The sequence below is a fragment of the Musa acuminata genome, chromosome BXJ3-10, assembly GCF_036884655.1.
Source record: "Musa acuminata AAA Group cultivar baxijiao chromosome BXJ3-10, Cavendish_Baxijiao_AAA, whole genome shotgun sequence".
Taxonomy (NCBI): domain Eukaryota; kingdom Viridiplantae; phylum Streptophyta; class Magnoliopsida; order Zingiberales; family Musaceae; genus Musa; species Musa acuminata.
The window spans coordinates 20,426,206-20,548,101 of record NC_088358.1 but is presented as its reverse complement, the minus strand read 5'-3'; the positions used below and the strand labels follow the sequence as shown (position 1 = coordinate 20,548,101).

Genomic DNA, 121,896 nt, shown 5'->3' with positions numbered 1-121,896 from the left:
CAGGTTGGAGCATAGGTAGGCGGTGTTGGAAAATCTAGGGTAGCATCATATGCATAATGAAAAGATAAAAAATAAAAATATTAGATTTTTATAAAAAATAGTTTCTTGTCGTCGTGCGAAGATTAATGTGTAAAACCCATAAAACCGAAAAACTACACGTGTGAAGAGATATGTGTCACATAAGAAAATCATATATTCCTAAAATCCTACATATATGTAGGAGAGGATGAAGAAGGTTAATTATCCTCCTCTTTAGTGGTGATCCACATGGTAGGAGATACGAAAACGCTCCTTAAATCACCACATGATCCTCATTTCCACGCGCACCACGGGATCAAGAAGGGGCTAGCCCTTCTTGTTGTCCACACACCTCAACTAAGGGCTGCTAGCTGAGGAGGAGAGGAGAGGAGTATAAGAGGTGAGATGGCAACCAAAAGGGGTCTAGCCTATGGCCCCTTTGGTTCATTCCTATTTATATATGCTCATTGTCAACTTAACCATAATGGATTTTGTCCTATTGGGTACTAGATCTCTATTCAATTACATAAGTCACTTGGATTAATGGATCTCTACTCAATAATCTCTCATTAGCTTTTATTGGATATTATCCACAAGATCCAATAATTCATGGGCTTATTATATATCCAATAAGATAGGGGCTCCAACGGATATCTCTTATCCGAACTTCTACTCGTTGTTATCTCCATAATTCTACTCAATCACATGAGTGATGTCACGTGTGACATTATACGTATTATTTTTGCTCATTATATTATTTGATATTTTATCACTTGATTGTTATATATATATATATATATATATATATATATGTATATATATATATATGTATATATATATATATATGTATATATATATATATATGTATATATATATATATATGTATATATATATATATATGTATATATATATATATATGTATATATATATATATATGTATGTATATATATATATATGTATATATATATATATGTATATGTATATGTATATATATATATATATATGTATATATATATACATATATATATATACATATACATATATATACATATACATATATATATATACATATATATATATATATGTATATATATATATGTATATATATATATGTATGTATATATGTATATATATATATATGTATATATATATATATGTATGTATATATATGTATGTATATATATATGTATGTATATATATATGTATGTATATATATACATGTATATATATATGTATATATGTATATATATATACATGTATATATATATACATATATACATATATATATACATGTATATATATATGTATATATATACATATATATATTGTAATGTCCATGAATCTATGTAATGAGAATCAGATCATGATAAGATCACGATAATGAGACCGATTCGCTTTTAAACATAGATCCTAAGCAATCCCGATCATAAGTTACTCGAGAGAGACATCGAGATAACCGGATAGATTGGTGTACTATACACTTGTACATATAATGGAGGCAGCTAGTCTCATAGCTGCTCGTGTGGGGATAATAGGGCTACAGTGCATGTGCTCATTGAAAAATAAGTTTATTGATTGTTCTTCTCAATTGGAGAATGAGTTTACTGATTATTCCGTTTACAGAATTATGGATAGTTAATGATAACCTCATTATCAGACAATGATTTCGTTATCTCGGTTGTGTATCTGGTCATTAGACTTAAGACACCAAGGATGTCTTGTATGAGTACTCCACTCTTTGATACCGGACTTACAGGCCTAAAAGTTTCAGATATAACATAACCGGTCAATAGGAGTGGTAGCCAACCTTATGATGGCTATTGAGTATCGATAGAGAATCATCCACTCTCGGTGTCATGAGAAGAATATCATATGTGTTCTTGCTCAGGCAAATCCCTAGCCATGGTCGTTCGGATTGAGAGAGAGAAAGAGTTCTCCGAGAGAATTCGATTAGAGCGAGACTCGAATAGAAACTGTATTGGCATGACAGTATCATGCACGGTATATGGTCTCTGGGGTATCAGATAAATGAGGAACTATAGGTACACGATAATTAAGGATAAACATATCTAATAGATTTGATTCTCCTGTATCGTTTGGGGACTATGGTGTAGTGGCATAGTACATCCGCAGTCGATGAGTCAAGTGAATTATTATGGAGATAATAATTTATTATACCAGAAGGAGTTCTGATAGATATGACTCACAACCAGCTTGAAATTAGGCCTAAAGGGTCACATATATATAGTAAGCATTACGACGAGTAGAGGTTTAAATATGAGATATCTATCGGACCCTCTATCTTATTGGATATCTAATAAGCTCCTGAATTATTAGATATTATGGATGAGATCCAATAAAAGCCAATGAGAGATTATTGGATAGAGATCAACTAATCTAAGAGGCTTGGATAGTTGGATGAAGATTCAATACCTAATAGGACATGATCCATTAGGGTTAAGTTGATAGGAGGCATCTTTAAATATAAAGGGACTAAAGGTTTATAAGCTAGAGCTTTTTTTTGTTGCCACCTCCTATTTTCCTCTCCCTTCTCCTCCTAAGATAGCAGGTCTGGAGATTTGAGGAGCATCGTCGTAGCCCTACTATGTGGATTACCACTAGAGATGGGGACGCTTAACCTCCTTCACCCTCTCCTACAAATATGTAGGGATTTAAGGATATACGATCTCCCTAGGTAAAACATAATCTTTCATATACGTAATTTTTTATTTTGCAGATTTTGCGCACCAATCTTCGCATGACGACAAACATAATTTATGGGAAATTTAGGAATTTTTTGTTTTATGTTCTTCCGCTACGCATGTGATGTTGCCCCTAGATTTCCCTACAGTAGTATCAAAGCCAAATTGTTCATACAAAAGATTAGTTTTGAACTACATATATTATGTTTTAGGAATACTTTTATCGTCAAAATCGTTGACACAAAAGGTAAGAGAGGGCAGCAACTGTTGTTGCCCTCGTAGGTTGGCCAATGGCTGCTTGCAACCGAGGCCGAGGCCTGACCACCTGTAGCCAGTAGCATGCGAGCCGCAGACATAAAGTCGTCGGGGCAATGACGCTTGTGAGCACTATGCATACGAGTAAAGTCGCCCGCCCGTAGGGGTGCCCACCTCCCCCGTTGCTGTGGCCACCATCGGTAAGGTGGTGGTGGCCACAACGGGATGGGGTTACGGCATTTTGGGTAAAAGAATAATTTTACCCCTTAGAATTTAAGAAATATCATGTTTTTTTCTTTTATCCAAATTATAAAAATACCCCTTATAATTTAGAAAATTTCTTATATATCCTTAATTTTAAAAAATATATTAGTTAATTAAATAGTTTCATTAACTATTATTATTATCTAGTAGTCATACATAATGATGATGTGTACATATGATGTATGATGTAGACGAATGATCATGAACCATGTGATGTGATTATTATTATTATTGGGGCTTGAGAGCCACCACTTTACTTCTCGTTTATTATCGGGCTTCCGTGCTTATAATGAAGTTATAATCACACGAGGAGGCGCAACAGAAGCGTGGAAGCGATAGTGGGACCTACGAGACCGAGACGATTGACCACAACACATGAAGATGCGTCGAGATGCCGACGGAACTAATGAGGACGAGATGAAAGATCACAAGGCATAGAGATACGTCATTGCACATATAGATCTTAATGTGAGTGATTAGGCCCACTGGCTTGGGCTTCATTATATTAGGCTGTGGTCCATGATCATATGGTGTGATTGCTCATGTGATGTGTGATTGCTCATGTGATGTGCGATTGCTTATGCACCTACTAGATATGTATATATATTTATATACGGTGTAGATATATATTAAATATATATGTATATAGTATGTGATATTAGGAGACCAAATTAAAATTTTCTCTCTCGATAATGTTAAGTCGGTAAATGTGAGTCAATTAGATTGACCCATATGACCTCCCATCATTATAGGTAGAGACCGATTCTCAACGTAGGTTGAGTTGGTCGAGTCCCTCGAAGCTCACCTATATCGTGAATCACTATCTTGCCTATGACATAGAGATGTCACCAGTGATCTAAGGACATAGTATGCTTCGTCGAGTCCTTCATAGCGATTCGGAGGTCGAAAAGGACGAGAATCATAAAGAGGTGATCGGCAAGAGTTGCCTACCTTTTGAGCTTAGTGTGATTGGTCGAGTTCCTCGAGGTTACGATCTCCACTAGAAGTCTGATAGAGACTTTCGTTTCACGTGCTGAGGGTGTCACGTGACTCGCTAAAAAGATAGTAGGAGTAGATTAAGATAGAAGTTCATATCTTATTTATTTTTCTATAAAATTTATATGTTATTTATTTCTACTACATCTTTATTTTTAGAATATGTCACTTTCAATTCTCTTACATGACATAATTGATGTCAATTGCCTAATTAGTCTAAATTATACGGATTGGCTCCACAACTTGAGAATTATCCTCACGATGGAGAAAATCACGTACGTTCTTGATACAGTAATGCTTGTGCCCAAGAAAGCGGCAAGCGAGGATGAGATCACACACTATGTGAAGTACATAGATTGCTAGTCATAGGTGCCCAGCAAGCCAATCACATGAGTGATTGCACGTGTGACTTGATACAGAATCATTTTGCTTATTATATTTTGGCGTATATCACTTTATAACTATTGCATATGTGCATATATATATATTGTGATGTCCTTGGATTTGTGCAATGGGAATCGGATTGTGATGAGATCACGATAATGAGATCGATTCACCTTTAAACACAGATCCTAAATAATCCCGATCATAGGTTACTCGAGAGGGACATCGTGATAACCGGACAGACTAGTGTGCTGTATACCCGTCCATATGATGGATGCAGTTGGTCTTATAGCTGCTCGTGTAGGGACACTAGGGATACAGTACAGGTGCTCATTGGAGAATGAGTTCACTGATTGATCCGCTTACGGAATGCTGGATGGTTGATGATGCCTTATTGTCAGACAACGATTCCGTAGTCCTAGTGGTATATCTGATCCTTAGACTTGAGACACCAAGGATGTCCTGTATGAGTGCTCCACTCTTTGATACCAGACTTATAGGTTTGGCTATCCCAGATCTAGTACAGTTGGTCATTGGGAGTGGTAGTTAACCTTACGAGGGCTATTGAGTGTCGATAGAGGATCATCCACTCTCGGCGTCATGAGAGGAATATCCCATGTGTTCTTGCTCAAACAAATCTCTAGCCAGGGTCATTCGGGTTGAGAGAGAAAGAGTTCTCCGGGAGAATCCGATTAGAGCGAGACTCAGAGTAGAAACCGTATGGGTCTGACAACACCATGCTCGATATACGGTCTCTGGGATATTAGATGGATGAGGGACTATAGGTACACAGTAACTGAGGATAGACAGGTCCAATGGATTGGATTCCCCTGTATCGTCTGGGGACTACGGCGTAGTGGCCTAGTACGTCAGTAGTCGATGAGTCAAGTGAATTATTACAAAGATAATAATTCACTGAGTTAGAAGGAGTTCTGATGGGTATGACTCACGGCCAACTCGATATTGAGCCTAGAGGGTCATACACATATGGTAGGCATTGCGATGAGTAGAGGTTCGAATATGAGATATCCGATGGAGCCCTTGTCTTATTGGATGCAGATCCAATACCCACTAGGGGAGGACCCATTAGGGTTTGATAGGGGACCTCTATAAATAGGAGGGATTCAGAGCCTCATAGGCTAGAGCCTTTGCTTGCCTTTCCTATTCTCCTCTCCCTCTCCACCTCAGAGCAGGCCCTGTGTGGATCACCGCTAGAGAGGAGGACGCTTGACCTCCTTCACCCTCTCCTAAAGATCTGCAAGGAAACAGGGATATACGATCTCCCTAGGTAACACAATCTACTCTATACGCAGTTTTGAGTTTCGCGGATTTTGCGTACCAATCTTCGCACGACGACGAACATCTTTTTGGGAATCGGGGATTTTGTTTTCTTGTTCTTCCGCTGCGCATGTGATGTCGCCCCCAAGATTTCCCAATAATGGTATTAGAGCCAGGTTGTTCATGCGAATGATTGATTTTGAACTGCGTGTGTTGTGTTTAGGAAGAATTTTGACGTCAAAATCGCGACGCAAAAATAAGGGAAGCACCAGTTGCTGCCCTCGATCTGCATGCGTGTAGCGGAGCTGAAGGCGGGCAACATAGGGGCTGCGTCTGCAGCAGCCGGCCGGCGGCGTGCTTGCAGTAGGCTTGCGTCCGGGGGGGGGGGGGCTGGCAGCCCGCGGGCAGAGGCGCTTGCGGCCACTTCTCCCGCGGGGTGAGGCGCCGCAGGGCAGCGGCGCTTGCCGCCGCTGCTCCCGCGGGCGAAACCCCCACCCCCACAGGGGCGGCCGCCAGGCGGGACAGCACCGCCTGCGAGCGTTGCCCCACCGGCAGAACCGCCCGCGGGGGCGCCCACCTGCAACGGCAGCGCCGCCAGCGGGCGTGCCGCCTGCAGGCGAGGGCAGCGCCCTCGCCCCGCCGCACAGGCCGCCGCCAGCAGAGTGGCGGCGGCGGCAACAGCAGAGGAAATTAGGGTTTGGGGCAAAAGGACAGTTTTGCCCCTGTGAATTTGAGAAATTCCAGTTTCCGTCTTTTGTCCAAATTACGAAAATACCCTTAGGAATTGAGAAATTCCCTACATGTCCCTGATTTCACAAAATATTAATTAATTAAAAAGTTTAGTTGATTATTATTTTTATTATTATCTAGTAGTCCTACATGATGATGATTATTTATACATATGATGTATGATGTATGGACGGATGATCATGAACCGTGTGATGTGTGTACTTGTGATTATTATTATTGAGGTCTACGAGCCTCCATTATATTTCTCGTTTATTGTCGGACCTGCGTACCTATGATTAAGTTGTAATCACATGAGGAGGCGCGACGGGAGCGTAGATGCGATAGCGGGACCCACGAGACGGACGATCGCAGGGCATGGAGATGCACCGTTATATAGATCTTGATGTGACGGAACCGACGAGGACGAGATGGACGATCACAGGGCATGGAGATGCACCGTTGCACACATAGATCTTGATGTGAGTGATTAGGCCTACTGGCTCGGGCCTAATCATATTAGGTTGTGGTCCATGATCATTTGGTGTGATTGTTTATACACATATTACATATACATATACATATACATATATATATATATATATATATATATATATATATATATATATATATATATATATATATATATATATATATATATATATAGCGATGTAGATATATATTAAATATGTATATGTGTGACATGTCATATTAGGAGACCAAATCATAGAAACATCTCTCGATAATATTAAGTCAGTAAACGTGAGGCAATTAGATTAACCCACGTGGCCTTCCATCGTTATAAGTAGGAACCGATTCCCGGTGTAGGTTGAGTTGGTCGAGTCCCTCGAGACTCACCTATATCGCGATTCGTTATCTTGCTTACGACATAGAGATGTCACCGGTGACTTGAGGGCATGGTATGCTTGGTCGAGTCCCTCGAGGGTATATCATCAAATCAGACTCATCTTGTAACGAAGGTGTTGACTTAACCGAGCATCATGGTTAGTCGAGTCCCTCGAGGTCATGGTGATTCGGAGGCCGAACAGGACGGGAATCACAAGGAGTTGTGATCGGCAAGAGTTGCCTGCCTTTTAGGCTTAGTGTGATTGGTCGAGTCCCTCAAGGTTACACTAAGATGCTGATTGGATCCTGATCTCCACTAGAAGTCTGCAGGAGACTTCCGTTTCACGTACTAAGGGTGTCGCGTGACTCGTAAGTAAAATAGTGGGAGCATATTAAGATAGAAGTCCATATCTTGATAGTTTATTTCTTGCAAAATTTGCATGTTATTCATTTTTGCTGCATCTTTATTTTCAGAAAATGTCGCTTTCAAATCCTTTACGTGACATACTTGATGTCAACCGCCTCACTGGTCCAAATTATACGGATTGGCTCCGTAACTTGAGAATTGTTCTCACAGCAGAGAAAATCGTATACGTCCTTAATACAGTGATGCCTACGCCTGAAGAAGGGGCAAGCGAGGATGAGATCGCTCGCTATGTGAAGTACATTGATGACTCCACTCTTGCTCAATGCTATATGTTGGGCTCTATGACTCTTGAGTTACAGAGACAACATGAAAAGATGGATGCCAGATCTATTCTCCTACATGTTCGCAAATTGTTTGAGGAACAGGGAAGGACTCAGCGATATGAGATATCTAAGAGCCTCTTCCGCGCTAGGATGACTGAGGGGACACCGGTTCAGAACCATGTCCTAAAGATGATTGAGTGGATAGAGAAACTCACAGGTCTAGGAATGGTCCTAGAGGATAACTTGTGTGTGGACATTATGCTTCAGTCCCTACCAGATTCCTTTTCACAGTTCATAATGAATTTTAATATGAACAAGCTTGAGGTGACTCTCCTAGAGCTCCTCAATATGTTGAGGGAGGCAGAGAGTACTATTAAGAAAGAGAAGCCAGTTCTCTACACTGATGAGACAAAAAGGAAAAGGAAAGCAGAAAGGTCCTTTAAGAAGGGAAAGGGCAAGGGCAAACCAGGTAAAGCAAAGGTTGCTAAGAAAGACCCAGCAAAGGACAAAGGCTAGTGCTTCCACTGTGGTAAAGATGAGCACTGGAAGAGGAACTGTAAAGAGTACCTTGCAAAAAGGGCGAAATAGAAGCTTGGAGAAGCTTCAGGTACATTCATGATCAATCTCCAATTGTTAGATTTTTGTGATAGTGCATTGGTATTGGATACCAGTATTGCTTATCACATCTACAATTTATTGTAAATTCTAGCAAAGCCGAGGGGAGATTGACGAGAGGAATATTGCATAAAGGTTTGTTTATGCTAGACACTACTCCACATATCATGAATGTAAGTGTGTTTAAGAGGAAACGAGATGAGGTGAACAGTGCATACCTATGACATTGTAGGCTAGGTCACATCCATGAAAGAAGGATTCAAAAGTTACTAAATGATGGATATCTAAATCTATTCGACTATATGTCATATGCAACTTGTGAGCCTTGCATTCGTGGAAAACTAACCAACTCTCCATTTAGTGGAACTGGAGAGAGAGCCACTGAGTTGTTGGAACTCATACATAGTGATGTATGTGGACCCATGTCAACTCATGCCATTGGAGGTTACTCCTACTTCATTACATTTACTGATGATTTCTCAAGGTATGGATATATGTACTTAATGAAGTACAAGTCCGAGGCCTTTGAGAAATTCAGAGAGTATAAGAATGAGGTGGAGAACCAGACTGGAAAGAGTATCAAAACTCTTCGATCAGATCGAGGAGGTGAGTACTTAAGTACAAAGTTTACTCAGTTCCTCAAGGACCATGGGATATTATCCCAATGGACACCTCCTTATACACCTTAGCTCAATGGTGTCTCTGAAAGGAGAAATCGTACGTTATTAGATATGGTACGGTACATGATGAGTTTCACTGACCTACCCATCTCATTCTGGGGATATGCCCTAGAAACCGTAGCTTACCTTCTGAACAGAGTTCCAACTAAGTCGGTAGTGTCTACACCATATGAGATATGGAAAGGGAAGAAGCCTGATCTTAAGGTTGTTAAGATTTGGGGCTGCCCTGCCCACGTTAAAAGACACAACCCCGATAAGTTAAAATCAAGGACAGAGCGATGCAAATTTGTGGGATACCTCAAGGAAACTTGTGGGTATTATTTCTTTCATCTCGAGGACCAAAAGGTCTTTGTAGCTAAGAGAGCAGTGTTCCTTGAGAAGGAACACATTCTTGACGGAAACAATGGGAGAATGATAGAGTTAAGCGAGGTTGGAGAACCAAGCTCAAGCACCACTCTACAGCCCGAGTCTGTTCATGTACCTAATACACAAGTTTCAACTTTACGCAGGTCTGATAGAGTATCCCATCCTCCTGAGAGATATGTGGGACATATTAGAGGAGAGGATGTTAAGGATATTGATCCTCAGACCTACGAGGAGACTATTATGAGCATAGACTCCGGGAAGTGGCAAGAAGCCATGAATTCTGAGATGGATTCTATGTACTCCAACAAGGTTTGGAACCTAATTGATGCGCTCGAAGGTGTACCCATCGGTTGCAAGTGGATCTTTAAGAAAAAGATCGAAGTAGATGGAAAGGTAGAGACCTATAAAGCAAGACTAGTGGTTAAGGGGTATCGTCAAAGGCAAGGTGTTGACTACGACGAAACCTTCTCACCCGTAGCAATGCTAAAATCCATCAGAATTCTATTGGCTATTGCAGCACACTATGATTATGAGATCTGGCAGATGGATTTGAAAACTGCATTCCTCAATGGGAACCTTAAGGAGGAGGTGTATATGATGCAACCTGAGAGATTCGTGTCCAAGAACTGCCCAGATAAGGTGTGTAGGTTGCTTAGATCCATTTATTGACTAAAGCAAGCTTCCCGAAGTTGGAACATAAGATTTGATGAGGCAATCAGATCTTATGACTTCGTGAAGAACGAAGATGAGCCTTGTGTGTACAGGAAAGTAAGTGGGAGCGTTATCACCTTTTTGGTGTTATATGTGGATGACATCCTCATCATTGGGAACGACGTAGGAATGCTATCCACAGTAAAGGCTTGGTTATCTAGATACTTCTCCATGAAGGACTTAGGAGAAGCATCCTATATCTTGGGGATTAGAATCTATAGAGATAGATCCAAGAGGATGCTTGGCTTGTCCCAGTCCAGGTACATAGAAACTATTGTCAAAAGGTTTGGCATGGAAAATTCCAAGAGAGGTCTCATACCGATGAGACATGGGATATCGCTTTTTACGAGTATGTCACCAAAGACTCCAGAAGAAATGGCGAACATAAATATGATACCTTATGCCTCAGCAATAGGGTCTATTATGTATGCCATGCTATGTACTAGGCCTGATATAGCGCATGCTCTGAGTGTCACGAGCAGGTATCAGGCGGATCCAAGCTCGGAGCACTGGAAAGCAGTAAAGTGTATCTTAAGTACTTGAGAAGGACTAAGGATCTTTTACTAGTATATGGAGGTAATAGCCTTAAGGTTGAAGGCTACACTGACTCAAGTTTTCAGTCTGATGTCGATGATAGCAAGTCGAATTCAGGGTATGTGTACACCTTGAATGGAGGAGTAGTGTACTGGAAGAGTTCCAAGCAAGATACCACCGCTGACTTGACCACAGAGGTGGAGTACAGTGCTGCATCAGATGCAGCAAAGGAGGGAGTCTGGGTGAAGAAGTTCATCACAGATTTAGGAGTCGTGCCGAGTAGCGAGGAGCCGACTTCCTTATATTGCGACAACTATGGGGCGATTACTAAAATAAGGGAACCCGGGTCTCATCAGAAGTGTTCTAAGGAGGTTCCAGCTTATCAGAGAGATCGTAACCCGAGGAGATGTAGCAGTGGAAAGAGTTCTATCCGAAGATAACATTGCAGATCCACTAACAAAGTCGTTGTCTCAGATTGTCTTTGAGCGTCACAGGGGTCTGATGGGGATCAGACACATAGGTGATTGGCTTTAGGTCAAGTGGGAGATTGCTAGTCATAGGTGCCCAACAAGCCAATCACGTGGGTGATGGCACGTGTGACTTGATACAGAATCTTTTTGCTTATTATATTTTGGCGTATATCACTTTATAACTATTACATATGTGCATATATATATTGTGATGTCCTTGGATTTGTGAAATGGGAATTGGATCGTGATGAGATCACGATAATGAGATCGATTCACCTTTAAACACAGATCCTAAATAATCCCCGTCATAGGTTACTCGAGAGGGACATCGTGATAACCGGACAGACTAGTGTGCTGTATACCCATCCATATGATGGATGCAGTTGGTCTTATAGCTGCTCATGTAGGGACACTAGGGATACAGTACGGGTGCTCATTGGAGAATGAGTTCACTGATTGATCCGCTTACGGAATGCTGGATGGTTGATGATGCCTTATTGTCAGACAGCGATTCCGTAGTCCTAGTGGTATATCTGGTCCTTAGACTTGAGACACCAAGGATGTCCTGTATGAGTGCTCCACTCTTTGATACCAGACTTATAAGTTTGGCTATCCCAGATCTAGTACAGCTGGTCATTGGGAGTGGTAGTCAACCTTATGAGGGCTATTGAGTGTCGATAGAGGATCATCCACTCTCAGCGTCATAAGAGGAATATCCCATGTGTTCTTGCTCAGACAAATCCCTAGCCAGGGTCATTCGGGTTGAGAGAGAAAGAGTTCTCCGGGAGAATCCGATTAGAGCGAGACTCAGAGTAGAAACCGTATGGGTCTGACAACACCATGCTCGATATACGGTCTCTGGGATATTAGATGGATGAGGGACTATAGGTACACGGTAACTGAGGACAGACAGGTCCAATGGATTGGATTCCCCTGTATCGTCTGGGGACTACGGCGTAGTGGCCTAGTACGTCCGTAGTCGATGAGTCAAGTGAATTATTACAGAGATAATAATTCACTGAGTTAGAAGAAGTTCTGATGGGTATGACTCACGGCCAGCTCAATATTGGGCTTAGAGGGTCACACACATATGGTAGGCATTGCTATGAGTAGAGGTTCGGATATGAGATATCCAACGGAGCCCTTGTCTTATTGGATGCAGATCCAATACCCACTAGGGGAGGACCCATTAGGGTTTGATAGGGGACCTCTATAAATAGGAGGGATTCAGAGCCTCATAGGCTAGAGCCTTTGCTTGCCTTTCCTATTCTCCTCTCTCTCTCCACCTCAGAGCAGGCCCTATGTGGATCACCGCTAGAGAGGAGGACGCTTGACCTCCTTCACCCTCTCTTAAGGATCTACAAGGAAACAGGGATATATGATCTCCCTAGGTAACACAATCTACTCTATATGCAGTTTTGAGTTTCGCGGATTTTGCGTACCAATCTTCGCACGACGACGAACATCTTTTTGGGAATCGGGGATTTTGTTTTCTTGTTCTTCCGCTGCGCATGTGATGTCACCCCCAAGATTTCCCAACATAGATAACTATACTCTTGCTTAGTGTTACATGTTAGGCTCCATGACTTCTAAGTTATAAAGATTACATAAAAAGATAGATGTCAGATTCATTCTCCTACATGTCAATAAACTGTTTGAGAAATATAGAAAGACTAAACGATATGAGATATTCAAGAGTCTCTTCCGTGCTAGGATAACTAAGGGGACACCGTTTTAGAATAGTGTCCTAAAGATGATTGAGTGGATAAAGAAACTCACAGGTCTAGAAATAGTCCTAGTGGATAACTTATATGTAGATCTTGTACTTCAGTCCATATCAGATTCTTTTTTACAGTTAATAATGAATTTTAATATAAACAAACTTAAGGTGACTCTCTTTGAGCTCATCAATATGTTGAGTGAGGTAGAGATCACTATTAAGAAAGAGAAGTTAGTTCTTAATACTAGTGAGACCAGAAAGAAAAAGAAAGTAGAAAAGTCCCCTAAGAAGGGCAAGGGCAAGGGCAGACCAGGTATAGCAAATGTTGCTAACTACGATCCGACAAAGGACAAAGGCCAGTGCTTCCACTGTGGCAAAGGTTGACACTAAAAAAGAAAATATAAAGAGTACATTGCAGAGAGGGCGAAACAGAAGTTTTGAGAAACTTTAAGTATATTCACGATCAGTTTACATTTGTCAGACTCTTATGATAACACATGGGTATTGGATACCGGTAGTGCTTATTGGTAGTCATAGATACCCTGCAAGCCAATCACGTGAGTGATGACATGTGTAACTTGACACAGTCTTTTTACTTATTATATTTTAGCTTTTATCACTTTATATTGCTTGTTGCGTATATATATTGTGATATCTTTGTATCTATGTAATGAGAATCATATCGTGATGAAATCACGATAATGAGATTGATTCTCCTTTAAACATAGATCCTAAATAATTCCGATCATATGTTACTCAAGAGAAACATTGAGATAATTGAACAAACTTGTGTGTTGTATACTCATTAATATGATGGATGCAACTAGTCTCACAATTACTCATGTGGAGACACTAGGGATACAATAAAGTGCTCAATGGGGAATGAGTTCACTTATTGATCCGCTTACTGAATGTTGAATGATTGATGATGCCTTATTACCAAACAGTAATTCTATAGTCCTAGTGGTATATCTGGTCTTTAGACTTGAGATACCAAGGATGCCTTGTATGTGTGCTCCACTCTTTGATACTAAACTTAGTTTAGATATCCCAAATCTAGCATAGCCGATCATCGAGAGTGGTAGTCAACCTTACGAGGGCTATTTAGTATCGATAGAGGATCATCTACTCTCGATGTCATGAGAGAAATGTCACATATGTTCTTGCTCAAACAAATCCCTAGTTAGGATCATTCAGATTGAGAGAGAAAGAGTTCTCTAGGAGAATCCGATTAGAGCGAGACTCGAGTAGAAACCATATGGGTCTGATAGCACCATACCCGGTATACGATTTCTTGGATATTAGATGGATGAGGGACTATAGGTACATGGTAACTAAGGATAAACAAGTCCAATGGATTAGATTATCCTGTATCGTCTTAGGACTACGACATAGTGGCATAGTATGTATATAGTCGATAAGTTAAGTGAATTATTATTGAGATAATAATTCACTGAGCCAGAAAGAGTTCTGACATGTATAACTCACGGTTGGCTCGATATTGGGCCTATAGGGTCACACACATTTGGTAGGTATTGCGATAAGTAGAGGTTCAGATATGAGATATCAATTAGAGCCCCTATCTTATTGGATATCCAATAAGCTCCTGAATTATTAGATCCTGTGAATGAGATTCAATAAGAGCTCACAAGAGATTATTAGATAGAGATCCACTAATCTAAGAGACTTGGGTAGTTGGATGGAGATCAAATACCCAGTTGGACTAGATCCATGTACTCCAACAAGATGTACTCGAACAAGATTTGGAACCTAATTAATACACTCAAGGATATTATACCCATCGATTACAAGTGGATCTTCAAGAAAAAGATCGGATTATCTAGAAAGGTAGAGACCTATAAAGCAAAGCTAGTGGCTAAGGGGTATCGTCAAAGATAATATGTTGACTATAACGAAACCTTCTCACTCGTAGCTATGTTAAAATCCATCCGAATTCTATTGGCTATTTTAGCATACTATGATTATGAGATTTGATAGATGAATGTGAAAATTATGTTCCTCAATAGCAACCTCGAAAAGGAGGTGTATATAATATAGCTTGAGGGATTCGTGTCCAAGGATTGCCTAGATAGGGTGTGTAGGTTGCTTAGGTCCATTTCTGAACTGAAGCAAACTTTTTAAAATTAAAACATAAGATTTGATGAGACGACCAGATCTTATAACTTCGTTAAGAATGAAAATGAGTCTTGTGTGTATAGGAAGGTAAGTGGGAGCACTATCACCTTCTTATTGTTATATGTTGATGACATCCTGATCATTGGAAATGATGTAGGAATGTTATCCACAGTAAATGCTTAGTTATCTAGACACTTCTCTATGAATAACTTGGAGAAAGCATCTTATATTATGGGGATTCAGATCTATAAAGATATATCTAAGAGGATGCTTAGCTTGTTCCAATCTAGGTACATACACACTATTGTCAAAAGGTTTGGGATAAAAAATTCTAAGAGAGGTTTCATATCGATGAGACATGAAATATCGCTTTATAAGAGTATGTCCTCAAATACTCTTAAAGAAAGGGTGAACATAGAAATGATATCCTATACCTCAGCGATAGGGTCTATTATGTATGTGATGCTATGTAAAAAGCCTGATATAATGCATTTTCTGAGTGTCATGAGCAAGTATTAGGCAGATCCAAGCTTGGAATATTGAAAAATAGTAAAGTATAACTTTAAGTATTTGCGAAGGACTGAGAATCTTTTTCTGGTATATGTAGGTAGTAGCCTTAAGGTTGAAGGCTACACGAACTCGAGTTTCCAGTCCGATGTCGATGATAACAAGTCGAATTCGGGGTATATGTACACCCTGAATAAAGAAGCAATATGTTGGAAGAGTTCTAAGCAAGATACTACTACTAACTCGACCATAAAAGCGGAGTACATTATTGCAGCAGAGGTAGTAGAGGCAGTAAGGAGCTGATTCTCTTATATTGCGACAACAATAGGACAATTGCTCAAGCAAAGGAATCCAGGTCTCATTAGAAGTTTAAGCACATTCTAAGGAGGTTCTACTAGATCAGAGAGCTCATGACTAAAGGAGATGTAGCAATGGAAAGAGTTCCACTCGGAGATAATATAACAGATCCATTAACAAAGCCATTGTCTCAAATTGTCTTTGAACGTCACAGGGGTTGAGGAATAAACATATAGGTGATTAGCATTACAGAGTAAGTTGAGTGGTAGATAGAGAAGTTGAAGACGATGGTGCTGTTGAATTGGAATAATATAAGAGTACAAGTCTAGAAGAGAACTATTAGTTGATATGATAAGAGATGTGCTCAAGAGGATTTAAGATGTACTCATATGAATATAGTTATAAATTAGTATTGTAGTGTCTCTCAATATTGAAGAAACAAGATTTAGAAGGAAAAAGTAAATTCAACAAAAATAATATAACATGATATAAAGATCTCATGAGTTTGAGAATTAAAGTATCCAAATATATTATGTTTAAGTGAGTATCCGATGAAAATGCATTATTTGAATCTTGGTGTTAACTTATGTAAAGCGTAGGGGTATAGTTAGGGATAACATAAACAACTAAACACATTTTTTTAAAGATTATGATTTTATAAAATAGTTTTTTAAATAGTAATTAGTGTTATAAATTAAGATGAGCATGTGATTAAGGAGGTAAATCATAGTTTAAAATATTGTTAATAAAAGATTAATGATATAGAAAATTAGTGTAGGAGGGTGATATCAATTTCAGCTATGTATCATTGTTTTTGTTTGACATAGCCAACTAGTTGAAGTGTATGAGATGATAACTTGATATGTTGTATACTAGACAGATAATAATTGTTATAGTTTGATATTCATAGATTATTTTAATAATAGATTAATATTTTTTTGATTATTTTTAAAATAAATAAATAATATGTTAACTTCAAATTTATATTTGAGAGGATAGAGTCATATATATTTTATCAATTAATTTATAAAAATAATATAAAATCTAAAATTATCAAAAAAAATATATAATATAAAATTATCATTCTTATATAAAGAGTGCTCTTTTTATTCGCCTTCTCAACCATTTCGTTGTTTGACATCTGTTACGGGTGTCGTGGAATATATATATATATATATATATATATATATATATATATGTTAGACCGGAGTAGGTGACCTAGTCGCCTTCCCTCTCCTCTCTCTTAGCAATCTAATCTGACAGTTTCCGTGGCCATCATACATTGAGTGTGATGTATACACGCGTTTCCGTGATGCAAGCGGTAAAATAATAATAATAATAATAATATAAGTCCAACAAGTACACATTTTTGTAATGACTTCACTAAATCATACACCCACAATAAAAGAAATCACCGAAACGTCTAACTCCTAAGAAGAGCTGCTCGTTTGGGAATCGACACTTTGGGCTTCCCTTTCATGAGAGTTCCAGTGATTGGATACTTGATCGACGACGATTTTCTTGAACACGGAGGTGCAATCGGCGAAGGAATGATGAAGCCTGCATCGCTTGCATCAGCCTTTACGCGACGGAAGTAACTCCACGGCGACACCGGGGCCATGCACGGGCTGCCTCCTCCTCCTCCTCCTCCTCCGCCGGAGTCACGGACAGGAAGCTCCTCCTGCAGCAGCCGCCGCCGGAAGTTTTCGATGAAGCTCTGCGCCCTCTCGTCGACGTCGGACGACCGTAATCCGCTGGCGAAGCTCGTGCATTGGCTAAGCAGGCTCCGCTGCCGCTCCAAATTCAGACGCAGCCGGCAGCCCGGACTGGGACTACTCCCGGGGTCGCGTACATACCACACAACCCACGCCATGGGTTTCAGCCTCAGTAGAAGCCGCAGGGCGTTCGCCATCTTCCTGAGGCGAGCGAGCATGGAGGCATCAGAACCCATGAAGACAGCTCAAAATAGCTCGATGCAAATGCTTCGTCCAATCTCAATGGCAACAGATGGAATCTGTAGACACTTATATATGCATCATAATGTCCTCAAGTCAGAAGCTTCATCCAATCCCATGCAGCTGATGATCTCATCTGAAGCATGCATGTCACTTCGTTCCTCTTCCTGTGAGCTTCCTCAGGACAAATCCATTGGTTGACTCAGTCAATCCAAACATGTGGTTCATGTATCAAGATTTCAACATTGCATGGAAACCATGGTCAAGAATAGCACTACTTTGAACATTGATTTCTACATGAGTAGGTCTAATATATAGTTAGCCCATATCTTGTCCTGTATGATGAATCCCAATGCTGTGCCACTCATAAGAGCAGCATGTTCATGCATTTGTTGACCTGTGAGTGCTGGACTGACTTATAGCCTATCCATACTCCTGCCTTCATTATGTATCTAACGGATCCATACTTTCTTTCATGATTGATTAGAACATAAAACGGATCGATCTTTGTGTAGATCATCATCATCTCCTGGACTCTATCTATGCTTATTGCACAAGCGGACTTGAACCGAGTCATCAGGGTCGATCATTGCTGTGGATCAAACTATCCACAACAACGAGAACTTGAGGTGGCCTAATACTACTAGTCATGGCCATGCATGGCTTACATAAAAGGTTCGTCTCCACCATCCGATGAATGTCATCATGTGCCATACTGACACGCCTTCTTCCTCCTTTTATAGCTTTCATCCTCTCTGATCTCCAGCCCTCCCCACTTCTCCCTTGTGATATATACTTCCATGGAGTTTGAGAAGAAGAAGGACGATGGTGTGAGTCTGGAACTCGGGTTGAAGCCGTCGATGCCGGCGGAGCCAGCGCGGGTCTTCGCATGCACCTACTGTCGCCGGAGGTTCGTCAGTTCGCAGGCGTTGGGCGGCCACCAGAACGCACATAAGCTGGAGAGAAGTCTGGCGAAGCGTGGGAGTTTGGCGGCTTGGCATCGCCATGTGCTCGGTATGAGCAGCAGCTTCCAGTGCCATGAAGGTCCGAAGAGAAGAGAGATAGATGATGTCGTCGATGAGATCGACTTGTCGCTGAAGCTGTGAGAGCAACCACTCGTTCCTTAGACTACTATCAGAACTTGATCTCTTGATATAACATTCGGAAGTCATAAAATAGTACTGTCATTAGCTTAATCAGCTGCTGGTATTATATTTGATGTGTTGCAATTTGCATATCCGAAAGTAAATCATAGTTTCTGTGGTTTTCTTCTCTTAAATGATATTTTAGTGTAATTGGAAGTGTACATTAAATTAGTGTAGCAGATCTACTGCAAACCAGTTGTGAAGAACAGAAAAGGAAAAGCTTCATATATATTCAACTCAATGATCAATGAGTCAACTCTCTCTCTCTCTCTCTCTCTCAATGTAATAAACCTCAGAAGCAATGAAGGATGAGTTAGTGCTACTCCTTTGCTCTTATTCTGGGAGACATTTCATCTTTCATCTCTAGTTAAGATCAGGAAGGTTGCCAAAGGGAAGAGACACTTGACATGCAATTCCTTGAAGTCATTCACACACAGAGCAAGTTCTCTGGAGAACTACAAGAATTATTAATGCATGCTGACTTCTATGTCTACCAGATTGACCATTTCACCACAATCTTGGATGACAGAAACTGGGTTTCTTTTCCCTTTGATTTTACTTTACTGCCAACAAGTGGTAAGAGTGCAATGAGGCATATATTGATTGATATTTGCAATATATGTATTTGCTTGGATGAACTCAGAACACTAATTTGCATAAACCATGGATTATCCAAAAATAATGATCCAAAAAGTTGCATGCTAAAACATGAAAGTAAGTATCAATTGCTTGACCTGCTGGTTCAGTGTGTTCTTCAGGTATCCATTGGCACGGCACTCAGCAAAACCTAATCACCCTTTTCCACTCTTTCATCATTGCACCCGAACATGGTGGTATCTGAGAACAGCACTTCAACGTGGTGCTTTCTCCCCCGGTGGAAAACGCCACTACGTCTTCATGCTTCACAACTGCATCGACGACCTGTGAATGCTTCCTGCGCTGTCTCTTCCCGTAGAATCTAAGACACCATATCTAATCATGTTCGACCATTGCCCGGAAAACGACAACCCACCACAGTCTTTGGACTCGATCCACCCTTCTCTCCGGACATGCAACACCGGAGATCGTCTACGTGATCCATGCTAAGGGAGGTCCTCGCTGAGGCCCCAGGGATCCTCCAGTCACCTGGTGAAACGTGCCACGGAAGCTGGAAGACAAGTTTGGCATGGATATGATGGCTACAAGATGAACATCAAATCATATAATTGATTGCCCGAGGAACAATGGCATCAAGAGTTCTTGACCATGAAGGAAGGTTAAGCGAGGCCAGACAAAATTGCAGTTGTCTTCGGATCAAGCATCTCCATGAACAGGCTTTTCAGATCAATTCAAGCTACGAGATTCGCTCTTCAGCTTGCAGATAAGCCGATGAAGCATCATTCATCGACTATCACGTGAGAGCAGCAGCACGTCCATCACAATCCAATGTTTGAATTTACGATCTCAACAACTTCTAGCTCGAGATTTGAATCATGCTCTTCGTGAACTCAAGTTATGAACTCATCTCATGCATTTTTTACTTTTAATAGATTTACAAGGGATCAACAACTTAATCAATTGAGAGAGTCTTTTTGGATTCTCATTGTTTATGCTAATTCAATCAATCAAGTGTCTATAATATTAAAGAACATTAAGGGGATCATGTTAACTAAGGGTGGAGAGAGTCGGACGAGAAGCCTTTTTGGTGAGGCTTCCATCTCAAAGCCTACTTGATTGGCTATCAAAGATGAGGCTTGTTATGCATCATTATCAGAGAGAAAGAGTGGAAGGAGAATGCATTGTGCTTCAGTTGGGAAAGATTAACTTCAATATCATATATATATATATATATATATATATATATTATTCATCAATCGAATATGGGTAGAAATCAAGTAATAGCTGAATCGAGTCGATCAACGAGTCAAAAACCTGCAGCCAAAAAGATGAGCCAGATCGTCATCACGGGTTGGCGCAGTACATGAGATGGCTGTCAGAGCCCCACCGCACTCCACTTGTCGTCAAAGACAAGTCAACATGTCAGCCCACTTGTCCTAAGCGACGCGGTTGCCATGTCCAAGTATCATCTTACATGACGCAAGCACTGATCCAATGTCTCATCATCTCGAACTACCGTGCGACACGACCGTCGCCACACCAAACCCACCCGCTCTCACTCGTACGACAAATCGTACCCCGATTCAGATTTTGTTTAATATGCCACGCGTCATCGTTCGCGTCATGTGATATTTATACTTTCCAGCATGTCAGTGGGCCCCACATATGCTCGCCAGTCATCTTACGGGTTGATGTCTGGGCCGACTCGGAGGGAATTCGACTCCGGGTTCCATGCGGGCCCCGTGTCGTTCCGCATTTGGGGTGGGGTGGTGGGGTTTGCGGCTTGCCCGTCTCTTTCCGTGGAGGGTAAAGCTGTGGGTGGGATGCGAAGTCTGAGTGGAATGGAAGGTTATTGGAAGGACCATTACAACCTTATAATATATATATTTATTTGAAATTGACGTATGATTAAGATGAAAAGACACAAAATTTTAAATGGTTTATCGCTTTTATTATATGGTGTTTCCTGACTTGGCCGAGACAGGTGAGCCGCATCTTCCCCGATATAAAAGGGTATCACCATTCCGCACTCAGTCAAAAGGAGAGAAGACCATGGCCTCGGTCGCGGCGAAACCCCTCCACCTTCCCGCCGCCACTACCGCTGAGCTCTCCTCCCTCGCCCCCTACTCCACTGCGGCATCCGTGTCCTTCTCCTCGGCACGCTCGCAGTCCTCCTTCCTCGGCCTGCGGCTCGCCCTGCCCCTCAAGACCCCCTGTTTCCGCAAGCGGACGGAAGGGCGGGGCCTCCGGATCGAGGCGGCGGCCGCGGCACGGCCGACGGTGCTGGTGGCGGAGAAGCTTGGGGACGCTGGGTTGGAGCTGCTGCGGGGGTTCGCCAACGTGGACTGCTCCTACAACCTCGCGCCGGAGGAGCTCTGCACCAAGATCTCGCTCTGCGACGCCCTGATCGTGCGCAGCGGGACGAAGGTGACGCGGGAGGTGTTCGAGGCTGCCAAGGGGCGGCTCAAGGTGGTGGGAAGGGCCGGGGTCGGAATCGATAATGTGGACCTGCAGGCCGCTACCGAGCACGGGTGTCTCGTTGTTAATGCGCCCACCGCCAACACCGTCGCGGCAGCGGAGCATGGGATCGCACTGCTCGCCTCCATGGCGAGGAACGTCGCCCAGGCGGATGCCTCCATGAAGGCCGGTGAGCTCCTATTTCTCTCTCCCTTTCTTCCTTGTCGTATTCGTTTGATGTGATGCTTGCGGTTTGGCTCCGATGGACAAGTGAAGAGAAGAGGATGATGAGACAGATCTACATAGATCCGTCTTCTATTCTTAGACTGGTTGAATCACCCCAAGGTTTCAATCTTGCCATCACTAGCTTTACTGGGATGAATTCCCAAAGTGTTTCTGTTGACAGAGCTGGTAAATTAGGGTCGATGGTTATATACTAAGATCCTTTTCCTTTCTTCAAATGAAACGAACAGGTGGGTTAGAGCAGGAGGTGCTTTGTCGATCCAAACAGAGTTTTCTCACGAATTAATTATGCATTATCACACCTTTAAGATTCTGATTTTATCATGATAGATGGCATATTTCTTCTTGAAGCTGTGTTCCTGAGGCAGTTTATTATGCTGATGCTGCAATAATTTGAACAATTGACTTAATTGATAGAATTGTCCTTATGGTTTTATTTTTTTTGAAACGTTCGAGACATGTAATTGGCCTAAAGCAATAACTTGCTGCACTGAGGTAATCAACTCACTTCATTTACATTTAGTTGATTTCATCCTGGTGCAAACATGAAGTTATTAATTTGTATAATAACTATCTCGTGTAAACCTGCTTCTTCTTTTTTTTTTCTGAAGAATTTGAATGCACATTGCTGTATGCTTGAGGAATTGATCTATTGATTCATATGAACATTGCCAGATCAGTTACCTCTTTTTTGTTTTTGCTTTCTATTCTATTCAAGCATGTCAAAATATAATTCACAGAAAAAACTCTTCTTCAGATGGTAGTTTTAGGAGAATACTTTTCCCTTTCCGTTTATTGTAATCCATGTCATAATTGGTTGAGTACTTTGATATCTTGAGTTAATCTTGAGCTTTTGTGGACATTTTTATTAAATATTCTACTACTCTGACATTTGCATTGTCTTATATCTTTTTGAATTTATATCTCTGGAATCGATAGCTCTATTTAAGTATTTATGAAATATATTGAAACTTACCAAACGATTTACTCCAGCCTGCATATTACAAAAATTCTGACAAGATGAAAAAGAGTTTCTGGCCAGATGTAAGAGGGCGGAGAACCACAACATGTCAAACAAATAAGAATTGAATAGTGAAATCTAGCAGAAAAGAGAAAGACAAACATGTTCATATTTTATTCTGAAGTGGCCCATCTTTGAGTAATTCACATGTTTTGAAGTTTTAGAAAAATGAAAATATCATGAATGTCCGCCTAAGTGTTATTGTGTGTGTCAGACGCTTGTTCATGTTTTTTCTTTTACATACTTCTGCATCGTATTCAATGGTGCAGCCCATGTAGGTTTGGATAAATATTTGATGCTCATGAGGTTTTATCTCTAATTTTGTACTATTATTAGCTCAGAGCATGTCTAGAACTTCTTCATAAGCATGTGGTATTTTCTTTTCGAATGACTTGACAATCTTATCAATTTTTTATTATGATGATCTGTTTTGGCATGTTATGATAAAACAAATCCAGAGTGCTAAGAGAGTAACAAGCTGATGAGATTGTGATATTCAGGAAAATGGCAACGCAACAAGTATGTAGGTGTCTCCCTGGTTGGAAAGACTCTGGCTGTGATGGGATTTGGCAAAGTTGGTTCAGAAGTTGCTAGACGTGCGAAAGGACTAGGAATGCATGTCATCGCTCATGATCCTTATGCACCTGCTGATAGAGCCCGTGCCATTGGTGTAGAACTTGTATCATTCGATGAAGCCATTTCTGCTGCAGATTTTATATCACTCCACATGCCACTGACTCCTAGCACTGCTAAGCTTTTCAATGATGAAACATTTGCAAAAGTGAAAAAAGGAGTTAGGATCATTAACGTTGCAAGGGGTGGAGTTATTGATGAAGATGCTTTGGTCAGAGCACTCGATGATGGAACAGTTGCTCAGGTAGTCTCTCGACACAAATATTCAAAATTGTTCTAGCTGCCAATTTTATAAAATTGTGTATTGTCATCTGTCTTGTTTCATCTTGGTCTACTATTTGATCATATGACCTGATTTTTGGGCTCAGATTTAAAATCTGGGAACAAATATCTAAACATTTTATAATAAAATCCGTGAGATAGTGGACGGTTATCCAATGCTCATTTAAATCCATGATCGTTTTACTATGTTCCAATTGCTGCTTGAGAGAGGAAGTATTGTGGAACTGTTTTTCTCTTAATATCACAGCTCTTCGCTCCAATCAATTTTCTTTTATGATCTGAAACAGGCAGCACTTGATGTGTTTACCGTGGAGCCCCCACCAAAAGACAGCAAGTTGGTGATGCATGAGAAAGTAACTGTAACTCCACACCTTGGAGCTAGCACTGTGGAGGCTCAGGTATGTCTTCTCCAGAGCATTGTCTTTAGACCCTCCACGTGGTATTTACTGAAATATTTATCATAACATTATCAGGAAGGTGTAGCCATTGAAATAGCAGAGGCTGTGATCGGAGCACTGAAAGGTGAACTTGCTGCTACTGCTGTGAACGCCCCCATGGTTCCTGCTGAGGTGAGTAATTCTAAAAGACGGACACTCCGATCGAAACTCATTTCACGTTCCTACTTATCATGACTGTACTCTTTTCATGCCAGGTTCTCTCTGAGCTAGCCCCTTATGTTATCCTTGCGGAGAAACTAGGAAGGCTGGCTGTCCAACTAGTAGCTGGTGGAAGTGGAATCAAGGGGGTCAAGGTTGTGTATAAATCTGCTAGAGATCCCGATGACTTGGACACAAGAATTCTTCGTGCCATGATCACAAAAGGAATAATAGAGCCGATATCCAGTGTATTTGTCAACATTGTTAATGCAGATTATACCGCCAAGCAAAGAGGACTTCGCATTAGCGAGGAGAGGATTTTTCACGATGACACTCCTGAGATCCCTCTGGATTCCATCCAGGTTCAACTGTCCAATGTGGAGTCAAAATTTGCCAGTGCGTTGTCTGATGCCGGTGATATACGAGTGGAGGGGAGAGTGAAGGATGGCATCCCACATCTCACCCTTGTGGGGTCTTTCAGTGTGGATGTGAGTCTTGAAGGGAACCTGATACTCTGCAGGCAGGTTGATCAGCCTGGCATGATTGGGCATGTGGGCAGAATACTTGGAAATCAGAATGTGAACATCAACTTCATGAGTGTAGGTAGAACTGCACCAAGGAAGCATGCCATAATGGCCATTGGTGTTGATGAGGAGCCCGACAAGGAAACACTCAAGGAGATCGGTGAGATACCAGCCATCGAAGAGTTTGTGTTCCTTGGATTATAGCCTGAGTGCCTCCATTGTCACATCTTTAAGAGGCACAACAATTTCTAAGACAGTATCAGCTTCTTGGTACTGTGAAACCTTGTATCGATCTCAATAAACTAGGTCCTGTGGGAGAGAGTAGAGTATTAAGGCTTTTTGCTGTTGCAGGTGATGCTGCTGTGGTAGATCTGTTGATCTTGTTGTTGTGTTCAAAATAATTTGGACAATTGCTGTGGTGTGCAATCAGATTGCTAAGTTTGATAACCCATTCTGCAATGCTGAATCTTTTTTTCTTTGTAATGATATAAATATATATATGTATATATATATATGTATGTATATATGTATATATGTATGTATATATATGTATATATATATATATGTGTGTGTATATATATATATATATGTATATGTATATGTATGTATATATGTATATGTATATGTATATGTATGTATATATGTATGTATATATGTATATATATGTATATATATGTATATATATATATATATATATATATATATATATATATTTATCTTTATATAAAGCGCGTCTACTTACCAGGACAGCAGAGTAACAACCACCGACCTGGGCGAGCTGTGGGAACTGAGGTCTCCTCGCTCCGATCTCTTCAACCCTTCCCGATTCGTCGCAGGATTAGGGTTCCGCTGCTTGGATCTGGTCTCTTTAGGGCGGAATTCGAGCATCTCGATCTGATCGATCGATTGAGATGGGGATTCTGTTCACTCGCATGTTCTCGTCCCTCTTCGGCAATCGGGAGGCTCGGATCCTCGTGCTCGGCCTCGACAATGCCGGGAAAACCACCATCCTCTGTAACACCCCGTAAACCCTATTTGTTCTCCTTCGGTTCTCCCTCTGGTTCGGATCTGGTGGTTTGATTCGGTTCCCTTTCTTTGTCAGATCGGCTTCAGATGGGGGAAGTGGTCTCGACCATCCCAAGTTGGTGCTCCCCTCTCTCTGATGCTTAGTTTCTATTTTGGTTTTCTATGTTCGGTACGTGAGTTTGGCTGATTGATATTGATTCATTTCTTTCGTTTTTGCTCTGCTTCAGCGATCGGGTTCAATGTGGAGACCGTGCAGTACAATAATATTAAGTTTCAAGTTTGGGATCTCGGTACGTTGATTCGCCAATTGTATGAAGTATATGTAGTCTTCTACTTATGTTGTTTCGTATGTTGGAAGATCTATTCATACGCTCCTAATTATGATATTTCAGTTCGTTTTTGCTTTGCAATTTCTTCTTGGGGTCTTTTCCTCGTTGTTTTTGTTCGCTGCATATGTCACTCATTTTAACCAGCCGCAGGAACTTGAACAACAAATGTGTCTAACCAGCTGAGTTTGAATATAAATCTACTTAATGATCCATATTTACTGCTTCACCTTCTTGTCCACAATGAAATAGAGAAGATTCGTGGTCCATGTAAAAAATTAGCATTTTTAAGGGATCTTTTTTGGGTACTGAATAGTGTTTACTAATCATAACATGATGCTTCAGTTGCCTATACGCAGCACTTTATCTTCAATGACTAGTCAGTTTTGGTGACATTTTTTCCTTGAACATGAAATTCTTTATGTAAGCATCTTTTGATGTTGCTATGTTGGCATTTTACAAGGAAATAACTACAAATAGCCTTTTTATAGTAACATACTATATGTCAGAGTCCAAATTTACGGAATGCTCACAGCTTGTGGGAACTGAGTGCTTTTGGCCAATTTTGCTTTAGATAATGTTGAACCGACACAATGATGGATATGAGTAATGTATTGTTATATGACTCATGTCCCCGACCCAAATGCATGGACAGTGACATGACCACAGCCACTTTTCATAGAGACTAGAGACTAACTTGAGTAAGAAGGATTTCACATGTTTTATTTAGGATCTGAATACCAAATAGAGTCCTTCAGAACAGACTCCATACGTGGTGATATATATTAGAGTTATATAAGTTATAAAATTCAAAGCAATTATTAATGTTATCCTCAAAACATAACCAAATTGCTATTCTTACAGTGAAAGGTCTTTTTGTAGTAAGAAATGACCTAGTACCAACACAAAATCTCTAACCTCATATAAGTGAGAGCCAAGGATTATCTTCTTAAATCATAGCCTTGAGCCTACTTTTGGCAGGCATGGTATGGTATATCCTGCTTTGCTTAAGCATGTTGGCAGTACCAAAAAGAAGAAAAATAGGAGTAGAAAACTATGCCTCTTCCTTGGTAAGATTCTTTTGTAGGAGGCTAGCTATCATGGCTCAGGTCCTTGCCATTGCATTTAGTAGGATCCTAGAAATGTGGGGATTAGGGATTATATATATTTTGTTAAGTTCATGGATGTCAAGGGAGAAAGGAGGGTTTAGATGCATTTCTCTATCGTCTATTGCGTTGAGAGAAATCAAGGGAGGCAAGTGATTAATTTGGTTGTCATGGGAAGCTAGGATTTAGAATTTCATTTGTTGTTGAGAACATCATGCATGCTAAAAGTTTTGACCTGAGTATATGAAATTATGACCAATGTTTAACTCCCATTGACACATTCACAACCAACGAGTAAACCCCACTTGTGGAGGTTAGTTCTTGTGCTTCTGCTTCGAATAAGGCTTCATCTATTGGAACTTCTTTAATTGCATCTGGTCAAAAGATTATGAACCTTTGTCCATTTACCACTTTGTTCAGGTTCTGTCTTAAATCACTTATAGTGAACTTAATGTACTATCCTGTCTTTTTTAAAGTAACTGGATGGTATAGTAGTTGCACATCATTTTGAAGCAATGACCTAGCTAGTTAGTGTCTAGAAGTGATACAAATTCATATTTGCAATGATAAATTTTATGCTTGCCATCTACGTCATGCTACCGAATGCAATCATCCTCGTTTCACTGAGCTTAAGGCTGTGAAACTGATATGAAACTATGTTGAGATGGGGAAGTTACTCTTTTGTGAAAGCTGTTTGGTTTTTTGTGGTACATTGTTAAATATGTTGATATGAAAATATTTCTATGGAGATGTAAGTTCTCTAGTCCCTAGTATTTACAATTAGCTGTATATAATGTGATGAGATACGATGAGTATCAATGTTCAAGCATGTTATGGAAAGGTTTGATTATTCTGGACTTGTATAATCACTAATGCGGTGTAGTCTGCATGAAGGACTTTATTCACTAGCTTATAAGCAGTCTAATTATATTGAACTTTATATTTACCAGCTTTTTTTTTTTTGTAATTTCTGCTGATTTTGTTTGTTGCATCACTTGACTTAATATTCTCTGTCTGATACAAGCCCTATGTTTGCTGAAACAGGTGGGCAGACAAGCATTCGGTACTTCTCTATTTCTTAATTTATTATTGCATTATACCTTGGATTTCTTTATTCACTTACATGAATAGATTTCATGCAAGATGTTAATCTTCATGTTATAAAGGGCTAGCTTTGTTTTGGTATCTTAACTTTTAGACGATAACTTAGATTTCTTATCTATGGCATTTTGGTAGGTCAATTTAAAAAAGTTTTTAAAATATTAGACCCTTTCGATGTAAATAAGTGGAACTCCATTCCTTTTGAAAATTTCTCTCTTCTTTTGAATTTAATATGTGACATGGCATAAGAGAAGGGAAAGATCAAAATTAAAATGATATATGTATTTAAAGCTGTTATAAACCCAAAAGGGTGATGGTTATAGCCAAAGTTTCTAGACTCTGTTTATGAGAAAAACTATCTGTAATCAATAACCTAATATGCACCTCACTTGAGTAAGGTTATAAAAGAACCTAATTTTGTATTAACATTTGATGGTGCAGCAAGAATAAACTCAAATTACAGGAAACATTTAGTTGGCAATAGTGACTTCTGTATTTGCATACAACTTTCTTTTATCTACTACTGTTTTCCTATACTCCCCAATAAACATTTGCATATAGACGCATAAAAGTACGAGGCTCTTAAATATATGCTAACTGAGATGATAGAATGTGAGTGTTCTACATTTTGAGAATATACATGCCAGTACAAGTCATATGTTCAAACAGTAAACTATTAAGAAGCATATGTACAAAGTTCTTTATATTTTCTTCCATTATGATGCCTTATGAAACAACTACTATTTTTTGTATAAGGGGATGAATGGCATTAAGAACAGCTTAGTAATATATAGAAAGTCTGAGGAAATTTTCAACTTAATTAATAAGTGAACCACATAATGTTACTGACTTACTGTAATACTTGTTTGAACCATAATTTGACATTCTGGTGTAAAAGAATTGATCTATTCAAGACTTAAATGAGTGTTGAAGTTCAATCGGTTTGCTAGTTTCTGCCAGTTCTGGTTATGTTTGGCTGAGACCAATTTAAGTTTCAATTTAATTTGACTTATTTAAACCGATTCTCTCAGTTCAGCTGAAAGTAGTTTTTTTTTATTCGGTAACTGTAGAATATTAAGCTATTATTTTATATTCGCTTTTTCTGTTTCTGACTAGTATATGTTTAAATCGTTACAAGGCTTTACTTTTAAGTTTTTTGCCAATTGGGTCTGTGGGCAAGAGATTTAGTGAATCTGAACCTTTGTTTAGCAACTTAAGGATATATGAAAGTAAATAAGTAAATGTAAGAAAAGCTTTTGTACTCTATTTTGAAAACCAAAATATACGCATATTACCATAGGAATGCATGGTTGTAGAATATGTATTTTCTGGCAGTATAACTAAGATGATTTTATAAAAAAATATATAGTTATTTGTTCAACTCTTTATCTTTTTTATATTTTTTATCTGTCCAGCCTAAAACCATTGTAATATTCTTTAGAACAACATGCCTATTCTTTAATGTTTTCTATATTTTATTCTTTTGGCATTAATCTCTTTGGCTGAAACCATGAAGACTCAGTCAAAAGCAGCCATCTCCAACGACAAGGTCAAAATTGAAACCAAGACCTTTACAAAGCGTGATTCAACTATTCATGGAGAAGGTTGAAGCAGTAATTTTAAGATGATATGGGCAGTAGATGCATGGGAAATATAGTATAGGAGAGTCATGATTATCTTAACTACTGGGATGGTTATGAAAACCTTCTACTTTACAAAGTGCAAATTTAGTTCTTTTTTTCTCCCCTTTTGTGTATCATTTTTCTTTTAATAAAAGAAATAATTTTTGAACAAACCATTTCAGCAATCTGTGTTTTCTGCAGACCATACTGGCGGTGCTACTTTCCAAACACTCAAGCAGTAATATATGTTGTTGATTCCAGTGACACAGATAGACTTGTAACTGCTAAGGATGAATTTCATGCTATCCTGGAGGTATGTTGCACAATATGTGTTCATCTATTTCTCTTATATTATGTTATTCTTAGGCATATTTGTTCTCTGTCTGAAAGTAAGATCTAGAAGTCTGCCGAAATGTTGAGTGTCACTTTTTTTTTTTAAACTTCATCCTTTTGCTGATCTTTGCACATATTGACTAACTCATTGCTTGTTGTCTGTTGGTTGTGTTCTGTATGAGCAAGTTCCCTTTTCAATTAGTAGTATGTTCCAATATCTCACAACATCAAAGATCTCAATGTTTGTTTTTTTTTTGTGCCTATGGTTATAGATTTGGGTGATTGGGTAGCTTGATGTGGATGACATCCTATCAATCTTTATCAATTTAATCCATACAACAAATTTTAAAGGGGATGTAGAGGAACATGGTAGAAGGATTGTCTTTTTCATGTAGGAAATGCCACCAGATAATTGTCTTCCCTGTTAATTACTTGTCGTATAACAAACAGTAAATGGGGGATTAATTATGATAGTTAAAATTTGGACATAATCTTCTATCCTTGCATAGTAGGTCTGCAGGAAGGAACGGGTTTAGAAAAAAATCTTTAGGAATAAAGATATATGCTCTAACAATACTGTAAAGCAAAATGCTCTCAGCTCGGTTCAGCAGAATCCAAAATAAGTTTATGTAAATTTAAGACAGCACATTTCATCTAAATTTAGCTACTAAATTTTTTGGAGTTTTGCATTCCACGTTAATCATTAATGGAATGTATGTTTGTGATGCAAAACGTAACACATAAAGTTGTCCAGCATTTTACATAATTTCATATTAACTACTGCTATTTCTATATCTATGGCAGGAGGAGGAGCTGAAGGGTGCTGTTGTCCTCGTATTTGCAAACAAGCAGGTGAAGCTTTTAGGCCACTAAATTAGACTGTTTAAGCAAGTTCTCTTCATGTGACTTTTGCAACTATCTTAGTCATGCATATCTAAGTATGATTTACTGTTAAATCCGAAAATGTTCATTGTTGGAAGGCTGAAACTTGGCTAAACTTTTCCTGGTCTCGTAATATTTTGATTTGGCAGCTTCTGTGATTGAATGTTTCAGACACCATCAGTCTTGTCTATGCAATTGATACACACAAATTTATAAAAGATGTTAGAACTTTTTAAATTGTGAAAACTAGAATCTCTTCTCTTGAGGGATTAGAAGTTGCCAAAAGATGGCAAAAAGATATAGGATGGCATGTTTGTGAAATTATATTTGTTATGAGAATCTTAAACACGAAATATAGATAGTTGTTTAAGGATGAAAAATATTTTTGTTGCTTTATTTTAAATCATAATTTTCCTTGCTTCTTCAATCTTGGTCATTTTTCCTTGCAGGATCTCCCTGGTGCACTTGATGATGCTGCAATAACTGAAGCCTTAGAACTACATAAGATAAAAAGCCGTCAGTGGGCAATTTTTAAAACCTCAGCAATTAAAGGAGAAGGGCTTTTTGAGGGGCTGGATTGGTAAGTTCAACTTATGGTTTTAAGACTCCCTCCCTGAAATTTTTAACTTGAGGACTGAGTCACCACACTTACTCTTCCTAATGTACATTGCCTATATGCAACTACAACAAAAATTGCAACACAAAGCTCGAATCTTAAGTGGTTAAAAGGCCTAGTTCTGTCCAGTACCAAGGAATTTTATCTCCAACATCATTTTGAACTTTGAGCCATATCATCTATCTTTGGCTAACTGATCATTGATCAATCTTCTTACCAAATTGTAGTAGACTGATGCAGCAGAAGTGTAGATCTTTCTTATTTTCTCATCAACCTTGCTCCTCGTTGGTCATTACTTTGCTGATCCTAGGATAATTCATTGGCCTATTCATGCTTATAGCGAGTGCTTCAGTTCGTCCTAATTGTTTGATTTAGAAGCGCACTTTGGCATAGGCCATCGGAACTTAGTTCGTATGTTTGATTTCAGCATAGGATATAATTTACTGCATAAATATGGATATGATTTATTGTATAGATATAACCTTCATAGGAACCAATGTTTCATGTTGCATGTTGCAGGCTCAGTAACACGCTTAAGCCGGGTGGAAGCTAAGCTTTGGGACGAGCATAACTGGGACCCAGGTTCGGGGACACATGAACTACACCTTGAGGAAAGGATTAAACGTGAGCTTTTTCTTTTCTTTCTTCTCACACATTTGATGCTATAACATGCCCAGTTTAATCTCTCGTTGTCCTGAAGTTTGATTATTCATATCTACATGTAGAGTAGTGGTTCAATGGCTGGATCATGATTCTTTTAGGTTTTATTATTTTAAGCTGGAGGTGTAGGATTTTCGTAAGAGATGTGTCAACTTCTTCGTTCTTTAGTTTCCCCTTTCTTTTATACACGCGAGACAAAAGGCTAATAATACCTCTTTCTCTTCAAGGCCTTTCTTCTTTTAGCATAGCACAAAATTTGAACAACACGTGTAACCTGAGAGTGTTCGATTTACGCATCGTTGGATGGTGACCTACATAGAAGGTCGGAAATCCTCGTGATTTATTATGGTTTTGATGATATTTATCTTAGAAAAACTTCAATAGGTCTCTCATAAATTAAATTTCTCTTTAATTTTCTATGTTTTGAACTCTGCTTCAATAATAATATCGTTTCCTTTATTTAACCTCAACTTTTTTTTCCCTCAGCTGTTGAGTTCCTACTTTCCAAGCAAGCATTCCTGTGGGCCTGCCAACCTTTTTTTCTATTTTGTTGCTTTCTTTGGATATAAGTCCCAATTCTTTGTCTTTTTTTGTTTGACCCACTCTTGGTTAAAGTACCTTTTTTTTAGCTTTTAATTCATCTGACTTCTTTTCTTATCTGCTCTTCCCCCTTTTTATCCCTTTGACGGCACCCTTCCTTGTCACCACCTATCTTTAAATTTTTCATGCATTCAATGAAGAAAGTAGAGTTACTAATTAGTACTCAATAGATCACCGCAGGATTTACTTTTTATTTATAGGTAATACTATTACTTTTTTTTTTTTTTTTGAAAAAGGGTCAAAGAGAAAATCTCCTTTCAATGATGTGTGAATAGAGTAACTTTTGAAGTCCTATTGTGATTCATTATACCAATCAAGTTTTCTCTAAAACGATATCTTTATTCAAATTAAGAATATTTAATTTTTTAAAAAAAATCTTTGACGGTCGGCTTTGAGATTTCCCGAAAGGCATTTCTGGAGCGTTCCTGATCTTGGAGCGATTGCGCGTGGCATATATGAATCCCTTGTCGACGTGTTATCTGGTGGTTAGATAACTGCATGAGACTTTTGTTCTCGCACACTGTTCATGCAAAGTCTGTAACGTAAACATAAATGTCAAGAGCTCATCATCTCACTTCCAAAGCTTTTTGATGAGCTCAACCGTTGAAGGGAAGTGTGTCTTGTAGCTCATCAAGAAACCGAGTGCTGACACACGCGTCTTACTCTATTCTTCTACGCCTTCCTTCCCTTCTCCTCATCCTCGTACTCAGTTTTTCCCTCTTCTTGATTTTGGGTCAAACATCTCAAATTGTTACTTGTTGTGATATGAATTTATAGTTAAGACCCTTCTTTTCCTCTAAAAGTACAAGAAACAAAGAAGAACGAGACTACTACTGCGGGTTTCCGCGTTCTTCTCTGTTGCGGTCCAATTCACGTTGGATTGGGATCGCGTCACGCCTGGGTGAGCTCACCGCGGCTTCCATCTTCCTCCCACTCGCTGCGGCGTGCCAGGCGACGGGAGTGGCAAGGAAGCTGGGCTTGCAATCGCCGGCCATGACGACGACGACGCTCTTCTCGCAGAGGGGCGGGGGCGGGGGCGGAGGCTTCGCGGCGTCTCCCGAGGCCTCCCCCCCGTCAGCGTCGGTGCTCAGGTAGTCGGACAGCTTCCAATAGGAGCAGGCGAGGATGAGGAGGGCGAAGGCGACGAGGCCCAGCATCGCCGCCAGCCCGCCGAAGAGGTAGGTGACCGGAGAGCGCCATGCCGAGTGCGGCACGGCCGAGGCGGCGGTGTTGCTTGTGTTCGACCCGACTCCGGGCCTCGTCATCTGCCTATGTACTCACTCCTTCAAGAGAGAGAGAGAGAGAGGAGAGTTGAAGTTGTCCTTGGAGTGTCACAATGGCGAGGAAACGAAGGGATATTTATAACGGTGGGTTTTGTACGGAAGTAAATTATATTAAGCTTATAGCATTTTATGTCAATATTAAAGAGTTTTCAGATTTGAGCTATACAAAAAAAAAAGAAAGTAGGTTTAACATCTAAAATATTAATCTCATAGGGTTAAAAAACCCTTACTCATTTGCATAAGTTGGAAGTACTTGCGATTGGATTGTTAACAAAAGATGCACCCAAAACATGAGTGTGTTGAAGATTCAAGATATCAATCAATGGTACCAGCCTCGTAAGCAAAGCAAAGATTATGTATGATATAAAAATAAAGAAAAATACTTATTTTTCATAAGCATAATGAATGAATGATGGATGCATTCATTCTAGGAAATGTATATATATATATATATATATATATATATATATATATATATATATATATATATATATATATATATACATATTATCCAAGATTTCCCGCAAAAGTATCTCTCCGCTTGGCGAGGAATCAATACTTGTGGATGCGGTTGCGTAGTGGGGTGCCATTAGATGATGCATGTGTGCTTAACCAAGGAGGGGGTCCCACTTCTACACACACTCCCCAGCCCATGAGGAGGACCGCACTAGCAAACGAAGATGGAAGGAACACACAACTCTCGAAAGCTACATCAATATGATTCAAGGAACGGGGTGTGGTGAGAGGTAAACAAAATGTGGTGGGCTCTCTTCTTCTCCTTTGTGATTTGATTGATACCAAGGGAGGGAGGGAGTACAGTAGGAATCAAGCATATTACTACTACCTCTTCCCTGACATTATGTTTGCCATGGGGGCCACCATGGAAGTCTCGAGTTTCATCTCTCTCTACAACAGCATCGATCATCAATGCTTATGGGTTGGGTTATTAATGGCTCTTTACAAACATGATACGAGGTGATGGAAAAAAGGGAAATGAATCATTTGGCCAGCCAGCTTCGGATGCTCCATGTCGAGTGCTGCAGCAGCAGCAGCAGCAGCTCGAGATTCCCATGTTCATGAATGCCGAGCATATGATACTATTAGCTACGTTTCCACTTCGACCATCCCATCATCACCCCGCTCCCCCTCGGTAATCAATCGGATCTCCAGATGATGGTGGCTGGAAATCAAAAAAAGGCAACACTGCAACTCCATGTTGTTGATGACTCCATAGTAGTGCTTCCATGGTTTCTACCGACCCTGAAGTCAGTCAACTCAACGCTTCATTCCTCTTTGAAGCTTTGACTTCTTTGTTCTTTCGTTGTTGGGATATATCAGAACACCTTTCGCGGAGGATTCATCTGCACACAAGTTGTAGGTGGGTTATGATTTTTTAAGACTAGAAATCAAAGTAAGTAATTTTGATTCGATTTGAAATCAAACAAACCGTTGGACCAGTTGGATCAGAGCAACCATGAAGCTGCATTCCCTACGTAAGCTACTTGTATCAATCAAAGGCATGACATAAAGTGGTGAGGCAAAGCAATGAACACGACACATAAAAAGAAGAAGGAAAGAGGCAGAGTGTTTGAAGTCAGCGAGGGAGTCACGGATAGAACACTAGTCGACCACTCTCATAATGCATGACCAGTCCCCCATCTTCTCTCTCTCTCTCTCTCACTCTCTCACGCATACATACACACGCAGAAAGACGAGTGTTGCTCAGCCGTGCGGAGTATGTATTCCTTTCCTGTGGAGGACGGGGAAGACTACTTCGATGGTGACAGGGGAGAGGTATTGGAATCCACCATTGGTCATCGGTAAGCCGGGATGCCATCCAGCGTACATGCATCAGAATAGCCGATAATTGATGCATGCATCGAAGGAAGTGGTAATTGATGCACAACAATGATTGTTGTTCATCTCATTCTGTCTTCCCCTCTTCTTAGAGTTGGTATTGTTTCAACAATGTGCAAGTTAAAAAGTATTTTTTTATGCTTATTAATCGATGCTAAATTCAATTACTTACTTTGATGACAAATATAAAGAGGCTTCTTTAGTAAAAATCAAAAAATGGTACGTAAGAAGAGGCTAAAGAGAAAAAAATCTTTAAGATTTACGTAAGAAGATTTAAGAAAGATTGATTTATAGGTGAATTGATGACACAAAAAAAAAATCCTATTTGCGCTTTTATTGTGAGATGTCTCTTTTCATATTTTCTAAACGACACTAAGAAGTTTGTACTTTTACTCTACGGATCAATATGTAGGGTGATCTTGTAAACCTAATAAAAAAATCTATTTTATGAAATAAACGAAGTCAAAATTTAATTAAAAACTATTGAATCTCGGATTTTGATGATGAAACTAATTGATAGTGTTTATCTTATTTGTGTTTTAAATGATGCGAGAAGCTTTGATCAAGAAAAGACAATTAAAGCAGGAATAATCATGTTGGGCCGGAGAGAAACATGCTAGAAGATTGGACATCGAGTCGAATGATCGATCAACGTATTGACAGAAGACTTCGAGTCATGAGTTCGGGCATCAGGCCAAGAATAGTGAAAATTACGCTAAGAAAATCGAAATTGCAAAAGTCAACTTGCCGATTGGACAATAAGCCACAAGAGTGGACAATACGTCGAAGAATCGGACGAAGCGTCGATGAACCAATGACATGCCGGACAACATGATTCAAGCTTTGTAATAATTATCTAGATCGAAGTAGATTTTAATTATGCAGGATTAACTATGATAGTGATCAAGGCATAAAACATATGTTGGGTTGGAGACAAAATCGAGACTTCGTTGGGAGTTCGAGAGTTTTCTAATATACTTAATGATTTAGGAATATATGAATATATGATTTCAAATATGTGTACTTATTGATTTAGGAATAACAATAATCAAACATAAGACTTCTATGTAAGTATATTAATAGTACACTATAATCTGAGAAATTAAACTGATTCATCCAACTGGTACCAAAGTATTACTTTAATTATCTTGTTAAGATGTTTCATGAAAAATAAGAGATGCACTAAATATTCTCTCAAAGAAATGCAAAAAAAATGTTTCCTAAAAATTAATCCAAATAATTTTATTTATTTTTCTTATATTTATGAAGGTGTTAATGGAAACGAGTGATATCCTAGTCGACTAGCTCGACAAAGTTCTATAAAAGGACAGTCGATAGCTATCAGATTTACGTCGAGCAAACAAAAAGAGACAAGTCTTATCCTCTATGTCGTTTTTATTGGTGCAAATATTTCCCCTACCAAAAAAATTTATGACAAAAGGTAGATCTTATATGCATTAATTCAAAATTATTATTATTTTTTTCTGTTGATTCACTCAATTATTCTTTTGGTATCAAAATATTCTTCTTCTAACATTTCCACTCCCCAAACACTAAAAATATAATAAAAATAGCACCAGAGGATAAACCATTATATTCGGTGGAATATATTGTGATGAATCTTTGTTTTCGACAACGAAGTTGGAATATTTCCTCCCACTGTCACGGGAAGCACAAGAAGAAGACACAATATATTTGGAGGTCTCATCTCAAGTGCTTTAACCATCCATGGCTGCTGCTGTTATTGACTCCATGATTCCCTGCATCCATGGAGAAGCAAGTTGAGAGATGCCAAAGACATTAGGAGTGCAGTGTAATCGTCGAGATTTGCATTACAGTGGCACAGATTTTTGTGCAAGTCATTTTATGGGTATATGATTCTGTGCACAATTAGCTCATTGGGGACTATTCTATGGTCATACACAATAGTGAACAATATGCAAATTGAATAACTTTGCTGGCAAACATGTTCCCATCACTATCTATATATATATATGACCACCACCTTAGATCTCATCAGCTCCACCAGGAGAGCCCTATGGTTGGTGAACAACTCAAATCAGTTCTCTCCCCCATCTTATCAAACAACATCATTACAACATATAAATCTACTCTCTAAATGCTCTACTAGTCAAAAGAAATAAGGGATAGAATGATTTTATGGAGTAGGAACAATGGAAGCTGCAAATAATAATGACTAGAACAAAAAGGAATCATAAACTGTAGGAATAAGAAGTGGTTGTCTCACTAATAAAATTCCAAATCCAAACAAATGATTCAAAGGTTCATGTTCTTTTTCTGTCTTCATGAGCACAGCCACTATGAGATCCTTAGAAAGATGAAGTCTTTCATGGTTAATCTCTTGCAAAGCTACTGCCAATTATGTTATGATGCAGTCACATAAGCTGTAGGAATAAGAAGTGGTTGTCTCACTAATAAAATTCCAAATCCAAACAAATGATTCAAAGGCTCATGTTCTTTTTCTGTCTTCATGAGCACAGCCACTATGAGATCCTTAGAAAGATGAAGTCTTTCATGGTTAATCTCTTGCAAAGCTACTGCCAATTATGTTATGATGCAGTCACATAAGCTGTAGGAATAAGAAGTGGTTGTCTCACTAATAAAATTCCAAATCCAAACAAATGATTCAAAGGCTCATGTTCTTTTTCTGTCTTCATGAGCACAGCCACTATGAGATCCTTAGAAAGATGAAGTCTTTCATGGTTAATCTCTTGCAAAGCTACTGCCAATTATGTTATGATGCAGTCACATAAGCTGTAGGAATAAGAAGTGGTTGTCTCACTAATAAAATTCCAAATCCAAACAAATGATTCAAAGGCTCATGTTCTTTTTCTGTCTTCATGAGCACAGCCACTATGAGATCCTTAGAAAGATGAAGTCTTTCATGGTTAATCTCTTGCAAAGCTACTGCCAATTATGTTATGATGCAGTCACATAAGCTGTAGGAATAAGAAGTGGTTGTCTCACTAATAAAATTCCAAATCCAAACAAATGATTCAAAGGCTCATGTTCTTTTTCTGTCTTCATGAGCACAGCCACTATGAGATCCTTAGAAAGATGAAGTCTTTCATGGTTAATCTCTTGCAAAGCTACTGCCAATTATGTTATGATGCAGTCACATAAGCTGTAGGAATAAGAAGTGGTTGTCTCACTAATAAAATTCCAAATCCAAACAAATGATTCAAAGGCTCATGTTCTTTTTCTGTCTTCATGAGCACAGCCACTATGAGATCCTTAGAAAGATGAAGTCTTTCATGGTTAATCTCTTGCAAAGCTACTGCCAATTATGTTATGATGCAGTCACATAAGCTGTAGGAATAAGAAGTGGTTGTCTCACTAATAAAATTCCAAATCCAAACAAATGATTCAAAGGCTCATGTTCTTTTTCTGTCTTCATGAGCACAGCCACTATGAGATCCTTAGAAAGATGAAGTCTTTCATGGTTAATCTCTTGCAAAGCTACTGCCAATTATGTTATGATGCAGTCACATAAGCTGTAGGAATAAGAAGTGGTTGTCTCACTAATAAAATTCCAAATCCAAACAAATGATTCAAAGGCTCATGTTCTTTTTCTGTCTTCATGAGCACAGCCACTATGAGATCCTTAGAAAGATGAAGTCTTTCATGGTTAATCTCTTGCAAAGCTACTGCCAATTATGTTATGATGCAGTCACATAAGCTGTAGGAATAAGAAGTGGTTGTCTCACTAATAAAATTCCAAATCCAAACAAATGATTCAAAGGCTCATGTTCTTTTTCTGTCTTCATGAGCACAGCCACTATGAGATCCTTAGAAAGATGAAGTCTTTCATGGTTAATCTCTTGCAAAGCTACTGCCAATTATGTTATGATGCAGTCACATAAGCTGTAGGAATAAGAAGTGGTTGTCTCACTAATAAAATTCCAAATCCAAACAAATGATTCAAAGGCTCATGTTCTTTTTCTGTCTTCATGAGCACAGCCACTATGAGATCCTTAGAAAGATGAAGTCTTTCATGGTTAATCTCTTGCAAAGCTACTGCCAATTATGTTATGATGCAGTCACATAAGCTGTAGGAATAAGAAGTGGTTGTCTCACTAATAAAATTCCAAATCCAAACAAATGATTCAAAGGCTCATGTTCTTTTTCTGTCTTCATGAGCACAGCCACTATGAGATCCTTAGAAAGATGAAGTCTTTCATGGTTAATCTCTTGCAAAGCTACTGCCAATTATGTTATGATGCAGTCACATAAGCTGTAGGAATAAGAAGTGGTTGTCTCACTAATAAAATTCCAAATCCAAACAAATGATTCAAAGGCTCATGTTCTTTTTCTGTCTTCATGAGCACAGCCACTATGAGATCCTTAGAAAGATGAAGTCTTTCATGGTTAATCTCTTGCAAAGCTACTGCCAATTATGTTATGATGCAGTCACATAAGCTGTAGGAATAAGAAGTGGTTTTCTCACTAATAAAATTCCAAATCCAAACAAATGATTCAAAGGCTCATGTTCTTTTTCTGTCTTCATGAGCACAGCCACTATGAGATCCTTAGAAAGATGAAGTCTTTCATGGTTAATCTCTTGCAAAGCTACTGCCAATTATGTTATGATGCAGTCACATAAGCTGTAGGAATAAGAAGTGGTTGTCTCACTAATAAAATTCCAAATCCAAACAATCATTTACCCCTGAAAAGTAAACTAGAACACTAATCTCAGAGACACCATGGGATTGGATGATTCCAAAATATGGAGAAGCTATGATTTATAGTTGTGTATTCATCATCAAGGTTGTGTTGTCACCTTTCAACAGAATTCTCCCTATAAAGAAGCATAGGTCTAATGGACAAATAAAAAGGAACAGAGAACACACAGAGCAACAAATCAAAAGTATCAAATAACATGACTAACCCAATGGTTCTCTGGCTTTTCTTTTTTTTCTGTTTGACATTGAGTTCTTCAGCTTCATCCTAGACCAAATTCATGTATTCATCAAAACCCTGCACAACAGTCGTGAGAAAGGCGTTCAACACTTAGTAACCTGAGAATGTGTTACATTATAAATATATTTTCCTATATTGCAGACAATAGCAAACTTTTTTCATTAGGATTATGATTTGCATTATTCACTATGTGGAATAATCTGTTGACTGCTAAAGCAGATTAACACAGCATGCCAGACATACACATATAAGTGCATCAATGTAATCAGAGAAAACCAGTGGACCCAAAACAACAACCAACAAGCATTAATTTATACTTCAATATCAAACATTAAAGTGCAGAAAGGATACATTAGCCAGACATTAGCCAGACATCAACGTACTTACGAGTAGTTTGCCTGACAAAAGAGCATGACAATTGAAAGGGGGGGAATAAACAATGTCCCAGGTTTCTCATGTGATATGTGTACTGATCAGTGATTTAAAAAGTGTTAGGCGTCAAAAGACGCCAAGGTCCAAAAACGCCCGAGGCGCTAGGCGCTCGCCCGAGCGAAACGAGACGCTAAAATATTAAAATATATAATATAATATTAAAATCAAAATAATATATCATTAATCTAATAAATACAAATACATTACTGTTACTAGTATACTATTAACAGTATACTTTCGAAAGAGGAGAAGGAAGAGGAGTGTAAGGGAAGACCGAGGGTGCAGCGACAGTGGTAAAAGTGAGCAGCGACGGCGAGAGCGGTGAGCGACGACAGTGGCAACGGCAGTGGCAGTGGCGAGCAGCGGTAGAGGCAGCGGGAGCAGGAGCAAGAGCGATGACAGCGGTAGCGGCAGCGACAGCGAGCAGCGGGAGCAGCGACAGCAGCAGCAGTAGCGTGAACGTGAGCAGGGTTAGGATTGGGCAACGGCAGCTGATATCGGTGCTTTAGTTGGTTCGATTGAACCAACTAAAACACCGGAGACCGAACCAGACCTAAAACGTTAGTTTGGTCGCCTGGTTTAACTCAGGCGCTCGCCCGAAGCATCCGACGCCTAGGCTCGGGCGAGCGCCCAAGCAGCACCTTTTTGAAGCGCGCCACCTGGAAGTGAAGCGAGGCGCTCGGGCCTCGCCTCGCCTCGCCCGAGTGCCTAGGAAAGCGCCCGAACGCCTATTGAAATCACTGGTACTGATTAAAAAAAATCTAAGATAGTACAAAGATTATTTAGTTGGACTGTCTAAAACCCATTACCAGGAGGATATTACTCCAAGATAAAGCTCAACATTCACACTACAAATGAAGTTGCATTTAGCAACACTCAGAAAGCTTCTATGCTTCAGCTACAAGAAGTTCTCAGTCTCCACATAATCGAAGAATAGAATACTCCTTCCAAAATTCCTTAATAAATTATATATTTATGCATTCAAACTTAAATGAAGAACAACAAACTACTCTTAGATTCCTTAATACATCAATATGCATAGCTTACAATACAAAAATAAGAAGAAAAAAGAAATACTTCGTTTTAGCAACTTGCGCCAGTGCAAAAGGGCAATGCTACAAGTTCACAGAGGTAACAAGCCTAAATCAGAAGCAAGAACTGATAACCTTAATCCCCAATGTCAAAGAATGGGGCAAAAGAAAGGCGAACTACTTACAATGATGCGCCCCTCAATCCTCAAATCCTTCTGCTCAAAAAGCCATATTTAGATGCGAGCTTTCTGAAGCATCCACCAAAAACACCCAATTCCAACATACGAAAACAACAGGGAAACGAAATAAAAGGAAAGAAATCAGAGACACGCATCAGAACTTACGCTTTGGAGGAGGCTGAAAATTAGATTCTGCACAAGATCACCAACACCCGCCCGTATCAAATCAAAAGCACCACAGAAGGAACCAATAAGAAGACTGGAAATTAAGGTTTCCAAGAGAAAAAGCGAGAGAGAGAGAGAGAGAGAGAGTACGCTGGGCTGTGTCATGATCCTCTGGACTTTTGGTGGACGCCATCGTTGATTCTCCGTTTATCAGTAAACAAAAGTATCGTGGCAATGAGTCAGTACGATTAGATCTACGGATCAATGTTCGGAGCTTCTTATGGGGTGAGTAGAATGATGATGCGGTCGTGCCATTGAGAAGAAATGTTGGTCGGCGTTGGTCGGGATCTGGGCCAACTCACTGCTCTCCTTTGTGCGATGGAAGGTATCTCTTGGGTTGGAACGCTCGCCGCTCCGGGGTGATCGTTTCGGAGTGACTCGGGTAAGAGTCAGGCTGGCAGAGTCGACTGGGCCCTCGTGGGAGGATGTTGATTAGCATTTCTCAATTTGCCGACTCGGGCGCCGTTTGTGGTGGGATACGTCTCTCCGACTCCGGGATGAATGGCAGCGCGTCCTCGTGTGCTGGATGGCAATTCCCGGGTTGAGGGGCTCGCTGTTCGGGGGTATCCGTCTTCCTGCAAAATGACCTTCGTCGGGTGCTTCCCGACTTTGGCCCCTCCGACGAGCAAGTTAGTGGAGTATTTGATATTGAGTTTTTTCTCCCCCTTGGCCGGGCGTTGGCCAGGGGTTTGTATATTATTGTGCGAGGGTTGGTTGCGCCTCGATTCGGTGTGGCTGCTGACCCTTATGGGATGGGACGACTTTTTTGACGAGCTGGGGTCTTGGTGAGCGCCTGAGCGGCGTCAGACAGCACCGCCCCGAGCCCTTGGGACAGTTATATCGCATAGTGTGTCAGTACGGAACCTGGCTTAACGTGCGTCACAAGGTTCTGATGGCGTGCGGTGTCGGATTCTGATATTGGTGGAGACGTGGCGTGTGACGTCAGTGATGACTCATATGGGGACCAAAATATGTCTTATCACCGTTGAAGATCCCTCTTGCTCCGGCGGAAGCCTCCCCCGAGGAACCAAAACCCTTACAAAACAGTGGTTCGTAGCACTCGAGCTCGAGCACGGTGGAGAACAAGACATGGCTTGGACCGAGACGTGATCTGGGCCGGCCCAATCAAAATATAGACGGACGACGGAGCCCCAATCACAGCAAAAGATACCAACGGCGGACGCAAATGACGCGCTGCGCTCATAAATAATGTGTCTCACAACCTTTCGAATCAAACATCTATATAGAGTATTTATACAGTATGTTGCATTTTTGCCTTTCAAGCAAACACCATATGAGTATAGCATAATAGAAGGGTTTTATCTTAGAAGAAGAATAATAATAATATGATTATAAATATTTCTAATACTTTGAGGAAGAAAAAAATAAAATTAATAATATTATGATTATAAATAGTAAAATAATAGTTAAGAATTATCAATTACAAGAAGGTTGTCAATAGTAAAAAAGAGATCAGTAAGCTTCTAAAAGAATGAGATTTTAAATACTGAACCCAAAATGAATAACCAACAGCTCACATCAAAAACACATTCATGACTACTTCAGTTTCAGGCATATCTTACAATATCTCAGTTGACTGCAGTTTCACTTTAACATGAGAAAAGTATATGTGGATAAAGAAAAAAGATAGTTGCATTTATGTATTCAAAAGATTCAACTTTCAGCTCATTGTTGATTGTTCTACAGCATCTGAAAAGAGCAATCAGAAACTTACCCTTTTTTTGGTCACCAAATCTCTCTTTTGATGTATAATACTTCCTCAGGTAACCTTCTTCAATGGTTATTGCTCATTAGATCAAGGAAAAGAACCAAATTACAAGAATATTTCACCACATCAGAACACATATTTATGACATATCTTCTCAATTTCAATTCACACATCAACATGCAACAGAAGGGTGAGAGATTCAAGTTTCTATTCATCATTTACAACAATGATAAATGGCAAATCAGGCTTACTTTTTGATTGCTCACAAAAACCTGCTCTTGACAGAAAAATTATTGCTTTTAACGACATCACTGATTCCATCTTCCAAATCTTTTTTTTTTTTTTGACAGAAACTCAAATTAAGAGAGAAAGGAACTCATCAAATGCACCAAAAGATCTAAATTGCAGGAGTTGTCAGCTTCACAAGGACAATGGTTTCAGAAGAAGCTAAATTAAGAGAGAAAGGAACCTTTTTCTTCTATTCATCATTTACAACAATGATAAATGGCAAATGAGGCTTACTTTTTGATTGCTCACAAAAACCTGCTCTTGACAGAAAAATTATTGCTTTTAACAACATCACTGATTCCATCTTCCAAATCTTTTTTCTTTTGACAGAAATTCAAATTAAGAGAGAAAGGAACTCATCAAATGCACCAAAAGATCTAAATTGCAGGAGTTGTCAGCTTCACAAGGACAATGGCTTCAGAAGAAGCTAAATTAAGAGAGAAAGGAACCATTTTCTTCTATTCATCATTTACAACAATGATAAATGGCAAATGAGGCTTACTTTTTGATTGCTCACAAAAACCTGCTCTTGGCAGAAAAATTATTGCTTTTAACAACATCACTGATTCCATCTTCCAAATCTTTTTTTTTTTGTTGGGACAGAAACTCAAATTAAGAGAGAAAGGAACTCATCAAATGCACCAAAAGATCTAAATTGCAGGAGTTGTCAGCTTCACAAGGACAATGGTTTCAGAAGAAGCTAAGTTAAGAGAGAAAGGAACCTTTTTTTTGCACAAGGATGACGAAACCCTAACACGAGCGAACAGAAATTACTTACAAAAATCCACCGATCGAACCCACCCCACCGGCCGTCCGGCCGATCGAAGGCTCCGACGCTGCCGCGCCAATGCGAGCGCGGCAGATCGGGCAACCCGGCGACCTCACGAGCCACCCGTCGACGCAGGGGGCATGGAACACGTGCCCACACGGGGGCAGAGCTCGGCACCTCTCCCCCTCATTGAACCCTTCCAAACACACCGCGCAAATAGGCGGACGCAACGGGGAGGACGCCGACATGACGGAGTACTCGAACATCGGGAGCCCCTTCATCTCGGCGGCCGAGAGGCCGGCGGGCACAGGGGCAGCGTCGGGGGCGTCGTAGACCGCGACCGAATAAAGGCGGCCGCTACGGCGGCGACGGAAGGCGCGTCCAGCGACGCACAGGTGGAGGAGGACGACGGCGGCGACCCCAGCGAATAGGAAGAAGAGCGCGAGGGCGACGGCCATGACGAAGGTCTGGAGGATGAAGCAGAGCACACGGGCCCCGCCCCTGGGCTTCGCGGCCATGCCATCGGAGAGCGGCGTCGGGGGGTCGGGGGCGAGGAGCGGACGGTCGTGATCGATTCGGGCCATTGGCTTTCGCGTACGCGGTCAGGACGGACGACGGAGAGGAGGAAGACGAAGAAGCGATCTCGCGCTCGGGATATTCTTGGAATGCGGGAATACTGGGACGGTGCGATGCTCCGCGGAGGATCATATAGAATCCATCTATCAATCGGGACCGTTGGCTTTTAATAGCGGATGGCGCGGCTCACCGTTCGTCTCACACATCTCGAGTGAGACCACCTGAGTGGAAACGTGTCCTTTTCGTTGACGTTGAGTCCACGATATTTAGGTGGGCGGAGGTTGGGGCCTCATCCTGCCGCCGCTGGTTTTCTCTTGTCGTCTAGCCGTCGTCATCAGCACGTCAAACGAAAGAGCGACGCTGCATCAAGATTATCGACATCTCAAGATTTGTGCTTGATCATGATGAGCACCGTCGAATTCCCACAACAAGGCCCATGGGCCCAGATGATTGTTGATGTTTCAAGATTCGCGATACATCTTGATGGACAACGTCGAGATTCCCGCTGCTTCACTCGTCCTTCTTCTCTTCTTCGGTACTTTCTGTTGGGGATGGAGAAGCAAAGAAAAAATAGAATACTAAAAAATAGAAGGATTGATAAGAACACTTACAAGATATTCCCAAGTACACACACTCTCTATATCCCTTGCTTCATGAATTATGGTCCTATTTATAAGACCTGGTAACCATCCTATAACTACTAGATCATGATTGAGGTAATTATTGAGATCACCTTGTAACTACTAAATCATGATAACTGTCTAGATAACTATGAATCAAATCTCAACACTCCCCCTTGATTCATAGTACATACACCGATATGCGACATAAAATAAATATGTTTTTGAACTGAAAACGACTTTGTGAAGATATCCATAACTTATTCATCTGTTCCACGATACTTCATCGTTATGGCTCCACTTGCTACAAGATCTCGGATGAAATGATAGTGTATCTCTATGTGCTTCGTTCTTCCATGAAATGTTGAATTCTTCGTCATTGTAATTGTGCTTTTATTGTCACAAAATATTTCTGTTGCTTCTTTTTGTTCTTGATGAAGATCTTCAAGAAGTCTTCTAAACTATATTGCTTGACAAGCTACTGATGTTGCGGCTATATATTCTGCTTCAAATGTCAATAACGCAGTTGTTGCTTGCTTTTTAGAACTCCAAGATATAGCTCATGATCCGAGGCTAAAAACATTGCCTGAAGTACTCTTTCGATCATCTAAAGCTCCTGCCCAATCACTATCAGTGAAACCAAATAATTTGCATTTAAACTTTGTTTTGAACACCCATTTTAATCCAATGACTTTCTTTTCTTTCGGTAGATCCATTAGCTCCCAAAGTTTCATTCTTCTCAATTGACTTAATTTCCTCCTTCATTGCTTTTCTCCATTCCTCTTTTTCATCTGCTTCCTCAAAAGTTGTTGGATCTGAAATAAACAAAGCAAATATTGAGTCATAAATTTCTGTTAATGATCTGAAATTTCTTGGAGGGGTTTTAACTGAAGAATCAGAATTTGAACTACTATTGGGTGAGGTTGACGATGAACTTATTGGAGTAGGATCTGTCATTTGATTCTGCAGAGTGTCTAGTTTTGCTGAAATCTGTATTTGTGTTCCACCTTTATTGGTCTCTCAATTCTAACTTGTCCTTTCATCAAACATAATATTTCTGTTAATAATAACTTTGCCACTAACAGGTTATATAATCGATATGCTTTCGATTGTAAGGAATAACCAATTAAGATGCATTTTTCAGATTTTTCATCAAGCTTGTGATGATTTTGTGAATTCACCAAAACATAAGCAATACAACGAAAAATTCTTAGATATCTAACACTTGGTTTCATATCATACCAAGCCTCAAAAGGAGTTTGATTCATAATAGCCTTTGTTGGTGAAATATTCAACAAACAAACTACTGTTGCAACTGCTTCTGCCCAAAACTGATTTGGAATTTGTTTTCCTTTAAGCAAACTTCTTGTCATTTCAACGATAGTTTGATTCTTACGCTCAACAACAACATCTTGCTCTGATGTATATGGTGTTATCAATTCTTTGTGAATACCAATTTCTTCATAAAAAAAACTAAACTCATTAGATAAAAATTCACCACCTCTATCTGTCCAAAGTGTCTTTATATATCAACCACTTTGCCTTTCTACAAGTGTCTTAGACTTTCGAAAATTATCAAATATTTTAGATTTCAATTTCAGAAAATATACCCAACTAAATGATTGACTTCTACTAAATGATTTTGTATTCATAGGTCCACATAAGTCAGTATGAATTATTCAAGACAATTAGATGCTCTCCATGCTTTTCCAATAGGAAATATTTTTTTACTTTGTTTGCCATAAATACATCCTTCACATACATCAAGTGTATTAATTTTAGACAATCCGAAAACTATTCCTTTTTGACTTAACAACCTTAAACTCTTAATGTTAAGGTGTCTATATCTTAAATGTCATAAACTAAACTCATTCTTTTAAGTTGCGACAAGCGCATACCTCTCAATATTTGACACATCAAGTAGAAACATCTTGTTTTGCATTATGCAAACATTTACTATAATCAAACTAGATTTTTTATCTTTAATAGTGTATAAACCATCATCAAATATGACTGAATATCCATTATCTATCAATTGTCCAATACTCAACAAGTTATGTGATAAAGTAGGAACAAAAAAAACATTATCAAGGTATTTTATCTTTCCTTGATTTATCACACCTCAATTGTTCCTTTCTCTTATACTTGGATTTGCTTATTATCTCCAAGTCTAACATTCAACTTGTGAGTTTCATCAATATCTCTAAATATTAATTTTATACCTGATATATGATTAGAACATCCACTATCCAAAAACCAAATATCATTTGAGATATTATGAACTTATGAATGAGCCATAAACAACTTACTATTTTCTTCATTTTCCTCCACATAATTTGCTTACTTTTCTTTTTTCCAGTAATCTGCCTTCATGTGACCAAATTTTTTACAATAGTGGCATTGAATTCCACTCTTGTAATTTTTTTTATCATAATTTGATTGTCTTTGTTCATCGTGTCTATCAAAGTGTCATCTTCCTTTTCCTCTTTCATTTCTTCTACCATGAAATCCTCCTTTGTCACGTCCTCTTCTTGTTGATTTTTTTTCTTCTTTTGAAGTAGAAGACTCCCCCTTAACCTGAAATATATTTTCTTCATTTTTTTCAAGTAACTTGTTCAATCTTGTTTCATGTACTTGCAAGGAACCTATTAGTTCATCAAAGAATATGTAGGTAAATCTTTTGACTCCTCAATTGTGACAATAATATGATCAAATTTCTGAGTTAAACTTCTTAGAACTTTTGCAACAATTATATGATCAGAAAGATATTCACCATAAGATTTCATTTGACTGACAATTTCAGTCACTCGAGAAAGAAAATATTGCACTGATTCATTGCTTTTCATAAACAAAATTTCAAACTCACGACGAAGGGTTTGAAGTTTTACCGTAATCACTCTTGATGAGCCTTTAAATTGTATCAACCAAGCTTGTTTTGAGGTTGTCGCTGTTGTAATTCTTGAGAAAATTATTTCATGTACAGTTTGTTGAATGAAGAATAATGCTTTTGAGTTCTTCTTTCTATTCTCCCTCAACCTGATTTCGTTATCTGGATCCGCATATTCATTCTCTATTAAGTCCCAAAAATCTTGAGACTTGAATAGAGTCTTCATCTTGATACTCCAAAATTCATAGCATTTGCCCGAGAAGATGGGAGTAAAGGGTTGAGACATGGAATTACCATTAAAAACCATAATGTCCTGTTCAGATTGAAACTAGGCTCTGATACCATAAATGTTAGGGATGGAGGAGTAAAGGAAAAAACAGAATACTATCGTAGTATTAAAAACAGGATGATTAATAAGAATACTTACAAGATATTCCCAAGTACACACATTTTTTATATCCCTTGCTTCATGAACTATGGTCATATTTATAGGACCTAATGGTAACCATCCTATAACTACTAGATCTTGAGGTAGTTATTGAGATCACCTTATAACTACTAGATCATATTAACTACCTAGATAATTATTAATTAAATCTCAAAACTTTTTGCATGTCTTTCCTGACCTACTGCAAGTACGAAAGTTGGAAGCTTTTGTGCTGTTAGGTAACTTGATCCACTCCATAGACATGGGATTTGATTCAACTTAATCTGCATGACAACCGGTTTCATCAATCCAATAATTTGATCAGTGATCGAGTCTGAACTAAATGAACTGAGGTCAAAAAAATGAGATGGAGTTGCAGTCTGGCCTGTTTCTGCAAGCAGGTCAGGTCTTGTTCATATCATTTGGACCACATCACAAGAGAGGAGAGTAAGCCTTGCAGCTCAGTAGACAAAGGTGTAGGTATTTGCAGACATGACACATCCTGTCTTCATGCATGGCACTCCTCTTGCAGCAGTGTCAGTGAGTGAGACTCCGTTCTCACTTTCACATGACTTCATTCAACATGCTTCGTGACCTGCACCCGAAGTCCCCTGTGTCAGAAGAGTTCTACGGCTTGTCTGGAGGAGAATCTTAATCTAAAACTGTACGGCAGTGGCAAAGATGAAGTGAGCTCAGAGTGTTTGCTAGGGTTCTCAAGAACACAGTGCATTGCAGTGCTCAAAATTTTATGCTCATATATAGCTATGATAAAACCACCTGTATTCCGATCCATGCATGTGAATCAGACTGTATTGATGTGATTTCAACGAGACATTATACTTGTGTGTAACCAAAATATGAGTGTCCTTCGTCACCATTGTAGAGTCCAAGAAGGAACCGAGTAGATTCCTCTGGTACTCTTGCATGGCCCATTTGCCCGCTACCACAGATCACCAGTACAGTGAATTAAAGGTGCTTTGGAAAGTCTTCATCTTGTGTCGTGAGCATGCAGGTTGTGTTAGACAGGGAAGGAGGCTTTTGGTGTTCTTCAGTGACAGTAATTTCGTACAGATATAGTATATATCAAGCTTAACTTGGCATAGATTGTTTGGAATTCATTACGTATGCTATCAATGCATCTCACCAATTACATTCTAAAGCAACTTTATATGGTCCCAAACATGCATATTTATTATGCTTTTGGCATCTTAGTGATGAAGATATGTCATAATGAATCCTGCACTCACTGGATTATTCAACTATCATATGATAATGTGCATAGAGAAGCTCTTGAAAGCTTCACTGACCTAACTGAAAAATGCTAATGTTTGTGATGAATATTATGAGAGATTTTTTTTTTATTTTTCAGAAAAGAATCCACCTTTTTTGTTTTGTTTAATTTATGGCATTGAAATAATTTCTTGTATTTGGTAAATACATGATTCTTCTGAAAAATATAAGAAGAATTTTAGTCTAAGATAGTGCCCCAAATAAGAAGAAAAGGTACAAAAGGAGAAAAAGAAAAAGGAATTACTTTACATTTTGCATTGGAATAGACACAACTCCTTAGAAACAAAGCACTGAGGACAAAGTCCTATTCTTTGTATTGCACTCTGCTGCATCTGACAGACCTTCCCATGTTTCAAGGGGAAATAGAAACACCAAGGGAGCAATCAAATGGCTGGATAGTTTGGCTCTTGATGTCATTAGAAAAATATAGCTAGTGTATTAATACAATCCATGATTCATTAGTTTGGCAAATCTTCCAAAAAGTGACTCAATGTAGGAGCAAATTTGAACCTGGAAGGATGCATGCCTTTGTTGGGACAGGGGGAGCCCATCCATGTGTTAAGAACACTGTGGTTTAGGGCACTCCCTAAGCACACAGTAAACCTTCCATTAGTTTTGACTCTACCATCCCCTTGTGTTCTCAATATGTAATTAAATGGGATGAAACAAAGCCCCAGTGGTTCATATATAGCTAATCCTGGAGAATCTTTGACTGCTATTTCAGCTGTTAATCTGAGAAGATTTTACATGGAGATCATTAATAGGAACTCAGCTGGTATCAGCATATGCTGTAGTATTAGTTCTTTGGCTTAGTCACTAAATAAAGTACTAGCTTGCAGAGAATTTGATGAAAGATGATACAGAGAGATTTGAGTCTTCTGGAAAATGTTGATACTGATATGATGTGTATGTAGTAAAGAGAAGCAAGCAAACACATGATGACAACACACAGAACAAGAGCAGTCTTGGGATTAAGAGGACTGGAAACACACTGCTCCCAGTCTCTTCATTGTTTCAAGTAGAAGAAGAAAGTTTCAGACATATGGATTCTTTAAATCCATTGCTGGCCCTAAGGAACAGTATGGGGTACTCAAGTGACATGCATAAATTAATGATGCATGGTTCTTTTCCTTCCCTCCATATGAAGCTCCAAAGATGAGAAGCCAGAATGTGGATGCCATGTGAGATTTCATTTTCTTTTGGAAAGGTTGAGCAGCCACATCATGAACTCTTTTCTTTTTCTCTTCAAAGTAAAAAGGTTGAAGAAGCAGTATATTGGCTTAAAGCCTTAATCCCCCTCCTTCTTCACCTGCAAATGCATCATCTCTTACAAGCCAAGTAATACTCGACCACAGCAGTCTGGAAAATAAATGTTGCAAACATTTCATGCCTTCACACATATGTTTCTCTTTCCTAATGCAATCTTCAAGCTTGTTGCATTCTGAACAGGATCTGTGATCAAGCTACATTAGAGATTAGCCAGGGAGATCCAGCAATGAACACCCTATGGCTCTTCTTTCACATGGTTCTTTGTGGTGTTGGAATCTACAGGTGGGTAATGTTTGTAGCAGTGGGGCTTGTCACCATGTGATTGCATGTGGTGTGTCTCCTCCAAGTAGACCCCCTCTGCTCCAATGCTTCACCATGATACATCCCACACTTACTTCTCCATGAAGGTGCAACATCTTCTTCTTGCTGGTTCATTTCTCTTCTCTGCACTCTGATCACTTGGTAGCTGTTTCCTAACTCTGATACCTACACAATCTTTCACATGATCTCCCCATGTGCATCCATATGTGAAGAGCCACTTGTTACTCACCACTGTAGACCTCAGCATAGGAGGCTCTTATCCCAAAAGACAGCTATTTTTCTGTGTTCTTCTTCTTCCCCTTGACTAAGGGAAAGATATTGAATGTGTGTGTGAGAGAGAGAGGAAGCAAACAAAAGAGGAGTACCATGATCTGCTAGTGCCACATGCAATGCTTTCAAGAACCCACTTCATATACATCTCAGCGTGTGTAGCTGCCTTCTCTCCCTCCTGCCTTTTGTCTTTCAGTGTCGCAGCCATGCAAGTCACAGAAGCATTCAAGCATGCTTTCCTCAAGCAAATGCTGCTTGGCTTCCAGGCGTCTGCGGTGTCGACCAATAGCATGGGATTCCAAGAGAGGAAGAACGCCATCAAGCTCTCGGCCGACGTCGCCATGGCCGTCGCCAGGGGCAGCAGGAAATGGACTCGTGGCCTCATCGCAGGCCTCTCCGAGGAGCAGCAGAACCGGTCCTTCCTTCAGCTTATCCTGGGAGAGCAGTACGAGAGGAGGCTGATGAAGCCATGCTATAGCTCGTGGAAGATCCCAAGATGCAGGAAGATCGTGCGGAGGAGCCTTAGGGTTTGCTGTAGGAGGCAAAAGAAGAAGAAGAACCAAAGTGGTGTTCTTGCGAGGACGTTGGTGGAGAAGAGAACTCGACAGCTCAAAAGACTTGTGCCCGGGGGTGAGTCCATGGATGGGTTCTCCTTGTTGGATGAAACCTTAGACTACGTGCTCTCTCTTCGAGCTCAGGTTGATCTGATGCAAAGCCTTCTCACGACCGTCGAATCCTCAAAGCTCAGGTAAATGGAGCATCATCGATCCACTCTATTAACACTGCTACTCCTCAAAAGCTTCACCACCTTGCAGTGCTCACCCTTTTCTGCACGCAGATCTCACAGTAAACGCACGCTGCCTGAAAGAAAAGCTTCATACGTTGGCAAATGAGGTCGATGTGGTTGGAGGCTGAAAGGCTGTGGGAAGGCCAAAGCTTATACTGTAGTGGAATGGGAAGAACATGTTCTCTGGAGGAAGTACATGAGAAGAAGGTGATGCCTGTGTTAGCTTCCTTGTACTGTTCACTCTTCTAAAAGTGGTGAAGATGGAAGGAGATCTCAATTGAACCCATGATCATATGCTTGCATGGCTCTGTCGGTTTGTACTGCAGGAGGAGAGAGACATTAAGGGAGTGAAGTTTCTTTCGCTTGTTAATTAGTGTAAGTTGCTTATAATTATATCCAAGAACTCCTCAAATTAAGCATTCTTTTCTTAAGATGCACACAACCATATGGTTTACTCTACAAATATTTTGTTCATATATATATATATATATATATATATATATATATATATATATATATATATATATATATATATATATATATATATATATATATATATATATATATATATATATATATATATATATATATATATATATGCTTTGTTGAAAGGAGAAGGGAAAACAATTAATTGTGTATAAAGACAACAATTAGCATTTGTAGAATATATAAATAAATAAATAAATGGAATATAAAAAAGGTGTACAAAATAAACTGAGAAAAAAGAAAGGATTTAATGGTATATAAAAAATGAAATCATATCTGATTTGTCAAAGGAGAAGTGGGAAACAAATTAATGGAATGTAAAGACAAAAAAATAATGTTTATATAATAAATAAATAAATGGTATGAAAAATGGGTTTACAAAGGAAATTGATATAAAAAAATAAATTTAATAGTATTTATAATAAAAAAAATAAATAGCATATATAAAAGAATTTAAGAAAAACAAAAAGATTATTTTCCGTTGCCGGGACTCGAACCCGGGTCTCTCGGGTGAGAGCCGAGTATCCTAACCAACTAGACTACAACGGATTCGTTGTGTTCTCTATCTCTTAAATATAAGATCTCGATTAGCTTCGTCAAATCCTTCTTCCCTGTCTCCTTCTTCACGTTCCAGCTCCACTGAGTCCTCCTCAAGGCTGGCCGTGCCTCTGACTTCCTCACAGCCAAGTCCTTCCTCGCCATGTGTTGCAAGAACTCCCAGATCCACTACGCAGGCTTACGGTTCTACAAAATCCCCCTGAGACTCACAGACACTTGGCACGCAGTGATGCACTCCGGAGGCTGCAGCGCCATCTCGGTCTGCGTCATGGGAAGACCGATTCACGCTCGCTGCGCAGTGAACGCAGCGGCCGCGACGTGTGCTCGAGGAGGTGCCACGATTTGGATGCGTCCTTCAAGGTGTTCGATCTGATGCTGATGTCGGATTCTAATGGTACTGCCATGTTCTCTTCTTCTCTGTACAAGCTTCGCACCAACTCAAGACCTACCTGATGACCGTCATCTCTTCCATCGTCGAGCATGCATCAGTTCCTAAATCACATGATGCTGAAGCACCTGGTTTTCTTCTCTTCTTGAACCTGTCGAAGATACTCTTATGAACAAGTCAACTGCTGATATCTTAGTCTCATGCAATGGCCAGCAGTTCGTGACTCCCACAGGAACAGACCAGAGTTGGAATCACATAACATGTGAATTCTTGACCTTCCCATATGCTAACTACTCTCAATCCATTGAGTTTGTGCATCCATGCAGCTGGATTTCGATCTTACAAGCAAATCAAGTCTTAATCCTTTGCTCATGGTCAATAGTACAGCGAGCTTGTACAAGACATGGAATGTTCATCCGTCAGTGTACTGATGGAAAGAACATACATTTGCATGTTTGGTCAGCAAAAGATCGCTTGCGATTGCAATAGTTGTGATTAGATAGGGTTTGACTAAGAGTGCAGTTTGACTTCTTGGGAGGCTTGCTTATGTTGTTCTTCCCGCCTTCCTCCTCTTCATGTCTCTCTTTGTCTGTCAATATATGCCCGACTCTCTCTCCGGTCTCCGCACCATCACCCTCCGCTGTCTCCATTTGCGCCACCTGCTTTGGCTGACATGGGAAGTCTCGACGACTCAGGCAAACCCTCTTCGCTCTCCTCCATGATCGATCTTGCTTATCGTGCAAACTCTAATCTATCTCTTTGTCTTCATCGCAGACTCGGGGTCGCTTGGATCTTTCCTGTCGGACCGGACGGCGAAAGTGTTCGTCGCAGGGCACCGTGGCCTCGTGAGCTCCGCCGTCCACCGCAAGCTCGTTTCCCTGGGCTTCACCAACCTCCTCCCCCGCACCCACGCCGAGCTTGACCTCACCCGCCAGTCGGACGTGAAGGGCCTCTTCGCCGCGGAGCTGCCCAGCTACGTGATCGTGGAGGCCGCCAAGGTCGGCGGCATCCACGCTAACGACACCTTCCGGCCGACTTCATCGCCACTAACCTCAAGATCCAGGCCAACATCATCGACGCCGCCCTCCGCGCCTGCGGCGGCTCCGTCCGCAAGCTCCCCTTCCTCGGCTCCTCCTGCCTCTACCCCAAGTATTCGCCCTAGCCGATACCGGATTCGGCCCTGCTCTCCGGCCCCATCGAGCCCACCAACGAGTGGTACGCGGTGGCCAAGATCGCCGGCATCGAGATGTGCCAGGCGTACCGGATCCAGCACGGCCTCGGCGCCATCTGGGCCATGCCGACCAGCCTCTACGGTCCCCACGACAACTTCCACCCGGAGAACTCCCACGTGCTCCCGGCGCTCCGTCGTTTCCACGAAGCCAAGGCCTCGGGAGCAAAGCAGGTGGTGGTGTGGGGCATGAAGCCAAGTTCCTTCACGTCGACGACCTCGTCGGTGTTTCTGATGGACCGCTACTCGGGGGTGGAGATCGTCAACGTGGGGAGCGGTAGGGAGGTGAGCATAAGGGAGGCGGCGGAGATGGCGAAAGAGGTGGTGGGATTCAAGCTCGTCGACGGCTCAAAGCTGGCGGCGATGGGGTGGAGACCCAAGGTCTCTCTCAGGGAAGGGCTGGCGGAGAGCTACAAGTGGTACTCGGAGAATGTGGTGGAGCAGATGGCGTAGATGATCCATGCACAAGACTTGCTCGAGTCCTGTGCTCATCACCTGCTCCTGTGGACTCTGCTGTCGGTTTCTGCCTTGTTGCTATTGCTTTGGTCATTCTTATTGCTTGGTCTCCACAGCATGCATGCAGTTGTAATTGTACCCCTCCCCATATTTATGTTAATTTTCTTGCTCAATAGAAAAATAAGAAAACATAGTTGCCATTCAATGTGGTGTGAAATCGAGCATTTACTAATATAAGGCATAATTGGATCTGAATTTTCTATTTTCAATATCAATTTTAATATATATATATATATATATACATATATATATATAATTTTGTTCGATAAAGTGGATTTAATTTTAATTGAAGGCGCACGCACTACAAAAGCACGTTCGAGTGTCACTCTCATGGGCTGCGTCTTCTTCCTTGAGGCAGCTTTCCGCCCTCCATCCAGTGACGAGGAACTCCGACTCCTCCCAAATCCCAATCGTGATGCCGATTTGGTAGAGCCGGCAGCTGCGCTGACCGTTCGTTGGATTCATGATCCTTACTTCCTTCCTTCCTTGGTCGCGGCCGCGTGTAAGAATCCCTAATCACTTTACCGAATAGGATTTCACCTCTTCTTGATAGATCCCTCTGTTTGGAACTGATGCCGTCGGTTGAGCCTTCTTCTATGTTTGGTTTGCTTCTTCGATCCTGTTCCCTTGTCGTACGGTTCTTTGTTATAATGGAGTTACCTGATCCATGTGAGATCCGAGGAGTGCGAAAAAGTCCGCTTCTTGGAGTGTCATAAGAGATCCAGCCGATGCGACGTGTTTCCTTGTTTATTCTTTTATCGTATTGGGCTAATTATTGACGTCGTTTTCGTTGTTCTTTTATGGGCTTCCTATTTCAGCTCTCGATGGAGGAGCATTTGTTGTCCTTCTCGGCTTGTTTCTATCATTTGTCAACATTTGTTGCATTTCTAATGATCTTATTTGGACAGATAGGCGATAGATCCTGCAATTTCACTTCTTTTATAAAAGAACATTTAGAACCTCCACATCTTGAAAACTTTGTCTTTGACTGGGGTTAGAAAGTTGTTGTGTCCCATCAATGAAATCAAAATGTAAATGTGAGGATCTATGTGAATGCAAACCAGTCCGCCAAATGGTAAATTCTTCTGCCATCTTCTTGGCTCCAAGCTAGTAAGGTGCATTTTAGTTATAGTGGACTTGGGTTTCTTCTTGACAGTCAATTCTATGTCTGATGACTGCTTTCTAGAAAAGGAAACACCTTTTGTTCTTTCCTATTAACAAATAGTTTTACCAGCCAAATTCCTTCTCAACAACTTTCGAGCACATGCAAATGGTGTCATCTATTCACGCTTTCTTGATTGTAAACAGATAAGAGTTATAATACATACACCAAAAATACATATTAGCAGCTGTTTGATTTATACAATTGTTTACAATATAGTCAAAGTGATAACATATTTGATAGGATGGACCAGACATATGCTTGTTAGGATTAATTTAATTATCCTTTGAGAGAGTACTATGATGTCGGTTGATGGTAGAAAAGCAATGGGTCAAAGAGAGTACTATAAACTTTAGGTAGTGTAGACCTTGGATGTTAATGGATGCACTCATCCCAATTATCAATACCAGTCACTATTTTGATACACATTTGAAGGGTCCAGATATTAGGACAAGGTTTCTAAACAACCCCATTTTGCAAAATTGGAAGTTCTGTTTTTCATCATCACTTGATAAGTTGTTCTCTCAGATGACGTTTGTGGTCTTATTTATTAAGAATCTTGAGTGTCATAACCTGCACACTTTCCAAATCGACCGCTCTGTTTTCTCTGTCAATATATCTTCTTCTTCTGTCAAAATGTTGCTTCCATGCATCTTAACTCAAACATATATTATGCCTTCTTTTACCAAACTTGCTTGTGTTTTGCTCTTTGAATTTGTGTTTATTCTTCTTCCTACTCATCTTCCATTTCTTGGTCTTGCATGTTCTTTTAGAAAATTCTCATCCATCCTTCGAAATTTGAGAAAAATGAGCATTATTCTCAAGATCATAGTTATCAATATACATTGACCTATCAAGAAGGATTTATATAGCAAATTTTTGTTCAGGTTACAAGTTCAGAATGTGTCCCTCGTACCCAGGTTTATGAAGGTTAAGTCGATATGCATATGACAAGCAAGAATGAATGTGGAAATTTATGAATAGAATCTCATTTGTTATAGTTTTGCCTAGATGTTTTTGATCCATCAATCCACCAGCAATAGTCCCATCCTTCCTTTTAGAGCTGTTTCTTGGAACCGACCACTGCCTGCTATGTAGGTCAGAAGGATGAAGGATAGAAAGAAGACGAGCGAGGGGTAAATCTTTTCCGGAATAATTGAGGTCAAAGCTTCTATAGCCTGGACCAAAAGCATTCACGGAGTCTGTAAAGAGCCATTATCAAGATCTATGATGTGACAAGCATTATCTTGTTATTGTCAAAAGTATACTAAAGCCAAGTGTGTTGATGTATATGTTTATATAGATATTTACATGTATGCTATCGTAAATTTTTGGTGGACATCATTACTTTTACTATCTACTTGCTATTTGCCCTTGCTGAAAAGAGGATGGAAGTTTAAGTTGATTCTTGGCTCTTTAAAGCTCATCGATATTTGTAAGTTTGTTAGTTATTCTATACTAACGTTTCAGTCCATAACCATCAAACTATTAAGTTAAAAATTCCCACAAATTTACGCTAGCCACCAGACAGAGTAATGAGAGATTGTTGAAAATCATGATGACTTTATTTTTTAATTTTTGTCACTTAGAATGTTGTTTTATTATACATTACTATCGTTCTTTGTTGTGTATTCAGCATTTTCCATGTTAAAAAAGAAATAGGTTCTGTCAAATGATTTTTATTTCGAAGCTTCTCTAATTGCTAATGTATGGCTTCATATTCTTGTATGGGCATGTACCTTTCTCTCATGTTTTATATATTTGTGAAATTCCATATCACAACCAATTAGTAACTATTTTTTTGTTTGATGCAGGACTTTGGACAGATTAAATCTTCTGCAAAATGATGGTTCTGGATTCTCTATCATCTCCTCATAGGAGATCACAGAACTTGGTTTTTCTGACATCCTCTTCCAAGAAGCTTGGTAGCTGGTCTATTCTTTTGGAGCGGCACAAGTTCCTCTTGACGATAATAGCTCTACTGGCATTCCTATGCACCATCTATGTGTACTTCACAGTTACGATGGGGGCTGCAGGTTCATGCCCAGGAATGTCAGCAGCCGAAAAGGCACTTTGTCAGGCCAAAGCTTCTTTGCACAAGGGGAAATTGAAATTCTTTTGACTAGCATGTGGTTTTGGAGCATCCATGAAAGGGATGCCTCTAAAATCCATAAACAATTCATAATGTTTCATTTGTCTTGTTGAAGAGTATGTGTGTGTTTCTGGTGACACAGTTTGTGGTTGATGTGTTGGCTATGATAAGGGTGTTCTTCATTTGTAGAACATGATATTCCTAGATAAAAATGGATCTTCTTCTTGTTGCTCTGTTCATAGAGAGTCACATTCTTCAGTCCCTGATTGAGAATTCTTGTTGACATGTCCATTCTTCATATCAGTAAAATGTTTGTTCACAGGACTTTTGAGTGGTCATCCTCAGGAAGGATATATATGTCTGGATTCTCTGCATTGTTGACACTAAATCTTTCATATGTTTTCCTCGGAAACAACTTCTTGGTATATAGGAATTTGGCACAGTATTGAGGTAAGGTAATGGCACTTATAGCTCACTAGCTTGAAGCAACTACAAGACTTGTCCATATTGGTTAGCAAGAGAAAGGTTTTTCATTTCGGATTTCGGATATCGAATTCGTATCGATCCTAGCCTGGATTGATACGGGTCTTATCATTATAAGTATCGTTATATTGATATCTATCGAGTATTGAAAAAAAATAAAAATCTTAAAAAGGATTGAAAAAATATTCACAATGACTCATAATATGGATTAGTCCGTAATGTCATGTATTAATAGGTTATTGAACTAATAAATATCATTCACTATAATGTTAACATAATATTTAGGTTTACAATGAACTTAAGGCGTTAATAAACATCAATTACCTATATCATATTAGTAATTAGAGTAATATGAAAATAATTTTTTATTTGGAATAGTTTATGTACATACAATAAATTGCCAAATTATTGAACCTTGCAAAATTTCCAGAATTATTACCATCAAGTGCATTATCAAAGGTAAAACTACATTTATTTTATTTTTAAAACCTTAATAATTTGAGCCTGTTCAATCCCTTTCTAACCTTACTAATTTGGTCCGGTTCAATCCCTTGATGAACCGGATCAGATAACGGCACAGAATGAATGGCCCTCACGCACAGTTGGTTACCAACAAATCGAGCGGAGTGCGAGGTCGACTAAGATGACGTGCCCCCGCCACCGAGATGGCTACCGCCGTTAGGCTTTCCCTCGCTCCAGTCGCCGCCATCGCCCACCTCTCCTCCCACTCCGCAGGTAGGATTAGGGCTTCCGCGGTGATGACAACCATCGCCTTGACTCCGGCGGTGATCGTGGGCGGCGGGAGAGTCGGTCGGATGCTGCAGTCACTGGGCGACGGCCGTGACGTCCTCGTCGGGAGGGGTCAGCCGGTGCCCGCCGAGTTCGAAGGCCCCATCCTCGTTTGCACTCGCAACGACGACCTTGAGGCCGTCCTTGCCTCCACCCCTCCCTCGCGGTGGAACGGTATCCAATCTCCTACGGAAGCATAAAAACCCTGGTCGTTTGATGGTTTCCCCGTTTTCTTTAAGCTGGATTAAAGGTTTGGGATCTCAACGTGGTGGCAGATCTGGTGTTCTTCCAGAATGGGATGCTCGAACCGTGGCTTGAGAGCGAAGGGTTGGGTGATGCGGATCAAGTCTTGGCTTATTTTGCTGTGTCGAAACTGGGGGAGGATCCGATCGATGGCAAGACCGACACGAATCCTGAAGGACTGACAGCAGCGTATGGGAAATGGGCATCAGCAGTAGCCGCACGTCTCCATGGTGGAGGCCTTTCTTGCAAGGTTTGTGCTCTCAAGCTCTGGCCTGTCTTCCTGTTCAAGTATATGACAACCCCACCCACTACCTGAAGCTTATATGTTATCACCTCGCCTTAATTGTTCATATGTATTGCAAGTTTTCTTCCATCAAAATGAAGACATTGTTGGATAATGTAATGGTAGGTCTATGGAAGTATCTTGCAGTACCTCATCATGTTGGTATTAGTCTTCCAGATCTTATGTTAGGAGCTTGTCATTGTTTGAAATGCCAATTATCGCGTTTTAGCAGCATTGATGGTCAAATCTGACATTTATGCTCGAATGATGATGTTTATTTGATTCAGGTCCTTGAAAAGGAAGCTTTTCAGAAGCAAATGTTGGAGAAGCTCATATGGATCTCAGCTTTCATGCTGGTCGGAGCCCGCCATCCGGGGGCTACCGTTGGTGTTGTGGAAAAGGAATATCGATCTGAAGTAAGCATATTCATTTGGTGTGAGATGAATCTGGTTCGCATATTTTTATGTGAAACAGCATAAGTTAAGGCTTACAAAATGTTGGTCATAGGTAGCGAGCCTCATTGCAGAGTTAGCATCTGCAGCTGCTGCAGAGAAACAACTAACGTTCGAAGAAGGCATGGAGGATAGGCTATGTGCTTATTCCAGGGCTGTTGCACACTTCCCGACTGCTGTTAAGGAGGTGAGCATATATATGACAAAGCTATGTTAACTTGTAAACAATATCTTGACATGGTATTTGACATTCGTAATGTGACCTATGTACAGTTCAAGTGGAGGAATGGCTACTTTTACTCTCTCTCAGAAAAGGCACTTGCAGGAGGAAGGTCAGACCCATGCCCTCTGCATACAGCTTGGCTCAAGGAACTCAGGATCATTTGAGGTTCCATATAGTGGCATTTCATCTATATCTCTGTTGGCTTATCTAAACATGAAACCACATTTGATTCATGTCACTGTCGCCATCTTTCTCGGTAATTATGATCCTCAGAGAAGAATTTTGTATATCAAATATACAATGTCCCCAGCGGTTTTTGTTTCTATTTTATGTCCCATTGTATATCACGACTGGTATATTTGAGACTAATCTGGCAGTAGATATGATGAAAAGGAAAATTGTGAGAATTAGTTATCACACTCGAATCTAGAAAGGTGGCTCTGCTGGTGTGCCCACTAAAGCTAGCAAATACCTGTGTTTTCTATGATAAATGGAGACATGGGAATGCCATCAGGACAGTTTTTGTCTTTAAAAATTGAAACTTTTGGATACATGAAAGAGCGTTGTCTATGGAAAAGTGTCAAAGGAACCATTTTGCATTTATTAAACCAATTTCTGATTTTAAAATAAAATTAGGTTGTTCCTAAAAGGATACTTATTTGGTTCTTGATATAGGAACTTCTTATCAAGCATATAGAAGTCAATGAGTAGTTAAATCTGATTTCTAAAATCAGTTTTTAGAGGTAACTGGTATCCCAACCTACGCTAAGCGATGAACTTTGTCAAGTACTGAAATATGGGAAAGAATCTTCAATACATGTTTATTGAATGTTTTTAAGTATAAATGTTTCAAGTATTTTTCGACCTATAAAGATCAAAGTTCAATGCATGTAAACTCATAAATGTCATCTTGATCTGTATATTTGGCATAAAAATTTTGAAAATAAGCCTCAAAAAAGAAAAGAAAATTCATTTTGTTTGGACAGAGGCACTCTCTTTTTTGAGAATTAACTTCTCGCATCTTGTGCAGTGAGTGTCATTTAGTCTTTTCCGTAGCCCGTAACTTTACATCAATTTATCCTATATTAATTTTCCAGTGAGTTCACAGTCCAATCCACTCTTTGAATAAGCTACATTATGATCATCAAATAGGTTTGTGAACACTAACGATCAAACTTAAAACTATTTTTTTTATTTTCCTAAAGCATAAAAGATAAAATTAATGTCAAAGATGCCCTTATTGAAACCTGGAGTCCTTTAACAGAAGAGATCAATCTCATATAAACCAAAACAGTATTCAGAGAGATACACTGTAATGTCTGATAAACAACAGCCTTAATTTAATTTAGTGTTTTCTTGGGGAAAAAAAAAACTGGAGCCTTAATTTCAAAACATTGAACTCGGTGATCTCCATGCAGCTTCAAGCGAATGAAGCATTATTTTGGACCCATGATTAGTATGTACTAACAGATGAACTGTCCCCATGCAATGTGCTAAGATGTTATCATTTTTTAATGTGCTCTTCTGTTTTGTTCTCTCTGCATATTTACCCGTGAAGATTTGTTTTAGAATGCAACGTCAGAAAGATGATGCCTTATGTTAATGTGATACAACTTTAAGTCTTCTATTCCTTTTTTCCTCTGTCAGTCAAGATTGTCTACCTTTAAGAGCAAGTAAAGAAAGAAAAGATTAAATTCATGATAATGCAGCTTAACATGTTGTGTTTCTCTTTCTTGAGGAATTCTATCCAGTATTTTACCACAGAAACAAATATGTACTCATGGTGTATAAAAAGTTTTCTTATGACTTAAACATGGTACAATTGATCGACCAACAGAAAGAAGAAGTCCGAAGTCACCAGCTGTTCACTTTACAAACATTGCTGGAACCAGAAGGTTATTTTTTTAGAATCTCAATGGTGATTTATCAGCACTTTTAGAATGAACCTTGGATGAAGACGAGCCTCTCAATGCCAAAGGTCCAATTTGACAAGACTAAAGCCAGAAATGTAGCATTGCCTGTTTATGAATTACACTATGTCAAGCTCTAAAACAACTTTTGCTAAAAAAAAGTTCTATAATAACAGCAAGAAAAAAGCATAGACTGGCTAATATTCTGTATGCAGCTGAATGGCATAGATCAAAAAATATAAGAAAGCAAATCTGCACAGGCAAAATTTATGTTGGTCATATCTAGACTTAGCTTCATGCATGATTTTTCTTTTTTCTTACTAAATATGAACTGCGTGTCTATGGTTAAAATCTATGGCACCAGTTTCTTTCAAGATAAGAGGCTAATGTATCTTGTTTAGGGTGGAAATATGGTTGACAGTATAGTTGTAAAAGCTCCAGGTGAGTCTTAGTTGATCTCAAAGTGTTCTTCTTCATATCTGTGTATAGTGAAGGCCTTGTCTTTCTAGATGTTTCTAAGGGTACTCCTGATACATTAATATCCTAACTGATGAGTTTCAGTGCCTAGTCTGAGAAACAAGCAAAGCACCAGTGCAGAGAAAGTAACATAACATTACCTCCACAAGGTACGTAAATTGAGAATCATCCTCTTGATCGTGCTCAAACTCTGTGTTGTTAACTTGTGATTCTATAGAATCAAGATGCTTGATTATTCTCCTTAATGACTGCAACTGTTTTCTGCCTCGCTCGAGATTTTCCTGCTTCGTATCTCTCATGTCGTCTTTAAATTTCTGCATCAGCATTCTTAGTTGCTCAAGATCACTGTGAGATGAAGAAACTGCATCATGAGAATTTCCAGGTGTTGGAGGACAATCCATCGTTGCCTCTTCCCATGGTTGGTACAATTTGTTCTTATGATGGGCATGCGAGAAAAAATTGTTGTGCTGATCTTTCGGGAGGTTGCACATAGCTTCTTCCTGTCTTGCAATTGGCACTCTGTTCATGCATTTGGTTTCGAAATGTTCTTGCGAAAGTTGGCTGCATGTTCTAGACCCGCTTGGACGATTGTGATTCTCCTGAACATCATGGAAGTCTTGCAAATTGACTGATTTTGTTTGATAAATGCTGCCCTCATCTGACTTTATGTTCGATGTTGAATTGTCGAATTTGTTGTCGTCGCTCGCTGCTAGTTGTAGATACCATGAACAACCAGGATTCTGTCTCATTTTCACAGGCACCATCCTAGAATTCATGTGAAATTTATCATGATACTCGAGTTTTTGCTGCCACTCTGTTGCTCTTCTGTGTGCTTCTGCTGTTTCTGATCTAGCCAACTTCATAAACTCATGCAATTTGGCTGCATCGTACTCTTCACCGAACTCCATGTTGTCAGCAATGCCACAATACAAATTTTCAGTAACATGAAGCCCTGATGATAGTTCTTCCAGGAGAAGCGCAGGTAAAGAGATGTTCCTAACCAAGCTTGTCCTGCACCGGTTGCCATTCCTCATCATAACATCATCATCCATATTTCTGAGACCCAAACTTAACAGCCTGTGCTTGTAGGCCTGCACTTGATACACGAGGGATGCAATCTCCATCTCCTTCTGAAATATGACGTCTTTCAGAATCGTCGACGACTCCTTGGCGTGCCGCAGCTTCTCCTCCGCCAATCTCTTGTACTGGCTCGCCTTCATCTTCTCGGCGGCCTTCTCTTCCTGCAGGCGCACGATCATGGATAGAGCTTCGTCCGCTCCAGATGCCGCAGCTTCCCGTTCCTCCTCCAGCTCTCCATAAAGTTTCTCCAGAGTTGTAGATCGACTCCGAAGAGCTTCTCTCAAAGCAATGACTTCGGGTTCCGCCATCACCAGAAATCCCTAATTCCTGCCACCCACATTGGGATCTCCAACAGATCAAACGTCCCAAATCGAAGGAAAAACGGGAACAAAAACCGGATTTTTCAGCAAGCGATGGAAGACGACCAATAAATCAGCAAGCGATGGAAATTTACCGGATCAACAACTCTGGATCGAAGAACACTGGCTTCGGATGCGGAGAAAAGCGAAGGATTATTCTCGTAGAAGCTGCATTCATCTTATAATTAAAAGAGCTTGGGATCCGATTCAACTCCCACCGATCGGAAGAACCACATCGTGGTTGATGAATCCATCTCCAGGCTCGTAACGTGCGGGACCGCTGCGTTGCATCGAAGGAAACGCATTTATATAGGCCGTTGTGCATTCTTGGCCTCTACATGCTCGCACCCGCTATCCAATGAGAACATCCCACGTGTATTTCAGTTTGTCTTTGTTTTCCTGGATACCAATTTATGTGCATAAAAAAAACAAGAAAAATGATAAAATCAACATACGGTATGGAAACCCAAGTCTTCCGAGAAATCACTTAATACGTACCTATATACGATCGTTGGTATCAGCAAAAACGCTTGATCTCGTTCCGTGATGTTGCTCCAACGGCGGGGATAAAAAGCCCCAAGTCTTCGGTATAAGTTTCCCATTTACACTCCCTCTCTCTCTCTTCCGCGCCTTCAAGGCCTGGAAAGTCTGTGACGCCCTCTTCCTTCGACCACCGTCACCTCCTTGGATTGCCCGCAACTGGATGTGGTTCCTCTCCCCGTCGTCAAGGTTCCCCCTCGTCTCGAATTCTTCTTTTTCCGCTCGTCTTCGATGAGATTATTTAGGGTATGGATTCATATGCGATGTGATTTTTCTACTGTTCGTGGATAAAGATCTAGTAAAAAGGGGAAGTTCAAAAGGTAAAAGGGCAACATGATTGCATTCTCCACCTCATCTTTTGCTCTGATTTGAGCAAGGATCCCACTGGCTACATTGCCGGACTGTTCTTGTTACGTTGACGTGCTTCTCTTCCACGATGAAATGAATCGAAAAGTCCAACAATTAAAAATTTTGTTGGATTAATGTCAATCGATAGTCAACCACTCTTCATTGCTGGCCGCGTGTCCTCCATGTGCCTCTCAATTTTTTTACAGTTTTCTCTCAATAATTTTTATTATCATCTGGATTTATACGTTCATCTCAATCAGATTCTAAGGGTTTTATGTTCATGCTTCAAATTTATATTATCACCTTTAGAAATAGGAATAAGAGTTTGTGTGATACCCATGAATTGGATGGATTGCCTTGAACTTACCTAGAGAGTTTCACTTTCCCACCTTAGAAATTATTGAAGGTAAGAGATTAGAGAGAGTTTTTTTTCCCCCTCCAAATTGAGGATAAAGTATTAATCAATTGCAATAAGAAAATTAGTGTTTTTAGATAAAAACTAAGAACAAAAGGAAACTTCTTTATTGCATTTTCATTCACAAGGCATAAACACTGAGAAATGCACATGCACTAACAATTTTTCCCTAAATTATGTTACTATATGACACACTAACAATGTCATGAACACTAATTAACTACATGACGCTTTACTTGCAACATAAGTTGCTTAGTACAAGGTCCATTGTATGTCACATGAGCACTAATTACATTGGCCACTAACTCCATATACCACTAACTTCATGACACTAACCACTAACTCTCACGAACCTTGAATCATATGTTACAGAGCCCTTTGCCTCTCCCTTTCTTGTTGCTTCACCTCATCCTTTCTTGCTTTCTATACCACACACACGATGAGGAATGTGGGAGAAGAAAAAGAGAGAGAGAGGAAGAGGAGGAAGCCACTACATTAATGAAAAAAAACTAAGTGGAATAAACAATAGGAGGTCAGGGACATGAAAAAGAGAAGAAATAAAGGGGGAAAAAAGGAAAAAAAAAAACTATTTTATTTTTTTTATGTTTACATTAAGTGTGTCATTATTTTTATATTTGTTATTAATATTATGATCTGATCATTTGACATATCAGTCTGACAAGATATCCAGTAACCTGATCAGCTCAAGCCTTTTCATGTAATTCTTATTATTCTTTTGTACTTTCTTAGCATCACTCTCACAAATGAGAGAAGTTTCATTTGATGCTGATGATACATGTTTCACACATTAACCTTTTTTTCTATATGCAACCATTTCTAGTTTTGATTTGAAAGAAGTGTAGTTTGATCCCGAGTAATTGGGACGTAATGCTCTGTTACTTTCACTGAGCTGTTAAGATGCATATTAATTCGGTTAGTAAAGTCTCATCATCTTATCCATTGTGAAGGTCTCCATTATCAAAGTTGTGATTCAATGCTTGTTGCTTTCAGTGAGCTGTTCCTCTCTATTGTGATGAAGGTTTCCATCAATGCATAGACTTAAAGAGTGTGAAGCATTCCTTCCGTTTATGCATTACTAAACGAATACATAACACTTCTTTTAGTGAAAGAGTGACGAACAGATCTTTTTCTTAATCACTTCATCCTTGTTACAGGATTTCAATCAAAACCAACTCAGGATTAACCCCACCAACCTTTTTCCTTGAATCTGATCACTTTAAAATGGTATATTCCTCAACCTTTTCTTTAAATCAATGGCAGAAAGAATATTTAAAGATAAAGACATGCAGACTAAAGTTTATTTTCCTAGACATAGATTAGCTATCATGTTTGTAGATGCATGCTGCAAATGCTACTGAAAATAAGTTATAATTATTTGGTCAAGGTGTTACTTTACTGCTCCATTAATTATGTCTAATTTGGTAGGATATTTATTTTACCTTGTTATGCTCGAGCATAATCATTAACAAGGAAGAATGTAAGTGCTTTTTCTGTCCACTTCATCACTAGAGCTCATTAGGAATAGGAAACGGATTAAAAGCGTTTGCATAAACTCTTGACCAAAATAGCACTCATGAAACTTGCAAATGTGTGTGTGTGTGTTCCACTGGGGGTAAAAAAGCCATGTAATCGACCAGATATTATGACCTGTTATTATATACTTTCTTTGCACCAACAAGGAAAATGTAAAAATCAGATATACACCCTTGCAGTGGTTTCATATGTATCCCTCTAAATTTAGGTTTAGCATTAAAATCCTCTTATGGAACCTTAAAAGAATTCTCTATCAGCTGATTATTATTTGTCCAACAATTAAATAAAAATTGAGATCAATATCATTTACAGGATGCCTTAAGAACATTAAAGATATATCACCACAAGGTGATTTCATTTCATATTTATCCCTCTATATTCAAGTTTGGTGTAAACATCTCTATTAAAACCTAAAAACATAATCTCTCTCAGTTAACTGTCATTTATCCATTGGTTGAATTAAAATTGATATTGATTTCCCTTACAAGCTTGTTATGATTTGAATTAACTAATACTAATCACTAGAGGTGATTAACCTGAGTCTTTTAGCTGAATGTTAACAGTGGTATAGAGGATGAGCTCATTTCCATCTGTCTGTGGCTATCACATGTTCCCATCATCTGATTGATGAGTCATGTTCTATCTGTCCCACAAGGTTGGGTGCAAAAGCCACAAGCCATGTTAGGTGGACCCCTGTGTCCTTGCTCTAGTCCAAATTTAGGGCAGCTCTGCTGTTTCAAGTGGCAAGGAGACATGCTTGTCCATGAATCCTTCATAATCTTGCTCAAGTGGTTAGTAAGGATTCAACAACTCAGGACAAGCTCTTGTGACAAAATCTCCAAAAGTTGCTGAAGCCTAAAGGCATCCCTGTTCTGATATTTTTTTATGCAAAGGCTAAGGGGTGAAGACATAATTCGAATTGAGAAATCCTCAACCTAAGATAAGTAAATTAAGGACACCACCAGATTAGAACCCCACCTTGATTGGTTTACTAGCAAGCTTGTGAAATCAACTGTCAAAAATATAGTTTTCTATGGCTAATTAAGAACATATTTTGAGGGTATCAGTACTTTTTAAGTATTTTTCCATCAATGGTAAAGAGAAGAAAAATAAGGAAGCCTCCCAAGCCTAGAAACAAGTTTCAGTCAAGCATTTGCTTAGTGATGAGATAAAAGCTACCAGTGCATGGTAAAAGTTTCCTATTTGCTTAGCAAATTACTAGTGTTCATAGATTGGCCATACATGCTAAAAATTAATTTTGGTGTTGATCAGGCCTAGAGAATTAGTTAATCTCGGGACTTGAAATCTATTTTTTGCTAGCAAGGTTTTGGTTGTACTAGATTTTTGTAATATAGTTTTTAGCTTTTGGGGAAAAAAAAGGCTACTAGTGCATGCTACTTTTCTCTTGCTTCTTTTCCAAGTGGTTAACATCATCATCCCTTCTTTTGTCATTGTTGGTGATAGCACTTTCCCTTATGTGGTGTTTGATGATCCATATGATACTAGTCCTTCATGCTACCAAATAAACAGTAAGGAATAAAAAGTTCAGTCCACCACCATAAAACACTAGTTAAACCGTGTGGACACAACCTGACTAGTACGAGTGACAAAAATAGAACATGACTGGAGGTAGTAGGTGGAAACATAGACAAAAAGATAGAACAAAGTGACCCTTAATTCAAATGGCTTTAAGGAAAAGCAACAAGTCAATTCTATGAAAGAAAAGGAATTGTATTGTCTAAAAGACATCCATTGCAGAGATTTGCCTAATCCACTAGTACATATTCTACCTCCTTTTAAAAGGGAACAACTTGCATTTTGCTGGTACAATGTTTCAAGTTGGTGCCACCATTCCTAAAATAAGACAGCATATGCATGTGATTGATCACAAGTGGTTTGGTCACTGCACAAGATAGCTTAACTGGGCAGAAGTTATAAACACTATAGAAGCTATGAAGAGTTGGTGTGTGACAACTGCCAAAGTGACACCTTTGGACCATCCAATTATTTTGAGTTCCTATCTTTATATGAACAGCTAATTAAGCTTATAAACAAAGGTCATATAATGTGATTGCTTCAGGTGTGTCCAGGTTGATGCTTGATAGTCTAAGCAACCAATGGATTCTGGATGTCAATCATCCAGCTCGAAGTTGTTAATGACCTGATCTCTGAAATAATAGAGTATACAAAGGATCAGCCGTCTACATCACATCACCTTGTGTGTTGCATGTATTTTAGCCTTGTCTTGACAACATTATAAGATTCCAAGATCCTAATCCACAGCTGAACATTGACAGCAGTTGTTCTACCAGCAAATAAATAAGCCTTAGCTCATTGATAAGCATGTATTGGTTTCTAAGAAAACATTCTTTTGATGGTAGTAGTAGTAGTAGTAGTAGTAGTAGTAGTAGTAGTAGTAGTAGTAGTAGTAGTAGTAGTAGTATGATAAGAAGCTTCAATCCATAGCAAGTTAAATCATATTTACACAAGGAACAAACAGGATGAAACAACATCAAGAAGCTCAAATTACTTACCCTCGATCGAGGGTTATCTTTATTATTTCTGTGTTTCGATGTTGCAGTGGCAAATGATCTACACTACTTCCATGGAAGCTTTTCTTCGTGACCTACTCATGTGTCTAGCGTTAGGAGATGGAGAGAACTCACATGGCACTACCGGAAGCTCCATTTCCCCCTTGAGGATCTTGACGACATCCCCGCTATCGGGCCTCAACTCGGGGATCCTCTGCAAGCACAAGAGAGCTAAGTTGATGCAGAGGCCTGCCTGCTCCTTGTTGTATGAGCTCTTCAACCTTTCGTCCACCAGCTCCAGGAGATTCCCCATCTGAGCCAGCTGCCTGCACCAGCTCACAAGGTTTGCCTTCTCCAACCTCACCGGCGACGACAGCACATGCAGGGGTCTTCTTCCCGACACGATGACAAGGATCAGAACCCCGAAGCTGTAGACATCTGCCTTCTCCATCAACTGCTCGCATCCATGGCACTCGGGAGCAACATAGCACACTGTGCCTCTCATGCTCGTCGTGCTACTGAGCTCCCTGCTGAACATGTCGCCGCTGAACATGTCGCTGCCAGCCGATCGGCTCCTCTTCTTCTTCCAGCCCTTCCTGAAGCTTATGTCCACGTTCAGATCTCGGCCGCGTCGAGCATCGTCGTCGACGGCGCTACCGGTATGCTCTCGGCTACTAATTGTTCGGAACCACTTCCTCTCTTTCTTGTGATGACTCTTCTTGCTGATTTCTGCGAAGTACTCCTCCTTCCACCACTCCCTCATCTTCCTGTCCTTCCTGTCACTGGCGAGAATGCCTTTCTTCCTCCCCTGTTTCTTCTCTGTGTTCTTATCACGGGCGTCGCCGAAGAGGGTGTCGTCCCCGACGTCCAGATTCTCCACCCGGCTTGAGTTCCTGAAATCAAAACACTTCTCGGGAGAAATCCTCTTCTCGTCTTCCCAATCGGGATTGCCTGAGGGGCAAATTTGGGTCCCGATCCACTCCCTGACATAGTCTTTGCTGCTCAATTCCCCGCTGCCTTCCTGCTTCCACCACCAGTGCTTCCCCCATTGACCATTCGACTCTGTTCTGCCATCTTCCAGCGTCGCACCCGACTCTGTTCTATGCTCGAAGCTAAAAATCTCATCTTGGACAGGGGAGCTGAGTGCCGTTGCCTCCTTCCCCCTGTGACTACCGGCGGGATTCGGCCTGGTGTCGGAGTTCTTGCACGAAATGGATGAAGAGGCATGAAGGGGGACGGGGAGGTCTACCTGTGGGCTCTCTGGAACGAGGTCCTGGCTCTTGAAGAGCTCCTGGCTCGGGCCGAGATCCTGGCTGAAGAACTCGGGGCCGAGATCGGCCTCGGTCTTCACCCGAGACAAGCCAAAATCGGAAATTTTCGCCTGGAAATCGAAGCCGAGGAGCACATTGCTGGGCTTGATGTCACCGTGGACGACCGGGGGATCGCACTCGAGGTGGAGAAAGGCGAGGGCTCGGGCGACGTCGAGGATGATGGAGAAGCGGCGGTCCCAGCTGAGAGGGGAGCTGGAGCCGAAGAGGGCTTCCTGTAGGCTCCCGTTCGGCATGTACTCGTAGACGAGGAGGCGTCGTCGGCGGCCCTCAAGGCAGTAGCCGAGGAGGGAGACGACGAAGGGGGAGGGGCGGAGGGCGGCGAGGACTTGTAGCTCGTTGTGGAACTCGCGGTCGGAGGAGGCGGCGCGGGTGGGGGAGGAAGGGGAGGAGAGAAGGCGCTTGACGGCGACGGACTTGCCGTCGGGGAGGAGGCCACGGAAGACGGCGGCGGAGGCGCCCCGGCCGAGGGAGCGGGCCGGGTCGAAGGAGGCAGTGGCCGAGCGGAGGGTGCGGTAGGAGAAGCGGCGTAGGCATAGGGGGTTATCGGCGGCGGCGGCAGAGGAGAGGAAAGGGAGCGTCGGGGAGCGGCGGAGGTAGAGGTAGAAGAGAAAGAGGAGGAGGAAGAGAGCGAGGAGGATTAGGGAGGAGGCGGACACGGCGACGGCGAGGAGGAGGATGCGATGGCGGTGGGCGGCGGCGATGGGTGGAGGCGAAGGAGACGAGAGGTGGCGGGAAGGCATCGGGATGGGAGTTGCAGGTCTTCGGACAAGAAGAAGAGCGAGCAGCAGAACGCTCGGTGCAAGAGAGAGAGAGAGAGAGAGGAGTGACGGTGGTGGAGATGGAGGGTGGTAATAACAACAACAAAGAGAAGAAATGTAGGTATGAATATTATGTTACAGAGAAAAAAGCCGAAGAGGAACGTGGTTTACAGTTGTCGATTGGGGTTTCAAAAGAGGAGTCAAATTTGCTTGATGTTTACAGGGCACACTCTGTGGAGAGAGAGAGAGAGAGAGAGAGAGAGAGAGAGAGAGAGAAGGAAGTCATATATATATATACATATAAAGGAACAAAGATGAAAGGAATGAGAGAGACAGATATATAGATATATATATATATATATAGAGTGAGAGAGAGAGAGAGAGAGAAAAGGGGGGATTTATGGTAGAGTTGATTGGCCGACAGTGGATGGATGGATTCACTGGAGCACGTCATCCTAACTCACAAGGCAAAAGTAGTATATCCCTGCCAAAGTTTGACTCTGTGTTCTTAAAAGGATCGTTGACATGGAGATATCCTCAAAAATCTAGTAGGTTATATAACGTATTCTCGAGGTATATGATACGGATTTCGTGTGATTTACACCAAGTTCTTATCATTTGGGTTGGTCGTTGACCGAGGCAGAGGCTGTTAGTTTATTCAGTGATAATTTCATTGAACAAATTAATTTTGTAAATACTAATATGACCTTCATTCTAATTGAAATTTCATTATAGGAAAACAAGTAAGGCTATAATGCAATAACTATAACTAATAATCAAATAACAACTAAAATATTAATGATGATGGTCTACGATATCTATTTACTAATGTTTTAAAACATTATAATAGCGGTGTATCAAATCTATTTAAGAAATTAAAATTAAATCTTATCTACACAACTTATCCTTTGCAGCATAATAATAATAATAATAATAATAATAATCAATTGTTTTATTACTTGCCTTTGATCAAGAACAAGGGTGCCTGCCCAGGGTAGAAGATACAGAGGGTTCACTAGATACTCCCCATGTAGCCATCTTGGCCACATGACAACTTGCATCATCAGCTGTGGCTCAGATACAATGTGCACAATGCCAACCCCAAATAATTAAATAGGTTACTTGACTGACGAAATTGTTCCGATATAACAAAAAATTTGCAGAACATGAAGAAAAAAAAAAACAAAACAAAACAAAAGGAATCCTCCTTTGATCACTGAAAACATGAAAAGACAGCGGAAAAAAAACAGCCTGGATCCTTCATCCTACTAACATGAATCCCTGCTCTTGAATCTTGTTGATGTAACACCCATTAAGCTAGGTGGTCGCAAGGCGGCTGCTTCATATCTGACAATTTATATGACCTAACTTACCTCTCAATCAACCTTCACTGATGAGTAGATCAACCTTGTAAACCAGAAGCATGCACAGAACCCGATCGCGCCGGTCAGCACGAAGAAGGCATAGGAGGCAATCAGCATGTAGCCAAAGTACAGAAGTCCTGACACCAGCTTGGTGATTTCCAACTTGGTGAAGAAGTAAAAGGTTGCATAAAGGAAGAGATACAGCGCCGAAGACCCTGATGTCAAATAGGACCTCCACCACCACAAGTAGTCCTCGCTGCACAACTGGAAATAGCAGAGCACGATTGTGATCTCGGCACATGTGACGATAAGAATGAGGAAGACGAGGAAGAGGAACCCAAATATGTAGTAAAACTGATGCAGCCAGATCGAAGTAAGGATGAAGAAGAGCTCGATGAAAACAGCTCCAAATGGAAGAATGCCTCCGATTAGTATTGAGAAAACTGGGTTCATGTACCAAGCCTGCTCCGGTATCTGCCTGGGGATCTTGTTGGTCTTAACGGGATCCTCTGGTGCAGGTTTCTTGAACCCCAGATAACTGCCAACAAACACGAGCGGCACTGAAATACCAAACCAGAGCAATACAAGGGCAAACATTGTGGTGAATGGCACTGCACCAGATGACTTCTCCCCCCAGATGAGAGCATTTAAGACGAAGAAGATCGCAAACACAATTCCTGGGAATGTGAATGCTGTCTTCAGTGTAATTTTCTTCCATTCAGTCCCCTTGAACAGCTTGTAGAGACGGGCAGAAGAATAACCAGCAAACAAACCCATGAAGACCCAAAGTAGGAGCATCGCGGTCATTAATCCTCCTCTGTTTGACGGAGATAGGAAGCCAAGGACTGCAAAAATCATAGTCACCAGTAACATGCCGAAGAACTGAATACCCGTCCCGACATATACACACAACAAATCTGAGTTAGATGGAGGCCTGAAAACATCCCCATGGACCAGCTTCCATCCTGTCTCTTCTTGGGCTTCTTCTTCAGTTTCCAGCTGGTTGTACTTGGATATATCACGGTAAAGTGTCCGAAGCATAATCATGGCAACCATGCCAGAAAGGAAGAGGACGATCATCAAAGAATTGACAATAGAAAACCAGTGGATTTGGTCATCTGACATCAGGAGATAGGTATCCCATCGGGATGCCCACTTCACAGTGCTCTCCTGCACAAAAGAAAAATGAGAAATGAGATTAAAACTAATGTACACCAGGCTCAACACTACAAATTGTTTCTTCAGCTCCAATGTATACTCTTGAAAAATGCAAGTAGAGAGGACATGTTTCTCTAGATCAAAATTTAGGCAATGATCAAAATCTCACCTCAAATTCAATATCATATGTGAATATAATATCATTGTTTGCTGAGACCTCTTGTGGGGAATCTGAGTTCAGGACGGAGCGCTTGGCATGAGGATCACAGGTGCTCAAGCGAGTCTTATTCCCATTCCACTGACCTTCATACTCATGTTTAACGCTGTAACAGAGCAGATAATAAATCATAATACAGGGTAAAAGCATAGGCAGACAAAAAAGAGAGCTCTCAGACAACCCTAACCTGAATGGTTTGACCTCAAATCCCACAATTCTTGCAAGGTCCATTTGTGTATCCTTGTGATACCTAACTAGAAACGACAAATGGTTGTGAATATAGTACTTCACATCCTTGTTCTGCAGAAACATAAAGAGCATTTCATTAATGCATATTTCATAAGAAGCTGACAATATGTGATTTTTTTTACTGTCAGATGTATTTACTCCAGTAGGTTGGCCTTTGGCACCAACATAAAAGCCAAGCTGATAGACCATTGGAGCAACCTGATCCAGCCTTCTAATAGGAACAACCAGTGGCAGATTGTCAAGAATCCTGCAAAACAACAACTTGTTCAGTCATCAACTATATCACGCAAAATCGTCAACACAGATTGCAAGGTGACTGCACACTACGTTTGCCTTACATGTTGACACGATATTCATTCTCTATCTTTTCCTTAAGATCCTTCACATCTTTCTCGTTGAGTGTAACCTTGCAAACAATCTTACACATCTGGGGTTCCCTCATTTCAAACTGAGCACAAAATAAAATGTTGTAAGAGAAAAATCCAGGAGTTAGCAGAAGAAGAAACTCTGTCATAACGAAGATCAACTAACCACATACGGAGAATTCTCAATACGATCACCACGAAGAACTTCTCCTAGATTTTCTGCACTGTCGAGTATAGTATCTGGTCGACAATACGGAAGAGAATAAAAGGAATATGGCAGTTGTGTTTTTGTCGAGGTTAGTTTGTTGACTTTCACCGGAAGTGGATCTTTCTGCAGTCAGAAACATCAACTCATTCATAAAGAGGGATAAAAAACCCTACTTGATCACAATAAGCCAATATCTGAAGCTGTCTGGCAAAAAGGGAGGAAAAGAGATGGAAAGACAATGGCAATTATGAATCATAGCATTTCGATAATTGAAGACAAAAATACACACACCAAACCTCTAAGTACGCACATGCAGACAAATACATGCAAAAATGAAAAGATATAGACAATGCTTCTTCTTCTTCTTCTTCTTCTTCTCCTCCTCAATATTGCTATGTTTTCTGAATTAAAAAAAATGGCCTTTTGATGCAACAATTAGCAAGGAGGAAAAGCTACATTAACTTGAAATGTAGATGTCTCATACTATCCTCGGATAAGGAGAAACTGAAGCATGAGATCCAAGTCCTAATAGGTGATACCTCCGTCATTCACATCAGTGTCCAAACAATAAGACCTAATGAAAGAGCATAGTTGAGTAGATCTACGCTTCCATTCCTACAACTCTTCCATTTAAACCCAAAAATCTCAGTCAGTTTTACGCCAACCCAACAAAACCAAGCACCGCCTACTATCCATCAACCCACTAACTCGCAGTCCCCCTAAAACCCTAAAACCCGAATCAAGCCAAAGATATCAGGACCTGCTCCGCATCTGGAGGGATGAGATCACCGACTCGATCGGAGGTAAGCTCGGGAAGGAGATCGAGCAGCGGGCAGAAAGATCTCACCTTTTGGAAATCGGCAGGGGCGACGCCGGGGAGGTAGAACCCTCGGCTCCCGACGACGACGGAGAGGAGCAGCACGACAGCTATCCAGGGAGCGACCGCCATGGGATCGCGAGATCTCCAGAAACGGGATCGAAGGAGAGCAGAGCTAGGGTTCGTGCGTGCGAGGCCAACGCCAGATCTGATGCCGAGATCTGCAACCCCTCTCTCTCTCTCTCTCTCTCTCTCTCTCTCTCTCGCTGTGTGCTTTTGTTTACTAGCTGAGAATTGGGCCTTTCCCTATCCGCAGCAGACCTACCCGCTTCCTCACCCGCGTGTTTATTCGACAAAGTTGACAACAACTCATGGGCCCACTATGGGACCCACAAAGGACGCCTAACTCATTTTCGATAGTTGGGTTGTTGCGTTTAAGCGTTTAAAAATAAAAAGAAAAAGGCACGAATTAGAGATTTTAGAGAGGGAAAAGAAAATGGCAAATTCTCTTTTTAAAAAAAGAAAACCTTTTTTTTTTAATGTCGTAAAGAGCTCTTTTTAAAAGAAGGTTGAAAGTAATGTTTCGCAATCTTTCTCCGCCAATTGAACCTCAATCAATTTTATCCAATAATACATTATTATTTTTTATTATTATATATTAAATTTTATTAAAAAAATTAAAATGATCATGTAAAAATATAAAAATATTTAATAAAATATATAATAATACGATAATATATAAATCCATAATAATAATAATAATAATAATTGTCTATTTTTAATAAAATAACCAAATTATGAAATAAACCAAATATATATATACAATAAGATATAATAAATAAATTAATTAATAAAATGTAGTTAAATTAATAAAAAAAATCTAAGACATTCATTCAAAAAATGACAAAACATTTAGAATTAGTAAAAAAAACAAAAAATAACATTCGTATCATGATTTTGATAAGCACATCGTTGATAGTATGTTTCTAAATAAAATAATATAACTTTGAAATAAGTAAACAAAATTTGAAAATTAATCGACGATGATCTAATTATAATGGTGTTTTAAATATAATTAATTAATAGTTCATAACAAATATAATATATATAGTAATAATATAAAAATTAAATTAAATTAAGTGATAATTGCATACATCTTACATCGTTTCAATGCATTGTAAAGAAAACTCCGATTATGTAGTAATGATAACGATAATGATAGTGGCATTGGTATTGGATGATATTAGTGGTATTGTCATTGGAATAGCCATGATAATGATATTGATAATGATAATTGTACGACTATTTTTTAATGGAAATGAAGTTGGTATTAATAATGATATTGATGCTTGAATTAGTAATGATATTAATATTAATAATATTTTATATTTTTATGATAATAATATTAGTAATAATAATGGTATTGATATTACCATTGGTATTGAAAATCGTAATGGTAATGATATTTTTATCGATAATGATAAAATAATGGTAATATTAAAAGTATCGATATTGGTAATGTACCTTAGTTGTATTGGTATTAGTATTGATAGTGATAATTGTATTGGTATTGTTAATGGTTCTGATCCTAGTATTGATATTGATACTAGTATTGATAATGATATTATTGGTATGATTATTGGTAATATTATTTATTAATTTTGGTATATATATATATATATTTATTTATGTATGTATGTATGTATGTATGTATGTATGTATGTATGTATCTTTGAAGTTAAGCATGTTTAGATGAAAGTAATATCAATTTTAGAGAGAGCTTGATATAAGTAAAATTACTCCTTTGCAGCATGAGAGACTAGAATTTGAGTTAAAAAATAATTTATTTAAATATTTAAATGTAAGATTGTGTATATTAATCTTCTTTAGACTTCACATTAGTAGAAGTTTGGTGCATATATATATATATATACATATATATATATATGTATATATACATATACATATGTATATATATGTATATATACATATGTATATATGTATGTATATATGTATATATATATATATATGTATATGTATATGTATATGTATATATATAAGCCTAAACAAGGAGAGATGATCCATCAGCATTTGTTGTAAATGAGGTCTTATGGAGTAGAGTAAGATAAATGTAAGAAAAAAGAAAGGAAGTTGGTGATTCCTCAGGTGGTAATTGATGCCATTGAAAGCTATTATATTAGATAGATCATTACTGATGAGACTGTCTGTCAATGATGTTGGGTGGGTAGTCAGTGTCTCTCTCATCATAAAGCTCGAACACTCTCATGTTTCCTTTTGTGTCAGTGGTTGAATCCATGAACACTTTTAATGTGTACAATCCACATGCTCCAAAACATTTAATGCTATAAAAGCAGTAATCTTCTTCATGACTAGCTGCATCAGAAACATTTTTGTAATAATGACACAGTTATGTCAATTGATGCAAGAAGCTGCAAATGGATTGGGATAACAATCTAAGTTGGTCTGCTTTAGAGATGGATAATTAAATCTAAATCTCTCTCTTCCAAAACAAGAAAAAAATCAAGATTTTAATTTGTATCTTTGTGATTTAAAATGTGTAAGAAAGAGTTGAGAATCAGAATTTCAAAAGTTCGAACTAAAATATATCTTTATCGGATCCTACGAAAAGGATTATAAGAAAATACTTGTATCATCATTGATCATCGAATGATTTTCTATTCGTGGCGTGATGATCCTCATGGTAAATAAATATTTTTCTAAAATTATTATTGATTCAATTTTTTTTTTTTTTTTATCGATGTTGGCATGAGGGATCCATAAAATTAATTTCATCATCTTTCATCAAGTCAATGCTCATGCATCATCTCTCTATAGGGTAAAATATCAATCCCTAAACTATAGTAAACAGAAGAAGTGAAAAGAAAAAGTTATTGTTGTACTCAGAAAAAAAGGTTTCTCCTTTCAGATAATCTGAAGGAATGCAGTGAAAGCAATGCCAAGAACATAAAACAAAACACCTGCTACCAAAATTGTTTGTTAGCTTGGACTCAACAAGTTTCTCATCCAAACACACAGAAACACCAATGGAAACAATGACAAAATGGAGGAAAGATCCATCTGCTATAAGGTTATTGAGTGAGATTTTGAGGCTATTGCAGCACTCCTCTAGCCATGAATGGACTTCTGCTGCACTCTCTCTCTCTCTCTCAACATAATATAGTTCATCTGAGTCATTGTAGTACTTAACACTCCCTACCTTCAATAGGAAGATGAAGACATCAGATAAATCTCACACCTACCCAGTGAACATGGCAATGTGGAAATGACATCACACATTGGTTGTCATGTTGTTTTCACTTGCAAAGATTGAATTGAAACATCAGCAGCTCCAGTTCATAAATTAAGTTCTTAAAGTTGTGCTTTGTGCTTGACTACTTCAAAGCTTAAGCTTGAAAAACTTCTAATTATGCTTCATCTTAGTTAATCACAAATGTTTTGTCATCTTAAGAAGCTATGTTGAAGATCTAAAAACTACAAAAAAAAAACACAAATACAAATTAGAGATTAACTATCAGACATAAAGAAGAAAACAATAAATTTAAATATTTCTTACTTATATCAAAAAAAAATTGAAAACTATGAAGTATATGGTACACAATTTTTCATTGACTCAATCTAAACTTGAATTCTGACAACCTCTTAAATAAATTTTGAAAGAAAAAATAATAATCTTAAAATATTTAAATATTAATTTAAAGTTAAGAAGATAAGAAATAATATTATTTTTTTATTTCCTTTTTCTTTTAATCACAAAAGGAGAAAGTTGGAGTTCACAAAGCAAATGCAATGGCAATGGCAATGGCAATGCCGTAATAACATGAGGCTTTGTGAGCTTTCTAGTATTTTCATGTAGGAAAGTTATACCGGCTACCGGCTGCACCCGGTCGTCTACCTGCTCCCCACCGGTATCTTCCGGTCTCCGCATTTGAGAGGCCAAACCCACCCTTCCCGTCTCTCGCGACCGTAACACACAGTCTTCGCCCTCTTGTCTCGTTCTCTCAGTCTGCAAACGCCCCTCCGTTTCCCGACTCTGGCCGCTGCTTGCCACCCGATCGGCTGCTTCTCGGAGCCCTCTGGGGCTCCTCGTCTTCGATCAGGTCTCCGGTGAGTCGATCCGCAGCTGCTTCCCTGGCTCTAGGTGGCGATTTTAGGGCTCCCGAGCTCCGGGTGGGTCCCTCGGTCAAGGGTTTCGGTGTCGATATGCACCGGTCTCGGCAATGTGGCATCGATTTTGAGCTTTGTCGGGTTTGGTGGGTGGGTTGAGAGAGAATGGCTGCCTTGGAAACCCTAGGTTGGTTCGGAACCGGCGCTACTGTTGGGTCTTGTGGACTAAAAAGGGCTTCTTTTGGCGCATGTTTTTGGCCAAGCTGCAGTTGGAGTTAGCGGCTTTTGATTTAGCTTGCTGTCGGTTTTTAAATGTGCCGAGGGTCGAGGTGCCTTGAGATTGTCGCTCAAAAATTCCATCTTTGATTTGATTCTTCTGTACAAGTGCAGGATTTTGGTCGATTTTGGCAAAAAAAGTGCTGAGATCTCTTGAAACGATTGGATTTTGGAGACATGTCGGGAGCTCCTAAAGTCCGTTCCCTCAATGTGAGCGATTCTGAGGCAAGGCCCGTCCTTGTGCCCGGTGGGAACAAGGCCAGATCAATGGCGACTGCTCGGAAACCAGCTTCGAAGCCTCCGAGTAAAACCGAGAGCACAGAGATTGTAGCAGCTGAGGGGAAAAAGAAGGCTTCGAGTCCTTCAGCTGACCTGCCACATTTTAGATCTAGTTTCAGTGCTCCCTCAGTGATTAGGAGGCATGAGATGCTGCTGCAGTCTAACCTGTCGCTCAATGCTTCTTGCTCCTCTGATGCATCGACGGATTCATTTTGCAGCCGAGCCTCCATAGGAAAAATTGGCAGGACAAGCTTAACCAACAAACGGAGGCAGAGCACTCCAAGGATTGGCAAGACTCTGGACAAGGCAGAAAAGAATGTTTCAGATGATTCAGCCGTACCTCCACCAGAAGTTGTGCAGGGAAAGAAGAAGTGTGCATGGGTGACACCCAATACAGGTGAGTCTGTTTGTTTCCCCTGCATCTTGGATTCACAGTTTTTATTGTTTATTATGCCTTGGTCTGTTTCTCCATCCGTGGAGCTAAGTAAATGGTTGATCTTTGATAGGATTACTTGTTCATGGACAAGGTGGTATTTTTTTGTTAATAATAATAATAATAATAATAATAATAATAATAATAATATACCTTTAACTCTTAAAATAGAAGAATTTATATATATATACATATATATATATATATATATATATATATATATATACACATTTGTATACATACACATATACGTATGTATACATACACATACATATGTATACATATATATGTATATATATGTGAGAGAGAGAGAGAGAGAGAGAGAGAGAGCTGCAGCTGCCATTCTGCTGCACTTCAGCTTCTCTGAAGAGATCTGTTGGCCTCTATCAATTGCTTACAAGTCCACACATATTCTTCCTTCACGTTCTAACCTCAGAACTGTGGTGCTAGAATGTATTTTTGATGAGTTATTGTTTGCATGTTCTTGTGATGTAACTCATCATGATGGCTTTTTTGTTTATTAAAGAAGAAATTTTCTTTTCCTGCCATGTTTGAGCTGAAAACAACTTGCCGATTATAATCTTCAGAAGTTTTTTGATCGTCTGAGTGATATTGAACTAATCTGATGATATTGCTGATAAGCTGGTTATGTTGAATTTCCATTCATTTCAAAGACTGATTATTTTGTCTGATCGTATCATAAATTGTTGCATTTAATTTATGGCGTTCTTCATCTTTTTTATTTTGTAAAACAATTTTGTTTGATATTCATGTATTGTTTGCTTTACGCTCATTTGCAGTAAACCTAAACATAGTTTTATTTCGTTGCAACAGAGCCATGTTATGCTTCTTTTCATGATGAAGAATGGGGAATTCCTGTCCATGATGATAGGTATGCAGCATTGACCTTTCTTTTTCTCAATTTTATAGACAGGCCAAAGTTTTTCTCATTGAATTTTTATGGTTTTTGGTTTTCCTGAACACTCTACAGGAAATTATTTGAACTTCTTGTACTATCAGGTGCATTAGCTGAGCTTACATGGCCCGTTATCCTCAGCAAAAGGCACATTTTTAGGTACTACTTGGAACAATTTGGACAAAAAAAATATAATGCCAATCATTAACTTAACAATTAGAGATGCTGCACCTTTTCAGGGAAGTTTTTCTGGACTTCGACCCTGTTGCAGTCTCCAAATTGAATGAGAAGAAGATTTTAGTGCCTGGAAGCACTTCTAGCTCCCTTTTGTCAGAGCCAAAGCTCCGAGCCATCATTGAGAATGCACGCCAGATACTCAAGGTTGATCCGCTTATTTTCCTGTCGGTTTTCGATCATTTCTCTCCATAATTGACATAAGTTAGACTTCCACATTTCTTCTTTTGAGATAGTTATTGCATGTGCACTTGACCGAATTGAGTTTTAGAAACTGTAGGAAATCTGGCTATTTTAGAAAATTTTCATGGTAAAGCATGAATAAAATGGAAATGTTTGCCAATGGACTGACTAGACTAATCTGTGCCATGATCCGAGTCACGTACCACTTATCTCACTGTGTTAGCTATGCTTGTTGTCATGTATTGGTACAGATAACAGATGAGTTTGGATCATTCGATAAATACTGCTGGAGCTTTGTGAACTACAAACCCATTGTCAGCAAATTTCGCTATCCACGTCAGGTTCCCGTGAAGACCCCAAAAGCAGATGTCATCAGCAAAGACCTCGTTAAAAGGGGTTTTCGCAGCGTGGGTCCGACAGTCATATACTCCTTCATGCAGTCTTCCGGACTGACGAATGACCACCTCATCAGCTGCTTCCGGTTCCAGGAGTGTGTAGCAGCTGCGTCACCAAGCGCAGATGAGGCAAATGATGCCAAGAGAAATATTAACACCAAAGTAGAAGAGAAAACCGATACAGGTCAGGAACTGACAGTAGGAATTGATTTGGAATTATCAAGAGCTATGGATGAGTAGAACATTTCCTAGTTGTTTTAGATGGGTGAGTTATCTTATGTGCACCATTCATACTGCTTCTGCTGGGTTACCCCTTGCAGAAGTGAAGGTAGAAGCCCTTTGTAAATAAAATGTTTGTGAAATTAATGCACTCCTTGGTTTGTAAATCATACTCAGAGGCCAACCTTTTCTGTCAGAGGAAAATGTAGGGCTCGCTCCCGACGACTATGCTAACAATTATTTGCAGGTCCCAACAGACAGCAATAGAGGTTTGCGGAGGAGTTGGTAGTGAACAAATTATTGCTGTGATATCATTGACCAGCTCAAAATCAGGTTTTGGAACATGGAAAATGGTGGTTTGTACTTCAATACAAAGGCATGCAGTAATAAATAGCTTCATGGTAAATACAGAGCATTGAATTGGCTCTGATTAGGGATTTCTATTTCTGTGTGAAGTATGAAACAGTCTATGGATGATGTTACCAGGTGATTATTTATTTAGACTATTTCTACAATTACCTACTTGATTGACTTTGTGTTTGGATACAAAGACATGCAAAATTGCCAACTGCAGCAAATGCTACTGGTTAGTAGTAACCATTACTTATGCACAGGCCATAATGTACCTCTTCTCATCATCGCTATGTGCCTCTTCTGTATTCTACATATCTTCTGTATTCTACATATCAAGGCTTTATACATCAAATCAATTCAATTGTTGTCGCAATCGAAGATATTACAATCTTCCTCATTTAAATTCTCGTGAACACTAACGTAGTCCAAAATAAAACCTAACATGACATTATTGGATGTCAATACCACAATGCAGGTAAGCGAAGGCGGTTCAAAGTCAAACCCCCCCCTCTATCAAACTACTTAATCCATAGACATCCAAGTTGATCACAAATCACACAACATGAGCATGAGTGCAGAGCATAGGTGCGATATGACCTCCGGGCCACATGTCCCCCATTTAAAGACGGCAAAACAAAAGAGAGCTCAAGTCCACCATAGCAGGAAGAGATGGCCATCACAGGCAAAAAGAAGCTGAAACTACACGCACACACCATGAAAAGGTAGACTTCTCGTGCTCTTACCTTTGCTCCCGGTGATTGAGGCTGCCATAACTGCGCTCTGTAGCTTCCACAACATAAAGGTGGTGGTGATGCTTTTCTTTGCACTCGAAGAGGTAACATCTGCCAGCATGCATCAATGCTTGATTCTTTGCACTCAAAAAAGAAGTGACAAAAGTGGGCAGATCTGCCAGATTTCTTGAAGCCTTCCTCACCGAGACAACTACAAGCAACCTCACAAACAAACAATCAAATGATGTTGATGGGTCAGTTATTCAGGGAGCTAAATATTTCACTAAGCAGAGATTATATCATCATGTTTCACAGCTGAAATCAGTTTCTTCTCTCCCCAGATGGATACTGCGATCCTAAGATGATTTTCCTGGGGTGATGTCGCATCACCGATGCCACTACAAAGGCTATACAGATGCAAACACAGTAATGGAAGAGCTCGCAATGCAAGCAAGTAAACTACAACATGCACCAAAATTGCAGGGAACCTGTCGATCAAGTGTTCTGGACTGAGGCCGCAGCTCTATTTTCAGTCAAAATAGGGCTTTTCATGCTCTCGGAATTATTTCTGCCGGTGCCCTCCGTGGATGATGAACTGAATCCAATGCTTAGAAGAGCCTGAGCAGATTCCAATGCTCCATTACCTCCAAGTTCAAGTTTCTTATCACCAGCTACTTCCTCAACTACAATATTCTGACATGATTCCTTTGAGGATTGTTCGACAGACAAAGAATTGGATGTACTGAGTTGTTCACTAGACATGCCTGCCGCAACATTACTTTGTGAAGTGGTTAATGGTGTATCACCGGCAGGCTTGGAGGTTGGCTGGTCATGATTGTGCTCACCCTCATAAGTGATAAGAAGAGCTTTTGCATCATGCGAGACTCTCTCAACATGCTTACGAACGGGGCACCCACTGTGTGTGCATCTATAGTAGCTTCTGCAATAAATCAAAGGCAATGGTTCAAACGAATTAAAGCTGGACAGTAGCATTAAACTGCAAAAAAAAAGAAGAATTTAATGCATCAACTACTAATGTCTATATATTTATGACATTTATCCATGGAGTTAAGCTATATGCCATGCTCCTTCCAGAATAAGATTGTCTACTAGTTACAACTCAGCATGAAGTGCAAGCTTGACTATTGTTTACACACCTGATGCTAGCTGCAAAGCTTGAAACAGGATTGAACAGTCTATTTTGGCCAACAAGTCATATTTGTTAATCACATCACTCATTCAAAAGATTATTTGCAGTTCAATCCAAGATGACTAGGAATTATTTGCAGTTCAATCCAAGATCTTAAACATTTTAGGATCTGGCCTTCACCACAACTTCTGTTAACAATCATGAATTTGGCTCATCATTAGATGACTGTTTAAAAAATCTACATACCAAAAAGGAGCATTAGTTGTGTCCAATTAGTAATTGAATGCCCATTACATGTCCAAATCCATAAGGCTTTACGAGTGTCATCTCAAAGGCTTCAAGTATTAGTAACTTTTGGAAACAAACCATTTGTAGCACTATCATATGCATTCTAGTTCCTAAAGCATATAGTCCATGGTGATTACGTTTATGATGTTTGTTCGGTTCTATTCAAGTACGGTTCTTGTAAATTTACAGCCTATCATCACCCTACAAAAGAAAATGAAAAATGAGTCAACTTAAACAAGGTTGCAAGTACATGTCCAATTGGTGCGTACTGTCTAATATTTATCCGGTCTGATCAAGGACCATATCGCTTAGCATGGCTAGTATTCATTTTCCTATCATTTTTTCACTGACGTTGTGCATATTGGGTCGATATATGGCCTGATGTATTAGTTCTGTATCATTCCACAAAGGTACCAAGCCCACGTCAAACCCAGATCTGAAGTCTTTTGCTTTAGCGTACATACCATCTCTTTCCATCTCATGTCATCTTGGCCTTTTAGGTCCAGCGAAGCTCTTTCCAACAGTGATGCTCTGTCTTCATCCAATGAATTTTAAAAGACAAACTGCTCTTTATAATATTTCATTGGACCACTAGTTACAAAAACCTTATTAACAATCTTAACGTATGAACCTTTTTGTGGAAATGAGCTGATAGATATACTAGTATAATGATGTATTAAATGGCATATTAAATGACATGTTAAATGAAATAAGCCAAATGTCACAGAATGTTTGAAGTTATTAGTAATAGATCCATCTACTCATAGCCAATTCAATCATTAGTAATCTTCCAATGTGGGAATGTTATGGTATCACAATTTCCTTCACTCAAAGGCCTTACATCCTCAACAGTTTGAAATTTCCTATCCATCATTGTCTGTAGGCTAGATTCCAAACCTAAGGGTGGTTCTGATATAGAGCAACCTGAAATGCACCATGTCCATATATATTAGCCCACTTGAAAATTCAAGGAATTGCTTGAACACTAATCATTACAAAGAGACAACCCTAATTTGCCAAACAATTTGTATTAAGTGGCTTTAATTACAGGTCTAGAATGCCTTAGACCCAGTTACTACTTGCAGGCCAGTCAGTCTATATAGCAATCCAGCCACCATCATCTAGTCTAGAATGCCTTAGACCCAGTTACCACTTGTAGGCCAGTCAGTCTATATAGCAATCCAGCCACCATCATCTCCCAACAGAAGACTAATAGGGCCTCATTGCTATTATAACATACCAGACACAACTTCACGTGATAAGATGAATTGATAGTCTGATAAGTACTGAAAATCTACCTTTAAGGAAAACTAAGATGTGAGTTAGAGAGTTGTGCGACTGACACAGAATATCCAAATGGAATAATGACTGTGACTTCCAGATGTTCATAAGTAACCTTCTTATGCTAGAGCCTCAAATATTATTATAGTTCTAGACTACGGTGACATGTGCATACCTTGGATTATGATTTCCCTTCACCATTTTTTGTCCATATTTCCGCCACTTGTAGCCATCACTCAAATGTCTTACATCAATTTCAGTCTGTACGATGTATTCCCTAATTGTTTTAAGAATTGGCGCTGAAGAACTTTTTGAGTTTTCACTAAGCCTGCAAAATAGAGTTAAAAAATGATATACAGCCAACAGAAAAAAGGAAACACATTAATGCAGCTTAGCTACTTGCCTTCGTTTTGGATCTGGTTCCTCGGCAATATCTTCTTCACTCTTGGTCCCAGCATCAAATTCACAATCGCTTGAGCAGTACAACTGTTGTTTAGGAGTTTCATTGTTAGAGTTCTGTTCAGCCTTACATGTTGAAGGATCTGATTCATCGGGTTCAGTGCTCGGATTGTCTAAACTTTCATTCTCTACAGGGGGTCCACTAGACTGAGCTCCTCTGTCCCTTGTGTATCTATGTTTTTGAGGTGGGTCATGGTTGTGTTTACCTCTATAGATTACTTCCACAACAGTGCCATCAGGACAGTGCTCAACTTTTTTCTTAGCTGAACAATTGGAATCTGTGCATCTATAGTAGCTTCGTGCATTATCACTGCTCTTCACTTGCTTCTGCCCATATTTTCGCCAGTTGTAAACATCACCAGGTGTTTTCTGCACACCATAAACATATTCAGATTTTGGGCAAAATTGAGGAATAAACTAACCTTTTGGTGAACAAAAATATACTTTGGGAGTTTGTGGTGGCAGTTGTTGCAATGGCATAGGACTGACAGTAGACAGCAAAGGCTGCGGAAATGAATTTGTCACTGAATTCGATGAAGACGGGCATGCAGCTTGTGCCTGCATCTGTGCCTGAGCTGTGACAGTTGCCAAAACAGCTTGATGGGTCATTGCAAACTGCCCCTATAATCAATGATGCATTAAAAAAAGATCAAGGTAAGCACGTATCAATAGACACAATGACAAATTGTAGTAAAACTTGTGCTAAAAATACTCCAAAGTTTTATTGACTGCTTGAGAACCTATTAAGAACAGATGATAGAATTGTGGAAGACCATACAAGAAAGATTATAAATGGAACTCATAGAACTCATTCATGAAATGAACCTATCTTAGCAAGGTTCACATCCTATTGAGCTGATTGGCTCACTAAAAAGCGTAGAAGCAGTGGCATTTATTATGCTTCTAAGAGCTTCTTACCCTCCTCAGCTCTTGGCTTTGAGCATAATGATTTCTCTCGTGTATATTTTAATCAAATAAGTTGCTAGAAGTTGTATTTTCTTCTTTTTCTTAAAGCCTAACTTTGTTTAGTATCGTTTTACTTTAAAAATGTCACGTTAAAAATATTAGTCTATCTTAATCAGTATTACATTGAAAAGGTTCAAAGTGAGAGAATAGCAAATTGGAAAATTGATCAACTAGTCAATAATCCTGCACTAGGCTCTTAATTGCATTTTTCTCATCATTTAAACTAAATATCATCTAGCCAGCCAGGCCTTAATTCAAGTGAATCCTTGTAGGGAATTACTTTGACTAAATGCTCCAGCACTTACCAAGCAGTAAGCTCAAGATTTGGCAGATTCCAGATGGTAAATTTTTTCTTCGATTTTTGTGTCCAAATATGGCATGAAAGTCAATATCACATTGCTGATGTTGCTGGATGTAATTGTGACGCCAACTCTTCTTAGATCTACCAAAGGATTCATGTCTTCACTCATTTATCAAAAGAATACCTAGATCTACAATCAACATATAAAAATTCCCTCTCCTGACGTTTCCCTTTGCATCTCCACTGAACTTTATCACGTTGCGAATCTATCCATCAAAACGTAATATTTAAATAACTTAAACTTTTATGTTCTTGGACCAGACCCAGATTCTTGTCAGCCTACAGCAATAAAATCAGATCTTTTCACCTAAATAAGAGCTAGAAAACAAACGCAGGTGAAAAATATGTAAAACAAAGTATCAAAGTAGTCAGTGTCCCAATCTAAATAACAAAAGGGAACTAAGCAAAGAGCTACAATCAAGAAAGCAGCGGAATCAGCAAAATCCACAGCAAGATACCCGAAAGGAACGTAATTCCGCTATAAACCCGAATAAATCCCCCCCCCCCCCCCCCCAAAAAAAGTGTGTAAGATGAAGAGAATGAAAAGATCAGAGCCACCTACCGAGAATCCCTGCGACTCGACCAACGCGGCCGGGGCCAGGAAGCACGGGACGGCGACAACCGGGACAGTCACGATCGGCGCAGGACGGGGGCTCGCCGCCGGCGAGGCCATGGCCCCCGCCAGGAGCTGCGAGAACGACCGGCCGTCGGCGTTGGCCGGGGACGGAGACGGAGACGGAGACGCCTCAGGGCCACCCCCTTCCACCGCGGCCACAGGATCGGGGAGCGAATGTTCCTCCTCAACGGAGGACGACGACGCCCGGGCCGACTCCGTCCCGGCCAAGCTCGCCTTCTCCTCCGCCATGGAAGCTTCGAGATCCTTCCTAGGGTTTCGATCTCCGCAGCCTCGGAGGGGTGTTGTGTGGGTAACGGGAGGAGGAGAAGAGAGAGAGAGCGAGAGAGAGAGAGAGAGAGGCGTTTTCAAGAGGAGAGAAAGGGTCCCTTTTGGTCTTTTTGACTAGACTTGACGGCATGAAATTTGACGGCGTGAAGCCGCCGTTACGAAAAAGTCAGGCAATTAGACGCGGGCAGTGACGGACGTTAGAGGTTGGGAGTTTGACCAGGTACGGTGACTTTTTACTAACAGGAGGGGTTGGATTTAATTAGCATAGGTTTGGGAGAGGATTAGTTTGGCAATTGAAGTGTGGTGAAGCGAAGCTGTTATCGTTCACCCTCTTGTCTTAATTTGGTATGCATAGAACTCTCTTTCCGTTGGGTTGTTGACCTGCACTTGAACTCGGAAGGCTGGTCAACAGCTTCACGCAGGTTGTTACCAGTTGTCGACTCCTTTTGCGTGTTGCCTTTCGAGCAGTAAAGCATGAGAAGCTCTGCTCTTCTGCATGACTCCCATATGTTGCTTGCTGAGTCTCTCCTTCTCGCTCAAACTATGTGATGTTGGAGTGGGCTTAGAGGAGCCAACCTTATGTATAGACTTGTAGCTGCCTAGGAATGAAATTATGAAAGAAATTCCTTATATTGTTTTCTAATTATACCATATTTTCGACAAAGCACATTTAAAATTTCTCAAGGGTTTTGAATTAACTAAAAAAAAAATCAATATTTTAGTCACAATCATAATAACCATATAAGACTATGCATTTTTGGAAGATGAAATTATTATTAAAAAAACCTTCTGGTACTAATAAAAAAATCTATAGAAATAAAATGTGTGTTATTATACTTCCAACCTGAAAAGAAGTGCATACCTGTTGATAATGGAATGGAGTATAATCAAGCAAAGCAAATAATAAATCCATAGAGGAGTATCAACCTGTCAAGAATGGAGTAGAACCATTTTGCCTTAACAGTTTTTTAGAAATAATGCTACCAGACCAAAAAGACAAAATCAAGAACTTCTAATAGCATATAAAGGAACTCATGCATGATGCTAGGTGTTATTCTAAGCAATCACATAAAAAAAGAATACAAGAATTACAAGTAGATAAACCACAAATAATAGAGCTCTTCACTCAAATGGAACAACAAACAGTACATGTTTTTTCTCTTCCAACTGGTCTTAGACCACAAGGCTTGCCAAGTATTGTTATGGTCCCCAACATTGCAAGATGTATATACACACAAACAAATCCTACCCAAAGGTACCAAGTAACAATATTATCTCTCATTTTGATAGCCAAAAATAAAACATGATCACGTTATTGTTATTGGTGTAGAACACCATCGTTATTGGACAGAAAGCTGACTATAGACAAACTTGACTCATAAAACCTCCGAACATAGAAAAAAAATCAATTATGACATTCAAGCTCCTTGCATTAAATGAATCAGCATATCAAACGATATTTTCTACTGAATGATAACTAAAGTTAGGTTTTTCATTAATGAAGTGGCAAACTTGAATGTAGATATAAACATGGTTATTGTTGTTGTTTCTTTGCTAATTAAGCAATATATACGAGGAAAGCCACAGCTTTTGCTTAAGTTTCTCATGCTGAGCACCAAGTCAAAGTAGCTACATATCTATCCCCCACAATCCATAGATACAGTGATCTATCAGTGATAAACAAAGGGCCACTGTAATTTAAACAGTACAAAATTGATGATAAATAGTTAAAGATTAAATGAACGGTCTGTGTTCTTATCATTAACAAACTCAATAGGTACGGTCATGGTGTTTAGAAATTGTTTCACCCATGTAGCAACATTGGCTTTGGAATATAACATGTTAAAATAATTAAATTTTATTCGCACCAAAAACAAAAAAAAATCTTAAGTTGCAACTACAATAATGATGCATTTAATTGAGAATTTGTACTCAAACTTTTGTATATCACAAGAAATGCATAAGCAAAACAAATAGGCTTGAAGAAATTCTATGCAGAGAACCAGGATAAAAGAAAAACATATAACCGGTTGAGTGCAAAGAAATTAGCTCAGGTGCTGGCATCCTCCATCGGATACATGAACCCTTCTCATTGTGCAAACAATAACACCAATAAAGACAAAATTAAATCATTTCTAACCTGCTTCATAAGCTGTAACCAAACATGTTTTTACGTTGAAATAATCTTCTCAGACAAAGTCAATCATTATGGCTTCATCTTCTCTATACATGAAAAAGAAACCCAAAGCAGAAGTATTTGACTTTGCTTTGAAGTATAAAAAATTGTACCTTATCTGCTAAGAGATTCAAGCTGCAGTACCATTATTCCAGATGGCTGAGACCTTTTCAGTAACTGTCCTTTCCGAATGCAACTGATCCACCAGGTCATCTTCGTCAGTGCTTCACAGCAAACAATTGCCTTTAAAAGAGCTCCTACCTATTCTTCTTCGCTTAGCCTCCATGTATTCCAAGTATGTAACCAAAAAGTTTGTTAATGACAAAGTTAGTCCTCGAACATTCTCAGTGCCATACCTATGTCCAAAATGCTTCATTCCACTAATAAGCACAGCAACTGCAGCTATGATAGCAGACCTTCCTACAATAACACAAAAAGACTCCCAAATTATCTGTATTGAAGATATCTCTCCTTCATCTGGTCTTTTGGCTTGTACGTATGCATTTATTGGCTGTGCACATGCCAAGAGTATGGCAGTTACACCAAATTTCAGATGCACTAAACTTGAATAAAAACCACGAATTTCAGCAGCTGCAAAAGAAACACCAAATAATAGCTATTTCAGAGTACTGTAAGTAGACATGTAATTGGTACTAGCCATCACCCTTTACATGCCTCAAGTACCTTGCAGCCAAAATTCCCCCAGGTAGCAAAATCTCCTGAGCCACAAACGTCATTAAGCCATGCACAGCCCAGAACAGGCCTATTGCTTGTGACAGAATGCATACTCCTCTTAAATCATCTTCTAACAATTGGGCAACCATCATCCAGATAACTCTTAGAGAAGTAGCTGGATTGATAATATTCTTTCTGCTGCATGAAGGTGCCAATGGACGAGTAAACCCAAACGTTATGATTCCATTTTCTTGTATAAATCTCACAAAGGTCAAATTTTCAAAAGTTCAGTGCACACTCATCAAGTCTCCCATTGTCACTATCCAACCAACATATGCAACATTGTTTTGCCATTCCACATGAAGGTGCCAATGGACGAGTAAACCCAAACGTTATGAGTCCATTTTCTTGTATAAATCTCACAAAGGTCAAATTTTCAAAAGTTCAGTGCACACTCGTCAAGTCTCCCATTGTCACTATCCAACCAACATATGCAACATTGTTTTGCCATTCCACTCCCCAATCTGATTGCAAGATATCCACTTCTCAGGTAGAGTTGCAATAGATAGCAGACCTTCAGATAAGATCCAGAAAACGGAAACCAGTTGATCGATCAAGAGAATGCTGTTACGTCCGAAAGACCACAATCAACCATCTGACATTGCCAACCTGTTTTCTGCTCGAACAAAGACTGGTAGTAAACTTGATCTGGTGTGTGTTATTCACACAACCATAGTAACTCTGTCGTCCACCAGTGTAGATAGCCTTGGTAATGTTCCACAATGTTGTGATTGCAAAATTTTGCATCATGCCCAGCTTGAATTAAGGTCACTGGCACACCCTTTTCAGCTTTCAGCAATGGAGCTTCTTTCTTGCCTATACAAAGCACCCTTCAAGGGATTTGGAGGGTCAGCAATGATGAGATCCTGAGACTCCTTATCTTCAGCATCCAGAGGCCCAAATTATCCACCTCCTCCAACAAATAGTGACTACCTTCAGCTGTTCCTCGTGGGTTGCCAAGATTCTGAGGAAGCGTTGTTCGCCGTCCGAATCACCATCATTTTCTCTGCTATGTTCGCCGGCACATCATACTTGTGATCAACAAAACTAGCGGGAGCTTGTACCGGATGAATGCCACCCCATTTCTCCGGCGGTCAGAGACCAATTTGGTAGCGTTGACTAGTCCAACCGGATCCGATCCCTCATATACGGTATCAAGACAGACACCTTCATTCACTAACGAAGGCGTCTCCAGAAAAAGGGAATACCTTCTCCTGCGAACCCGGTGATGATGATGAACCAGGCTAATATCAACGGAATCAGATTCAGTTGAAACCTTGGAAATAGCATCAGCCAGTTGCTTAACATGGTTGCCTGGCGGTGGATCCGGTTCTTCCTCCTCCTGCTGGACCGGAGACCCGGGAGCTGGCGAAGGGGGGGCGACGGTAGACATGATCAAAATCGGACGCGGTGGCCTCATCCCAGGCGGCGACCGGAAGGAGGATGACAAGGAACAGCAGTGGCGAGGACGCCACGGAAGGAGCTCGATCGAGATCCATTATTAGAACTCCGATTAGGGTTTGGTGGACGTCCGCGCTTCGCTTCTCCGTTATGAATATTACCGTATTTATGCTTTTTTCTTTCCTTTACATTACTAAAAAACGATTTTTCTATAAAAACATTTTTTGTATTTCTCAAACATTATATTGGATACTCAAAATGTTATTTTGAATAGATTATAAATAGATATAATTATATATATATATATATATTTCATCCTCTTTTATAGTGAATGAATGAATGAATCAATCAATCAAAAGTTACATCTGTTGATGATTCGATCAAAAATAACTTATTCCATGAACACACTCATTTTTAGCGAAACACGTTTTCCTCGTGAGACAAAAAGGAAGAAAGAAGTCTCTTATGTTCAAACTATGTCAAAATTTGACATTCAGCATAGCATACATATATTATGGTCCAAATCTAATTTCTATCAATCGTCCTGATCAATTACAAGCCATGTCAACTGGTTATAGTTGATTTATATGACCAATAATATCGCTTATATTCCCAAATATGATAGTTGATTCGTGAATTTATTTTATATTCATTTTAAACTATCTCATAAATTTTTTAGTAAACTCTCTCAGGAAGATCGATTTAAGATTTCAAGTTCGAAAAAATAAATTAGGTTAGATCAACATTAACGCATCAACTTTATGATCAAATTTGATATTAAAACATTTAAAATTTTAAAACTCAAATACTTATACCCCTTAACACAAGTGAAAGATATTATTGAAATAATAATTCAAATTATGTGAGGAAAAACTCCTAATTCATGCAATAATAATATTTTCTCTCTTTTTTTCCCAAAAAACCAAAAGGCAAAAACATTAGACAATCCTAAAGTGGGAAAGAATCCAAATCTCTCCTTTGCCACCCCCCTCATTTCCGAGAAACCATCAATCCGCACGTGCCCTAATCCACATGTCCTTAATTTTGACCGGCTGCTGACCTTCACCACGTGTCTCTTTTTCCCCCAACTTCTCCTTGACTTTGTCCAGTGTTCCACCGCCACCCACAAAAGTATATATTAATAACAATAATAAAGGAACGAGGGAAAACAAGCGAAGCAGCACGTGACAGTCCTACACCGACTACGTTATCTTTCTTGACTCACATTTCGTGTAACACGTGTGACGATCGGTCACACGGACCCACCGAATGCCTCCGCGTGACGCGAAGTGTTGGTGCATTTTTGTGGAAACAACAATAATAATCTACGTGTCATCATTATCTGGTCGATGAGGGACTCCGATGGACCACCCAACGCTGTCTCTTTGTGGGCCCGACAAGTTGCACAAGAAGGCCGAAACGGACCCCCCTAAGTGTCCAGCTTTCAATTGGGAATACGATTGGCTTCCAAACCCAACGGCCCTGTCACGCAGCACTACATAGGAAACACCCACCCGGTCGGGGAGGTCAACAAGTCTCCCAAAATGTCAACTTTTGAGGGCTGCATGCCACCTTGACTCGATCGCCCCTGCCCTTGACTTCCCCTGACGGCGGCCGACATTCCCAACTCCCTCCGGTCTCTGACCGTGTGCTTCTCCTTCCTCCCTCTTTACATAGCCTCCGGTCTCGACTCCTCCCCTTCCCCTCATACGCCTATTCCTCCTCGCAGCGGCCTTTAAGCTGAGCATGGACCTGGCCGCATGGCTCAATGCTCCTTCCCTCGATCTCGGTCTCCACGTCGGCGACGGCAAGCTCTCCGTCGAAGAAGACGACGGGAAAGAGGTGAGCTTGCGACCTCGGCCACGATTACGGTATGTGGTGCGTAGAGATCTGATGTCGACTGTCTTGGACCAGGTGAGGGCGCTGGAGGCCGAGCTGGACCGCGTGACCCAGGAGAACAAGCGGCTCAAGGAGAAGCTCGCGGCCATGGCGGCGAGCTACGGCACCCTCCGCAACCAGATGGCTGATCTGATATCCAAGGCCTCGTCCGAGGGCGCGTCCGTCTCGCCCGGGACGAAGAGGAATAGACACACCCTCGATTCCTTCTCCCCCGCCCCCGCCCCCCCCGCCGCCGCCGCCGCTAGTCTGGGCACGAACTGCATCAGGAACGAGGCGGAGAGCACGTCGAGTGAGGATTCGTTCAAGCGAGTCAAGGAAGAGAGTAAGCCCAAAGTTTCGAAGCTGCACGTTCGCACTGATCCGTCCGATTCGAGCCTCGTGAGTTCACCACGATCTTTTCCTTCGATTCCTGCCCAAATCACGAGTTATTTACAGATCTCTGTGCTGTTCTCAGATCGTGAAAGATGGGTATCAGTGGAGGAAATATGGCCAGAAGATTACCAGAGATAACCCGTGCCCGAGAGCGTACTTCAGATGCTCTTTTGCTCCAGCTTGCCCTGTCAAGAAGAAGGTAACCGAACCACCGATCGAGCAACAGCTCCTTCATCCACGGAACCCACGAACTGATCCAGCTTCTTGCTATCTATTGTCTCGCAGGTCCAACGAAGCGCAGAGGACCCGTCGTTGTTGGTTGCCACCTACGAGGGCGAGCACAACCATGGCCGGGCTCCTCATCCTCGAGCTCAACAAGCGTCGGGCCGCAGCAGCTCGGTCACCAGCCAATCTCCCGCACCGTCGACGAGGCGACCGCAGGAGGCCGAGTCGCCGGATCTGCATGCGGGACTGGTGGAGCAAATGGCTGCGACGCTGACGAACGATCCGGGCTTCAAGGCTGCTCTGGCCGCTGCCATCTCCGGCAGGATGCTCCGGTCATCTCCTCCCAAGTAACAGCCCTTGTTCCTGTAAATAGGAATCTTTTGTTAGCAGGAGAAGAAGTTTGATTCTGAGATTGATGTTGTCGAGTCGATAATCAAAGATTCGAGTTCCAGATCAACCGAATTTAAGCTCAATCTTATACATCCATACACAGAAAAAGATAAAGATTAAGCAGCAAATGAGACCGATTCCTGTGTTCGAACATGGAATCGTCACTCTTATTTGACATAGATACGACAAAAGAAACCGAGTCAAACCACGTGCGGCTTGGTCTATGGTCAACGGTCAAGATTTGAGATTGTCGTGTGAAATTTGGATATCGAATAGTTGAGAACGCCGACAGTCAAAATACTTTCCAGAGGCCGATCACCGGCAAATGACACATGAAATATTAAATAATGGAGATATGTCATATTAGGTTTGATTTTTAAAGTAGTTTTCTTAGGAATTAAAATTTATTATTAAATCTTTTATTAATATTATACTCAATCTCTTGAACTATATTATTTGTTAGGAGTAATCGTCGTCTGTCTTCGATGTGATCCAAACCCAAGAGTATTAGGGTGAAAAAGTATTCGAGTATTAGGGTGAACAAGAGGAAGATAGACCTTAACGATCTTCCTTTTTTTATCTACGAGAGTAAATCCATAGAGGATGATTAAAACTTTCTTTTACGTCAATCTTCACATGATGATAATTATCGCATGGTGATTGACCACCACCATGTTCCTATCAATACTAACGAGGAAAATGGATATAAGTCAACAAATTACTACAAAATGATTAAGCAATACCGATATTCTATTATATTATATTCAATGTTAGTACAATTTAGCGATACATTTAAATTTCTAAAATAATTACTTTTATGGATATTGACAGATGAGCAATTAAAACCAAAACATCAAAACCTCTTTTTCTTTGAATTTTTCTATTAAAAATTAGAATTTGAATCCGAGTATACCAATTCAAGACAAAAGATAGTCAATGCTACGATCAGCATTGGTCAAGCCAGATGATGAAAAACGCAAGTGATGAGAGTGAAGAGCACAATCCCAAACATGTTCATCTGCCATGAACGCATACCTGCAGCAGGGAGGGAGGTCTTCAGTACTCGGTGCCTGTACTTTGATTTCATGCCCATTGGATAGGCCACAATGGGGATCAATCAGCTCAAACAGATGAGACTTCAAAGCATCATGAAGCCAAAGCCAGAATAAAGCTTTGTATAGTGCAAAATTCTACATGATAAATCACCCATTCCACCATTCCTAGTCTACACTCTTGTTCATCATTCTAGCAAAAACAAACAAGGTCGAGGGCGAAAAGCATTATAATGCTAATTTTGAGTCCGACCGATGAAGGCAGTTTGCCCAAATTTTCACATGCAAGTGCCTAAAGAGTAGGCATCACACCCCAAGTCCATGTCGGTGAAAGCAACCTCCTCATGCTCCTGACAGTCGACATAACAACGAAATTAGACAAGCGGGAGGATCTTAACACTGAAAATAACATGGATACAATGCGCTACACAATCCGTAGTTATCCATAAGTCAAACATAAAAAAGGTTTCAAAGGAAAAAGATAACGATGAAATTGGTGTTGACGAACAACGTGAAGAGCATAGTCATACCATGTCTACAGAGTCGCTCGTTTTCTTTTATCATAAAGTTTGATGCATAAGAAGAAAAACATGGTAGCACCCAGTAGCAACAACTGTTCAATCAAGATACTTACAACCGGAACAATGTTATTAAGAATCAAAATCGCAGAACATGACTAAGTTTCTATGTCAACAAAGCTTATATTTTAATCCCCCAATCGTGAGGTGCAGCAGGTACTGCAGTATGAGAAATTGGTCAGGATGTATCTGCAGCTGTTTTTCTCAACAAACCTTAATTTAGGAAGGTAGAGCAGCATTTGCCTCATTTGCAATGTTTAGTATTCTGGTAGATACAGAATAAGCAATTTACAGGCCTTAACACAATTCAGTATCATGGTCTGGCTTTGACATCAGAATTGACCCTAGTGATGCCGGTACCCTTTTTGATAAAGAACACAGATCCATCTGGAAATCAGACTTCAATAATATTGACCTATCATCCCACACCATATTCCAATTTTGAATATCTAATTATTCAGATATCATATTGTTCATAGTAATAATCGCCTTTGTCTCAATGTCCTTGAAAGTAACCACACAGTGACCACATATTATTGAAAATCTATCACGAGAATGGGTAGCGGAATGACAAAGCCATGGAAGAGGTGTGCCAACATGGTCATTTAACCCAAAGAATAATGAGCAACATCCACCTTTTGGTCACAGATATCAATCGATCAGTATCACAAACAAAGCAAAGAATAGGGCAACTTTTATTGAAAGCTAGTTCTCTAGGTTTAAAAATATGAATACGAAAGGAATAAGATAGAAAACGGAGAGAAACATTGTGAACAGGCAATAGAGATAGCACAGGACTTCTCAATGTCATTACTGCCAAATTCCAATGAGCAAATTTTAGGATTAAGAATACTTTAGATATAGTTTACATCATAAGAGTAGGCATGCAAAACGACAGAACCCAAATTTCATAACCACAAGATTAGAAATTGTTATAAAGAGGGTGCTTCAGCATCAGTTTGCTATTCTTTTTTATAGAGTTGAGATATTCTAGGGCTTGACCTGACCATAAAGATCCTTTCACCTAATTAATCTAACTGTTGTAGTAGCAATATCAGAAAGATGAACAAAGAGTAACATAAAAGATTGACTGAAAGGAGAAAGGGGAAAGAGCCATACTGTCTTAATCATAGCATTCACAAGATCATCGAAACTGCAACCGTCAGAATTTAGACCACTCTGCAGACTCGCCATCTCCGGTGCATATTCACTCCTAAAGTTCAGCTGACTATCACCAGTTGACTTATCAATGATGCAATTCTGTGTGACCAGCGGAGGACCAAAATGTACTTGGCCTATTGCATCAACATCCAACCTTTTGTTGGAAAAGACACTTCCTGGTGTCTGACACTGAGTAGCTGCATCAGTAATCCGAAGATTGGGCAACAAAGAATTTGATGAAGTACTTGAAATGACATTTGAATTAAAGGTATAATCCCATTTCTGTCCAGAGTTGCCTATTACATTGAAGTTTGAGAACTTGGGATCCTTGTTAACACCTGCAGGCATAGCTATTGTGTTCTCATTAAGTGGACGAACTCGGTTTTGTCCACCACTACCAGCTGCAACTCTTGGAGATTCATCAAGAGCTTTGGTGGCTGCATGTGAATTCATTGAAGAAAATTTTCCTCCAATATTACCAGGAGAAAAATCATTATGACTAAGAGAGATATGCAGTGTATTGGCAGAATAGTCGGTTGATCCAACAGCACCCTGCCATGAGTCATTGCATCTATCAGTGATATTAGGAAACTGTGAAACATCTGGAAGATCAATCTTATAAAGCTCTGAGCTTGAGGAAGACATTCTAACTGATGAAGGTTTGCCTAATCCTCCAGGTTGATTGCGCTGCTTATTTTCTTGCAGTAACAGAGCGTTGTCAGGAACATTAGGAAAAGAACCACTGCAAGCACCAGATGCAAGCCCACTGCCATATAAGCTCGCAGGCAAATGGTCTTTTGATTCCTGCATTAACAAAGGTTGTTGAAATTGCTCTAACTCTGAATTCCTGGGCATCCCCTGATGCAAATTCACTTGATGATTTCCAGGTAAAGCGATCCTTTGGATCTTCCCTATATCGTCACATGGATTGCTTGCATTTTTGTGCAAACCAACAAGCTGAACTGTCTGAGAAGGCAGCAGGCCATGCATTCCAAGTGTCGATGGACCATTTATTCTACCGAGCCCATTCAGTTGAAGAGATCCGAGGGTCGGCAGTTGTCTTGATCCACCCAGCGTAGAGTAATTTCTGAGACCACTTAAAGAAGACATATGAAGATAGGAAGGGTTTCTACCTCCAACAGCTGCAACCAAGCTAGCTTGGTGGCCTGCCACTGCACTGAGCCTTTTCAGATAGAGTCTGTACTTCTGGAAGCATAAAAATGGAAGAGTTAGCTGCCAGCTTTACCAAAGAAAAAGGAACAGCTTTGTGGAGGTGTGACTTTATTGATCAGTAGTCTGACCATGAGCTTGATTGCAGAGTAAAGTAAGTTAAAATTGTAATTCATAACTATTTAAGTCATTTAAGGCAAACTATCTAAGAGATAATTGGACCAGGTTGTAAAAAGCATAGGTACGGCCATCTCCTGCTCTCAGAGACCTTGGATCATAAAGAGTTCATGATGGACTAAATCAGGAGTAAAACTTAGTATAGGTGAACTTTTACATGATCATGACTTCATAACACTTGTATCATAGTCTAATTTGTAAAGATTTAAAGCGAGAAACTTGCCTGTAGATGGCTTGCAACATTCTCCCTTGTCAGCTTTTCAACATTCATAAGATCAAGTATTTTCTTAGGCACAGCCTCTGGATCAGAAGGAACAAGCAGAAAATTTTTGTTTCAGTAATTATCAAGTCAAGAAAAAAAATCAACAAAGCATTTTTGGAGATGAATGCTTTCCTTGTCTTCACCTCTACTGGGGAAAAGGAAACTCAGGAACTACGATGATACTTACTGTCGATGCCCAGTTGGTTGACAGCAGCAACAAATTTCCTGTGCAGCTCAACAGTCCAAACAACCCTAGGCTTCTTCTGGGTAGATGGGTCTTCGTTCTCTTGCATGTTGTCTTCACTATCGTCTTCATCGAATTCAATCTGATCCTTCCTCTTCTTGTTACTTTGTCCATTATGATCAGCGACCCCCTGACCATCTTCAGAACTTCCAATATGAGCCTTTTGACCATCTTCCCTACTGTCGGGATAGTTGTCGCATCTTCTTTCAAACTTCCTCCTCCTGATGACATGCTGCCATATGTTCCTCAGCTCCTCGATCCGCACAGGCTTCAGCAGGTAGTCACAAGCACCATGAGTGATTCCCTTCATCACAGTTTGGGTTTCACCATTTGCAGACAACACTGCATCATAAGCTCGGTTCATTCACCAGCATATCATCAGTGACTCATCAATCATTATTCTAAATCTGATTCGACAGAGAGAATTTTGTCCAATAACACATGTACAAGACACGCGAACCAAACAACTCGGATTCCCGTTGATGAGAACTTTTTTGTTCTTTAATTTCAAAGCAACAAATCTAGTTATGAAAAGAAATTGCTTGACAATGAAAAATTGGTCGTGACAAATGAGTGAAGAGGTTTCGGAGACTTACTAATAACCGGCAGGTCCATCTCGAGGCCTATGAGCTCTAAGAGCTTGAAGCCATCCATATCCGGCATGTGAACGTCGCTGATAACCAGATCAAATTTGTCTTTGTTCTCTCTTAACAGCTTCAGTGCCGTGATTGCTTTATCAGTGGTCGTAACTGAAGAACACAGACAAACCAACAGCCACAGTTGCTAAGTTCAAGATCATGTTCTCAGAGGAAGAAATGATGACTCAATTATTCTTCTAGGCAATGCAAATAATCAATCAAGGAGGGGGAAAAAAAGGCATCAAAAAGTAACATGAGATGCCTTGCTCAAAGAAAAAGCCACTAAAATGCGGTTAAATGACAGAAATAAAAGAGCAAATCTCAAAAAAGACAACATATTTGCTTTTCCAGTTTCCAACTTGATTGAATGAAGGGGAAAAAAAAACTGAAATCAAGGAGCAAAAATCCAAAATTTGGCACAGACCATTGTACTGGCAACGGACGAGCAGGGCCTCCAACAACTTGAGACAGATGGGATCATCATCCACCGCAAGAACACGCATGCCCACCGGGAACTGGTCTCTGCTCCCCTTCCTCTCCTCCACCGTCATGGTCTCGAAGCAAACCTCTACCACCCCGCAACAAGTCAAAGCATACCAAGACGACCAAAGCTTGTCGGAGAACTTGCGGGGGACGGCCAAAGAACCCGGAGAGGGTCGAAAAGCGAACACCACGGTGCAGGGAGAGGCCAAGATGTAAACTTTGGATGAAACAGATACAAAGATGAAAACTTTGGACGGAATAGCGACAGAGAGAGAGAGGGGGGGGCGGGGATGAAGGCTGGAAGAAGGGAGAATATAAATGAGGAGCGGAGGTCAAATAGGGCAAGAAGCAATAACAGAGGCTGGGATTGGGGGTGGGAATTGGATGAAGGAGAAGGGTGTGAGCCGTGAGGCCTCAATTCATGCACCCCATCAAAATGGAAACTTTCCTCTCTTCCTCCTTTTCAGCCTCCTTTTTGCGTTATTTCCACTTTGCCATCAATGAGCACAGGCGATAGCCATCGGTAAAATCTCGGAAAGCTGGAATCCAGGGAGCTATTGCAGAAGGAGCAAAGGGAGGACCCGATCCATGGGGTTTAGGTTTAGGCCTTTGTCCTCACCATCAATCTTGCTGCCCTCCGTTCACCATCATCAACCAATATTTAATGTAAGCTTTGTCTCGCAATCATCAGCAACTTTCTTACGGGCGACAAACTTTTCACTCGGTAAAACACAGCACGGCAAGCATCCATGCATGGCTTTGTCTTCTTCCCATCTGACGCCCACCGAGCTTTCTCGACTGGTGCAGCATCCCACCAGCCCTGCAGCGGGGACCCACCGACCACAGAGAAGCCATGCTCGGAGGGTCTCTCCCTGTTCGTGGCTCCCATGGCAGCAGTGGAAGCTCCGAGGTCTCAGCTGCTGCCTCATCTACTTGGGTAGGTTCATGTCATGTCTACCGCTTCGTAGTTATGTTATGTTGTCCACATCATCGCCACCAACTCCATGCTAAAAAACCTACGCATGTCTTCTTCTTGGGTTGGCCAATAGAGGGCACGACAAGGATGGCATCACGGTCGAGTGGGGATCCGATAAGATGTCGGATCGGAATATGAGTTGAGAATCCATACCCGACAAAGAATCCGAGACCGAGCTTGCGGGTTTTTGGACTGGCGCGGGGGGAGGGTGGGGGGCCGGAATCGTAATTATTGTGAGCTTGTGGTGGCATTTCTTGGCGAGCCAACGTGAGTCCGAAAGGCCGATGCGGGTTTTGTACGGGCGAGATGGCTCGGCGGGGAGATCCGACGGTCGAACGTCCCTTTCTCGGGTACGCGAGTGACAGCCCAACGCCCTCTTCCCAAAACACAACCCCGTGACGACGCGTGACGCCCCGCCCCGTTGGTCTCAAGGGTGGGGGGAATCGGAGGTGGGTCCCGCGTGAGGTGGAAGTGACGTGGCGTCTTCGTCACTCCGGTCAGGGACGAGGGTTCGGCGACCGGGTCGCGCTGGGGCCCGCTCCGAGGTTGTGGCTAATGTGCCGTGGACGCTCGGGTAACCGAGTGGGTGGCGTCCGAACGAGTCCGCGTATTCCCAAAATTCCATTGGCAGGCTACCTGTTTTTTTTTTTTTTTTTCTTTAAAATAATTTATGGATTTATTTAAAATTTCTTCCTGCTTTTTTGAGGATATATGGATAATATTAGCAATTTTTTTATTTTATGCAAGAATGATATTTTGAGGTACATATGTGGAGATATTCAGAATGATATAAATTAAAATATTTTTCACTCATGAATAATTAAGCATGATTATTAGAATAATTTATCAAGAAAAGAATAATTACCCGAGCGTATATTTTAAATTTTAAAATCCTAAAATTTACCCTCTATTTTAATTATTTTTTATAAAAAAATTAAATTGATTCGGATTAATGAAATGGTTCACTAGAAACGTCAATTATGTGTCGCTCTTCTCAGTGAAGAGAAAAGAGGTAATGATGAAAGAAAGACGAAAAGATAGATGAAAGTAAAAGAAGGAACAAATCAAACCGATTAGATTTAACACTAAATCGTATAATAAATCGAAAAGATTAATGATATATTTATCCAATTATAAAAATAAAATTCTGAATAGATGAGCATAAAAATCGAGGGTTTTTTTTGGGTAAATAATCCTAATATTTTTGAGAAATTGTTTGTTAATTTAAGAATTTATTAAGGAATCTATGAGGATTGTTTTGCCTTTCAATCCATTTCAAGTATTTATTCCTCTCGCACACCTTTGCATGGTTGAGTTTGTTTGATAAGGTGATGATGGCATGATCATGATCTTGGCATTACCATAATGGTGGCTGCGTGCATCGAATCTCTCTCTCTCTCTCTCAATATAAAAAGCCTTGAAATCTTTGGAATGGGTGGGAGGAGGATCTTCTCCAGCCTTCTTTATTCCATGTGGCAAACTTAGCGTGAGGAGGCCAAGTCTATGCCTCTCCCTCTCGCTGAGACATACTAAGGGGGAGTGAGTGCTCGTGTGATATTTGCAGGTCTAAGAAGAAGAAGAAGTTTGGCCTCTCTGCAAATTAACGTCTCACGGAGTATAATTCAGGTTGCGATACCTCAATGTTTGGGATGACTCGGCAATCACGTTCTTCCTTCACAGCCATGCAAAGTTGCCTTGCATCAATCATCTGAGGTGTGGTGGAACAGCATCGATCCTTTTCTTTCTCTGAGGAACATCGATGAGTTGTCTTGTGCTCAACCTCTGTCAAAGGCTTTCACAGTGCGTGATGTTGCCGGTCTCTTCTGCTCTCTTCATGTGCTTAGCTGTTCCATGGAAATGCGCATGTCTTTTGTGTGTTGTGCTTGTCAGAGTTGTCCTCCTACAACAGCTTAAAAGTACACACACATATATATATATATATATATATAGATTGAGATACAGATTATATATATATCCCTGTAAGTTTTTCTTTTCCTTACAGATCATCATTTATCTTTTTCATATGGGCCAATTATATATAAGAAATTATCTATTTTGAGATGAACATAGCAAAGTTTTTAGGGTGTCATCTTTTTTGATGTACTAAAAAAAAAATTCTCTAAGGATAGAGACGACTCTTGACTCTGGTATAATATTTGATCGATATGAGACTAAATATTGAGATAATTTAGATTTCATCGTAGATATCATAAGATCAGTTGTCATTTGAATTCATGAGGAATTATCGATTTTGAATCCCAAAAGATGTCTTGGAGGGAGGGATAAATCTTTGACGGTAAGATATTATTTACGACGCAAGAACATGAGACTAAACTTTAAATTTTCTTTGAATTATATACCTTCTTTAAACTTAATTTTCTCGATATTTGTTTTCTTGTGTTAATCGAGATAGACCAGAATTTATCCAAAAGAAAAGGAAAAAGAAGGTAGCCTATGGCTACCACTCTTTGAACAGAGTTGATGTTGTGTGTTCAACATGGCCATGCCTTGTCAACTTTCTACCTCAGCTGTTGAGATGGTGAAGAGAGTTAGCTGGCATTGGACCTGCACAGTTTGTTGGCATTGTTCTTTCATCCATGTCAGCTGATGGAAGACAGCAGCAAGTGGGCAGCAGGCATTGTTACAGGTTGATGGTCTTCTTGTCATCATCCACACCAGCTGATGGAGGACCAGTTGACTTCTCTAAACTTGATGTGCATGGGGAGCAAACTTTGGATATCCCAATATAAGATTCTCCCTAGCTAAGGTGGATTAATTTTATGTATGTCTTCTTCTCCACACAACAAAAGACACCTGTTTACACAGAAAGAGCTGTTACATATTGTACTAAAATCACTTGAAGTCAATAGATTTTTGGTTCATGAGGTGTTCTCAGTATGTATCTAATTGTCAGTCACATGTACTAGAAATCATTCAATCAACATAAATCATCACATGATGTTTAGGTGATCTGAATAGTTTTTCTTATTCTAGTTTCCATTGCTGACTGTCAATGATTACTCTACATATATATATACATATACATATACATATATACATATACATATATGTATATACATATACATATATATATATATACATATATATATATATATATATAGCTAATAACAAAAGCATTTGCACTAATCTAAATATGCATTCTGATTTGCTCATATAGTTCCAATCTGGTAAAAGTTTGGCTGAAGAGAAAAATTTTGGCTGAAGAGAAGTTGCCAATTTCTTGTATATTTTTTCCTCATAGAATCAATTCACTCTGCACAGTTTGGCCAAAGAATGTAGATATGATGTTCTTTTGGATTTGTTGAGACAGCATGCTGCAAATGAACAACTTATCAAAATGCATCCCATGAAGAACAGTGCTCACCAAAAAATCCACATCTCTGATATCAACATGCATGATTTATACTATGTTTTTAACTTGATATAGGAAATACCATGGCATTCTTATCTGGAATTTTTTTTAGATAAAGAAGAAATTTTTCTTTCTTTTTTCTTTTTGGTCTATTATGGTCCTATGTTTTTGGATTCGAAGCTAAAAAACAGATTGAAATATTAGGTATTCCAATTAAATTAACTGGATTATCTACATCAAAATTAACTCTTTGACCCCAAAGAAATTATCTAATTACACTAAAAATGTGTCCTTACAATGATAAGCTGAAAGCTCAATTTTCCTAGTCGGGATTACGAGTGGATATCTCATGTGAGTCGGATCTCTCATATGCATACTTAACAACATATAAGCAATAAATGTTGCCACGCTCAATTTAAAATATTCAAATGTATTTTTCGTAAGAAATACACTCTTCTTCAAATATTTTATCATTGTATAATTTACAAAAAGATTATAAAATATCGATTCCTTTAATCAGTCAACTTAAAGACTTAATATACTTATTAACCATAATATATATATATATATATTATGGTTAATAAGTATATTAAGTCTATACTTATTAACCATAAGTATATTATGGTTAATAAGTATATATATATATATATATATATTATGGTTAATAAGTATAAGTATATTAACCATATATATATTATGGTTAATAAGTATATTAAGTATATATATATATATATATATATTATGGTTAATAAGTATATATATATATATATAGCAGTGAGCAATTCGATCTACTCTTTCCTTGTCCTTCCCTGTAACTCCATTCAGACTATGAGAGCAGGCCATTCATGCAGACAGCAATAAATCTCCTACCATCTCATGCCTTTGTATCACAAGGAAGGAAATCTCCCTTCACAGAATAGGGAATAGGGGAGACGAGAAGCTGTGACTTTTACTATCTTCTTAATCCCTATTGGCCTCAAAAGATGAAAGAGTAGAATTCTTGGTGAACAAATAGTTATTGCTGAATGGTACCTTAATGTCGCTGCCAACTTGTTCATTTGGCACCACAGGGACAGGAACAGTTCTCTGCAAAGCTATAAGGAACCATCTCGATCAAGTGGTAAGAATAGTAAAGCAACATGATGAACTTTTCATTAGAAAGAATGGAGTAAGAATGTTTTTTTTAACAATATTAATATAAATATATAATTTTAAGTATAAAAAAATTAATATAATTTTAAAAAAAATATATATAAAAATCGAAATGTTATAGATAATTAATTATTGAGGTAAATGGGAGACGGCAAACTGTCAACGGAAACAGCAGAGCGAAACCCCGCAACGGTGTTCCGCCGTATCGGCCGCCACCGTCGGTTCCCCCGGCCCGAGGGGCGCACGCAACCGTCCTTCCATGTGCCGTCGCGCACGGTGCGGGGAAATCGTAAACCGTTGATCCTTGTCAAGATTCACTTGAGCACGAATCTCGAAGCATCTTCCTCTTGCCTCACCGCCAAACCGCGCGGACGGTGGACCAGCCGCACTGACCGCAACGAAGTGGACGAGACGACGCGCCTTTGGTGGGTAGTAGTACACAATAATACACGAAAGCAGCAGTGGCGATCTACCTCTTCCTTCTTCCTTCTTCTACTCCTCTCACCCGTTTTCCATGCTTCCCCCGATTACCGTCCATTGAAATCTCCTCCTTCCGCTTCTCTCGTTCTCGGTGAGCTAAGACTAGGGTGATGGATCGGAGCAGGGCTCTGAGGGCTTTGATGCTGCTGTGGCTCATCCCCGGACTGACGTACGCCGGCGACATCGTGCACGAGGACGACAAGGCCCCGAAGTTGCCGGGATGCTCCAATCACTTCATTTTGGTGAGGATTCCCTTCTGGTTCCTCCGTTCTTGATCTGAGGGACTCTTGGTTCTTACAATGCTGGTGGACAATGTGACGTTTTTTGTTACCTGAGGTCGATATTAGAGGCGGGGTGTTATAGGCCTTCTACTTTGTCCTTGATTTGTGTGTTAGAAAGATTGCAATGTGGTTCTGAGGCCCTCGCGGAACACAAAAGGGCATCAGTAAGTAGCCCATCTTCCCTTGAATTGGGGTTAGTTTCTTGCTTTGGTTGGCTAGTCTGAAAAGAAGTGAGACATATGGTTGAGAATGACGAGAATAGCAGCTTGGCATGTTTGACATGAAAAGAGACCGCTTGAAAATGGAAAAAGAAAAGGGGAGAAATAGGGAATCTTTCACGTATTGTTGGCATTATAATTGAAACAAAACAACATAGTTAATAATCTGCAACTGAAAGAGGTGGCTTTTCGTATTTACTAAATCATGAGCTCTAGGAGGCTCATATCTTAAGTTCTTTGCATTTATAACTAAATTCTAGATTTTTTTTTTGTCTCTTTCATTTATGATGTCGCGTTTTGCATCTCTAACTAATTTTTTGCCATGTTTTATCGGCTCGATGTATTATTTCAGTTTTAGTTCTTAGTCCCAAAATACAAAAAAATTCCTCTTATTAATGATCAGTGTGTACTTTATAAAATTTAGATTCTGTTTTTGTATTTTAATTTACCATTGGTTGTCGGCTTCTGATTAGGTAAAAGTGCAAACTTGGATTAACAATGAAGAAGATAGTGAGTTTGTTGGAGTTGGTGCTCGATTTGGCACAACTATACAGACTAAGGAGAAATGCGCAAGCCGGACTCCCCTCTCTCTTTCGGATCCGTCTGATTGCTGCACTGCACCTAAGGAAAAGGTTTGTTATTCAGTCATATTTGAAGTTGTTCATACAGTTAACAAGCTTCATCTCTATTGCAGCTATTATTTGTTTGTTTCTCATGTTAGATTGCTGGAGACATTCTTTTGGTGCATCGTGGAAGGTGCAAATTTACAACAAAGGCAAAGGTTGCTGAAGCTGCTGGTGCTTCTGCTTTGTTGATCATAAATAACCGTAAGTAAAGGTCACCTTTCCTATTCTCTACATTGCTGTTTTTGCCATTAATTTTGAGTGGTCTAATAAATAAGATGTGAAGAGACAAGTCAGGGGACTCTGTTATCTTTTAGCAATCTGTTCTATTTCAGTTACATAGTCATTCCATCTCCTGTGTGAAACTTTATGCTCATCAACTCCTTATGGTATTCTTCTTCTAGTCTTTCACCTTCATTTTGGTTCATAGTTCCTCTTTATGAATATCTCCATTTATTTTCCTCATCATGTTTAAAGTAAGACCCAAATAGATGCCTTCCATAAGCCACCATCTTGTAGTTGTTTAAGTGAATCCCTTCTATCTATACTTGTGAGACAAGCTGGAGAAGATGATTTCAACTTCCAAATATTGATAGAACATTACATACTGATCATTGTTTACCAGTTCGACCAAGCACCGATGATGGACCATACCACTCAGTGTCACTTGGCATACCACTCTTTTTCCTTCTCTTAACCTTCTTAAATGTCAGGTAGTACTGGTCAGTTACTGGTGTCTCGGTCGCTAACCAAACCAATACGGTGTCCAAACTAGTATTATTTAAAGGCTAAAACCTTGACTGGGGATTCCTAAACTTGGCCTTCATAGGGAGATGCAATCCCAGTCATGCACATTATAGAACATAGATTCACCTACTTGGAGGTTACATGTTAATCAACAACTTTCATTTTGTCAATGCTACATGGGCCTTGTTTTCTGAGTCATTAGCGAAGCTAAAAGAAACAAGTTCTTAGCTTTTGTGATATATAGAAATAGATTGATAAGTTTGAATTTGAACTGTGGCTAGAACTGCCAAAACAGAGGAAGTCTGCACTTGGTATTGCTTACATCCATGAGCGATCCATTTTGCCAACGTTCCTTTTGTTCTAATGATTATACCAACTTGGTAATAAGAACTTTCAAATTATTCTTTACAGTACAAAGATATACTTGATTCATCAATCTTTTTGCTTTCTTTATCTGACTCTTATATTCTTTGTCATGGTATCGTAAGGATAGATCCATATGCATGCTAGATAAGGCTCATTACATCTTTATGGAATATCACCTTTTAAGTTTTTTTGTAAATCTTTCTGTTTTTTATGTGTCTCTTTCTGTGCAGAACTATACAAGATGGTTTGTGAACGAAATGAGACGGATTTAGATATAAATATACCTGCAGTTATGCTACCACATGACGCAGGTGTAAGTCTGGAGAGAAGTCTTAAGAGTGGCGCTTCACGTAAGTTTTTCTGATAACATGAGATACAAAATCCCAGTATTTTTTTAAGCTCTTCTCATGATTGTTTACTCCAATGAATGCACATGTCTGCTCAGAGTGTAATGCATGTGCCTCGCCTTTCTGTCCCCTTCAGCTACTCTTACAAGGCACAGATGAACATGTTTGTTTGTTTCTACTCCTTTTTGGTCACCTGTGCAAGGCCGTGACATATAGAGATAATGTTTTTTGTAAAATTATTTTTACCATCTCTTTGTTCCATCTGGAGACATTGTAATATACAAAATCTCATTTTCTGACATTTGATTTGGCAGTAGCTGTTTTGGATTTTTTTTTTTTAATTTCAAGGAGTCCTAATTGTTCACATCTTCTTCAGTTTCTGTGCAGTTGTACTCCCCAGATCGTCCTCTTGTAGACACAGCAGAGGTTTTTCTGTGGCTTATGGCAGTTGGAACCATCTTATGTGCTTCATATTGGTCAGCATGGAGTGCTAGAGAAGCATCTATTGAGCAAGAAAAGTTGTTAAAAGTCTGCATCTTTTCTTGATGTTCTTGATTATTTGGTGTTTTATCATCTTGTAGATTTGGAACTTCTCAAATATTTTATATTTAACTGATAAAAATAATACTTAATTACTCGTAGGATGCACCAGATGAGTTTCTCAAGATGGAAACCACTGGTTCTGGCAGTGTGGTGGACATCAACACAACATCAGCAATTTTGTTCGTTGTGATTGCTTCTTGTTTCTTGATCTTACTATACAAACTCATGTCATTCTGGTTTGTGGAGCTTTTGGTGGTTCTATTTGCCATTGGTGGAGTGGAGGTGCAAACCATTACCTTATGTCTTGGCTCCTTATTTCTTTTATAGTTGTTTCTTCTAATGCAAGACTTCTAAAAGCAACAGTATCCAACTACTTGTACCATAAATGTGTTTGTGGATAAAAGTTTGGCCTACCTGAAATTTAGGAAGACTTATTTATGACTGATACACCTGACCTGGCTTGTGCCATTTAACTAATAGTTGGACCTTTATACAAGTGAAAAAATAATAATGTCTGATCCCTGTGGTTGAACCCACTCTAAAAGCAGCACAAATCTCAACGCTGTTTTTTGCTTTCTCCTGTTTGCATAATGTTTTTGTATTCTAGTCACTCTGGAAGATGTTTACTTTATTATTTAATCTTTAGTTACATAAAGTTGTTGGATTTTGCTGTAACACAATATGCACTGTCTTTCACATGCATTGGCGGTGTTATCTTAGTCCAGTGGCTTCTTCTATTCATGTCTTTACGATATTGGTTACTGTTTAAGAAAAATTATGTAGAAGCTGTAGACATTTGGTAACAGAAGTATACCATATATCAACTTTGTCCTTAAAATGTTCAGCAGATGTTTTAGGCTACTTACATGGTTTCTTGTTTTCTATTTAATTTAATTGTGTTCCTTTTATTTCTTCAGGGCCTACAAACTTGCTTGGTGGCTATGTTATCACGGTACCACAAGATTTTCATGCCCACTTTTCTGCAGTTACTGTTGTGGTTCTTAATTAGTTATAAAGCTAAAGAGTGTTTGAAATCTTTAACTCTCAACAGTGAATATTTGAGTCATGGTTCTTATTATAAAGCTCTACTAACTATCATATGATTGGCCTAGTTGGCTCAAACATGCTGGAGAAACTTTCATCAAAGTGCCCTTCTTTGGAGCTGTCTCGTATCTTACACTGGCCGTCTCTCCATTTTGTGTTGCTTTTGCCGTCCTTTGGGCTGTGTACCGACGCGTATCCTTTGCCTGGATTGGCCAAGATGTCCTGGTACGAACCTACTGTTGTTGATTATATGGCACAAGATCGTTGTTCTAATGTAGCTTGTTGAAATATCTTATCAGCCGTGATAAGATATTTATTATCGTGTTCATGTAATAACGTTTATTATCGTGACCATTTGATTTTCTAGCTTGTTGAAATATCTTATCAGCCGTGAATCAATTGGTCGTGGTTAGTTCTATCTTCAAAGTTTAGCAGATAGTAAATTTACTAATTTCAGCTTAATCATGGTGTTGATGTACAATTTTTAATTAAGTCAAACAATATATTAATTGAGATCACTCTTCTTCTTCACTCACATGCAACTTGCAACTGTCTGGATACTTGTTTCATATTTAGCTTTATTTAGTTTAACATCTAGTACTTTTAACAAAATCAAAGGCAGGCATCATATTGTTGCATGCTTACGATGTTAAGTTAACAAAAATAACAGACCAAGTCATATTAAATTTGAATATGCTGGCACCATGATTCATTAGAAGTTTGAGACCTTCACCTTATAAAGTTCAGAAGACCAAAGTTCTTGGAAATACACTAAATGGAAACAACACGAACATCACAATTTCATATGAAGGCAGAAAAGAGACATGTAACCAGCAAACCTTACAGTGAAAAGAAAAGGAAATGGAGTTGATGCCCAATATTAACTCTTCTTTTTTTTCTTTGCAACGGGTAAGTGGCAAGGGCGGAATTCGAGCCACGACCGTGTGATAAGCTGTCAAACTTTTAACCAGCTAGGCTAGATGATACCTTCAAATATTGAGACAACTGTTTTGAACATTATTTATCAAACAGCTTAGGTGTTTAAGCTGCTGGTACCTGTTGAAGCTGAAACTTCACTAATACATTTGACATTCTCTACCTAAATATTCTTCTAAATCTGGTGCCTTGTCCTACCAAAAAAAGGAGGGAGAAAGGCACACACACATACAAAAGTGAAGGCATTATCACATCACTTGCCTCTTCTTTGTCCTTGAAATTGTAAGTTGTAGTGCAAAGTTGAATTCCTATTGGGATCCAATGCTTGAAACTTCACAAGGATCCTTTGATGTTGAATAGAGGACAGTGCAAATAAGATCCTATTCGGGTTCTGTTCATATCTTTGATTCTGGTTACTTCTTGTTTTTGTACTAGCATTTGTCAATATTACAATCTTTCTTCAGTTACACTGAACAAGACTGAACTCATTCAGTGCAAGTCATACTGAATAAATGATGTTGAGCCAATTAATTACCATATTCAGAAGGCAATAACTTATATACTTGTTTTTTTTAACATTGTCAGTTCCTGCTTTCACGTTGGTGCCTGCAAATAACAGGTTTATGATGTACATCTTAGTTAGAATTTGAATTAATGTGCATTAACGTTTTCGTTTTCTTTCTTAGGGCATTGCGTTGATTATTACAGTTCTCCAAATTGTCCGAGTACCCAATCTTAAGGTAAGACTTCACATTTGAGTGCACTGGGTTTACAGGCTATGACTGGATTTTTTGTCCAACAATTGACATATTGAGCGAGGCACATTTTTACAAGCCATTTCTAAATGTCTGTGATATCATCAAAAACACTTTATATCACTTCATTTTGCTGGAAGACTTATACCAAGGTCATAATCAATAGTCTAGAAATTGATTTAACTTGTGTCGTTTTATTGTAACTTTTTTTTGTCTATGATCATGCGATCTCTGTATAACTGACTAGAAATTTTGGATATAAGCTTCTTGCTTTATACAAAGGATACATTTAAAACATAGGTCCACCTTTTGTCAAGGTGCACCTGCCACTGTTGGAACCAGCTCTCAAATTTTATTGTAATTATTCTTTTCTGCAGCCACATCAAAATGAAACCAAGTTAATGAAACTAAACTTTCCTGTTTGTACAAGTAAAATTGGCGGTTGATACCTTATGGTTGATCAGATTCAAGGCTCTTGGATTCTGCCGGTGGCTATCTGTGCCTGATATGGTGAATAAAAGTTGTATATGCCATGATTGTGTTAGACAGATCTGTTCTGCCACCAAAGCCATCAATGAAAAGGTGAGATGGAAAAAATGGTAATACGACAAAAAAGTATGTGCCTAAGTAGCTGCAGTAGTTTAGAGTTGATGAGATGAGTTGAATAATGCTTATACTAGAAATGCGGTTTGAAAGGTGACTTTGATGGACTTGGCTGCAAGACAGTATTTGAAGCATCAACTAATAAGTAAAAGTTCAGTGTTTAAATGTTTGTCTGGAGCAATCTGAACTTAAAGGATATTGATGTTTGTATAAATCACTAGACAGTGCAAGATTTATCAAGAACTTACTACCTTGTTGGTGTGCATTGTGGAAGAAGATATGTTGTTTAAATATTTCGTCAATTGTAATGAAGATAATATTCTTTCAGAAGTTACTTAGTGGGTAATAACTAGTGCTCATGCTCTCTGGTTTTTAGGTGGCAGAACAGCTATTGGATTTAAAATGATCTGTTAGGTTGTTGTGGCGTTGTTAGGTCTAAAAGTGGTATAGCATGATAACTATTCAGCTTAAACCTAAGTTTGGACTTTTTGACAGCGTTGGCACTGTTGCACTTGCTACGGTGATGATCTTGTCCTGTATAATTTTATGTCAGAGTGCAGTAATCTCTTGTTCTCTCATAATATGTACTGGGTTATATCACATATCTTTTCATGCTACATCATGGGGTTGCATCTTTAGAGGCTAATATGATGCAGTTACAGTACAATTACTAAATACAAAATTTTGCCATATCCATGTTAATGTTTGGCTTTTTCTGGTGCTAAACAGGTCTAAGAAATGTTTTATATCTAACCTGTGCAGAATTAGCCTCGTATTTGAAGGTCTATGGATGTGTTGTCTGTGGATCCAAAAAAAGACATTGCTCTTTTTTTTTTCTTTGAAATTTGACAGTCAAGAGAAAACGTCAGCTTCTCTCAGTAAAGCAGCTTTTTTATTTATGCACGAGTAAGAAGTCAGTGGTCATTAGTGGCTCAGAAGCAGAGCATATAATTGATTCTTTAGTCTGCCGAGAAATCATTTCTTACCATTTCTCTCCATGAAGGGTCATGCTTTTCATAAACTGCCATTTATCATCCATTTTGTGTCAATTCAATATCTATGTTGCACTTCTACAACTGACTGACCTTTCTTTGTGGTGCTCTCGTACATCACGTTAAACAATCATTCCATGCTTCAGAGTCGGTGCTACCTTTTACTGTGAACAATGTAAAAGATGGGCATAATTTCATCAAATTATTTCATTTGGCATAATTGTGAACATTTGTTGAAATTTACTTATGATACTCTACCTTATTGTCAATGCAATAGAAATCTGTTTACAAATTGTATTATATTGTACTTGCATTATCTTTTCCATAGATATTTCGTTTGTAAATTTATGTTGTCTCAATTCCACATATATCATCTAATTTCGTTGGTTATCTACTTGCATAAGTCACAAAATTTTTATTTTAAACTTCTGATGTTAATTAGGTGGGCATGGTTCTCCTTAGTTACGTCGCCTTCCTGTACGATATCTTTTGGGTTTTTGTATCAAAAAGGTGGTTTCATGAAAGCGTAATGATTGTGGTATGTATTACATAATTATCGCTTTGTTGGATTTAGTCTGAAATACAAAGGACTAATTTTCTCATGTTTTCTTCATAGTCGTTCGAGGGGATAGGACCGCAGAGGATGGTGTTCCTATGCTTCTTAAGATCCCACGCATGTTTGATCCCTGGGGTGGATACAACATTATAGGTTTTGGTGATATCCTTCTTCCTGGGCTGTTAATTGCCTTTTCATTAAGGTCGGTCATTACATCCTCCTTACGAAATCCATGTTTTTACTCTTGATAAATCGATAATTTATCTTTTCCTGAAAATGTTATTGGGCTGCAAGGAAGAACCTTCAAGTCGGTTACTTTCTCTGGTCAATGGTGACTTATGGTTCGGCTTGCGAGTACGCGAATGATTCGCCAAGGTTGTTTGCAGTTTATATCATGCATCGACGATAGTCACACGTGCATTAATTATTTTTGATATATTAATGTGTCACACAGCAGTCACACATGGCATCGGCAATCGTTTAGGCTATGCGTCTCATATATTAATTATTTTTTATGAAACTAAGAGTTGATTTTCTAAATTAAATAAAAAAACCTTGGTGTAATTTTAATAATAGTGGAGATATAGTTATATAATCATAATAATTATAGGTGCATTAATTGCTCTAATTATCTAATGTGACTTTAGTTCTCTTAGGAATTTTATATTAGTGAAAGGTTAGAAATGGTTACAGAACGAATCAAAGAAAGAGACGACGACACCTATCCATAACTCTTGACATTTCCAGAACCATCTGTATCAGTGCATAATTGTATGTGCCATGATATGGTATGGCATTTGAATCATCATAGACCCAAAACACCTTTATCTTCTATCTCTATCTATAAAAATGCAACCTTTCCCTGCTTCCTCAAGGCACGAACACTGACTGGGTTGAGATCTTTGGAGATCAGTGTGCCTGTGAGAGGGGAGAGAGAGAGTGAGAGAGATGGAGGGGAAAGAGGAGGATGTGAGGCTTGGAGCAAACAAGTTCACGGAGCGGCAGCCGATAGGGACAGCCGCGCAGAGCCAGGACAAGGACTACAAGGAGCCACCACCGGCTCCACTGTTTGAGCCAGGCGAGCTCAGCTCCTGGTCCTTCTACAGGGCTGGGATCGCGGAGTTCATGGCCACCTTCCTCTTCCTCTACATCACCATCCTCACCGTCATGGGGGTGGTCAAGTCCAGCACCAAGTGCTCGACCGTGGGTATCCAGGGTATCGCCTGGGCCTTTGGCGGCATGATCTTTGCCCTGGTCTACTGCACCGCTGGGATCTCAGGTGAACCACCCGATCCCTGTGTCAAGAGCTTGGCTTCGGTTCGCAGTGGTAACCGAGTTTTGTGTGACTCGTGTCAGGTGGTCATATCAACCCGGCGGTGACCTTCGGGTTGTTCCTGGCGAGGAAGCTTTCCCTCACCAGGGCTCTGTTCTACATGGTGATGTAGTGCCTGGGTGCCATCTGCGGGGCTGGTGTGGTCAAGGGGTTCCAAAAGGGGCTCTATGAGAACAACGCCCTGGTGCTCGACCGTGGGCATTCAGGGTATCGCCTGGGCCTTTGGCGGCATGATCTTTGCCCTGGTCTACTGCACCGCTGGGATCTCAGGTGAACCACCCGATCCCTGTGTCAAGAGCTTGGCTTCGGTTCGCAGCGGTAACCGAGTTTTGTGTGACCCGTGTCAGG

The 121,896-nt window shown here is 39.8% G+C and overlaps 15 protein-coding genes, 2 long non-coding RNA genes, 1 other non-coding gene and 2 pseudogenes across 29 annotated transcripts in view; 10 read left to right on the top strand and 10 right to left on the bottom strand.

Moving 5' to 3' along the window:
- Positions 1-18,479: 18,479 nt before the first annotated feature.
- Positions 18,480-19,445, top strand: LOC135650678 (uncharacterized). The gene is made up of 2 exons (XR_010501593.1): positions 18,480-18,825; positions 18,894-19,445. It is a non-coding gene; the product is annotated as an uncharacterized LOC135650678 (long non-coding RNA).
- A 2,469-nt stretch (positions 19,446-21,914) lies between these two features.
- LOC135651805 (D-3-phosphoglycerate dehydrogenase 1, chloroplastic-like) lies at positions 21,915-26,095 on the top strand. The gene is made up of 5 exons (XM_065172244.1): positions 21,915-22,539; positions 24,114-24,490; positions 24,816-24,926; positions 25,002-25,097; positions 25,181-26,095. Exons 1-5 carry the CDS (start codon positions 21,945-21,947, stop codon positions 25,850-25,852), a joined length of 1,851 nt encoding a protein of 616 aa, XP_065028316.1. The 5' UTR covers positions 21,915-21,944; the 3' UTR covers positions 25,853-26,095.
- A 319-nt stretch (positions 26,096-26,414) lies between these two features.
- Positions 26,415-33,402, top strand: LOC135651983 (ADP-ribosylation factor 1). Its single transcript, XM_065172689.1, has 8 exons — positions 26,415-26,662; positions 26,751-26,789; positions 26,902-26,964; positions 29,151-29,169; positions 31,031-31,142; positions 31,967-32,014; positions 32,494-32,624; positions 33,180-33,402. Exons 1-8 carry the CDS (start codon positions 26,560-26,562, stop codon positions 33,211-33,213), a joined length of 549 nt encoding a protein of 182 aa, XP_065028761.1. The 5' UTR covers positions 26,415-26,559; the 3' UTR covers positions 33,214-33,402.
- Positions 33,403-34,663: 1,261 nt separating this feature from the next.
- LOC104000153 (protein GLUTAMINE DUMPER 2-like) lies at positions 34,664-35,262 on the bottom strand. Its single transcript, XM_009422124.3, has one exon. The coding sequence runs from the start codon at positions 35,183-35,185 to the stop codon at positions 34,751-34,753; it is 435 nt and encodes a 144-aa protein (XP_009420399.2). The 5' UTR covers positions 35,186-35,262; the 3' UTR covers positions 34,664-34,750.
- A 3,388-nt stretch (positions 35,263-38,650) lies between these two features.
- LOC135650961 (uncharacterized) lies at positions 38,651-44,337 on the bottom strand. The gene is made up of 5 exons (XR_010501683.1): positions 43,959-44,337; positions 43,809-43,835; positions 43,650-43,712; positions 41,970-42,058; positions 38,651-38,820 (listed from the first exon to the last, which is right to left on the bottom strand). It is a non-coding gene; the product is annotated as an uncharacterized LOC135650961 (long non-coding RNA).
- A 2,322-nt stretch (positions 44,338-46,659) lies between these two features.
- On the bottom strand, positions 46,660-47,238 carry LOC104000147 (RING-H2 finger protein ATL56). Its single transcript, XM_009422117.3, has one exon. It carries the CDS (start codon positions 47,236-47,238, stop codon positions 46,660-46,662), a length of 579 nt encoding a protein of 192 aa, XP_009420392.1.
- Positions 47,239-54,148: 6,910 nt separating this feature from the next.
- Positions 54,149-55,543, top strand: LOC135651335 (transcription factor IBH1-like 1). The gene is made up of 2 exons (XM_065171363.1): positions 54,149-55,062; positions 55,153-55,543. The coding sequence occupies exons 1-2, from the start codon at positions 54,434-54,436 to the stop codon at positions 55,205-55,207; spliced, it is 684 nt and encodes a 227-aa protein (XP_065027435.1). The 5' UTR covers positions 54,149-54,433; the 3' UTR covers positions 55,208-55,543.
- Positions 55,544-56,063: 520 nt separating this feature from the next.
- TRNAE-CUC (transfer RNA glutamic acid (anticodon CUC)) lies at positions 56,064-56,136 on the bottom strand. The gene has a single exon. It is a non-coding gene; the product is annotated as a tRNA-Glu (tRNA).
- Positions 56,137-57,291: 1,155 nt separating this feature from the next.
- Positions 57,292-58,357, top strand: LOC135651367 (probable GDP-L-fucose synthase 1; annotated as a pseudogene).
- A 4,276-nt stretch (positions 58,358-62,633) lies between these two features.
- LOC104000144 (uncharacterized) lies at positions 62,634-67,037 on the top strand. Of its 2 annotated transcripts, XR_001975716.2 has the most exons (7): positions 62,634-62,977; positions 63,079-63,296; positions 63,617-63,745; positions 63,837-63,968; positions 64,055-64,169; positions 66,476-66,540; positions 66,715-67,037. XR_001975716.2 is itself a non-coding variant. In XM_009422113.3 (5 exons), exons 1-5 carry the CDS (start codon positions 62,680-62,682, stop codon positions 64,166-64,168), a joined length of 891 nt encoding a protein of 296 aa, XP_009420388.2. In that variant the 5' UTR covers positions 62,634-62,679; the 3' UTR covers positions 64,169-64,423. The 2 variants fall into 2 exon arrangements, 1 of the variants encoding a protein (XP_009420388.2); XM_009422113.3 differs by lacking the exons at positions 66,476-66,540; positions 66,715-67,037 and having other exon boundaries at positions 64,055-64,423.
- On the bottom strand, positions 66,279-68,219 carry LOC135651717 (uncharacterized). Its single transcript, XM_065172086.1, has 2 exons — positions 67,926-68,219; positions 66,279-67,798 (listed from the first exon to the last, which is right to left on the bottom strand). Exon 2 carries the CDS (start codon positions 67,777-67,779, stop codon positions 66,472-66,474), a length of 1,308 nt encoding a protein of 435 aa, XP_065028158.1. The 5' UTR covers positions 67,780-67,798; positions 67,926-68,219; the 3' UTR covers positions 66,279-66,471.
- A 4,963-nt stretch (positions 68,220-73,182) lies between these two features.
- Positions 73,183-75,495, bottom strand: LOC104000143 (putative receptor-like protein kinase At1g80870). Its single transcript, XM_009422111.3, has one exon. The coding sequence runs from the start codon at positions 75,287-75,289 to the stop codon at positions 73,280-73,282; it is 2,010 nt and encodes a 669-aa protein (XP_009420386.2). The 5' UTR covers positions 75,290-75,495; the 3' UTR covers positions 73,183-73,279.
- Positions 75,496-76,413: 918 nt separating this feature from the next.
- LOC135651261 (transmembrane 9 superfamily member 8-like) lies at positions 76,414-79,947 on the bottom strand. Its single transcript, XM_065171227.1, has 7 exons — positions 79,716-79,947; positions 78,827-78,991; positions 78,634-78,743; positions 78,434-78,542; positions 78,234-78,346; positions 77,999-78,152; positions 76,414-77,841 (listed from the first exon to the last, which is right to left on the bottom strand). Exons 1-7 carry the CDS (start codon positions 79,815-79,817, stop codon positions 76,684-76,686), a joined length of 1,911 nt encoding a protein of 636 aa, XP_065027299.1. The 5' UTR covers positions 79,818-79,947; the 3' UTR covers positions 76,414-76,683.
- A 3,726-nt stretch (positions 79,948-83,673) lies between these two features.
- LOC135582041 (uncharacterized) lies at positions 83,674-86,936 on the top strand. 2 transcript variants are annotated; one of them, XM_065171616.1, is made up of 6 exons: positions 83,674-84,526; positions 84,605-84,783; positions 85,654-85,711; positions 85,811-85,894; positions 85,975-86,116; positions 86,404-86,936. In XM_065171616.1, the coding sequence occupies exons 1-6, from the start codon at positions 84,285-84,287 to the stop codon at positions 86,785-86,787; spliced, it is 1,089 nt and encodes a 362-aa protein (XP_065027688.1). In that variant the 5' UTR covers positions 83,674-84,284; the 3' UTR covers positions 86,788-86,936. The 2 variants fall into 2 exon arrangements, with proteins under 2 accessions (XP_065027688.1, XP_065027687.1); XM_065171615.1 differs by having other exon boundaries at positions 83,675-83,831; positions 84,222-84,783.
- A 1,174-nt stretch (positions 86,937-88,110) lies between these two features.
- Positions 88,111-96,200, bottom strand: LOC104000138 (probable WRKY transcription factor 4). 3 transcript variants are annotated; one of them, XM_018819721.2, is made up of 6 exons: positions 95,550-96,200; positions 94,123-94,187; positions 91,474-91,650; positions 90,974-91,398; positions 90,746-90,898; positions 88,111-88,791 (listed from the first exon to the last, which is right to left on the bottom strand). In XM_018819721.2, exons 2-6 carry the CDS (start codon positions 94,171-94,173, stop codon positions 88,347-88,349), a joined length of 1,251 nt encoding a protein of 416 aa, XP_018675266.2. In that variant the 5' UTR covers positions 94,174-94,187; positions 95,550-96,200; the 3' UTR covers positions 88,111-88,346. The 3 variants fall into 3 exon arrangements, with proteins under 3 accessions (XP_018675266.2, XP_065027686.1, XP_009420380.2); XM_065171614.1 differs by lacking the exon at positions 95,550-96,200 and adding an exon at positions 95,401-95,464; XM_009422105.3 differs by lacking the exons at positions 94,123-94,187; positions 95,550-96,200 and adding an exon at positions 92,919-93,568.
- Positions 95,376-96,425, bottom strand: LOC135651517 (cytochrome b561, DM13 and DOMON domain-containing protein At5g54830-like; annotated as a pseudogene).
- A 2,628-nt stretch (positions 96,426-99,053) lies between these two features.
- On the top strand, positions 99,054-100,525 carry LOC135651501 (WRKY transcription factor WRKY71-like). 3 transcript variants are annotated; one of them, XM_065171586.1, is made up of 3 exons: positions 99,060-99,414; positions 99,487-99,849; positions 99,926-100,525. In XM_065171586.1, exons 1-3 carry the CDS (start codon positions 99,319-99,321, stop codon positions 100,340-100,342), a joined length of 876 nt encoding a protein of 291 aa, XP_065027658.1. In that variant the 5' UTR covers positions 99,060-99,318; the 3' UTR covers positions 100,343-100,525. The 3 variants fall into 3 exon arrangements, with proteins under 3 accessions (XP_065027656.1, XP_065027658.1, XP_065027657.1); XM_065171585.1 differs by having other exon boundaries at positions 99,066-99,849; positions 99,926-100,042; positions 100,129-100,525; XM_065171584.1 differs by having other exon boundaries at positions 99,054-99,849.
- A 1,082-nt stretch (positions 100,526-101,607) lies between these two features.
- On the bottom strand, positions 101,608-106,867 carry LOC135651499 (two-component response regulator ORR24-like). Of its 2 annotated transcripts, none has more exons than XM_065171582.1 (6): positions 106,165-106,867; positions 105,699-105,851; positions 105,046-105,456; positions 104,820-104,896; positions 103,208-104,455; positions 101,608-101,860 (listed from the first exon to the last, which is right to left on the bottom strand). In XM_065171582.1, exons 1-6 carry the CDS (start codon positions 106,289-106,291, stop codon positions 101,789-101,791), a joined length of 2,088 nt encoding a protein of 695 aa, XP_065027654.1. In that variant the 5' UTR covers positions 106,292-106,867; the 3' UTR covers positions 101,608-101,788. The 2 variants fall into 2 exon arrangements, with proteins under 2 accessions (XP_065027654.1, XP_065027655.1); XM_065171583.1 differs by having other exon boundaries at positions 105,046-105,444; positions 106,165-106,865.
- A 5,258-nt stretch (positions 106,868-112,125) lies between these two features.
- The window catches only part of LOC135651631 (signal peptide peptidase-like 4), an 11,378-nt gene continuing 1,607 nt past the window's right edge, over positions 112,126-121,896 (top strand). For 3 of the 5 annotated variants that reach the window (XR_010501887.1, XR_010501886.1, XR_010501884.1), the window contains exons 1-13: positions 112,126-112,446; positions 113,177-113,335; positions 113,425-113,530; positions 114,670-114,789; positions 115,163-115,314; positions 115,429-115,611; positions 116,247-116,281; positions 116,442-116,598; positions 117,996-118,049; positions 120,102-120,197; positions 120,276-120,417; positions 121,572-121,818; position 121,896. The exon at position 121,896 is cut by the window's right edge. Coding sequence is in view for 1 of the 5 variants with exons in the window: in XM_065171862.1 (XP_065027934.1) it covers positions 112,315-112,446; positions 113,177-113,335; positions 113,425-113,530; positions 114,670-114,789; positions 115,163-115,314; positions 115,429-115,611; positions 116,247-116,281; positions 116,442-116,598; positions 117,996-118,049; positions 120,102-120,197; positions 120,276-120,368 (1,287 nt within the window). In the remaining 4 variants the exon portion in view is untranslated. The remainder of the gene's footprint in view (positions 112,447-113,176; positions 113,336-113,424; positions 113,531-114,669; positions 114,790-115,162; positions 115,315-115,428; positions 115,612-116,246; positions 116,282-116,441; positions 116,599-117,995; positions 118,050-120,101; positions 120,198-120,275; positions 120,418-121,571; positions 121,819-121,895) is intronic. The other 2 variants (XR_010501885.1, XM_065171862.1) reach the window with 2 other exon arrangements.
- LOC135651632 (aquaporin PIP1-2-like) overlaps positions 120,787-121,896 on the top strand; it is a 3,084-nt gene continuing 1,974 nt past the window's right edge. Inside the window, exons 1-2 of the mRNA XM_065171863.1 lie at positions 120,787-121,494; positions 121,572-121,614. Coding sequence (XP_065027935.1) covers positions 121,164-121,494; positions 121,572-121,614 — 374 coding nt within the window. The 5' untranslated portion in view covers positions 120,787-121,163. The remainder of the gene's footprint in view (positions 121,495-121,571; positions 121,615-121,896) is intronic.

Bases quoted from the DNA above. Each gene is read 5' to 3' on its own strand.
- LOC135651717 (XM_065172086.1), bottom strand. From the start codon at position 67,779: ATGGCGGAACCCGAAGTCATTGCTTTGAGAGAAGCTCTTCGGAGTCGA.
- LOC104000138 (XM_009422105.3), bottom strand. From the start codon at position 93,221: ATGGCGGAGGAGAAGGCGAGCTTGGCCGGGACGGAGTCGGCCCGGGCG. The intron at 91,399-91,473 runs GTATATTTTTGT...TATGGTGTGCAG, and splicing joins TGCCACCACAAACTCCCAAA to AAAACACCTGGTGATGTTTA. The intron at 88,792-90,745 runs GTATGCACATGT...GATTTATTGCAG, and splicing joins AAGGGAAATCATAATCCAAG to AAGCTACTATAGATGCACAC.
- LOC135651501 (XM_065171584.1), top strand. From the start codon at position 99,319: ATGGACCTGGCCGCATGGCTCAATGCTCCTTCCCTCGATCTCGGTCTC. The intron at 99,850-99,925 runs GTGAGTTCACCA...TGCTGTTCTCAG, and splicing joins ATCCGTCCGATTCGAGCCTC to ATCGTGAAAGATGGGTATCA.
- LOC135651261 (XM_065171227.1), bottom strand. From the start codon at position 79,817: ATGGCGGTCGCTCCCTGGATAGCTGTCGTGCTGCTCCTCTCCGTCGTC. The intron at 78,543-78,633 runs GTAAGGCAAACG...GTTGTTTTGCAG, and splicing joins AATGAATATCGTGTCAACAT to GATTCTTGACAATCTGCCAC. The intron at 78,347-78,433 runs GTAAATACATCT...ATGTTTCTGCAG, and splicing joins CCAAAGGCCAACCTACTGGA to AACAAGGATGTGAAGTACTA.
- LOC104000153 (XM_009422124.3), bottom strand. From the start codon at position 35,185: ATGACGAGGCCCGGAGTCGGGTCGAACACAAGCAACACCGCCGCCTCG.
- LOC135582041 (XM_065171615.1), top strand. From the start codon at position 84,285: ATGTCGGGAGCTCCTAAAGTCCGTTCCCTCAATGTGAGCGATTCTGAG. The intron at 84,784-85,653 runs GTGAGTCTGTTT...TCGTTGCAACAG, and splicing joins ATGGGTGACACCCAATACAG to AGCCATGTTATGCTTCTTTT. The intron at 86,117-86,403 runs GTTGATCCGCTT...GTATTGGTACAG, and splicing joins ATGCACGCCAGATACTCAAG to ATAACAGATGAGTTTGGATC.
- LOC104000143 (XM_009422111.3), bottom strand. From the start codon at position 75,289: ATGCCTTCCCGCCACCTCTCGTCTCCTTCGCCTCCACCCATCGCCGCC.
- LOC135651983 (XM_065172689.1), top strand. From the start codon at position 26,560: ATGGGGATTCTGTTCACTCGCATGTTCTCGTCCCTCTTCGGCAATCGG. The intron at 26,663-26,750 runs GTAACACCCCGT...TTTCTTTGTCAG, and splicing joins CGGGAAAACCACCATCCTCT to ATCGGCTTCAGATGGGGGAA. The intron at 32,625-33,179 runs GTAAGTTCAACT...TGCATGTTGCAG, and splicing joins CTTTTTGAGGGGCTGGATTG to GCTCAGTAACACGCTTAAGC.
- LOC135651805 (XM_065172244.1), top strand. From the start codon at position 21,945: ATGGCCTCGGTCGCGGCGAAACCCCTCCACCTTCCCGCCGCCACTACC. The intron at 22,540-24,113 runs GTGAGCTCCTAT...TGTGATATTCAG, and splicing joins GGATGCCTCCATGAAGGCCG to GAAAATGGCAACGCAACAAG. The intron at 25,098-25,180 runs GTGAGTAATTCT...TTTTCATGCCAG, and splicing joins CCCCCATGGTTCCTGCTGAG to GTTCTCTCTGAGCTAGCCCC.
- LOC104000144 (XM_009422113.3), top strand. From the start codon at position 62,680: ATGGCTACCGCCGTTAGGCTTTCCCTCGCTCCAGTCGCCGCCATCGCC. The intron at 63,746-63,836 runs GTAAGCATATTC...TGTTGGTCATAG, and splicing joins AAAAGGAATATCGATCTGAA to GTAGCGAGCCTCATTGCAGA. The intron at 63,969-64,054 runs GTGAGCATATAT...ACCTATGTACAG, and splicing joins TCCCGACTGCTGTTAAGGAG to TTCAAGTGGAGGAATGGCTA.
- LOC135651499 (XM_065171582.1), bottom strand. From the start codon at position 106,291: ATGACGGTGGAGGAGAGGAAGGGGAGCAGAGACCAGTTCCCGGTGGGC. The intron at 105,852-106,164 runs GTCTGTGCCAAA...TGTGTTCTTCAG, and splicing joins CGTCCGTTGCCAGTACAATG to TTACGACCACTGATAAAGCA. The intron at 104,456-104,819 runs GCAAGTTTCTCG...TTATGCTTCCAG, and splicing joins ATGTTGCAAGCCATCTACAG to AAGTACAGACTCTATCTGAA.
- LOC104000147 (XM_009422117.3), bottom strand. From the start codon at position 47,238: ATGGCCCGAATCGATCACGACCGTCCGCTCCTCGCCCCCGACCCCCCG.
- LOC135651335 (XM_065171363.1), top strand. From the start codon at position 54,434: ATGCTTTCAAGAACCCACTTCATATACATCTCAGCGTGTGTAGCTGCC. The intron at 55,063-55,152 runs GTAAATGGAGCA...TTCTGCACGCAG, and splicing joins GTCGAATCCTCAAAGCTCAG to ATCTCACAGTAAACGCACGC.